Source organism: the organism of the source record quoted next, unplaced genomic scaffold (genome assembly GCF_019419815.1).
Source record: "Pyrus x bretschneideri cultivar Hongxiangsu unplaced genomic scaffold, Pyrus_bretschneideri_v1 Contig33, whole genome shotgun sequence".
Classification (NCBI taxonomy): domain Eukaryota; kingdom Viridiplantae; phylum Streptophyta; class Magnoliopsida; order Rosales; family Rosaceae; genus Pyrus; species Pyrus x bretschneideri.
In genome coordinates this window covers 805,413-932,215 of record NW_025999646.1, presented here as the reverse complement: position 1 = coordinate 932,215, position 126,803 = coordinate 805,413, and the positions used below count along the sequence as shown (strand labels likewise).

Sequence of the window (126,803 nt, the reverse complement as noted above, 5' to 3'; positions counted from 1 at the left end):
TTTTTTCAAGTGTCCTCCACTTACTAATGCATATAGTGTTCTAAACACATTAAAAAATGATCATCCGTTAGATTAGAAGTAGATTCTATTGTCTCTTTGGTCCTCCTCCATACCATGTGCTTTTTGGCCACCAAAGAATCAACTTACATGTACCTACACTTGTAGAGCGTACACCATTCATCAAGGGTAGGACAAATGTGAAAAGAAAAAAAAAATTATGAGAATATATACGACCAACATTTCAAGTTCAAAAGTCAATGTTGTTCTTGTCATTCGAATGAGATGTTCAGTTGTGTCCAGATACAACCATTTAGAACTTACGACTTAGGGTTTGATTTTTGAATTTTGAAATCCTGACTACTATAGGTCATAATCGAAAAAGAAATCTTAGAAAAACACGTAAAGACAAAGTACCACTTGAATAAAGAGAGATCTGAACGCAAAAAGAATTTGCTTCCGTTTGATCCTCTTACGTATGTGAAATTTAACAACAAATGCTTTTTTTTGTGTTTATCAATTCTTACTTCATTTGATAAGACAATTACCATATTCTAGACTGTATACGTGCAAATCTACGCAGATAACAATCATAACAACGTCCACATAAAATTGATATAAAGTGGTGGGTGATAACGCTATGTGATAGGGAAATTTAGGGTGATCGCAAAAACTGTGGGCTTCAACTGGCAGTTTGAAGGAAAGGAATCCCAAAAATGGCAGCCAAATTCAATGAGAAATTGTGTTCTTCACATAAATAATGGGACACTGCACAATGACTCATCTACACCTCAGGATAAGATCTAAATCAATAATACGACACATTAATCTTAAATTTTCTATCTAACATTGATTAGTTTTGAAAAACTCCGAGGAACCATTTTGGTGTTTTCCATTTGAAAAAAATGACTTTCGTGATACGATGTATTATTACCGTGACTTCTTGTGTCACTAATGCAATACTTAGTTTCTTTTCATACGATATTAATACCATTAAGTCATTGGCAATCATGTTTTCTTGAATCCTATGGTCTTAGAAACTTGTGGACTAACTCCCTTTCGATCTTAATACAACGCGGAAAGAAAATAATTGTTTAATTCAACCTTATTGTTTTACTTTTTCTCCGTTATTAGATTGATCAAACAATAAAGAATTATAATTTTACTAAACGGTAAAATTCTAAAAGAATGAGAATAATATTATTGACACGAATCACAACCTGAAGAATATACATGTAACGTAGAGGTTATGGTGGATGACTTCATAAGAATCCAAAGTTCAAAGAAGTAAGTAAACTGGAAGAAAACGCGTGTCCTTTTTGGTCACGGAAACCAGCGGCAATACCAACAACAACAAAACAAGAAAATTTTAACGAAAAACTTTTGTTGTTGTTTAATTTAACGAAAATTTATATTTTTATACTAAAAAATCAATCCTAATATTATTTATTTTACTTTTATTTTATCTTTATCGTTAAATTCAAAATTTTAAATCATTTTCATTAATTTTTCTAAAAACAAAAAGGAAATGTGGACATTGGCATCCATATTATTGCTGCCTGCTGCTACAGCATCGAACGCTGCACTGGAATCTCTCCAAAATATTAACTCATATTTTCGATTCAACTCTCTCTCTCTCTCTCTCTCCCCTCTCTTTCTCTCTCCTCTCAGTCAAAGGCCCTCCTTTCCTAGAAATTGGTGGAACAAAATATAAAGAGAGGAGAAGACAAACGCTAAAGTCCTCCTCCTACTTTTCGGAAATCCACCGAGTCATCCGAGTCGCCCGGGTCGGCTTTTGCAACGCGGAATCGTCCCCCACCATTTATACAATTTCCCAAACAATCCCATTTCATTTCCTTCGAAGATTCTACAAAACCGCCAATCAAAGCCAGAGGCTTTGGATTCGTTGAGGATATTTGACTCTGCCCAGTTGCTTGTTTCTTCAAAATCTTCATGGCTTCGGCGGCGATATTCTCATCAATGCGCCGGCGGAGGTCACCTTCCCTGGAGGCGTTTTTAGCTCCGGTTGACCTCTCTGACGTGGCCCTTGTACAGACCCTTGTCTCGGTCACCGCCGAGATAGTTTCCTCCTTCTCAGACAAGTCTTTCTCCTTCCAGCGGCGGAATTCGAGGTCGCTGGTGCGGAAAGTCGAAATCTTTCTCGTGCTCTTGGAGTATCTGAGGGACTCCGAGGCTGCTATGCCATGGACGGCGGTCATCTGCCTGAAAGAGCTCTACTTGCTGCTATACAGATCCAAAATACTCCTCGATTACTGCGCCCGGTCAAGTAAGTTGTGGCTTTTGCTTCAGAACCATCCAATTTCCGGCCATTTTCACGATTTGAATCAGGAAATTTCGACCCTTTTGGACGTGTTTCCGATGGAGGACGTCGAATTGGGGGAGGATGTGAGGGAACAGATTGGGCTCCTGCAGCGACAGGCCAGGAGGGCGATGCTGTTCATCGACAAAGGAGATGAAGAATTAAGGGTTCAGTTCTTTTCGTTCCTTGACGAATTCGAGAAGGGCCGGGTTCCTGACTCGGCCGATTTGTGGTTGTTTTTCGTTGAAAGATTGGGGATTCGAGACGCCAAGAGTTGCCGGCACGAAATCGAGTTCTTGGAGGAGCAGATTGTGAACCACGAAGGTGACGTTGAGCCCACCGTTTCGGTGCTTAATGGGTTTGTGGCATTCACTCGGTATTGCAGGTTTTTGCTTTTCGGTTTCGAAGAAGACGAGGTTGAATTGGGGATTGGGAACAATCAGAGGAAGCCCCGAAAAGGGTTGATTGCTCAGGAGATTGCGGAGACTTTTATAACGATTCCGAAGGACTTTTGCTGCCCCATATCATTGGATTTGATGAGAGAGCCAGTGATCATTTCGACAGGACAGACATATGATCGGAGTTCAATTTCGAGGTGGCTGGAAGAAGGGAATTGTAATTGTCCGAAAACAGGACAAATGCTGCCCAGCACTCGCCTGGTTCCGAACCGGGCTTTGAGGAATTTGATCATGCAGTGGTGCACTGCTTATGGAATTCCGTACGACCCTCCAGAGTCTGCATATGCATCAGCAGACAGCTTTGCAGCTGCTTCTCCCTCTAAGGCTGCTGTTGCAGCCAACAAAGCGACCGCGGGGCTTCTCATCCAACGGCTGGAGGATGGATCACCGTGCGCACAAACTATAGCTGCTCGTGAAATTCGATTGCTGGCAAAAACAGGAAGAGAAAACCGCGCTTTCATTGCGGAAGCTGGGGCAATTCCCCATCTTTGTAAGTTACTCTCGTCTCCAAACTCTGTTGCCCAAGAGAATTCTGTGACTGCAATGCTCAACTTATCGATATATGATAAAAACAAAAGCCGAATTATGGACGAAGAAGGGTGTTTGGGGTCCATTGTTTATGTTCTGAGGTTTGGGCACACGACTGAGGCGAGGGAGAATGCTGCAGCAACTTTGTTTAGTCTATCGGCGGTTCATGACTATAAGAAGAGAATAGCGGACGAGGAAGGGGGAATCGAAGCTTTGGCAGGATTGTTGAGAGAGGGTACCCCAAGAGGAAAGAAGGATGCTGTGACAGCTTTGTATAACCTGTCAACTCACACCGAAAATTGCACGAGAATGATAGAGGCTGGGGCTGTTACAGCGCTTGTAAGTGCATTGGGAAACGAAGGGGTTGCTGAGGAAGCAGCCGGTGCATTGGCATTGGTTGTCAGGCAGCATGTTGGGGCAAAAGCGGTGGCGAAAGAGGAAATGGCAGTGGCAGGTTTGATAGGGATGATGCGTGGTGGGACTCCAAGGGGTAAAGAAAATGCAGTTGCAGCTTTGCTCGAGCTGTGCCGAAGCGGTGGAGCTGCTGCAACTGAGATGGTAGTTAAGGCTCCAGCTTTGGCAGGGTTACTTCAGACGTTGCTTTTTACTGGTACAAAGCGGGCAAGAAGAAAGGCAGCTTCTCTTGCTAGAGTGTTCCAAAGGTGTGAGAATGCTGCAGCAATGCATTTTGGTGGTCTCGGCGTGGGATATGCACTTGCAGGTAACTCAGCTGCTAATAGGGATTCGAGTTTCGTAGGTGATGTCTCCGTGCCGCTGTCCATTTCCGTGCCTGTTTTGTAGTGGTAACATCAACCCTAGATTTATAGTCTTCCTTGCTTATATGTGTTCCCATTTTTGTTGGAAATATTTACACATTCTTTCATTGAAATTGGAGGTCATAAAGAAGTTACAGGAGTATCGTATTTACTGTGATTTTAGTGAATACTTTGTGTTGTCGAGCTTCTAGTGTAAGATCAGTATACATTGTAATGTTGAATGATTTGGCAAACGAAAACAGAAAGTGTTCAGAAAAATTGCAAGACCATTACAATTACGTTGATAAACTGCAGTTTGAGGTGTTGTTTCGACGGTCTGAACAAATACCTTATCTCACTAAGTAGGGTTGCCTATGAATTCTAGAACGCGGTTGCGCTCTATTTTGGGTTAAGTCTTCCATTAGCTCCAAGTATTGTTTTTGTCTTCTGAATAGGGACGTACATTGTAATGCCATCGGAATTCTTCTGAATTTGATGCTAGGAGTCACATTTGAAGTTTCTGCCTAATCCTTATGTACTCAAATTGCAGCCATGAAATGTCACATTTGAAGTTTGATCTAGACTGAGAATGCAGAGACTGATACTGTTACTATTACATATAATAAATAAATAATGATAAATTCACATTCAAATCCGGAGGGCCTGTTCAAGACCTTTAAGAATAGTTAAAAGCGCTTACCGACAATAAAAAATGCTTCTGATTACGTTTGGTGCAAAAACTTAAAAGCGCAAAGGGATAATACCTTTCAAGTCGCATGCATTTGAATATTCAGAAAGTGAAAGTCATTTGATGTTTCTGTTACTTTAAGATCCATATTTACCGAGTAGGATTTTCTCCCCATTCCAATTCCTTCCCCTGCCCTCTCCTCCTTTCTCACTCTCCTCTTATCTCTCTATAAAGTCAACACAAAATGTTGATATAGTATAATCGTAACCGTTCAAATAAGAGTAGATTGAAGAGGAGGAGAATTTGGACGAGAGAGAATTCTACTCTCATATTTACACGCGGTAGGCAGCTTAGTTGTTGAAAGGTCTGAAGAACTTTATGGAAGAGTGTAGGGGAAAGGGCTGAAGATATTTCCTCATTGGGGAACTTTCTGGAGACTAGAATTAGTGGTTATTCGTCAGTGATGTTATAGTGGACATAATTTCTTCATTCAATTGTTTGAATGACCAAATGCCAGGTTTGGTGAGGTTTCGTCTATGCCATGGATTCTTATCAGCCAAGCATTAGTCACACGGTCAAGCGTCACATCACTATTCCGATACACTCTTTATTCTTTCCGGATCAGGATCCTCCTGACCTTAAAAAACTCAGCTTGCTGAGCAGACAATCGTAGCCGTTGAAATTTGATCCAACAGCTGCAAACAGAGGATTTTCTAAAAGTTATAATAATTATAAATGTTAGATCAAATTTCAACGGTCACGATTGCCTGCTTAGCAGGCTCAGTTTTTTAGGGTCAAGAGAGGATCTTGATCAATTCTTTCCTAAACAAAACTTCGCTGCTGAAAGAGCTGATAACCAATCAGGCGAGGACACGTGTCCAACTTTTGATTTTTTTTTAATCAAAACTCGGACACTCTCATTATACAATTGGATTCGAGTGTCGGAAGCTAAACCAAAAATGCCAAAATCGCTATAATCCTATTGTTTTCGTTGAGTTGTTTCGAGCACCTTGGGTGAGATAAAGCTTGGAAGATGTAATTGGCTTCTTTTTTAACCTATCTTTTAAGAGAATATGCTTGGATGGGCGTTAGACAACCACTGAAGTCTGTTGGAAAATTCCACTTGGAAGCAGAATCTTGTCTGTAATCGAGAGCTTTTGTAATGGCAACTGTGTGTAGTGGAGGAGGAAGCATGCCTTTCACTAAGGCAATCCCACCTACTTATTACTATCGGATTGAAAGGAAGGGAACGTAATCAAAGCTGATGCACCAAAAGGCTCCATTTATTTTGTGGTTAGAGGAGACGGTACTTTAACAAGGTTGTCTAATTAGGTCAATTTTTATATTGAGTAAAATCAAATAAGATTCAAAATACAACAAATCTCATGTTTTTTGTGAAAAGCACTTACAGGTTACTTGATAAGACATCCTACCGAAGTTTTTCTGGTTGAGGCCAAATCAAAGCAGTTGCATTAGTAATGATGGTTTCTAATGATAAATAGCGTAACATCCATATTGCTTACAGCTTATACCCCATTTTCTTGGTCCCCTTTCATATTAAACAAATGAAAAAAAATCACCGCTTATAGACAAGATGATAATAAAACATAAAAATGATGGGCTAGGTTTTAAAGGAGTTGCTCAACTTAAACTTATTGGGTCCTAATTAAAAATCCAAATAGAAGTAGCAAATTAACTCATTGGATTGTTAATGGGTACTCGTTAAAATCAGTTTAATTTGATATCATCATAATATAAAGATGAGATTAGTAGCGGTGATGATGTAAGACAAAATCAAACTAAATAAGTTTTATTAACAATTCAATGAGTTGTTTTGCCACATCAAGATCCAAAGATCCCAACTCATTGGTTAAAACCCAATTACAGTATGATACATATAAAAAAAAAAATGGTTAAAACCCTAAAAGAAATTCATATACATTGTAGATGTGGGTTAGGTTAGTTGACCGGGGTAGTACTCGCTCCGTTATATTCAAGTTCGATTTCTCTTCTTGTAAATTTAGATTAAAGTAATGTTATGCATACGTTAAACTATGATTTGCTTACAACGGAAAATGCTTGTAGACTATTTTCTATTTGGTAATAGCATAGGAATATCACTTTGTGTGCTTCTTATCCATCCATTTGGCAATGCCCATGTGGATGACAATGTGCACAGTGGAGGAGTGGTTCTCTTCTTCACCTTCAAAACAAGGCAACCCTCACTTGTTTTGTTCCATTTGTTCATGATTTGGACTGCCTGGACGGCAAGAAAAGTATGGAATTCTTAGTACAATTAATTAATAAATTGCCTCCAAGGCAGGAAGTCTTGGGTTTTGGAGAAAGAATTGTAGTTTTCAGTCTCGGTGGAGTCACGAGTTTTTAACCCTGTATTTGGATTAGTGTATTTATATATATAATTAGGTTATTATAAGATGGTTGAATGTCAATTCCTCATAATTCATCAATTAAAAAAAAAATCCTCATAGAATAATGTCTTTCTTTGTAGCCGGCATATTTTATTACAATATAACATGGTTGAAACGTGAATGTTGATTTCTCAGTGTTGAATAAGACAGATAGAATACCATCACGTTTTGTTATTAATTCAACTGTTATAATATGGGTGATTGACAAGTTTATGTTTTAAGGAAAATAAAATTAATAAAATATATAAACAAATTGTAATATCACGTGACTGAGTAACGAAAGAAAAAAAGTAGTTATAATGCATTGAGAGTCTTTGACCATATCAATACTCAACAGGAGCATTGTTAGTTGCTTTGAATGTGCTAAGAAATGCAACCAAAAGGGTCGAAATTAAAATTTAAATTGCAGGCATGACTTAGTGACTTTGAATCGGCTGAGAAATTTTCCTGACCGGGCGTTTTACGGCAGGGAAACAACAGTTCTAGACAAGAATAGTATTCTCGTTGAATTTAATGCGAGCAACTTAAAAAACAAGATTTTGTGTATCAGAAAATTCGTTGACACGGTCCAGGAGAAAGATTTACATGCAATTAAGTGATGGGAGATCTGTAATGAGAGTTGTAGGAACAGATGTCCCATCACAAGTTAGTTATGTGAGAGTGTGAGGACAAAAGTTCCACATTTGAGAAGATCAAACCATGCAAGGGTTTATAAGAGGCTGAACTACTCTTAATATTGACAATTGGTTTTATGGTGGAACCCTAACTTTCTTCGTGGTAACATAGCAGATTGGTTCATATGTAACGTCCAACGGTTGCGCATGCTCCACGTGACCGAATTTATGTTATGCACGTGTTTTAAACTTGATGGTCACAAGATTATTCATATGCATTCTAAATTGAACAAGACTAAGTTTAGGAGCCCAATCTAGATGTGGGTTAGCAATTCTCATGTTTGGTTCCCTCCCAAATTTCAGATCAGTCCAGCCCAATTCGACCAATCGAGCCCTTTTTGCATTCAACTAGTCTGACCAGTGGCCCACTGTACTAATCTTTTTGACCAAACTGAATAGAAAGACACAAAACTCAGGACCAAAGACAAAGCAACAAAGCAAAAAGTAGGAATAAAAGGACAAACGGATATGCGTGCCCCAAACAAAACCCAAAACACACAGAAATAAATAAATAGGACAACGTGTAATTATAGGTGACGAGTTTGATAATTAATTATGTCACATGTGTCCGTTTAGTAGAATATTTTAATTTCCCATCCCCTCATAATGTTGTATTAAAAAACTCTAGTAAATGTCTACGACAATGGAAAAACCTGATTAAGCATGCAATCTCACAATTCATATTTAATCCTATATGTGTTTTTAGTCACGTGATGATAAAAATGAATGCATAGTTATTTAGAATCAGAAACACTCAAGAATTTTTCCAAACAGTTACACTTAGTCATCAAAGTGAGCTCTATATCATTGTATACACTAAATAGTCTTTGATCACGAGAGAAAAAAAATTCATGTTTGTTTGACTATAAAAATTCGACAGTACATGTGATCTGATTGTCTACACAAGTTTTCTCCTTTCTAACCACATAATTGCTCATCAACTTGCTTTCAGTTGAGTTAGTTTCTAACTTTGTAATAAGTTGTAATAAATGAATTGTTCTATAGCAAATCAAATTCAAGAATATGTAGTTTTCATGCATTAATGAATGTGAAGCCGCTCCAATTTGTGGAGAAAATTTTCAGTGTACAAGAAACACCGTCCAGTACATCAAATATTATAGTACAAGTGATTGATTTTTTATTTTCAAGTATTTACGACACTTAGATCATGTTTTCGGTACAGGAAAAAATCTCTCCAATTTGTGGTGAGGTTAATGCTAATATGCTATGATGGGCAGAGACAACACATAATTGCTTCTCCTTTTTATCCCAAAAAAGAAGGCACAAAAGTAGGGAAAAAGTGGGTGAGTGGTCACAAGATTTAGGGCGGGCCTTTCTTTTGAAAAACAAATCCAGAAAAACACTACCCGTTGCCCACACCCACCCACGTTCCTATTAACCGTCCCTCCCTCCTTCCTCTAAGCTCCTACAACCCTACAACTTGATCAATCTTCCTTCTCTGCAAATCCAAACAGTCCAAATTCCCTTTTGGAATTCAGATTTTCGGTGGAATTTAATCATGAAGTGGGGTACCAAAAAGCAAAAGCATCCCCCTACTTCTTCTTCTTCTTCTTCTTCAAAGCCTTCTCTGATCTCTCATGTCTTTCCAAGTTCATGGCTTTCCAAGTTCAAGCACAAGAGTGGGAATTCGGAACCGAAACCCGGGAAGGGAAACCGGAAAGAGAAGCAGAATTCTCCGCCTTTGGATTTGCCGAGGTGTGGTAGTCATGGTGGTGGGAGGTTTCATGGCGTGGATGATGACGAGGATGATGCGTTTTGGAGGCTGTCTTTTGGGGAAGATAGTGCTGAAGGGAATAACGACAGGGGGGTTTTGAGGTCGGTGCGGTACGATTCGGATGATGAGTTTGACGTCGGAAATCCATTTGTGGAGGGTTTCAAAAGAGTGGTACAAAAGTGGAGGGAAGAGAAGGGTCTCAGAAGTTGATGGGCATGCATAAACCTGGGACTGCTAAAGACTCGAAATGGATGACGAACAAAAGAGTTTTCGGAAAGGAGGAATTCGAACGAGAAGCGATTAAGAAAGAAGACAGATCAACAGCTTCTGTGAGAAATGATGTACTGGAAATGTTAGCAGCAGTAAAGAATCAAGATTTACCTTCACGGAATTCGAGAACTTCCGGTCTGGAAACAATTGAGGAAGAAGCTTTGAACCCGGAGACTGCAGAAGAAAAACAGAGTTCAGATTGGCAGAGATTGAAAGAAAGGAAGATGGAACACGTGAAGTCGAAGAGCGAGAAGCACCGGAAATCTCTCTACATAAGCAGGGAATTGCAGAGGAGAAGGACAAGGAGGAGTTGCAAAGTCAGAGTTTGTTCTCCGCGGACAGCTTCAAGGGTCGAAATCTGCAAAGTAAAGGCTCTCGAAGACATGACGAAGGCCAAACTGAAGACTGAAAGTGAGGCTCAGGAGAGAGCGGTACAGCAGGTAAGAACAGGGTTGAACAGCTTTGCAGTGGTGAAGTGCTCGTTCGACCCACAGAAGGACTTCAGAGACTCCATGGTTGAGATGATTGTGGAGAAAAAGATAACCCAGCCGGAGGATCTGGAAGAGCTCTTGGCTTGTTACCTAACCTTGAATTCCGACGAATACCATGATCTCATCATCAAGGTATTCCGGCAGGTATGGTTTGGCATGAACCGGACCTGTTTCGGTACTGAACTACAGCATGAACAATATGGCAGTGACTAATTTCTCTTTAGCTAATGATAGCAAAACTTGTAGCCAAATTGTAAAGTAGATAACACTACTACTTTTCTAATTCTAATTGCTCTTACTGCTTCAAAATTTGTGAAAGTTAACTAAGCAATGCAAATGTAGAATTACAATGTGTGTAAGATGCACAAATGCGGGGAAGATTAAGGTGGTAAAACCCAGTTTCAATCGTCAAACCCCGCAAAAATTCATACGGTTCTTCAAATCAAAAGTAAAAATGCTACTTATCGAGAGGAACCTACAACCACAGAGAACTTCGTCAAAACAGGAGATGCGTAATAAGGCTGTAAACAATCATTTCATATGAGTTCAGAATTATGTATTTCCCACAACTAGTCGTGTCACATGAAGATATCCTCAGCGAAGAATATAAATTCTATAGAAAAAGAAGCAATTACTCGAGCTGAAGACCCTTCGTTGAACTATCAAGTCAACCAAACACCAGATGCCCAGTTGGAATGAAACAGAATTAAGATCATTGAACTTCAAGGCAACTGGGTTAACAGACTCATGTGCACAGCCATATGAAGCGCAGCAAATTGTCTAATAACAAAAGTTAACGTGGATGAAAATCTGTGAATTGTTGATTAACGTACATGCCATCATAAGGAGAGCGAGATTAAAAGCACGTAAAATTCTTACATAAAAATAATTAAACGATGTTATATTAGTTTATAGGTATAAGAATAGTAATTAGAATATAAAGATAATCAAGAAGAAAATGAACTCAAACACAGAGTATCTATATATAGCCAGAACAAAGTATTCATACCTAAATTTATACCGGAATAAAAGAACTAGTAATATCAAGTTTTCTCTACTGGAGTAAGATGCCCCATCTGTTCTGTAAGGTTATTTACATTCCTCATATTCCACCACAACATACCATGATCACCAGGTCTGCTGTCGTTCTTTTTACCATCGGAATCCTTTCTTTCGATCAGAACTTCCTGTGCTTCCGACGTACCAGGATTCTCTGTTAAGAACTGTTCCCAAAATACGTCATTGACCCCAGTGGCTGCAGAAGCGGTGGTTCCATCTGTTTTTTCTTTAGATGTTTGTTGTATCAAGGCAGGTGGTGGGCGCAGAAGCAGCAATTCCAGCTGTTTGTTCTTTCGAGGATTGTGATGCAGCAGGCTTGGGAGCAACAGAAGCAGGGGGTTCAGCATTCATGTCAATTCCAGGGGATTTTGACCGAATGTCAGCATTCAGTTGTATGGAAGACAAAGCTGTGCTTTCGTTACCACTTGTAGATTCATCCGCCTCTCGGTTTGAACCAACCTGGATGTTATTGTGACTAACATCATGAATGGTATCTTCCCAAAATGTTAAGAAAGACTCCAACTGCTCCAACTTTTCCATACTCCCACTTTCTCTAATTACAGCTTGTGAACTAACCATCTGATTATATCCACTGTTAGCATCATCGAAGGACCAACTGATTCTTGGCAACCTTCTCTTTCGCTCACGGACTTCTAACTGCGGAACAGGATTGGAGGCAATCCCCGGTTTCTGCAAAACCCTAGCCACAAAAGCCGCCATGGTTTGCTGCTGCTTTTCCATGTCTTGCAAACGGTCCATCAAGAACTGCATCTGCAACTCCAATCCATGCCGCTCCTGCTCATGCCTCTGTACCTCCACACCAAGGCGTTCTTTCTCATGCTTAAGCCTCTCGATTTCAACCTTCATACTCTGCCGTTCAGCTTCGGACAAAGAAGTCCCTTGCCCTTGGACTTGAAGATTCTGCAAAGAGTGGCTGTGCACCGGCTTTCGCCTACGGATATTCTTCATAATGTGTGGCTGACCTCTAATAAAATCGTCATTGGCGAATTCCCATTGCTCCGGATCAATTTTTCTAAAACCCTATTGTAATAATTCAAATCACTTTAAGCAACTAAAACTACAAACATACAATAAATGCGTATACACCAATGTCAAACAACAGAAGCAAAAGAAAGCAAGCTGAAACTGAAACTGAAGCGGAATTGAGTTAAAAAACTCGATTGACTTACGTAGGTATTGAGTTGCCTGATGAAGCTAGAGAAGTTGTTGTGCTTGAAGAACTTTGGCAGCAAATCCCTAGCGAACTCCGGCGGATTCCAAACAATGAAGCTCTTATTACTGGCACTCCATGACACAATTGAATCTGTTGAAGCATCATCTACCATCTCATATGTCTTGGAAAGGAAAGGAGGCAGCGAACTCGTGCCACCTTGAACTTCCTCCATCCTAATCAATTGATTCAATTCCCCACAAACCAAATCAAAACCCAGAACTAAATCAACAACCCCATCTCGGAAACTCTAAAATCTCAGAAAGTTCAAATCCATCAAGCTCCCTTGTGTATGCAGGACCAAAACTCCAATCCGAAAACCTCGAGTATACATGCCTACAACCCGAAAAACGAAACTTTCCAATGAATTAAGGTTAGCTAAATGATCAACCACTCCTCATTGCTCAAAGCTCTAATATTCTTGAAAAATCAAATCCTTCAAGCTCACTTGTATACGCAGGACCCAAAAATTGATTCGAAATCCTCAAATTTACATTTTTCAACCCAAAAACGAATCTTTCCAATGAATCAAGAGCACCCGAAAACCCCCCACAAAACTCTAAAATCCCAGAAAAAAAATCAAACCCTTCAAACTCACAAAAACTCGATTCGAAAACCTCAAATTTTACATTATCTCAACCCAAAAACGAAACTTTCCAATATCAATGGGACCCAAAACCCAGCTGAAGACCCTTCAAAAGAGAACCTTCCAAGACCTTAACTTTCCATTGAATCAGAAGAACCCAAATGAAAATCGCATTGAATTTTCAAATGGGGACTCGAAATTCAACCCAATAAAAATACCCCAAATGGGGACGACTGAAAATTCTAGCTAATTACCAGAAGTCGCAGTTCAGTCAACCCCGAAGAAACGGAAACAAGAATCCAGCAATTGACCAAAATCAAATATCTCAGATGACTTTTCAACTCTGATTTATTTAGTTGGAGAATTCGAAACAAAATCGCATTTTTGACGAGTCGTTTTGCAGCTCGTTGGAACAGTTTCCGGAAACGAAACTACAGTTTCAATTCGCATTCTTTGAAAAGTCGGGAGGTTTGAAAAACTAAAAAAATTAATGGAACGGAAGGCTTGAAGCGAAAGCAACGAGAAGTTGATAAGAATAGAGGGGGTCAGTAGTAGGAAGTTGCAGAGAGGAGAGAGAGAGGGTGATCGGCTTTGGGCGAGCAAATTCGACTGCGAAGCCCCCAAAAACGATTCGAATGGGCCGAATATTTGGGGATCCTTGTTTTCGAAACGCGTACAGAATTTTATTTTTCCCGAGGATTTAATTATTTTATTCACTAGAAAAATAATTTAAGACATAGAGACAAAACATTTTAGATCAATGCTAAAGGACCACTTTAAAAATAGGATTTTAAATAAATAAACTCTTTGACGTCTTATGTTTTTTACATAATATTTTATAATACTAGCACGAAAATTAAGTTAAATTATGAGATGGCAAAGGGTCTCTGTAGAGAGTCCCCTTAACATTTTTCTACATTTTAAGTGCATTCATATTATCGTAAAAGTAATGAATGTATAAGATTTGGTTTTTTAATCTCAGTAGTATATTTTGCTTTGTATTAAATGTAAGTTTTTGAATCTTACTCGTACTTTCGCGTTGTATTAAATGTAGACTTTTTCGAATTGTTACAAAGCTTCATCGTTGAAAAGTGAGAAAAGTTGATTGGATTTTGAAGTCACCACACATATTCAATTTTTTCACATTACTTTTTTTTTTTAGTACAATGATATATTTTATAATACGGGGACAGAGATTTCGGTTAAATCATACAAGGTACAACCTAATTTAGTATCGAATTCGTCATCTACAAAATTTAAACTTAAGATCTCTTACTTACAAATAAAGATGAATATCATCAGATCGTAGTACTGAGTGATTTCACATTACTTATTTGAGTATTCGGATTAAGTTAGCTTTCGGACAAATGCTTGGAGACGACCTTGCTACTGTGTCATTTTGTCTCAACGAAGGGTGCTGACCCACGTGCTTTAGCGGCGTATTTGCCACCAATTGGAGCCACGTAAGGCCGTGTTTGTTTAATAAAATAAAGGAAGTATTTTTGCTCACCACCTTTAATATGATGTATACTCATCACTTTATTTATCACCGTTAGATGAGTTTGAATTTCGAGAATCGTGTAGTGAACATGCATAAATCTCAAAATTTAAACTCATCTAACAGTGATAAATAGAGTGATAAACATTACCATCACTTGGCGGTTTTTCAAAGAAAAGGCGATTATCTTCTAACCTCTACTGTACATGTGGTTTGACAATACGCCACTACCACAAGTTGGTTAGATAAGTACAAATACGTGTATTTATTTAATCTCACTGTTTGACATCGAGTTATGTGTTAACATTATAAAATATTGTATAAAAAAAATGAGGTGGCAGAAAGTCTATGGAGAATTTCATTTTTGAGAGAGTTTCCTTAAAGTTTCTCTTGTCATTAATTAGCAAACTCAATCGTCTTGCTAGCTTCTCGAAAAATATATTTAAAATTATGACGAATTTTCTTAAAAGTTGTATGATTTTATTAAAGAGAAATGCTAAAAGACTCCTTCAAAGTGAGACTCCCTTTTACCTCATGTTTTGTGGCACATATATTTTATAATATTGGCATGAGAATTTATAAAAAATATGAGGTAGCGGAGAGTCTATAAAGAGTCTCACTTTTATGATGTTGGTATATCCTTTTATGCCAGTCATTCTTTGAAAAAAATGAAAGAGAAATGCTAAGAAGACTATCTCAAAAGTGGGACTCTCCATAGACTTTCTGTCACCTCATATTTTTGGCACAATCTTTTATAATGTTAAGACAAGAATTGTGAACAAAAAAATGAAGTAGTGGAGAGTCCTTGAAAAGTCCAACTTTGAATAGTCTTCTTATCATTTATCTTTCTTGAATGAGAAAATAGATTGGCCCATGAGGCATCGGCTTGGACATAACGTAGAAGTTTGTAAAGTGAGAGACTATTATTGTCCAAATAGCAAGCTGACAATTGACAAATTGCAGGTTTCTCGTTTATATATCTTTACAAACTTCTACGTTATAGTTTTAAGCTATACCCCAATTTAGGATTACATCATATAAATCACATCAGAACTTTATAAACTCAACAAAACAATACTATCGAAATCATATCATCGTTAATTAACCATTTTTTAGAGATTGCAAGTGCTGTTGGAGAGTTGAATAATAAATTAAAATTATGAATAAGTTGAATGTTCAATTTGTTTCAGTGCAACAAAAATCATATCAAGATTAACAAATTATGAATACCATACATGTGGATACGATTCTATCTAATCAAACAATTATGAATAACTACGTGATTATACATATACATACTAAAGTAGAGGCAACTTTATCTACAAAAACAATGTTCTGCACGAAAGATGATTTTCTTACCAACGTGTAAATGCAGATCAATACTTGAGTTAATTATTATCTAACATTATAGCTTTGTATTCACAACGTAACAATATCAACACAAAAAAGTGATTTTCACAATGTCTCTTGACTCTACTTACACATAGTGCAAGACGCTAATAGGAGATTGCAGAAATCGCCCCTCTCTCTATGAATACCCTAAACACCACCTAGTTTACAAAGTGGCAGAAACCACCTGATGCGATACCAAAAAAACCAGTGTTGAGAAAGCGAGCACGAGGCAGAGGGCCAGAGGGATGGCGAGCCCGGCCCGCCCCCATCAGTGAGAAGCCGAAAGACCAGCTAATTTGGAAGGTGGCGCACAGCAGATATTTAGGGGCCCCACAAAATGCTCACCACCTCCTCCGCCTCGATGTGAATCATGTCAGTCAGCTGTCAGTCATACATATTGGATCAATACCCGGTCCACCACCAGCATTTGTCACGTGAACCTCCCTAACAGAACACAGGACACTAGTCCAGTCAGTGCATGGCGGATCACGCTTCACACAGTGCACCCCAATCCAAAGTACCAACCAACACCCAAACAAACTCAACTGACACCGTCACACATCACACACACACACACACACACACACACACACACAGAGTACTGACAAAAGACAAAAGTACTGGCTGCAAACTCAAAGAGAGAGAGAGCGAGAGAGAGAGACTTCCCATAGCCACCGCACGCCGGCATGCAACCCCGGCCCCGCCGCTTTAAACTGCCCCCCACATCCCTAAACAAATCATTTACCATCTCAACTTTGACTTTTTATTATACGTACGCTACGCTTCCAACCTACAGGTAACCTAGGCTAGGGTTTAGTAGCTAATTACACACCAGAATTTGTAAGGAGACTCTCTTAAAAGTGATTCTGAATCTTTACCACTCATATTGTTGACACAATGTTTTATAATGTTGGTACGAGAATTGACCTTGTGAAATGATTGGTGATAGAGAGTTTATAAAGAGTTCACGTTGAGAAAGTCCTTTTAACACTTCTCATTACACTATTACTTCTACTCCTAGTCTAATTAAAGCGTTGTTCGTAACCATTTACTTGTCACTAATTTATAATCATGAATGTATTGTAAAAGTTGTATAAGTTAACATTAGCATGTGCGGATATACAAACAGTTGACAACAAAACATCTTTAACTCACGATGCAAACTGTAGTGAGCTGATCCTTGAAACTAAAGAAGAAAAGATACTGTGAAATGAGCGACACGAGACAAATTGAGGAGAGTGAGAAAATTAATATGGTTAATATCGAGTGGACTGTTGCCCACTTGAGCTACCAATTAGAGACAATCGCTCCTTGTTGTTAACATTTTAGATAGTCACTATTCTAGACAGTGTTAACAATTCGTTTGTAGTCTGACCACTGCGTGTTCTTAATATCACACCATGTACTTGTATTATGCAAAGATTGTCGTATAATATATATTGAGAATTGTTATTGGTACTTCAAAATTCTCATTTTATATTTCAAACTTTCTATATTTAGAAAGAAAAATACACTTATGAGAAGTGTATAATAAAATTTTTAAAATATCAATAACACTTCTCTATATATTATAACACATCGATTACGTACTCAAACTTTTCCCACCCGTAGGTTTGTGCATGCTCAAATATATTTGAAGGTGTTCAAACCCTTAACTCACTCATAGTTTGGTCTTTAATATGTCGGTATTGGTTGAAATTGAAGCCTAGTCTAATACTCCAACTAGAGCGACCTAGAAAAGATTAGGGCCAGTCAATTGTCAGGTTGGTCAAAGTACGCAATTTGGTCAAGTGAATGTGACCGTTTGATGTTTTGTTTTGGGGAATTTGCACAAACACCACCTAATTATTAGAAGTGTGTGCATTCGCCACCTAAACTAAATCCTTTGTCCAACACCACCTAGGCTTGAATTTTGGTGCCAATGTACCACCTTTGATGATTTCTGTTAATTTTTTCGTTAAAGTAAGCCCCTTCTTCATGTAGGCCAGATCTAATTTAATCTTTTAATTTATTGAAAACTCAAACTAAATAAAAAAAATTCTAAAATAACGAAATACAATATTGAAAAGAGAAGAAGAAAGACAATGAGACTTAATACCTTCCTCCACCCCCCCCCACGCCTCCACTTGCTGGATATTAACCATCCCTCCTCTTGGCAGCACAATCACCACTACCACTATTCAAATTCCACGAGGCTCATCTTAGATACCAACCTGGTCTCACAACTCGGAGCCGTTAGGCCCCTACCCGATGTCAAACCTTGCGACTTATAATCTCATTTCTATGACCCCCCACACAACACAACCCAAGTTAGTCTTTTCTCCTCTGTTGTGTTTCCTGTATTTTCCTCCGCAACTCCACTTGTCTATATCCCTCCTCCACTTCATCTTTCTCTTCTTCCCTAACTCATTCTCTCCATCTTGACCTTTTGCAATGTATTTCCTAATTTTCCTTCTCTTCGCCTTTTTAATTGTTTATATAAATTTAAAGATTTTGATCAAAGTATTTTAGATAGAAATCGACAAAATTACCTTAAACTTAACAACATAGTTAGCATAACATAACAGAGGTGGCAATTTAGCCGCACACAATTGAACAAAAAATTTAGTTTGGGTGGTAAATAAACACATCCCAAAAAAATTCAGGGGACATTTGTGCAAATTCCTTTTTTGTTTATATGGACCACAAATACAATTATCATGACAAGCCTAATCATAACCTTATCCCCAATCCACCCCCACCCTCTCTCAAATTTCCCATTTTGCCCATCCCTGTCATTATCACGTAATCACTCCTGCCTGGCTTTGTTGGAACATCAAAATATAAATCAAGAAGCAAAGTGATCATGTAAAAAGAGTAGGATCCTTTTTCCTTCTATTCTCATCTCCTTTTTTTCTTTCTTTTTAAATATTTTTCTTTTATCTTATTATTTTTATAAAAAAATCAATATAAGATATTGACGTGATTAAACCGTAATCGTTCAAATAGGAGAGGAGGGAAGAAGAGAGAATCCTCCTCTCATGTAAAATGCTGCTTATTATTCAAAACGACCCCGTATTCACTCCTAGCTGCCGCGAAAGTCCGAGGCCGTCACCCGCGACCTTAAAAAACCTAAACACGTGCCAAGCCCCGTGATTCCGGAGTCAGAACGAAAAGAAAAATCAATAGAAAAGGAGTGGTACTCTTCGTAATTATTGTCCTCATCCAGGGGCTATTACATTCACCCGTTCTATTTAGCTCGCTCTCCTCCAAAGCCCCCTGCTCTTCTCTTCTATCCCTGTGTAATAAAACCGCTCAGTCTCCACCAAAAAGGGCCAATCCCGTTTCGCCGGCCAGTTCGCGCCACCGGTCCTCCCCACTTGCGGGTCGATCCGTTTGGTACCCCACGAAAATTAATAAGAAACGCTGGGCGACCGAATGATGACGTCGGGAACGAGAATGCCGACGTGGAAGGAGAGAGAGAACAACAAGAAGCGAGAGCGGCGGCGCCGGGCAATCGCCGCGAAGATCTACTCCGGGCTGCGGATGTACGGAAACTACAAGCTCCCGAAGCACTGCGACAACAACGAGGTCCTCAAAGCTCTCTGCAACGAAGCCGGCTGGACCGTCGAAGAAGACGGTACCACTTACCGAAAGGTGCACACACAATTCATCCCTCTCTCTCTCTCTCTCTCTCTCAATTTTCAAAGCATTTTCAGCTCGAATGCGCACGCTAGCAAATCTGCTCCGGCGCAGTTAAATTGCGCCGGCGGCGTTAGTAAATTGTTACCGATCCGGTTTTTCTTTTGTGCTATTGAAAACTCTCGATTAAGGTAGCTTAAGCGGCGGAGCTCGTGGTTAGTCTGGTGCCGATCGTCGTGATCGACGGTTGAGATTGATTCGGTTGCTTGATTTCTTAGTCAGTTATCTTAGCCACCGGCGCACGTTAGCTCGTGAACGCCGAGAGGGGTTGTGCGCACGGAGCACGAGGTTCTTCGAGATTCGCTTCTGCAGCTGCTTTCGATTTCTTTTCCAGAACACGACGAACTCAAGACTCTGAGACCTGCAAACCTTTTTGTGTTCCCAAATTACCCTGCGAGACCGGGGAAATGACCTTCCCCGCATATTCGATCCATGCTGGCCGTTTGGGTTTCTCCAAGGGTAGTTTCATCATTTGGCTTTTTGACCCACCGTCAACTTTCACATGGCTTTAATGCGACTGAATGTTCTTTCGACCCTTTTTTTTTTTTTTATAAACTTCTTCTGAGAATCTGCAGTGAAAATACCTTTTACTGCGGTAAACTTACCGTTTCATCATGCACGAAAGTACTACTTCACGCGCCTACACTCTCCGATAGACTGTGAGGGCAGTTCGGTCTTTATACACCGAAATGGGTGCGACGACCAATGACTTTTATTTTATTTTATATTTTTGGAGTTATACGGCCTGTTTTCCGAGATTTGCGGGTAATCGCCAGCAGTACTTTTCCGTTAGATTGAGAACATGGCATATCATGGTTTGTGGGCCCGTGCTCTATCCCTTTTTTTAATCTTGGTGTTTATTCTAATAATTAGATTTTTATTTAGAAAGTGGAAATTTCTCTTAGCGATTAAAATATGCGACGTATTACGTATAATTTAGTGTTATTTGTTTTTATTTAGATAGAAATTGACTCATGTAATTGTCGGAGTTGATATTTGTGCTGATGGGTTCGATACCTAATTGTAGTTAGTAATGTTGTGATAGATTTACCTTCATTGTGGCACTGCAAGTGCACTGTGTACGACTTTTTAAATATATTTATTTGACACCAAAAAAAAAAAAAAAAAAGGGTTTTAGCCCGAAAGAGATTTAGGTGAGAAAAGGGGTGATTTTTCTCGTTGGATTCTCATTTTTTGCTAAAAATGTGAATGCGACCGAGGCAGGAAAGCGTGTGCGGTGGGTTTTTTTGAGATAGTGATGGAGAGGGAACATGTTGGGAGATGGCGTGTCGTGGAGGGGTCGTGTAACCAATATGCATCCACTGTTTGACATTATTGCTCCCTCTTTTAATTGTGTCTTACTTCTGAATCTTGGTGCAATTGGTCAAATTACAAGCATGGCCTAAGTTTCCTATACTTGTTGGACTAGGTCACCTCGCGCGATGATTGCTATAGGAACATAGGATGTGAAACTCGAGTGTATGCGAGTTTTTTTCTCCTGCTACTAGCCGGATTGTAGTTTCATAAGACTTCATCATTAGTTCAATGCTTTTTCGAACTGGCAATGACTGTGGAAGTGATGATTGTAGAACTATGCTCGTTTGTGTTATCCTTTGGTACAGAAAACATAGCTGTAAAGCATAATCGATAAAGGACAAATCTTTCTGCTTCGATCAACTATTTTGTCTGTTCATTTTTAGGAAAACAATGAATGAAACACAGTTTTATGTCTGCTAGAAAATTGTGTTTCTTCATTTGTTAGACATCAAGGGTTAATGTAGCATCTTTTCAGCACCATATTATGTTCTTTGTCTCACCGTACTTTATGTGTTCTTTGTTGTAGGGATGCAAACCCGTGGATCGCATGGACATAATGGGGGGTTCTACCTCAGCAAGTCCATGTTCATCGTACCAGCCAAGTCCCTGTGCATCCTACAATCCGAGTCCTGGCGCATCCTACAATCCAAGTCCTGCCTCATCTTCCTTCCCAAGTCCCGCCCGCTACCATGCAAATGAAAACGGTAATGCTGATGCGAATTCTCTGATCCCATGGCTTAAAACGCTCTCATCAGGCTCATCGTCTGCCATGTCCAAGCTCCCCCAATTCTTTGTTCAAGGGGGTTCCATAAGTGCTCCAGTCACCCCACCGCTGAGCTCCCCAACTTGTCGAACTCCTCGAACCAAGAGCGATTGGGATGAAGCAGTCGCTGGCTCAAGCTGGGCAGGGCAGCATTACCCTTTCCTGCCTTCGTCCACCCCACCAAGCCCCGGTCGCCAGGTTCTGCCTGACTCAGGATGGCTTGCTGGACTGCAAATTCCTCAGAGTGGCCCATCATCCCCAACATTCAGCCTTGTCTCGAAAAACCCTTTTAACTTGAAGGAGGCTTTGTCAGGTGCAGGGTCTCGGATGTGGACTCCTGGGCAAAGTGGAACATGTTCCCCGGTAGTTGCTGCAAGTATTGATCACACTGGTGACATCCCAATGTCGGATGGGATGGCAGCGGAGTTTGCATTTGGCAGTAACACAACAGGATTAGTGAAGCCATGGGAAGGTGAGAGGATTGAGGAATGCGTATCAGATGATCTCGAACTTACGCTCGGGAGCACTCGGACTAGGTAAGTTGGAGGAACCGATTAGCGGCGAAATGGATCCAGCATTTGGAGAATTCCTCGACTTTACCGGCTTTGTTTGTTAAGTACTTACGTTGGCGTTGAAGATAGAGCGGTTTGAGCGAATAGGGTTAGAAGATAATTGTGTGCGAGTCTCTTGATTGGGGTTCTTGCGAAGTTTCGACTTCATGTCTACTGGGTGTTTCAGTTGATGAGTTAGTAGTACAGAGAGTAGGATCCTTCTGTTAACAAAAGAGGACTAAAAGTTTAATTATAAATAGTTCATGGTGGTGTTTTTTTGCCCCTTCTTTTAAATTCATGCTTTGTCAAATTTTTCTTACCATTTGGAAGGATTGATACATTTCCTTGTTTGTTTGTTTGGTTTCGGATTTTCGATTTATCATTGAGTCGGATTTCAGATGTGAATGTTCATTATGTATTGATACCGGTTGCGTTCGTCGAAAATGATGGAGATTCTACAATGGAAGTGGGTATATTAACTCATTTAGATTTAATCGAAATTAAAGAAAAATATCTCAAAAATAAACTCGAAAATTTAAATTCTGCAATGAATTCTGACAAATTTCTGTTTTGAAACGGTAAATATCATCATTAATTGGTTTTCCTATATCTCGACGATATAAAGTGAAGTTTGCATTTCAACCCTTTCCATATTGATCCTTGATTTTTTGCATATCTCGACAAAAAATATCGACAATTTCATAGATATTTTAAACACTGATCTCTGATCTAAACAAGTGACAAAACAAGTTTCCCAACGAAATACTACATTTCTGATTTCTTTTGCAAAGAAATACTGTTTCTGTAAGTTTTGGCTTTCTCCAGAATATATGTCAGATTTACAGAGAGAAATTGAGAGCATAATTTATATACAGTGGCTCCAAATAAGGAACATATTTCGCCCCTCCCTTGCAATGGCCTCCGCGTGCACGGTAAGTCCCAGAAAAAGTTTTTCGTGGGCAAAGAATGGCAGCAACGAACCTTCATCATTGGAAAGCTTCAGAGCATATATGCACATAATGTACAAACTTCAACGATTTGTTTCCCCATGATCACCCGGCAATCTTCAGCGAATGATTTGGGGTCACTGCTCGATCTTCTGATATAGGTCTGCAAGAGCACGATAGAGAGTAGAAGCGGCAGGGGGTTGGGGCAACGAGCCAAGAAGAACATTTGCTGCAGTTATTGACTGGCTGCCATAAAATCGAGAATTCACTTTCGTGCGGGTGGTTACAATACTACCTTCCAGTGAGCATCCAACAAATGCACCTGCAAATCGAAATGATTGGTACGATCATAAGGAAACCGCTCAAAATGGAAGATGAAGAAAAAGAAAAATGAAAGAAACTACAGATAAAACATCGTGATGCTGATGTATGCTACGTAGATAATTAAAATGGTGTAAGAAGAGACATAAAAAATGCATATGAAAAGCACCTTTACTACAGCTGTATGTATAACAAGCAGCGCGACCACCATCTCCGGCTCGAACATCAGCTGCAGCTGCCCTTCCAACAACACCGACTGCAGCACTCAAACCGGCTCCTACTGATACATGCACATTACCACTGAATGTCCTTTACAGCTTCACTTGTTCTCAAAATAATGATAAAGTCTGTCAACTCCCCTCCAGCCTGCAACCAAAAAGGAGGCATGAGGATGGAGTTTTTAAATCCTTAGAAAAATGCAAAACACACGCTGATTTAATATCACATTTCAAACCTTTTGCACTTACATTTAAATTGGAATTTGGGAATAAGGATCCAATTTAAAATAGCCATAGACAACACAAAAAAAATTCTAAAATGGTAAGTAATTATTTTCTGAAAAACTGCTTAATCTTAATGATGTTCCTCCATTTTACTAAACCTGAAGTGTATACTAAATGCAGGTATGAACTGGCTATCTTTGTCATAGTGATTGCTAATTGTAAGACTGGAGACACAGTGAAATAATCGTACCTGCGCACCCCAACCTATACCAAATGTAGAAACAGCAGATGGTGGAGACCAAGAGCCATCTTCTCTACGAGCAATCACAACTCCTGTACCGATATTGTAAGTAACCATAGCTCCAACTTTCACAGTAGTGATTATTGCAAGGCCTTTTGCTTGTCTCAGAATGGAATCTGGAATCGACTTCTCAGGCTTTAGTGAACATACCTGAGGCAATTAATTCCATGAGCAGCATTTATAGAAAACTCAAGAACGTTAGGAAGACAATGTCATTCAAAATTTATGAATACATGTTAATATCCTACAAATAACGATATTCATGAATTCTCCAACCGTCGTTTATCATCCATGCAGGGAAAAATTAGAGCCCAAATTTATTTAAGTCAGACAACAAAAATATAAAGCCTAAGCAACAATAGTCACTAAGATATTGGGCTTTCTTACCTTCTTATAAACACGAATTGCATTTGCCGCCTTATATATCTCATACTCCATGGACTGTCCCCAAGGAATATTAATCCATGACCTCAAAGTACTAAGGTCTGTAAGATCTTGGGTTGGCACCTGGGCAGCATGGCTTACTTGGTCCATTAAGTATGGTTGGACAGACTCTAGTCGTACACAGCATACATCACAGACTCGTTGGGGATCCGCAACACGGAACTTTGCCGGCATCAAACTCCTTCCCTTAGAACAGTCACCACAAAATATTCCTCCACAAAACCGACAGTGATGCCTAGAACACATGATTGGATGAAAGTGCACACCACAAAGCATACAAGAAGATGCAGAACTATCGGCCAACCATTTTGGGGGTTCAGCTTCAATGAGTTCTCTTACATTAGCAAAATTTGCATCTGTGAGTGTTTGGGCCATTTCTTTCCACGCTTGATCAAGGAGATTACCTGACATCCACGAAAGTTTACATCCGTACGTATCAGCTGAAGCTAATGAACCTACTTTCCCACGGGCTGCAAGCAACATTTCTACCATCACATCCCACATAGTCAGCTCCTTCTCGTCCCCAATGTACTGGCCCCAGCCCATGTCACTCTCGGGAAGGTATCCCCCATTAGAGTAGAAACCTTTGCCCCACTCATCATGCTCAGCTTCCCACATAGGCGGAACGGAAACAGGTATCCAAACCCCCGTTTCTTCAGAAAGTGGAGCTTCATAATAGAAGTATTTTCTTTGCTCCCCATTCTCCTTACCATGAACCTCAGAGTCACATTCTCCAGATTCTGTCACTATTCGATCATCATTATGCTTCTGCTCTCCATGATTATCAACTCCATCATTCTGTGATCCACAAAACAGCACCAGTTAGCGTTTGGTGTATCCAATTTCGAATAGATTCAAACTTTCAATTCAATAAGTAGCACGCCGCAAGCACTTAGCAATATTAACAGGCAGCAAAATCAAAACCTAAAATTAATCAGAAACACCTATACACTATTATTTTCAGAGAAACCCTAAAATTAAAACAACGAAAAACCACCAAAATACTGTAACTTTCCATCTCTCCGAATTGAATTTTACTTCCGAACCTCAAAAAGGAACCCTAAATCCTAATTGTTCTCGTAGCTGAGGCAATACCAACTAAATTTTGGGACTTCATATCAACGAATAATAATCGAATACGTCAAGATACACACAGAGCGTAGGATCAAATCCCAAAATTGAATAGAAAACTTAAACACACACTATCAAATAACATTAAAAAAACCCAATTCAATTTAAAGCAATAGAGAATTGAAATTACCGGCGGAGAATGGAAATTCGAGCGGAGGGTGCCTCCCTGAAGTGAAAAATCCGAAACCCCAGAAGCCAAATCGTCGGCTCAACCTCAGAATTCAGTTTTCGGGGGCCGTCCATTAGTTTAATCAAATCAAGCTTCGATCTTTAATCTCTATGTTCTTCGTGGGCATATACTGATCATCAAGGAAAATCGCAACGGATTCTGCTGCGACGTATGAAGAAATTAGGAGGGAGAGAAATCGAAAATTAATAAATTAAATTTGATTGGGAAAGCATAGAAAAACAATAAGATTGAAAAATGGTTAAGGAGTAGAGGAAGAGGAAGAAGCTGTATTGTCGTCTAGGTCAGTCTTCTCTCTTAAACGTTTCCTCCTCTCTATTAATTCCGAGTTTTTTTTCTTTTAATATACTTCTATTTAATTAATAATTATTTTTATGGAAAATAAATAATTATTATTTACAAGGTAGTGTTCTTGCTTCTTACATTCCCGCGAGCGAACCGGCAGCAGAGAGTCCGAGGCAGCGACTCACCACCTATGGCAACCGAGTCCCGAGGTCCGAGTTCTAAAGCCGCGACCTTTATCCTGGTCCTGGTCCTCTTAGCTACTCTGTGCAGCTCGTGCCACGGAACCGAGCCTCGGATGCGTCCGGGTCGTGACCTGTCGGGCAGCCAAAGGAGGAACAACGGAGGCAATCAGAGTCAGATCCAGAACTGCAACGACATGTCGTCGGAATCGCAGTGCTCCCGCAACCCCAAGTGCCGGTGGTGCCGCAGCGACGTCCTCAACGACATGTGCTTCCCCAAGCTCGAGGCTTTGCGGTTGCCACTTCAGGTCTTTACTTGCAAAATTGACTACTCCCGGCTCAGCAGAAATCATCAGTAAGCTTTGAGTTGATTGATTGAAGTCAGCGGCTTTTCAAATCTTTTCGGCTTTGATCTAATTGTTTAATTTATTGAGTTGAGTACTGAATTCTGCAACTGCATACTGCATCTTGTGATTTGTAAATGATGTTTTGCGAAATGAAATTGCTTCTGTTCTTCGATTGAAGATCTGAGTCTTGATGGGATGTGATTGAAATTGTGATTGTTGTGGATTAGAAGATTGTGGTTTTGCTCATTGAAGAATTGGGATTGGTGGCAATTTTCGTACTCTCATTTTCTCGATTTGCACTCTCGTCCAGCGTGTTTTTGCGCTTTGGTAAATGAGCAAACGGAAGGAGAATCAAGGCGTAAAGACAAGGGGAGGAGTGCAAACGGAGAAAATGAGAGTGTGAAAGTAGCTACTCTTTGGATAATAAGGAAGCTTGAGTTGTAAGATAATGTGATACTTGGAAAGAGATTGAGGCACATTTTGTAGAGTTTTGTGAATGTTTTCATATGGAGGATTCTATAAGTGAACTAGGAAGGTAAATTACGTAAGGACTTTGCTATGAAAAGGATCCCTTCAAGTGTAGGGCAATCAGGTTTTGGAATCTTTGGTTGTCACAGCTCCCCGCCCGGACATGTTTGAGGGTTATTTATTTAGTTGACAAAATTTTCTGTGAAGCCAACCAAAATTTGAACCCTGCAACCTCAGCCTGCAGTAGCACCACTCTGAATAGGAGTTGGTGTATGCTTGTCCTACTAAGTAAGGCATGCCATAGGTTGTCCTACAAGTCATGTGTAGGCAATACGATTGTTTTGTAGTTCTGTATGTACTCGGTAACTTAAGGGGCAAGAAGCTGAAAAACAGTTTCAATAGATCCCGGTGTATTTGTATTTTAAGGTGAATTATAAATGAGGTCGGAAATGAGGAATGGTGGTATATATCTTCACTGAGAAATCTTGGATATGGTGGTTGTATTGGCGTGATTCGTATCATCTTATTATTGGTTTGTTGTACCACTTCAAAAACTCATTCAGTTTGTTGTAGAGCTGGATCATAAGAACAAGGAAAACAAAAACGAGTAGAGATTCGTTTGCTCGAACGAAGCTTAGATCCTCTGCTTTGGCCCTTACCCTCAAAGACGTAGTGACGATAGACCTAAACAACAGCACAGGAAATGTGGGGTTTGGCATTAAATCCGGGATTCCATAGAGCTAAATTGCAGGGCAAGAGTGGATTTTGTAACAAAAACCTTTGCTTCCTAACATATAAATTGCATGATTGCAGTCCCACTTAGTACTCAGTAGCAAGATTTATTACATTCATCTCTATTTCGTGTTCTTATTTTATTTGAGTGATATTTAAGGTCGAATTTTGGTGTAGATAGTGGTAACACGATGCCCTAGCCATACCACTGCAACAAGAAATGAGTGAAGGATTTTGATACCAAAACACCGCAAGAAAATGATTGGAAGTGTGTACCATGTCACAGTTAGCCCAAAACACACAAAGGGGGATCACCTTGCACCTGGAGTCACCAAAACAGGCTATGTGAGACCCAAATGTTGAAGATTTCGATTGTGTGTCTTGAGCGGACGAGTGACATACATATCCACTAAGGAGAAATTTTTTAGTGTGATCGGTACACGAGATGGTACACCACGTATTATTATATAAATGACGTGTGTTAAAAAAGTTAGTAACTTAAAAAGTAAAATTTTTCACCACTTACATTAAAAACGTGATGTACCATCCGTATTCCCGTCACAATTAAACATTTCTCCCACCGAAGAATCTCTCAAACATTGCAGCAAGAAATGATGATCAAGATTCGATCTTTAAGCAATGCACAATTATAAATGACCGAGCAGCTGAGCTGAGAGCTGAGTTTACAATTCAAGCCAAATCTGGTGAAAAAAGAAGAATCCCGTTGAACAATGCTTGTTCAACTTCAACAAAACACACTCAACGGAAAATGAATCCCATTGAGCCAAACGACGTTCACACTGCTTCTCCGTCTTTCGATCCACCGCCGTCTCTGCCGCCAGTGCTGCCAAGAATTTTTTTCACAGCGTCCCTCATATCTTCACAATCCAACCCTTCAAAGAACTCCACCAACCTCCCCAGCTCCCGGTCCTCCATGTCGTCCACAAACGGCCGGACCGGAACGGCATTCTCCGGTTGAAAGACGTACGAATTGGGATTGTCGTCCACAATCACCACCCGGCTCAAGTCCCTTCCCAACCCGGACAAGTCCTTCACGAACTTCCCGTCCACTTCTTTACAGGCGTCTCGATAGAGCCGGTGCGAAATCACCCGTTTCTGGTCCAACCGGTCCAGCACCAGCGATGCGTACTCTCTCAACCCCGCCGTGAATACCACCACCTCGTACTTCGCCCCTAACTTCTCCAACAACTCGTCCACTCCGGGACGCTTACGAACATAAAAGTTCATCTCGATTCCGTCGATCCTCGGACGCACTATGAAATCGAACTTCTCCGGCGGCGGGTCGGCCTGTGCGTGCACCAAGGTCTCATCCAGGTCGAGAAACACGGTCATCTTCTCCGGAGAGACCAGCGGCGTAAGCGGTGGCTCGAACAAGAGCTTGCGGCAGAGCGGGTTTCCCGATCCGGGTTCAGATTCCGTCTCCGCCTCGTGGACTTGGGCTTTCTTGAGGATCTTGAAGCCCCTGTGGCGGTTCGGCGTGCCGATTCTCGCAAGTTTCGCGAAGAGCTTGAAGAGGCGGCGCGGGCAATCGAAGAGGGAGGCTAGCACGGCGGAGGAGGCCGCGACTGCCTCCTTCCTGGCCGAGGACTTTCCGCGATTGCGTCGCCTGTTGGCATTCTTCTTCACAATCTTGGACACCATTTCCTCAAAATTCAATTTCTTGCTTTCCCAATTACTTCTGCGAAATCTTGATGAGAGAAATCAACAGACTTTATTAGAGAAATCGAGAGAGAGAGAGAAATATATGTAGAGAGAGAGGTGGAGTTTTGAAATGAAATGGTGCGTGGGGAGTTTGGGGGAGTTTTTAAACTTTAGGTTCGGTGTAACGGTCGTCAGTGTAGGTTCGGATCCGAAGCTGAGGCTAAGGGGGTTTATTTTGAGTGGGGAGCGGTGGTTGTTGGTTTGGTTCGGGGGCTTGGCTGGCTGCCATATCTGTTTTTCTTCTTTTCATTTTGAGAGAACCTTCTATATTTGTTCTTTTCTTGGATGAGGAAGCTTCTGTATTTGTTTTTTTTTTTCTTCTTATAAACCATTAATAAGTTAAATTACTAATTGTCAGAGGAAAGGTAAAATTGGTGAGATCGAACCACTACTAGAGTGCATAAGCATGATTTTTTTTCCGCTAATACAGTAAAAAACCATGCACAGAAGCAATTGTACGAGGTATGAAATCAGTACATGGGAATAAGATATGGAAAATTATTTTCCAATATATACCTTGAGGAAACGGAAAAAAAAAAAAAAGAAAAAAAAATACTAGCTGTGGTGCCAACTTCATATTGAATTGTATCCTTTCATGGTATGATTTTTTAAATTTTGCTTCATATATAGATTATAAAGTTTCTGTGTATATATTATACTCTTAAACTATTAGTCATATAAAAAATAATTGAGGCACAAAATATTTTAGGTAACATTGAAATGTCAACATAACCAAATTGGTAAATGATTTCATATTGATTTTTTTTTTGTAACCATAAATTATGAATGTAGCTTCATATTGAATAAAGTTTCTGTGTGTGTATATATATATATATATATATATTTTTTTTTTTTTTGAGATCATTCATATTCAATGTGGAGCAAGCTCCGCAACTAATTTCAGTTTCTTTCAACAAAATATTTAGGGATCCCTTTTTTGTCGGTCTAACTTGAAGAATCGTATGGTTCGATAAAAATACCAAGAAAATAGGACTTTTTATTTTGTTGTTGATTTCTTGAAAAAGGGGATTGTTGAGTTTTCATAAGATGTTTTACAGGTTGGTTAAGGAAAATGTTGTAAATTTGTGTTATTATTTGTTGAGTCACATAAGTATTGTTTTTAAACGCATTTTAAGCTAGAAAAATAAATTTAAAAAAATACCATCTGGTCCCAAAACGTAGCGAGAACAGATTTCTCAAAATTCTTTGAACGTCCTACCCAAAATTTTAGGTCGTTTATAGTATGGAGAAATTACCAACATAATAGGTTTTATGAGAGTGTTTTTTTAATAGAAATGCTAGAAAGACTAAATTTAGAGACTAAAATTGTAAATTAAATGATGTGTCACCAATAGAATGAACACATCTATCAACGCTTAAATAATAAATCAATTATTAACTTACATGTCCTTTAGTTTCTAAAATTTTAGTCTTCAAATTGAATCTCCCTAACATTACTTTTTTTTTTTTTTTTAACTTCGCAACATCGATTAAAAATCGTGAGTTATAAGAAACAAAACTAAAAAAGCTCTCGTTAACTAAATTTCAATATTATTAGAAAAAAGCGTGGACGGATCCTCTGCGAAAGCACATTACATGAAGAAGTAGCAGAAACAAACAGAACATCACCACCATCCTCGTCCGAAACTCCAAAATGGAAATTCCAAAAGGCTGAAATTTACGTCGACTAGTGATTTCCCGCGCTTTTGATGAAACGATCTGCACCGGAAGCTTACACGTGGCGTCCATCAACTCCAACCCATCACCATCGTCGTCACAGTCGTCACCGTCTTCGTCATCAGATGATGAAGTTATCGACTCGTCATATCCAACAAACCGCCTCACGGCGTCCCTAATGTCGTCACAACTGCGAGTCTCCTCGTCCTCGAAGAACTCCAGCACCCTCCTCAACTCCCGGTCCGCCACGTCGTCCACAAACGGCCGGATTGGGACCGCGTTCTCCGGCTGGAAGCAGTACGCGTTGGGATTGTCATCGACGATCACCAGTCGGCTCAGGTCCCTCCCCAATCCGGATAAGTCCTTCACGAACCTACCATTTACCTCCGTACACGTGTCCCTGTAGAGACGGTGTGATATCACCCGCTTCCGGTCCAGCCGGTCTAGCACCAGCGTTGCGTACTCGCGCAACCCCGCCGTGAACACAACGACCTCGTACTTGTTCCCTAATTTCTCCAAAAACTCGTCTACGCCGGGACGCTTCACGACGTAGAAAGTCATGATTTTGCCGCGAATCTTCGGCCGTACGACGAAGTCAAATTTCTTGGGCGGCGGGCCCGTCACGGAATGGACCAGTGTCTCGTCGAGATCAAGGAACACGATCCGCTTCTCCGGCGAAGTCAGCGGTGGGAGCAGACGGCGTTCTTTGGTTAATTCGGATTCGGGTTGGCCCTCTCGGGTTTGTCTTTTTTGAATGAACTTAAATCCTTTATTGAAGCCAATGCGGGTCAGCACGATAGAGGAGGCAGCAGCTGCAGCCTTTATAACTGAGCAGTTGTGGCGGTGGCGCCGCCTTATGCCGCGACAGCGGTTGATGGACATGGGATTTATGTCGATTGCGGTTTTCTTCAAGATCTTGCACACCATTTTCTTTTGGTTTCTAGACCTCGGGGGCAAGGGATAAACGCTACTTTTTTACCGGAATTGATCGCTCGAGTCTTCTGAATTCAAGGTGAGAATTTGAAATGAAAAGTTGGAGAAGTTGGATTTGGTAAGAAATGGAGTGGAGAGATTTTTAAAATGTTTGGTTCGGTGTAACAATCGATAGTGTATGTTAGAACCGAAGCCTAAGTGAGGTTCGAGTTTGTTTTAGCTGCGGTTATTTTGTTCGGAGATAATTGGTTTGTTTTAAGTTACGAGAATTTGCATGCATGTTTTGGTTATTACAGTTAACCGTCTAGGGTTTTAGTTTCGTAGTGAAGCTATATATCACTACCAAGTCTAGCAAATTGAGTACCTAGTAATCATCCCAATTCGCCATCCATACTTGTTGGTTTCTTTTTATTCTTTCTTTGAATTCCTTTGGAGCAAGTCCACCGGGAGTGGATAGCCCGGCACCCAGCCAATTTCTTCCAGCCCAGTCTAATCAGCCAGTTGACAGCCCAAGCCATCCCATAGGCTTGCCCAGAATGTGCTGAATCTCAGCCCTTAATTTGTAAATAATTTCGATCCACATCAGTTTTACAATAATTAAATTAGTTTAGGCCTTAATTCCAATTAATGGCGGAGCCAGCATGAAGTTATTGGTTATCCTTGATTTCAATAACTTTAAAAACATCTTGTATATTTGTTAGTGTATTGTATTTGACCCCTATAAACAACTAATCAAGGCAAATTAAATTACAACCTCATTCTCCTAGTTCTTCTACCATATTGGTCTTCTTTTTCTCTCTTTTCGTGTGTGACTCTATTGTATGCATCACGTGCTGGATGAAATACCTTAGTTGACAAGCATTGATAGTCTTCAACTCACTTTACCAGATCTTGAATCCATCATTGACAAGCCTCTACAAATAATAGTAGTTGTTGACATATATTGGCATAAGCTTTCATCATATGTTGACAGAAATTGACAGATGCTTACTAAATCCTTAACGAAATTGCCAATAAAACTTTTTTTATTGATATTATGACCTCATTATTTGAAAATTTTAACCCTACCATTGATTCCAACGATATCAACACAAGTACAACTAACACTCACCTTCGGATCTACCCCTACCCAAATTAACATTAAGATATCAATAAATGAGGAAAGCAAAGCGTAAGAATGACATCACTGGGAAAGCCTGCAAAGTTGACTTGACCACACTTTTGCACATTTTTTATTATTATTTTTTTTTGGGTAATTTCACCGAGATTTCTAATTTAAATCATTTTTATATATCATATAACGTGATTATTAATAATTGAATTATTAATTAAATATAAATTAACGTATTTATTTTTATTAGTGACACATCAAATAATTTACAAATATAATATAAAAAATATTTTATGTAACATTACCCATTTTTCTGAAAGTACATTGCTAACCCAAAAAATCAGCAGCATAATCCGACAACCATAATAAGTAAGCAGAAAAAAGACTTGACCAAGCTTCACTAAAAGAGTGTGTATAGTATCTTGCTCGTTGAAAAAAATGGAGATAAACAAACAACCAACCAAAAAGTATAGGCAAATTTCTTCACAAATTAACGTTTGAACGCAGGAAAGTGTTACTTAGGAGAGTCTTTGCCTCCCACTGAAACCAACAAAAGGCTTTCTAGTAACTTCATGTCTCCATCAATTATCACTAAGCATTTTAATTAAAGTGGTCTTTGAGATTGACATAACTTCTCACTTTAATTTCTGCAATTTGAAATCGAAGTAGTCCTTGAGTTTGGCCACTATCAATCATTTTGGTCATTCCATAAAAATACATTTATTAAATAAGGACTAAATAGACAAGAATACCCTTAATTTAATAAACAATGGGCAAAATGATTTGACAAAATTTGAATGTGTTTTTGATTGATTGTGGAAAAACTCAAGAATGACTTATATCAATTTTAAATCTCAGAGACCGAAGTGAGGAATTATATCAATCTTAGAAAGCATTTTGGTTCAAAAGCCTTTATTATTATTCTCTCTTTCATTTGTCAAATGAATTTAATTTCCATTCCAAAACGAAAGAAAAAAGTGTGAATATAATCTTGTGTGAAAGCACCAAATTACCAGAATCTTAGTCCAGCACCTAAAAAATTGGTATAACAAATGGGGTGGTAAGGAACCACAAGGATGTTGAAATGGTGAATAGTGGGAGGTTAGATTGTGCATGCGCATTGAACAATGTATTGGGTTGTATCAAATTTCTCTTGTTCATCATTTGGTTGTTCTTTTGAATCGAGTGGAAGATTGAAGACAAGTTGATGTTTGCATGCACTAAGAATTGTATATTGATAACTAGATTTCATCATCATGGGTATCTTCGATGGAAGATGCAAAAGGTCTTGAAATGAGTATTATGCATTTTTTCTTTGTCGGAAATTCTTCAATGGCGGAATGCAAAGTATCCATATTCAACAAAAGATGTAAGGAAAAATCTAAATTTATATTCTTTTTTACATGTTTTCATGATAAGTCCTTAATTAAAGAGAGAAAATTAAATGATATCTCAATTTTACATCCCTCCTCCCATTAAAGCAGAATTTTTATTTACATTTGTTGGAAATGTAAAATGAGATGAAATATGGTTTTAGCATTGGGATCATTTTTGCTCACCATCATAACTATGGTGTATGCTTACTATACACCTAATTATTGCATACACTTAATTATTTGTCATGTGTCATTTCACTTAACTCTAGTTAACTTTCACATTAAATGTTACTTTTTCAATTTTGAAAAAAGTTAACTAAAATTAAGTAAAAAAACACGTGACAGATAAATAGGTGTATGATGAGGAGATATCGAAGTTTAAAGTAGTGAGCAAAAAATGCACCCTTTAGCATCTCAACTTGCATTCGTCAAGATGTCCTAACTAATGAGGTCAATGTAACCATAATTAACTTTCTATTACTTCATAATTGGGTAATTAAAAGGTACTTCATGCAAGGTAGTTGTTGACTAGTACTGAATCACCACCGTGTCACAATTTTATCTTCTTTCTACAATAAGTATATTTGCATGTATATTATTCATTAAGCTCATGTAAATTATATATACATTTTTATATAGAAAATTGTTTTAATTATAAGCGATGTTACCACTTTAAGTTAGACTACTAAGAGAAAGAGAGCGAGCAAGTTGAATTATAAACACAATGAGTTAAAGATGAAGATCTTATTACTCTAAGTTGGACAATTTAAAATTTATCACTTGTAAATTATACATTATTTTAAAGTATTAAATCCAGTTAAAAGTATTGAGTAATTTTGTCGAACCAAGGGCAAAGCAAATTTAGCTAGCAACAGGAAGAATGAGTAAACCATCGGATGGCCTCTAATTCCATGGCCATAGCTATTCGAGGATTTTGTTAAAGTAGTGGCCAAACTATTAAACGGAAGTGGTGGATGTTAAGTTAAAATGAAAAGAAACACGAGTACCTTAAGATCCAACACTTAAACTTATTGAGTTGGGTGGTTTATATTAGAAAGGGAAAATTGACATACAACTGCACTTGATAGAAACGCCCCTACAAATGGCAGAATTGATATACCTCAAACCTCTTTGGTAGATAGTTTAAAGTTAAATGGCTAAAACTTAAGAAACAAAATCTTATAGCGAAAAAAAAAAAGAAAAGGGAAATGTTATTGGCACTCCAAAATCTCATTCTACACTCCAAGCTTTCTATATTTGGAAAGAAAAATACACTTGTGAGGAGTATATAATGAAATTTTTGGAGTGCCAATAACACTTCCCTAAATAAAATTAAAGACAAATCTAATATCTAAACCGATGCCTTTTCGACGTGTTATAGGCATCACCCGCCAAAGTGTCGGTTTTTACGTGAGAAGGATATTGGTTTGTCATAAATGCTTATGGCCATTTTTTGGATGGTGAACCCATAGATTTTTTAAGGAAACAATAGAGATTTTGTTAAGAATGAGTATCATATTGATAAGAGAAAAGATTTTGAAGAACTTTATAAGTAAGTGAGGGTAATTTCTATATTGCTAGTTGGATTTGTAGTGGAACCTCAACTTTCTTTATGGTTGTTGGAACCAAAATCCCGCACATCCATGGGTGGAGGCGTGATTTAATCGAAATTGCTCAAATCTATGGCAAGGGGAGAATGGAGTTGATTGGGCAGTGTGATTAAATCCAGATCGGACGACCTATATCTCTTCAAAGAAGGAGAATCGAATTATTGGTGTAGTTTTAGAAAAAAAGACTATGTATGATGTGCAATATGTTGAATAGATCATTGACAAATAGCCTATGAAGACGTGTAAGAGATGCTTTTCCATGTCTACGCAGATGACGACGTGTAGAGAATGTCCATCCTCATAGAGAATATGAGATTGTCACATCCCGGCCTAGGGCGGATCACTTCCCGGGCCCACTCCACCACCATAGCACGATATTGTTCGCTTTGGGCCCCGACCACGCCCTCACGGTTTTGTTTCTGGGAATCACACGAGAACTTCCCGATGGGTCACCCATCCTGGGAATGCTCTCGCGCGCTACTCGCTTAACTTCGGAGTTCCTACGAAACCCGAAGCCAGTGAGCTTCCAAAAAGCCTCGTGCTAGGTAGAGATGAGAATATACATATAAAGATCATTCCCTTGAGCGATGTGGGATGTCATAATCCACCCCCCTTAGGGGCCCGACGTCCTCGTCGGCACACCACAACCAGGGTTAGGCTTTGATACCAAATTGTCACATCTCGGCCTAGGGCGGATCACTTCCCGGGCCCACTCCACCACCGTAGCACGATATTGTTCGCTTTGGGCCCCGACCACGCCCTCACAGTTTTGTTTCTGGGAACTCACACGAGAACTTCCCGATGGGTCACCCATCCTGGGAATGCTCTCGCGCGCTACTCGCTTAACTTCGGAGTTCCTACGAAACCCGAAGCTAGTGAGCTCCCAAAAGGCCTCGTGCTAGGTAGAGATGGGAATATACATATAAGGATCACTCCCCTGGGCGATGTGGGATGTCACAGAGATGATTGGATAGAGATCCCTAGTAAATACCAAGGCTATAGAATTTATAGAGATCTTAGGAGTCTTTGTAGAGAGTAATCCCAATTAATTAGGAAAACTATTGAGGAGGGATCTAGAATAAGATATCCAATCTTTCTAAGATTATGATTACTTGCCTAATCACCAAGATATCCTAATTTGACTTGAATTAAGATTTCCTTACTTGAGGGAAAATAAATATTTTCAATGGGTAGAGCTAATGGATTCGTGCTGGATTACATTGGATTATGGTAATTCGACCTGGAATACCTATGTAGCTACGATTACGAGGGTTTTTCGATCATTCCAACTTTCCCAAGTGCCATGTGTTATGGGCCTAGAAAATTATGGTCCCACAATAGTATTAGAACATGTTGTCTCACGTGTAAAGCGCAATGACCATACATCACTCCGTTTGTATTGTCCATGTATTAGGCATGAAAATTTGCCACAAGTGAGGACGCATGTTGAGAATGATCTCACAATGATGAGATGAGGGACCTTGTATGGGCTTATAATTAAGTTGGAATACTCCCCCATATTGCCGATTGGTTTTATGGTGGAACCTCAACTTTATTCAAGTTTTATTCAAGATATTAAGGGTGCATAAACCAAATAAAATCAAGTTTTGAATAAAAGACTAACTTGGCCATTCTATTCTTTAACCAAATAAAGTCAAGAGTGGGAAAATAGCCAACTTGATCATAATTAAAATTGTTCATTTGCTAATCGTCATTGGAAGATCATCTCAGCGAAAAACCAAATAAATTGGTGATAGTTTTGTCATTCATATTCATACAAATAAATATACGGTTTTGGTAACAATTAAGAATGTCATAGCAAACAATTCATTGTGTGTGTGTGTGTGTGTATAAATTACTAAACAATTTTAAATTTGATTAATTGTGTATAGAGATGATCTTGAAATAATGATTTAGGAGATGAACGATTTCGAGTATGTCATGTATAAGAAAATTCGTTAATGAACGATTTCGAGTATGTCATGTATAAGAAAATTCGTTAACTTACCTTATAATAGCATTAAACCATGCAAGGAAAGATGAATTCGTTTGAATTGACTATTAAAATAGTTGGCTTATTCTTAAAATATGCTTACAAAATTGGATTTACATCAACTTTCTAATTTTGAATTAAAAGGCGAATACTTAATATATATACCATATAAGTAGATAAATCATACATTTTTAATAAGTCATTTCTCTTCGTTCTTTATATGTGTTAATAATTAGCTTATTTTGAGAAATTATAGTTTATCTGATTCTTATCCGAAATTAATACAAACAAGACTTCTTTCAATTTTTGCATTTGTGCCTACCCAAAAAATGGCCACACATGTTCTTTTTTTTTTTTTTTTTGGGTCAAATAATATTTATGTTATATTAGATGTAACATTAGTGAAGGGACGGGGTTCGAATTCATACCATGGTGCAAATGCAACACTCATCTTCATCACCGTGGTAGAAGAGAATTTTTTCAATGTGACCGGATGTCGGGATGGTATACCGCGTATAAATGGTGGGATATGTGTGTTAAAAAGTTAATAACTTAAAATATACAATTTCCTATCACTTATATAAAAACATGTGGTGCACCATCCGTGTTGCGGTCACAATGAAAAATTTCTCGTGGTAGAGGGCCACTTGCAGAGAGATTTTTCAATGTGACTGGAACACTAGATGATATACCACGTATCACTATACAAATAGTGAGATATGTGTGTTAAAAAGTTAATTACTTATATATTAAAATTTTACACCACTTATATAAAAACACGTAATGTACCATCCGTGTTCCGGTCACAATAAAAAATTTCTCCCACTTGCGGCCAAACATAGTTTTCAGTTTTGGAAAGCCAGCTCCAAATTGCAAGGACTTGAGGATGTGAATTAATAAGGCTTACTCATGCCCACTCTACATTTCCGGTGGGTGGTTGAAGCGGTCTTGAATGCCCTTCCCCCTATTTCACAAGCTTGCCACATTTTTCAACGATATCTCCTATGGAAACTCCCATCTGAAAATACCTTTTATATAAACAAAAATAATAAACAAAATGCCCCATTTTTGTTCTTAGTCAACATCTCTATCTCTTTTTTTTTTTTTTTGTTAAATGACATCCCTATCTCTTTCTAGGACCTTTGTGTATCCCATAAATTGGGCTGTCCTGCAGCGTTTTCTGTTCACTCCAAGATTTGACAAGAAAGCAGAAGAAATCTCTCTCTCTCTCTCTCTCTCTCTCTCTTGCTTCAGCCATGGCTGAGACTACAGCGACTAATGGAATCCATGTCTTGAATGTTGAAGATGGTGATGCCAATCACAAAACCAACCAAGAATCCGGCAGCTTTTGCGTCTCTGTCCCTTTCATGCAAAAGGTGTGACTTAATTTACTTATATCTATCAAATTTTCAGTTTTGTTTTCACCGTTAAATTATTTTAATTTAGGAAAAGTTGGCAGGCCGTGAACAAACAGCCTACTACTGACCTAACTCATATCGGCAAAATCATTTTTGTTAAAAAGAAGTTTTTGTTTCAAGGAAGCAGAGCTTAAAAGTGAATGATGAGTGATGAAGTTGAAACCTTTATGTGGGACAGGTATTTGCTGAGGTGCTGGGAACCTACTTCGTGATATTTGCAGGTTGTGGGTCTGTGGTGGTGAATCTGGTCTCAGACAACACGGTGACGTTTCCTGGGATTTCAATTATTTGGGGGCTTGTTGTGATGGTCATGATTTACTCTGTTGGTCACATCTCCGGTGCCCATTTCAATCCTGCTGTCACCATTGCCTTTGCAGTGACCAAGAGGTTTCCATTGAAGCAGGTGACCTAATCAAACCAACCCTTAAATTTTTATTTCTTCCTTTGAAAGTTGTAAACCGCAGAGATCAAATTTCCCGATGTTATGTGTCTTTATAAATAAATAAAAATGTGCTTCTTGTTGAATAAGGTTAGTCTAAGAAACTCTAGTGCCCGAAGTGAAGACTGAATGTCACTAGACGAAATTGTTATTTGCAACTTAAAACCCATGTTGCTAGCAAAACAAACTTTGCTGCACAATTTGAAACCATAATGTTCTCTTGCCAATTCCTTTTTATGTTGCCACATTTTCCTCAATTGATTCTTATATTTTGTTTATAGGTACCTGCTTATGTAGGAGCTCAAATCCTTGGATCAACTCTTGCAGCTGGTACCCTTAGACTGATCTTCAATGGGCCCCAAAACCACTTTGCAGGAACAACGCCTTCTGGAACTCCCTTCCAGTCATTTGTGATTGAGTTTATCATCACATTTTACCTCATGTTTGTTGTTTCTGGAGTTGCCACTGACAACCGAGCGGTAACTTCTACTTTCTACCTCTTTAACCTCTAAAAAATTTACTTTTGTCTAGGATCCAACATTGATGGTTTCTCATGTCAATCACACACCCCTATGTGTTTGATTCCTGACGAAGAAATTTGTGATTAACTTAGGATTTTGTCACTGTAGGAATCCCAAGTGCAAAAAGGTTCTTTTTTTTCCTTTTTTTTTTCTTTCTAAAAGCAGTTGAGAGAAGTTATTCTAATATTAACCTCAACTTTGTCAACATATTGGTCCAAATTTCCTAATTTTTATAAGTAACCGTAACCAATATGGTTGATTACCTTACAAGGGTTGGTGTCAAACTTCTAAACCTGTTAGACTGACATGATTGGATTTGGGAATAGTTTTATATTATTATACTACTTAATTAGTCTAATATATTCCTAAATTTCTGCATCATATACTTTTCGACGTTAAACTACTACAGAGACAGTGACTTGGTCATTGAATCATGTCCACAAAGTGACTCCAGAAATCTTATGGCGATTTGATTTTTCTTCTTTTGTTTGCTTACGCAGATTGGAGAGCTTGCGGGGCTTGCGGTTGGCGCTACGGTTCTTCTTAACGTGATGTGTACAGGGTATTAACTTATTAATATCGTCCTAAACATCCTTCAAAGATATGTTTATTTAATAAGCTGTGACATATGTCTCTTAATTACAAATTAATATTTGTGTCCTATTGATTTGGGTTTCACGTTAATTATACCTGCAGACCGATTTCAGGAGCATCGATGAACCCGGCTAGAAGCATAGGACCTGCAATTGTATCAGGCCACTTTAAGGACCTGTGGGTATACATTTTTGGACCAACTCTTGGAGCTGTGAGTGGTGCCTTGGTCTACAATCTAATCAGGTTTACGGACAAGCCGCTGCGTGAGATCACGAAGAGTAGCTCTTTCTTACGAGGAGTGGGGCGCAAGTAACTTATCCGATTGATGAAGGGTATATTTAATAGCTAATTATGCAGAGATTAAACAGTTTGTGGTCAGAGAAAGAGAAGCAATTAAGACCTTTTCTTTTTTCTTTTCTTTTCTAGTTTATGCACTTTTTTTTTTTGTTTTCCCAGAAAGCAAGGGGGCAGATGTTTGTAATAGATTATATACTTGAAATTAAATTGGAAATGGGAATTTCCATGTTTGGATTGTACGGTATATGATATATGTTATCTTCTGATCCGTACTCATATTGGTAAATCAAATCGAAGTATAAGTTTTTGTTTCTGTTAAATTTTTTTTTCCCAACAAGAGATTGAAATGTTTATAAAGACACCTTAACAATAAGTCGTTGATCCACCCACAAGAGATCATAGTTTTGTGTTAAACTCATTAAAATGTATATCGTTTCTCATACGTTTAAGTCAAACTGGACCTCTTCTAATAAAATGAAAATCATGTGGCGTTAAACTAACGTGTGATGTGTTTTTTTGCTAATGTTAATTATTATCTGCGTCAAGAAATTACAATTTACTTACAACATGCATAAAGTTGACTTATCAATGGTTAGATCTTAATTATTGAATCTTTAACCAAGAATTTACCTGTAGAAAATTCCAATGTTGAAAAAAATAAAGAAGAGGTTGGAAACACGTGAAGGGGTGGAAAGGAAGAGGAAGAGAAAAGACTCAAGGAATAACGTTAGTTGTTAAAGATAAGGTTAAAGTTTTTGGGCATTTTATCACATGAATCCTGTTCATAAAATGGGCGATGGCATGCAATGCAAATGCAACACATCAAAAGTGCAAAAGTGAATAATAATGCACATTTTTTTATGCTGATTACTTGTTTGAATTGCATGCAAAATCTACCAATCTCACGGAATGCATGAGTCAATCTTGACAAATACTAGTTGTCCCCTCTCTCCTGACTCATGATGAATCGAAAAGTATATCTTCAAACTTTGCGTTTGCACTACAATTCAAATTTCTGCTACGTACCAAAGTTGAAAAACTTGAAAAAATTCAAGGCAACACGTTGCAAAATGTGGATTTGGCCCTTCGCACAACTCCTCAACGATTGATGGCACTTTTTGTGTGTATGTATGGTAGTCGGGCTCTTGCTACTTGGTATGCTACAATAAGAGCTTGAAGTTAGTTTTGAAAGGTGCCTTTGTAGGGCCTTAAGTGTAGGCCTTGAGGCTCACAATCAAAACTAACAAAGAGCTAGACGTGTCATTGCTATCTCAGTATAGCAGATGTAGAACAAGTATGTCACGCCCCGATCTCGACATACATCCACGATCGACACATGACATCACTAAATATCTGTATCTCTAACATACCTCGCCTTCGGGATATGTACAAAACATAATTCAATATTCGAATTGCGTTGTAATTTTCGTATACTTTATGGCTGCATCTAACCTTCTCGTTAGACTGCCTACGTACCCTCAGCAGGGATCAAGCCATGCGTAGTTCATCAATTCACTACACTCGAATATTCATCACATAAATCACTATATTTCAACAATATACTACAATGCATATCATGGAATATTTCAAAGAACAAACAACGAAGCATAATTATATTCTCTAACCATATTGATCAACAAGTCTAATTATAAAGCCAACAACCACAACCAACATCATCCCATAATCTGACCAAACAATAACACGTACAATACATTGAAATGCAGGGCTAGAGTGACACAGTTCAGCTGAAACCTACATCTCTGATGCTGAAATCGAATCCAAGGAACCAACAAGTCAAACGATAACTCAAAGAAATCCATCAACATCGGGTTCCGGACCACTCAACGAAACCAAGGCACCAAAGGGATTTCAGACCACTCAACGGAATCCAAACCAAGATACGATTCTGGACCACCACTTAAGGGAATCGCGTAGTAGAAGGGATTCCGGACCATCACTCAATGGAATCCGAGTGGATACGATCCCAAGCCATCACTCAACGAAATCGCAAAGTAAAATGCATATAGAACCACTTAATGAAATACAAGCTGGATATAATTCCGGACCATCACTCAACGAAATCCAGACGGAGCAGGATAACCAGACCTCTTAATGGAACCCCGACGAATTGAACTTAGAAAGACATCGTCGGTCCACTAGCCACACACCGCCGCAGGTGGTGGTTGGCAGTCACGACTCGCAGGAAAATTCAACTATTTTTAAAAATTACCAAATTTTACAGGCAAGCAAAGTTCAATGAGAGGAACAACTTTCATACCTGGGCCGAAGTCCAATTCGGTCGGAAAGTGCTAGGAATCACCTCGGACCCACCGTAACCCTAGAATTTGAGTGTTCCTCAATTCGTCGAAATCGTAGCTCCCCTCCTCTCCCCCCCCCCCCCCACCCCCAAACAAAAAAAAAAAAAACAAAACTTGTTTGGACTTTGTTCTAGGGCACAAGGGGGAGTTAAAGGTGGTGGTGATCGAGGGTAAATGTTTCAAAAATAGTGGATCAATGGCAAGGTATCACCGCACTCATCGGTGCGGGTTTCACCAAACCAAGGCTAATTTTCATCCATTTTGGGGTGAGAACTGAGGAGGGAGGCTTGGTGTGAAGTTTCCAGGTAATGTCTTATCTTAGTTTGCCAGAATTTGGCCAGGAAACCATCGATTTCCATGGTTCCCACTGGTCGGTTTGCACGGGTCCAGGGAGACCCGATTCTCACCCCCCAACCCTTTTTTATTTTTTATTTTTTTCTCCTTTCCTTCATTTCTTTATTTCCTCATTATGTAGTCCTCTTTCCTTTCCTTCCCATCCTGTATGTCCATTTCTTCCTTTCTCTTCTTTTCTTTTTATCTCAGCCACACACGTGGCATAATGTCAATGCTCCAGAAAATCTGAAGCCTACTTGATTGAGGTCAAATTATCGAAATATCATTAACTTTTAACGTTAATAACTCCTTCGTTATAACTCCGTTTCACGAACGGTTTGTGCCTACGCATTCGTGAGATCGAGCTCTAATCGAAAATATAAATTGTGACATCAAACGATCTACAGATTTTAAATAATTAGTTTCGAAACTTCACTCTAAAATCTAAATTCAAATAAATTAATATAAATTCCTAAAAAATAAAAATCTTAATAATACAATTATGTAGATTATAACGGTGAAATCTTGGAACGGGTTTCACAAAGTATGTTTTAAGTTGATTACTTGCGCCCTAAGTTACTCAAACTTCTTGTTATCAAATGATTGTTGCAGATGAGTTAAGTCTGCATTAAGTTCTTTTTCTTGCCTTGTAAGCAAGGACTTTTAGTTTATGATCTTGTATGTTCGAATGGAGGGAGTCCAGAGCCCTTTAATAGAACAATTCACATTCCTATATTATTAGGAAGGTTTAGGACCTCTTATAATCCTACTATAGTAAATTACTATCAGTTAATGTATTTCAAAATCTCGTCCAATGGTTTATGCAGTTCATGACTTTCAAAATCTCTTACCCTAACATCCATAGCCTCCGTCGTGAGCTCAAAGGAGAGCTGCATGTGTGTGTGTGTGTAAAGATACCCGACAACTATAAAGTTTTATAGAAAAACATGAATAAGCCTGGTCTAAATAATTATAGGAATGAGCTTACATAAATTTGCATACTTGTGATGCCACTTGTAATTCATTCTTGTCACTACAAACTACATAAACTATCCCAAATTCTGTCATCTTCTGCTTCATTGACTACCAGATCGAGAAACCCTTCACCTGCCTGAATTTTTCTCTTCCACATAGGTAAGGGAATTACTTCTATGTCTCCCTAAAACTATCTCCAATCCTTGGCATAACATTTTTAGCCCAAATAATTTAGGTTTTAACCCAGAAACAGTTTTTTTGCTCTAACCCTAGTCTAAAATTTTAGCCCCATATTATTAAAAAATGAATTTAGGCTAATTTTTTTAAATTAACTTTTAAAAAAATAAATTATGTAGACTATCCTAAAATAATTTTATGAATATTTTAACCCAAAATATTTAAATTCCGATATACATTGAAAAATCACTAAACCTACACATAAACTCATGAAACACTATAGAAGAATATGAAACACATAATAGAGATGTATAAACACAAGACACATGAGCAAACACATGGTTTTGGAAGATGGTAGAAAGAAAAATTGGAAGAATTGTAGGAGAAAAATGAGTTTTGTGTGGATGTTTCGACAAATATATAGGTATTTATAGAGTTTTTGGGTGAATTTTGAGTTAAATAAATTTTTTATAATCAATTTAACTGTTGAATTTAAATTTGGACCATTAGTTCTTTTTTTTTTTTTACCATTAGATTTGATCATATTCGATTTCAGTCATTGGATTCAATAAATTTATAAATATAAAACAAAAACTAAATGTGGACCGTTGAATAACCAACATCCCATTTGAGTGTGAGTCGTTGATCAACTAAAAGAGTTGTTGGGCTCAATTTTATTGGCAGACAAGTGGGAGACACACCTATGTGGATGGGGGCTCCACCACTAATCTTGGCCTAAATCAGGCTTTTTTTTTTAGGTTTTAGGTTTTAGGTCCAAATTAAAACTTGAGTTGGAATGGATTGGGGGGAGAATAGAAAGGAAATTATAGATTTTAGGCCATGAGTTGGAGTTGGCCTAAGAAGGTGAGGCAAGTATAACAGAATCGCCATCAAGAAGACAAAGGCTTCCCATACAAACAATTGCCCTTCCAAGTTGACCATCAGTTTCAACTTATTCGATACGCTTTTTCTTTAAATCAAGCCAAATCAAGGATACGTTATAAATAGGTAAAAATGAGAGAGAGAATTTTTGCTAGATATCAAAGTGAAACAAGAGCAATATATTACATTGTTTATTTTCGTAACTGTATTAGACAATGAATAGGGATGAAAAGAGGGGAAGGAGAATATTGATACTATCACTTTTTGCATTTAATCTTGTGTATAAAGGCTTTTATCCGACACCTCTTTAAATGTATGAAGAAAATTTACACCAACATTGTGAAAACCAAACTTCTACTATTAAGCCTACAATTTTGACTTTCATTTTTTCATCTTCCACTTACTTTATATGGACATTTACACTTATTTCATAACAGGATAACAGTTTATTTGTAAAAATAACCATTTCACCATTCTTTTTGAAAACGCGAAAGGTTTGCAATAACCAAGCAATGTAGGCACAGTTCCCACATCAATAGAATAAAACAGGAATCAAGATTTTGCCACTCCATATTTTTTCATAATTAAAAAATCCTTTCGGATATAACACTGACTAACACATATTTGAGGAACTTTAGAGAAAAATGAAAGTTCTATATATTTGAGGAAGATGGCAATCGATTACATTTGTAAGTTGAAGTCCATTATATACTAAACAATACAAGTTTACTTAACCACAAAGTAATTAATTAACCATCTAACAAACATTCTAACAATTTAGACTGTTGTGGCATTGGTTACAGAGTAACCAATGATTAAGAGACGTCCGTCTACAAACATTGATTTACTTTTGGTAGTGGATAGTAGCATAATAAGCTTTCGAAACACACGTGATGTATCAAATCATCGGGAGGGAGCCGTGAAAGGATGTCAACGATTAGCTGCCGCGGCAGATTTGACATGGTAGAAACCTGAAAGGTTGGCTTTGTGTTTGACATGGTTGATAAAATATGATAAGAAAACCCTAGCGAACTTAACAAGTTCTTGATGCCAAGTTTGATTGTTATCTTCTCCGGTACCATAATCCGAAGACCCGGAATTCCCTTGAACACAGCTCTCCACAAATCCAAACTCCATTCGTCATCTATTCAATACATGTCACGCTCCCTCGGCATTCGCCATATATAAAACGTCCACATTCGAATCAAATTACAACCATTTCGTAACATAAACCAACACAATTCATTTGTACAACAGCTTATAAGTAAAACGTCAACAGTTAAGTGAGTGAATATTGAATACAGTGTAAAATAAACTGCTCTTTCGACATTAATAGGGAAAGACTGATTCCAACAGGAAAAGGGACATTAATTACACTGCGGTTTAAAGAACTTAAAAAACGAGTGGAAAAACTGAAGTTAGATACTATAGAATTGAACATGTTAAAAGTGAGAAAATCTAACAAAGGTTCCCCTACTTCCATAATTACCGGCATGTTCCTAGTTAAATTTGTACCGGGACGCTGTTTTGAGTGGCAGTGCTGCTGACAGAACGATCGCTTGGTCTTGTTCTCGGAATAATTAATGGCCTACAACAGACTAGAGTAACGAGCATCTCCGTCATGAACACCATCATGCTTATCCATACTGATATAGTTTTCTTCCAATGCCATATAAATCTTCTCAATAGGGGAAGTTCTGACTCAAGGGTCACCGATGAATCATATATTTGGGGAATACCGGCACCAGGTTGGTATTCTGCACGTTGTTCAATTGTCACCTTTAAGATGGCAGTTGGAACATCACCTTCGATAAACCCTCTAAACTTGAGATTCAGAGTTTGGGATTCTGAAACATAGCCGCAGCAAGAGGAACAACCTTAAGGAAAGTCAATAACAGGTGGATAGGCTCACTTTTGAATTGCAACATGCATGGATGGCTCGAACTGGCAAGGGTTTTGCCATCAACAGACAGGAACTCGACCCTGACCTACAAAAACAAAAGATTCATAAGTATAAAATGGAAGCAGAGAATCGGAAATAATTCTTTTTAACTCAGAAACTCGGAAATAGATATACTAGCTCCTTCCGTCCCGTTGTATCAACCACTCAACTTCCTTACTTCCCCTGTTGCCAGTATAACAATTCATGATGACAGTGGCTATCTCCAAACAAAAAACAGCATCACCAGATTTCTGCGAAAGATCCATGCTTTCGATTAAAGGGAAAGGCTTACTAACCAATCTTCATCTGACACATTTTTTCAAGGTTCCTATGCCTTCTAAAATCAAGTGACAACTGCGATAATCTGGTGGATCTCCGTTCTAGGGACAAGCAAGGAGAAAACTACTACCGTAACACACCATCTGTACAAAATGCTACTTGGAAGCTAACGACTACAATCACCAAACCCAAACTTTATATACCGTTTACAGATAAAACGAAACTCCCATGAAACAGAAAACTCAAAACAACCAGTTTATTATGAATTAATGAAAAACAAAACACACGATAGAAGTCTGAAACAACAAATAGGAATTCACATCCAAGTGAATAAAGCAAGTTACCTGAAAGGCCCCGAGATTCCTGTTGTACTCCGATTCAGGCAATATGAACAAAACAGTGACCGCCAATTTATGAGCAGGAGGTATACCCCGATAGCCCCCGAAACTCTCCCCAGCCCGAACCTTCTCTTTACAATCCGTACCACAACTCACTCCAGCACACGACATCACTGGCACATAAGCCACCGGACTGTGCTTACTGTAATCAAAATTCAACATTCCTTCATCTGCATTGGCTCCGCCACAATGCACCTCACCAAAACTCCACTAAACAAAATCGACAAGACCAAGAGACCACACAAGACAATGCCAACATAGCAAGACCAAAACAAACCCCACCCGCACCGCAATGCCAACTTCCAAACCGTATTGTTATCCTTCAACCACTCGAAAACCAGAGGACTCACACGCCCACTAGCCAAATTCCACAAATTTAACAACTTTCCGATCAAATACCCTCTCCCTCGACGCACAACTTGAAAGGGGTCGACTACGAGCATGTAAGAATTGTAAAAAACCCATACGGGAAATGTTAAGATGCTAACTAATAGATTGATTTGGAGCCCAATTGCTTTGAATATCAATCCTGCTATGAATACAAGAAAGTTAAACGATGGGTCACCAATTTGCGCGGCCGAGTCGGCCGAGTCGGTGGATGGGCCGTCGTTGGCGGCGGTAGTTACAGTCGAACCCTCGTCTTTCTGATCACTCGGAGCTTGCGCCGAGCTGCCTCGCTGCCGCGTCGACTCGGACTCCCTCAAATTCCGGGGAAGCTTAAATCTTCTGGCTCGGAAACTGAGCCTGGCGTCGTTGGTGGGGTCAATTAGGGAGGAGCTAAGAGAGGATTCTTCTGAAGTTGAAGCCTTTGAGTCGTCGCCGGATATTGCTCCGAGAGATGGCCGGCGACGGAGGTGGATCGCCTGAGAAGGTTTGGAATCTGGAAGAGAGACAGTTGGGGGTGACGTGGATTGATCTGATTCGTCGGTGGAAGGGAAGCCGTCGAGAGCGTCGAAGAAGACGTCGTCGTTTTCGTCTTCGTTGTTTTGGGCGGGAGTTTCTGTAACTTCCATTGCTGCTGCCGCGTTGCGTGGGGTTGGAGTTTGCTATCTTATGAGTCTCAGCTAACCATTAGTTACGTACCCGAAAAACGCTGCGTTCTCTCCTTCTCATTGTTTTACTTCTTTTTAGATAAGCTTTGGATTGAGGAAATACTTGAGCCATAAAACCAAAACTCTCTCTGTGTTTGTTGCTTCTTATCCCTCTCACCTCTTTCAAACAAAACACCATAAACCTCTCCTCTTTCTATATATATACGAAGATATATTCATAAATATGGTGTAATTTGTCATGCTCTATGCCCGAGATACCTCCAAGATCAACACAGGTGATGTCAGAATGTACTCATACTATAACATGCCTCGCTCCCAAGGCAAGATTAAAAAACAATCCAATAGTTCAACAACGCTGTATCCTTTACTTTTATTTTGTGGCTGTATCTAATATTTGTGTTAGAGTGCCTCCGTACTCACATTTATTTAATGACTGCATCTAATATTTGTGTTAGAATGCCTCCGTACCCTAAGACTGAGTCAAGCTATTTGTAATTCACCATTTTGTTAAGATACACGATTTCTTATGCCATTGCCTTCACTCGCTTATTTCTCTCCCTGCTATAACTCCAATTTGCGAATGATTTTCGTCTACAAGCTCGTAAGATTGATCTCTATCCAAAAATACTAAGAGTGACCATGCATGGTCAACAAATTTTTAACAACTAACTATGAAAAATCAAACTTTAACTGAGAAATAAAAAAAATCCAAAATTAACGAAATTAAAATAAATTTACGAAATAGCGAGGTACGATAATTGTAGAATTCGGGGAAAGGATTTCACATTAGTAGTTTAATAAATTAACCAATAAAATTAAAAAATAAACTTAAAACTAACAAATTATTGAGGGGTTATGTTTAGCCCTTTTAGTTATATATGGTAAATGAATAACTTGTCACTATTCATTAAAAATTAATTTCCTCTATAAATCTGGATGTGGCTATATTTAGCCGCTTCAAATGAAGATGACCTTAGCAAAGAGTATCTAAAAATATTTTTGCCTTTTGGATAAACTAGTAAAAAACATTTCTTATTGTATAAGGAATAGAAACAGTGTAAAAATTATTTTTCACTGTAGACTATAGAATGACCATAAACTATTAATAACTTGTAGATATCATTGTCTGTAACAAATGAAGGGATTACCGATCTAATGTCACCATAATCATTAATTAAACATGTCCCATGTTTATTTATTGGGTAAAGTCTTTTGGTAGTAATTGGTTCATGCATGTAATTGCTTATTCCAACTTGCTAATTGTGCATATAATTTGTGATTGGATCAATCCAACTTTAATTTCGAAAAGGAGTTAAAAGAACTTTAATTTCGAAAAGGAATTAAAGGCGGGGCAGTGGTTCACCACCATCCTCCTTTCATACACTCTGGCGCGCGGCCACCAAATCTATAGTGCAGTGACATGTGCATAAATTTTGTCACAAAATAATGCGTAATTTGTTTGAAGGCCGCCACTACAGGCCTACAGTAACGTTCGCGAGGGTACTTCGTCATCCTTTTTGTTACCGACCGTCAAGCTTAATTTAATCCATGTTCAATCGCATCTGGGAACAGTAGAAGAGTGCTCATCGACCTTATAAATGACAAATCCATACACACTGAATTATTCTCACAACAAAATTTTATTAAAGATCAATTAGTACAATTTCATATATATATATATGCTGATTATGCAGCAGCAGCAGCTGGCTCGTAAGCTCTTTGTAAGCTTCCTTGTTGCACTGAGTTGCTTCCCGCTGCCGGGACTTGCTCAGCCTCCTGAGTTGCCCCAAGAGGAAGGTGAGTTCAGTTGCTCATATATATGTGTATATCTATGTATGCAAGCATATACATATATCCCTAGTTGGGACGTACAAGGACTCATCCATGCTTGAATGTATAGGCTCCTTTATTTCAGTCATTTAATGCGCTAAAGTTTGCAGACCTAGCAGTAGATCAGTGTGCTCACCCCCACACCCCCCTTCTTCCCTCTTCTCTCACACTCAGTTCGAATCCCGCTCCTTGTAGCTTAGATTAGATTCATTAGATTATCGGTTGAGAATCTAAGATCATTTGTTGCATCCAGTTCTTCTAGAGCACAGTGTAGAACTTCATATATAGCTCAAAGTTTCTGCTGATTTCATTACCAAATAAAACTTATATTACACACAGAAAAGTAAGGTCCGCCTTGCCCCTTCATTTTACATGGATTTGTCTTCTGTTGTTCTTTGAATATGGATGCCTTTCAGTTGATGCTCTCCGACAAATTGCTACCACGATGGGGGCCAAATATTGGAGTTTCGAAGCTGGTGCTGGCGCTGGTGCTTGCCGAATTGATACAGTGGGTGTAACTGAGAAGAAACCAAAGGGATCCCAGAAAAATATCGATTGCGTATGCAACTTTGAGAACAACACTGTTTGTCATGTCGTAAAACTGTATGATTCTGAACTTTAAGTTTCACCTCGATTTTTCCATGACTTAAGAAAAAAGCTATGCCTTCCTTGTCACAAAGCTCTGAATTTCGGTAGTTTCTGCTTAATACTTTAATTATTTGTTTAACACTTTATAGAATGATCAAGGGTTATAGTTTACCGGGTATGCTTCCACCTCAACTCGTGAAACTTCCTTACCTCCAAGAAATGTATGAGCTATCATATTCGAATTACTTGAGATTCAAGACTCGGACGATACATATCTTTATATCTTAATTAAAAGTACATTCCTTTCCTTGTAGCGATTTTTCTTACAACTATCTCAATGGTACAATACCAGGGGAATGGGCTTCGATGAGGTTAACTTACATGTAAGCCTTTTTGAATGTCTGTGATAAAAATTTAATTTTGTAGCTCTGTATATTTATTAGTGAGTTTTCGCAGTTCTGTTCTTGCCAATCGCTTATCAGGCGAAGTTCCAAAGGAGTTGGGAAACATTACCACTCTGACATTCCTGTACGTTTCAAATCTTGGTTTATCTCAATTTAACTTGAATACTGCCTTGATAATTGCTACTTGACCTATAGATGAACAAAAGTTCCATAGGACATCATATTTGTTATATCAACGTTCTTTTTCGCTTCTTTTATAAATCACTAGGAATCTTGAAGCAAACCAGTTTTCTGGTATTCTTCCTGCTGAGCTTGGGAATTTGGTCAATTTGCAGACTTTGTAAGTCATCACAATTTTTAAAACAGATTACAGTCTTTTATGCTGAGTTGATAGTTCCTTACTGCTTGTTGCAAGTGTAGGTCTATTTCATCCAATCAGCTAACTGGAAGCTTGCCACAGACGTTTTCCGGGCTAAGAAATATAAGACGTTTGTAAGGTTTAATTAGACTTGCTTCTCGTTTATAGCATTATCGTGATTCTCGTGTGTGACAAGCAAACTTCTACTGAAATGCAGCCGAATGAATGACAACAACTTTAACGGAATACTCCCGGATTGGGTGCAGAATTGGAAGCAACTCAAAAGATTGTAAAATCCTTATATTATTTTAGTAAAACAAGCTGTTCCCTTTCGAATTTTTAAAATTTTTGTAGCATGTATTGATCTTATTTTCTTTCCAAAAACTTGTCTTGTTGAAGAGATATGCATTCAAGTGGACTGGAGGGACCGATCCCATCAAATATTTCTCTTTTGTACAATTTGAAAGAGCTGTGAGTAATTTCGATCCTCATTCTGCTAAGTTGCTTTTTTGCGTGATATTTCCTGCAGATTTGATTAATTGTTCTATGCATTGTGGCGTGTCTTCCTACAGGAGGATTAGTGACACAAATGCGCCAAGTCAGGAATTTCCTATGCTGAGATATATGACAGGCCTAGTAACATTGTACGTTTGAGAGATCTTTGCCATTGAATACTTTGACACGTGTACGCCCAAGCGCACACCCACACACATATTTCTATCCAGTAGCTATAACTATGAGCTGTTTGATGCTGATTAGTTAACTAATTGAAGGATTTTGAGGAACTGTAACATTTCTGTAGAGATCCCTGCATATATCTGGTCCATGAAGAACCTGGAGATGTTGTAAGTAATTAAAGTTGTAAAAACTTTACTTTTGATGCTTGAAATTGAATCACCAAACACAGACACATACACGAGTACATGTCTATGAATGAATGTCTGCAATGGAGAGGTGTAATACAGAAGTCTCCCACTCTGCTGATGGAATGAGATATCTTGCCAATTAACTTTTGTACGAGTAAACAAAATTATCCAACTAGAATCAGCACCGTTGTCTGGGGGAGGAATGTATGTCGAGTGCAAACATATAGTTCATTTTTTCAAACAACGTTTCTTAGATGAAATCAACCCTTTACTTTATTCTGTCATATATCTCGTTAATGAATTTGTGTCAGGATTGAGATTAATTGATTGTGATTATGTGATTGCTAGGGATCTCAGTTTCAACAAGCTAGTGGGTAAACTCCCATCCACGATAGGAGTTGAGCGTCTGAAATTTGTGTAAGTGAGAAATGCAGTAACCAAATTGAGAACTCAGCATCGTTCTTGAAAGTACTGATGTACATTACTAATACTTTGTGTTCCCTTGATTAGCTTTTTGACTGGAAACCTGCTAAGTGGGGATGTGCCAAAATCAATCTTGCGAGAGGGAAGTAATGTGTACGTTTGTTTCCTGACATGCTTCCGATTAATACCTCATTTATTTTTATATTTGCAGTCTATTAAGTTCTAACTTCTGTGCATATGCTGTTTTTTCAGTGATTTGTCATACAATAACTTCACGTTGCAAGGCCCTAAGCAACCGGAATGTCAAGAACACTTGTCAGAACAAATAATTTTCTCTATGTATAACTTTCTACATTGAGGTGGTTTAGAAAAACTGAGTTTTTTTTTAAAAACTGTCATGTTTCAGGAATCTAAATCTGAACTTGTATCGGAGCTCTTCAAAGGAGGACAACTTGTATGATGCTTCTTTTTGTATCGAAGCTCCCTATTTTTTTCTTTTCAGTTTCTTAACTACAGGACAATGAGCCAAATTTTGCTCAAATCTTTCTGCTCATTCTGTGACAGAAAGGGAATTCTTCCGTGCTTGAAGAATTTTAAGTGCCCACGATGTAAGTATACGTACTAGAGTTCGAGCATATTTATCCTCACTTTTGTCCTTTGGAATTCAAAGTTGTAAGGATGATTAGCTATTGCATCGTGCTTAATGGCTAATTCATATTTATCGTCAGTTGTTACAAATGTTTTTGGCAGTTTCAAATTGTATGCATATTAATTGCGGTGGAAGTGACATAATTGTCAAGGACGAGAATCACAGAAACTTCACGTTTGAAGGAGATGGAGGAGTTGAAGGTGGCAGTGCTAAATATTTTAGGAATGAGAAAAGTATGTGGGGATTTAGTAGCACTGGTGACTTCATGGATGACTTAGAGCCGCAAAATACACGCTACTCTATATCTCTGGTGTCTTCCAATCTTTCTGAACTATATACAACAGCGCGCCTATCTCCGCTCTCACTTACTTATTTCCACTATTGCTTAGAAAATGGAATTTACACTATAACTCTCCTCTTTGCGGAAATCATGTTCACAAATGAAGAAAGATACAGTAGTCTTGGGAGGCGTATTTTCAATGTCTATGTTCAGGTAATTCACTACACTACTCAAACTGTCTGTCTCAATATGGCTGCAAGCCTGCAACTTGAGGTTTTTACAAGAGACCATTGTTTTTCAGGAAAGGTTGGTGTGGAAGGATTTCAATATCGAATATGAGGCAGGTATGGCTCGCAAGAGATTAATTAAGAAAGTATCTAATGTCAACGTGACAAGTAACGTCTTAGAGATCCGATTCTATTGGGCTGGAAAAGGGACAATGGTGATTCCAGAGAAAGGAAATTATGGTCCCCTTATATCAGCTATCTCTGTGGTTTCTGGTGAGTCAGAGATGTCCACATTTCCTACGGTGTCATTTTAGTACCATCATATAAACTGAAGGTTGACTGGTTGAATGAAGGTTGCCTATCATATCGTAGAATCTGAATTGTGCAAAGGTTTTTTTCGGTCTGAAAATTATGTGACAACTTTTGCAGATGCAAGGCAATTCTACATATTAGCAAATTTTAAATATTTGCTTGAAAGCACTTCTGACTTCTGAGCGACGTTAACTTGTTTAGTTTACCCATTGGCCAGATTTTAAACCTTGTAAAAATGGCGGAACTGTGCGAGCTAATTATATCATGGCCCGTGTTGGTGTTGGCACTGTTGGGGGATTATGCCTAACACTCTTCATGCTGGCAATCCTTTGGTGGAAAGGATGTTTGGGAGGAAAAAGGGGGAGACAACAAGGTGCATATTACATTAAACCAGCCATGTCATTGCCAATAAAATAAGTTTAATAACACTAAGAACTCATTGACATACTTTATTTCCTTCTTGGAACAGATATTGTAGGACGAGATATGCTGACGCGAACTTTTACTTTGGAGCAAATCAAAGCTGCCAGCAACAACTTTGATCCTGCAAACAAGATTGGAGAAGGCGGTTTTGGCCCTGTCTACAAGGTAGCATTTTTTTTTCTTCCCGTCATATGGAATTCTCACGCTTTGAAAAGTAGATTCTAAAATTTAGGGTTGGGATGCAGGGTCAGCTACCTGATGGTTCACTGATAGCAATTAAGCAGCTCTCATCCAATTCAAAGCAAGGAAATCGCGAATTTATAAATGAGATGGGCATGATATCTTGTTTACAGCACCCGAATATAGTGAAACTGCATGGATACTGCATTGAAGAGGATCACTTATTGCTGGTGTATGAATACATGGAAAACAATAGTCTTGCACATGCCTTATTCGGTAGGTTTTCTGTCATTTTCTCTCACCCTAAACTTTTATGACTTCAGTTTGATCAACTGAAGATCTGAGTACTTAACATTTGATCACTTTTATGATTATTCGAAAGATAATTCGAAGAAAAAAATATTTGTACTGGGTTGAGAAAGAAGCAATTTTTGTTGGATGATATGTAGATCAGGAGAACCATCAGATTAAATTGGACTGGCCTACAAGGTTTAAGATCTGCATTGGGATAGCAAGAGGTTTAGCTTTTCTCCATGGAGAATCAAGAATCAAGATTGTTCACAGAGACATAAAAGCAACCAATGTACTACTGAATGCGGATTTGAACCCGAAAATATCCGACTTTGGATTGGCTAAACTTTATGAAGAGGAGAAAACACACATTAGCACAAAAGTTGCAGGGAACCATGTCAGTTGCAATTAAACTTTCTTCGATGCACGTTTACATTTTATGCATTTTTTTTCTTTTTAATTGGAATAAAAAAAAATGTTTGGACGCAGAGGATATATGGCACCAGAATATGCGCTATGGGGTCACTTGACCAACAAGGCAGATGTTTACAGTTTCGGAGTTGTTGCCTTGGAAATTGCTAGTGGGAAGAAAAAGAACCATGTGCCAAATAACAGTTGCTTCTCTCTCCTAGACTGGGTACTATACGGCTTTCAATCTCTAGAGCCATTGCATAAAATTTTGGTTTTTCAACAACTCAGTAAGAAACCTTTGGATAAAGTGAATTTTCTCTTGTTGCGTGCAGGCCTATGAGTTGCAACAAACTGGAAACTTGAAGGAGCTGATTGATGAGAGCTTAGGGAATGAAGTCAATGACAAAGAAGCTGAAGTTATGGTTAATGTCATTCTGCTGTGCACAAATGTGTCTCCATCGCTTAGGCCTACCATGTCCGAGGTGGTGAGCATGCTCGAAGGACAAACACAAGTCCCGGACATTATCCCAGACGCGAGTACTTATGCCGAAGATTTGAGGTTCAAATCCATGAGAGACGTACATCATCAAAGCCAAACACACAGTTCGAGTGGAAGGCAATCTCAGAATTCGGCAACTGTTAGTACATTTTGCTCGTCCTCTTCATCACATCAAGCCATGACTTGAATTAAATCCGACTTCTTAAAATGGCTGTAGTTTCTAAGTTTAAAAGTGTATGTACCATACGAAAATCTGACCTCTATCATTGTTCTGTCTCTATTTTTCGAATGAACATTGCTCAATGAAAATTTTCTGACTTTCGACTTTTGACAGCTCGGCTGTAATCATCAACTCAATTTTACAAGAAATTTTAGCATACTCCGGTGATTTTTAACTATTAGATCATTGGTCAAAGATACAAGAAGCAAGATTTAAACCACAAAAAAAAAAAAAAAAAAAATAATAATAATAATACTATAGGCTGTTCGGTGGACTGGAGCTGGACTTTATTAAGCCATTCGGCAATCGAACTTAGAACAAAAGCCGTATCAACCTGAGGCGTTGGTTTGCTATCTACCCAGTTTCAGAAAATGGTCGGCAGTGACTTATCGAAATGATTCGACTATTCGGCGAACCAGGTCTGAATGGTGTTCGCGAACTGATCTGGAAATTTGGTTTAAGCTCGAAATTTTCGACTTTCTCTCAATTCCGAACGTTCCATAGTCCATCCAAGAAATAGACTCATACCCAACCCAATCTCGAAACCTATTAATAAATTTAAGTCCAAATTTTATGATCTACAATCTCAAACCTAAACCAACCAATTTATAGAGGAACTCAATGAAAAACAAAGAGGGGAGAGTCATGAATTGAGGGTGTTGAAAGTGAGCTTCAACCATAACATTAATGGGCAATACGTAGAGTAGTTCAATCTCTTATAAGCACATATAAGAGCTTTCATTTCCTATCTTTGGGATTCACTCTCAACACGTCATTCACGTGTAGCGAATTTTCAAGCCTAGTACGTGGACAATACAAAACGAGGTAACGTAGAGCACGTGTTACCGTTACGCTTCACAAATAGGACAACATGCTCTAATACCTTGAAGAAAGTTGAGTTTCACCGTATTGCCTATTTATTTTTGGATAAGTTTTAAAATCATATAACGAGGATATGTATTTTATAGTTCACCTGGTTTGCTTCCATCTCAACTCGTCAAGCTTCCTTACCTTCGAAAATGTAAGAGCTATCATATTGGACTTGCATGATATACATTTGAGATTCGGAATTGGATGCTGCATATCTTTATTTATTTTTTAATTATTTATTCAAAGTAACATTTCTCTCTTGTAGTGATTTTGCTTACAACTATCTCAATGGTACAATACCACAGGAATGGGCTTCAATGAAACTAACGTATATGTCAGCCATTTTAATTTACATGTTAAGGTTTTAATCTAGTAGCTATTTACGTACATCCAATAGTGAATTTCCTGCAGATCTGTTATTGTCAACCGGGTAAGGTTTATTTTTCCTTTTTTTTTTTTTGTATTTTTTTTTAAGAAGGATAAGGTTTATGTCTTTCTTCTTTTTCTGTATTTTGATTTTTTTTTTCTTTATAAGGGGTAAAGTTTATATCATTTTTAATTAAATGTAATTTATTTTTTTATATCAATAAAAAATTTCGTACCCGCAAGTTCTCAAAATTAAATAAATAATAAATAAAAGTTCTTGTCAATTGGTTATCGGGGCAAATCCCAAGGGAGTTGGGGAATGTTATCACTCTGACATACCTGTACGTATCGAAACTTGGTTTATTTTCAGGACCTCGACACTGCATTTTGATTCAAGTTCTGGTGATTGTTTTGAAAATATACACATAAGAAATGATACATCAACTTTCTTTTCGTTTTGTTTCGTAAATCATCAGGAACCTTGAAGGGAACCAATTTTCTTGTCTTCTTCCTATTGAGCTTGGGAATTTGGTCAATTTGCAGACTTTGTAAGTCGTCAAACCTCTCTTTTACATTCCTAAAAAGTCTTACAGATATTTGATAGTTCCTTGCTGCATGTTGCAAATGTAGAATGCTTTCCTCCAATCAGCTGACTGGATACTTGCCAGAGACATTTTCTGAGCTAAGGATTCTAAGAGATTTGTAAGATCCTTATACTTTCATAAAACAAGAAGTTCCCTTAAGAGATTTTTAAGAGATTTGCCATACATGCTTGAGCAGCCAGATATGAGAATAATACTATTGATTTATCTCATATTCGAACAAGGAAGTATATTTTCTTTTCATTAATGACTTCTCTTATTTCAAATAAGTAAGCATGTTCTAAATGGAATCGACTCGAATATAAAGAAAGGTTAATATGAGAGGTCTTGTATTTATACGTGTAATAGTGACTGCCCTAAAAATGACATGATGAAGCATCTCCTGTCCTCCTTCCTTTGGGCCTTGATCAATTATTTATACAGAGCGAGGTCACTGAAATCATCCTTTCAAGTTCCTCTCAACTAATTTATTAGGTTGGAGAGTGTGACAGAAATATAAATCATGATATTTATCTTATATGGAATTTTTGAGGAATTCTTTACTTATGTAGGACTTGTGATTAGGCAACTTGGATTGGATGGTCGAACTTGAATTGAATACTTTAACTACATTTGTGATTTGAGATGTTGCTGACATTTTCATACTGCATGCGATTGCTACACATAGAATAGACGTTAACGGTATTCATCTTCCCTTCAAAAAGTCAGCAAAACATGCAGGAAAACAAGAAATTAAGCAAAAGCAATAGATATACACAATTAAATTAAGTTAGATTATTTCCGAGTATAAACAACACAATAATTGAATAGAATCATCTTATTCATGATAATTATTTCGTTGTAGACTTGTAGTGCTATCAAATTATCAATTCATATATACCAATATTATAACATGTGTATATGCTTATCAACATTACACCGTAACAAGTCACAACTAAAAACATAAAATGCACAAAATCATGCTTAATAATCAAACACGTAACTATTAAAGCTAACTATTAAACAAGTAAAACATAAGGTCGATCCATACCTTTTGACATTGTGCGTATTTGAATCCGATTGAATAAATATTTGTTTTGTATAAAATAACATTTAGGTCTTAGTTTCATATACTTTTGACCAACGTTAGCCGTCATTGAATTTAGCTAGCTTTTATTAATCTAACTAATTAAAACGTTGTTTGAACGACGTTTAGTCGATAGTCGATCGACAATTCGACATGCACATGAAAAGTGAGAAAATATTGGTTAAAAAATGTTATTAAATCACTTAGAAAAACACGAACAATTAACTAAAGCATGAAAAATGCTTATGCTTATTGCTTAAATTGTTGACAAAGTGTGTCATGAGGACACGAGGCTTATTCAGTTGTGGTTTTCTACTTGTACAAGAAAGCTCATCAATTAATCAATAATTAGATAGTGATTTAATCCATGATTATATCACCAAGTTGCACTATCTTGCAGCATGCAGATACTATAATTTTCTTGACAACGATCGTAATTAAATTGAAATTAGCACATATATGATTAGATAAATTGAGCATAAATATACAAATGTAATATCTAACAAAAACATTTCCTAATTTCTGCCGTTGTTTTTTTTTTTTTTTTTTCGGTCAACAATGTTCTCTTTGAAGGTGATTTTAAATGACTGAAAACGTTTTTAAATAAAATGCTTTAAAGTTTCAAAAGCACTTAAAGTGAATTTTCAAGATTCATTTCATTTTTAGTTTTTTTTTATTTTTTATGAATGATTAGTTCCAAAAATATTTTCAACAAAAACGCTTTTATAGAGATGGGATCCACATGTGTGTTGGTGGACCCTACCTCCATTAGAAAGATCGTACAAATAATGGTAGAAATAGATGGTAAATGTAACATTACTCTTAAAAAATATAAATGAGTAATGCTAGTTAAACTAAATTTTTATATCATATGATATGTATAAGAAATAAACACGCTAACCAATATTTATTAATAATCAAATTATCACCAACTAATCATATGATTTATAAAATTTATCCCTCAATATTAACATAATATAAATATAATTTCGAAAAAAATCAATTTTGGAATGGTCAAACGGTGAAATTCCGTGCCATGACGCGCGTTGAACAAGTTGTACGGTGCCTTACATTTTCCGGTCTTAATATGAACTTGGATTCTCTCCTCTTTCTTTCTTTCTTTTTTTTTTTGGTAACCTCCCATCCCTTTCTTTTAATCTAGATTATTTTAAATAAATGTGACGGCTGTCATTTACGATTGTGATATGTGGTATTCTTTATCCTTTGTAACTGAAAAGTATTTAGTTCGATTTTCACTGAATTTATTGTTAAATTTAGCCTACTCTTCAATCCTCTAGTCTAGATAATATCATTTATTAAAAAAATAAAAATAAAAAAAATGTGACGGCTGAAATAAAGTCTTAAATAAAAAATATGGCTGGAATAAAGTCTTAATATGTTTCTTCCAAAACCGACAGCCTATATCCTTTTGGACCACATATTACTTATAATTTTGGATCATGTCATGAATTATAAAGTGGCTGAGATCTTGTCATGAGATTCATATTGATTTATGTTCAAATTAATTCAAGTGGTATTTCTTTGATTTTATTATTATTTTATATTTTACTTTAATTTGAACTCACAACGTAATGGGTAAAAAAAGAAGATTCTGCCATTTAGTACTGTAGTCTAATGTTATTCCTCTTCACTTGTAAGTGAGATGTCTTAGGTTCAATTATTGCCAAAAGCGAATCTGAACCACATTATTGCTAGCATGTTGTGAGGCTTTGCCCATCTCCCTTCCCCTTAGTGTAGATAATATAGTTTGTTCGAAAAAAATAAATCCTAATCACTAACACAATTCATCATTTACTGTGAGTTTCATTATTTTAGAAAGAAAGAAAAAAAAACATTTGTTATAGTATGAAATAAAACAAGAAGTGTTTAATAAATTATATTTGCATACAAAGAAAAACAATGTCAAAAGAGTTCAATAAATTTTCATGTGTATGACTATGTAATGCAATTTTGATACGAGAATTGATATTAAATTGTGAGTTGGGAGAGAGTTTATGGAGTCTAACTTTTGAGAGAGACCCCTTAGCATTTCTCTTACTAGAAATTGCAAGCATGACGAGATAAAATTACTACGGAGTGCTAACAACTTTGTCATTTACCTTCTCATTTTTTCACATGCCACATTTTATTTACTAGCACGCAAAACTATAAGTTTAATTACTTATTTATTGATAATCTAAAATACTCATTATACTAAAAATAGTGGAATTTTAATATAATAAAATTTTCAGCTTTTGAATTTTAGTTAAGTATGGCATGAGGAAAAGTGAGAAGGCTGAAATGAGAGACTAAGTTAAGGAAGGTTCCTAGCATGTTCTGAAATGAAAATGCAAAGAAGATCATATATTTCGACTACATATATAGCTCATAACATCTGTCACTACTATAAAATAAACTCATTAATCAAATACTTATAATTTAATTATTAACATTCATATTATATAATTTCAAAATTATTTTATTAAAAGATTAGGGCAATCAAAATTGACTTGTGGAGAGAAAACGACAAAAAGAAAGTTCAACCTTTAGCCTTTGGGAGGTCCACACACACACACACAACCGCACCCCTTTGGGTTTCCAAAGAAGCCCCTACATTTGCTTTTTCTTTGCAGGGTCATATTTTGTAGTTCGGAAATGTTAAGGAAATTCTTTTATACGTGAGACTTCTTATAAAAAAAAAAATTGTCATTTTATACTTTTCATAATAATTTATAATATTGATAAGAAAATTAACGTTAAATTATAAAAAGGATTTCATCTCATTTTCCAGAGGGTCTCCGTACATTGTATCAAGTATTCTATTCCATTCTATCAAAATTGTCTATCCGATCTACATCACGAAATTAATGTTTCCCTATCCGGATCTGGGATTTTTCTCAATTGTCAACTACATGAATTGGCTGACTGCCGCCTGAGGAAAAGCATAACATGAGGAAAAGTAAGAAGGCTAAAGATGGGAGACTAAGTTAGGAAGGTTCCTAACATTTTTCAGAAATGAAATGTTAAGAAGATCATCTATTTGGATTACATATATAGCTCATAACATCCGTCACTAATATAAAATAAACTTTTTATAAAGTACTTATAATTTAATCGTCAATATTTATATCATGTGATTTTAAAATTATTTTATTAAACCATTAGTGCAACCAAAATTGAATTATGGGGAGAAAATGACAAAAAGAAATTTCAACCTTTAGGAGGTCCACATACACACACAACCTCACCCCTTGGGGTTTCCAAAGAAGTCCCTACATTTACTCTTTCTTTGCAGGGTCATACGTTGTATTTGGGAAGATGTTACGGAGATTTTTTAATATGTGAGACTTTTTATGAATTTTTTTTATTTTTTATTTTTTATAATAATTTATTAGTATTTGTCCACATATTTTGTGTGTATAAATACATTTTTTTAGAAAATGAGAAGGAGAGAGAGAAAGTGGAGGGTGTGGGAGGTTTTTGTTTTTCGGTTTTTTTATTTTATTTTATTTTATTTTATTTATATAATATTAGAGGCATTTTCACATCACTTGTAGGTGAGGTTTCAATTAAAAACAGTAAAATTTTGACATGTGAACTTACATTATTGCCCATCATTTTTTTTTGTTTGATAGAATACTAAGTAGTTTTTTCACAATCTTTTGATTGACAAAGAGAGTTTCATTAATTAATAACTAACATTTGCCTACATATTTTGTGTGTGTGAACACAATTTTTTTTAGAAAATGAGAAGGAGAGAGAAGAAGAAAGGGAGACAGAGGGGAGTGAGATTTTTTGTTTTTGTTTTTTTTCTTTTATAAATATTAGAGGTATTTTAACATCACTTGTAGGTGAGATTTCAATAAAAAATAGTAAAATTTGAATTTGTGAAATTACATTATTGTCTTTTTTTTTTTGTGTGATAAAAGATTAATTTTTTTTTTTTACCCTCTTTTAATTGATAAAAAAAATTTCATTAATTAATAGAGATTTATAATATTAAGAAGAAAATTAACATTAAACTGAATCGGAGATTTCATCTCATTTTTCAGAGCGTCTCCGTACACTGTCTCAATTATTCTATTCCATTCTATCAAAGTTGTCAATCCGATCGACATCACGAAATTGATGTTTCCCTACCCGGATCTGGGATTTTTCTTCTATTGTCAACTACATGCATTGGCTGACTGACTTGTTTAAAGTTACCAGCTTTGCAATACCACTGGCCTCGTTGGTACAGTACTATACTGCCCAAATCTTTCAGAGGCCAGGACTCTTGTCCCCCACTTTCACCATCCCAGGACTATATTCCCACATCTTCAATCTTCTTCGCTATGTTGCCCAAGTGCAGCAGCTTCTCTGCTGTTCTGGTTATTGTTTTCAGCTGCAGCTTCAGCTTGCTTAGATTTTCCGAGTCTGTGGTGCCCCAGGATGAAGGTAAGAGCTAATTTCTTACTCTTTTGCGTAAAAATTCAATTGGGTAGGTGCCAAAATGTGTGGGGAGATGAAAAGTTTGAATCTTTGGATGTTGCGCTCTGAAATTTTGGAACTTGGGTTTTATTCTTTTTGCAACAAGAATCAGCCATTTTTTCTGATATTTTGTTCTTCGATTTTCTCAGTGACCAAATGGATACTTGTAACTTAAATTGTTGTGGGCATAGTTTGTTTTTCTTTTATGTGACGTTCAAAGGCTAAAGATTAAGCTAGTTCAACACTAAATTATTTGCCATCTGTGAATACCAGAAACTCATTATTTTCTTGAATATGTATATCTGTACGTGATGGTTCCTTTTAATTGTGGATAGTTGATGCTCTCCAAGAAATAACTGAAACGATGGGTGCAAATTATTGGAAGTTTAATGGCGATTCTTGCGAAATTGACTCGGTTGGGGTAACAGAAGAGACACCAAAAGGAGCTGAGAGTAGTATTCGTTGTGACTGCAACAACAGTGTCTGCCATGTCGCAGAAATGTACAGATCCCTCATCTTATTACTGAATAGTTTTTACATGATTATATTTCTTGATTTCATTTACATGATTATATATCTTTGCATGATATAGATTGGTATATTTTGTAAATACTTAGCCGGAAACAAGAAAAGAAAATAAATCAAGAAAGTTTTTATGCTTGTTTTCTCTATTTTTCGGGTAAACTATACTGACCTCTGATGGGGGTAGATCGAAACCGTGAACTACAAGAATCCTCCTTGCAGTGCTAGAACTTACTTTGGCCGTCCTTGTCTAATAGGTGCTAGAAGAAGTTCTGTTGCTAATGTTAAACTTGGCGACGGTAATAAGCTTGATGTTCTTGACCTTTTGGAGGTTAGTGTAGTTTGCCCATATTGGTATTCCGACTAAAGGAAGGGCTTTTTCACAGAAAGAGAATAATTCTGAATGATGACCACTAATCATTCATTTGAAAGCAACCCCCTTTATGATTGTTCTGCTTCCTTAGTTACATTGTACCCTGCTTAACACTCGAATTTATAATTTTGAATCTGACAGAGTACTCAAGGGTTATAGTCTACCCGGCATGCTTCCACCTCAACTTGTCAAACTTCCTTACCTTAAAAAAATGTAAGAGCATGTTGTAAAGTTCAAGAGTAATATGACTAACGTCTGATTACTTTGTTCTGTGACCTTATTTCTTGTGAAATCCACTTCACTTTCTTCTTCTTCCCCTTTGTGCAGTGATTTTGCTCTCAATTATCTTAATGGTACAATACCAAAAGAATGGGGTGTAACGCAGTTAACTTCGATGTGAGCTCTTGTCAACTTTATTTTATTTTATTTAATTTTGATTACGTACTTCTCGTTGTAAATTAAATAGAAATTCTATGCAGCTCTCTTCTTGTGAATCGCTTATCAGGGGAGATTCCGAAGGAGTTGGGAAATATTACTACTCTTACATACCTGTAAGTTATATATTTTCTGTTTTCTAGGTTAATAATTTTTTAGGCATGGACTTATGGTAAATAAGATTGGCAGGCTCTCCATCCCTTCTCTCTGGTTCACGTTCTGCAGAAGCTTTTATATTTGCATCCATTGGGAAATCGTTTTTGCGCAGTCAATGAGAGTCATTCTGGCTTGCTCCTTCTAATCTCAATATTCTTTCTTTTTTGACAATCAGGCATCTTGAAGCAAATCAATTCTCTGGAGTTGTTCCCCCTGAGCTTGGAAGTTTAATCAACTTGGGAACTATGTAATGCAATTTTCCTTGGAAAAAATTGGTTCTTGATATTTTTTTACTACACTGTTAACACTTCTTTGAAGGATGGATGATAGGTAAAAATTGATGGTTCATTGCTTTGGCATTGGAATTGCAGGATGTTGTCCTCCAATCGTTTGACTGGAAACTTACCGACTACATTTTCTGGGCTAAGAAATTTGACAGACTTGTAAGTTTTTTAGTGTATTTGTTTATAATGTCTAATAACCTGCTTACATGTCAACTGATACCATTTTATTGTCCGATGCAGTAGAATAAACGATAACAACTTCAATGGAACAATACCTGATTTTATACTGAATTGGAAACAACTCGAGAGATTGTAAGATCTTTCTCTTTTGAAAAAAATCAGACCTGCTGTTCAAGACATCATAGATGATCCAAATTACTTCAGACTTATTTGTTTCTATCGTTTCATGTATGTGTATGTCACATTTATGTTTGGATCATTGTAGAGAAATGCATGCAAGTGGGCTTCAAGGACCCATCCCTTCCAATATATCTCTTTTGAGTAACTTAATAGAGTTGTGAGTACATGCCTTTTCAAGTTTTCTTTGTAGCTCTAATTAGTTCTATTTCTTTTTATTTTTATTGAATTGCTTGTTTTTATTTCTTGTGGTGCCTACGTAGGAGGATTAGCGATATAAATGGGACAGAGCAGGGTTTTCCTACCTTCAAAAACACAACAGGCCTAGTAAGATTGTACGTTGAGTGTTTATATCATCAAATACCATGAAGGCGTTAGTTATATTTACCTTAGTTGGTGGTTTTTCTAATGCTATTTAGTTATGCATTGTAGGGTTCTCCGAAACTGTAACATTTCTGGAGAGATTCCTCCAAACGTCTGGACTATGCAAAACCTGGAAATGTTGTAAGTAAAGCATGTGGAGTGGGGGCCGATTATGTTGTTGTCTTATGACTGGGGGTGCATTTTAATTATATTTTGTGTATTCTGATTCTGACAGCGATGTTAGTTTTAACAAGTTAGCAGGGGAAATTCCAGCCTCATTGAACTTAGAGCGTTTGAGATTCCTGTAAGTATAACCTTTTCTGATAGATCTAGCTATAAACTATATTTTAAGAAATGCAACCAAATGAAACTTAGATTTTTAAGTTGGCGTGTGCTTACTTATTTTTTCTTTCATTATATAATCTAGTACTGAATATTTGATGCTTTCTGTAGATTTTTAACTGGCAACTCTATGAGTGGAAGTGTACCAGATTCAGTCTTCAAGGATGGAAGTAATATGTATGTCCGATACTTATTTTTGATGTTTCATCTTATTTCTTCTTCTCTTTTGACATATGACACTCTTTGATTTCAAATTGGAAAAAGTATTGTTGTAAAATCCATTACAATAAATTATATGGCATCTCTTGGAGCAACATCGTTTCTTGCCTTATGTACTTTTTCCTAGACAGAGAGTGACCTTTTACGATTTGTTTTTTGCGTGCAGTGATCTTTCGTACAATAACTTCACATGGCAAGGCCCCGAGGAACCTGCTTGTCAAGAGAACCTGTCAGAATACTTCTCTAGTAAATATTTATGTTTTATACTGGCTTTAAATGGATATAAACTGATTGTTGTTTCACCCATTTCCCTTTTGTTAGGAATCTAAACCTGAACTTGTTTCAGAGCTCTTCAAGAGAGAACAACTTGTAAGATTGTCTTTCTCTGTCTTGCTTTCTTTTGTTGCATTATTCGATCCAAAGATGTCCATATGTGCATGGCGTACATTCCATGTTAATGTATATTTTTCCACTCAATTATGGCAGAAGGAGAGGTCTTCCATGCTTGAAGAATCTCAATTGTCCACGATGTAAGGATATATTTAAGATTGTACAAGCAATAAAGTAAATTCTTCTCAACTGTCCGTAGTACATTATTATCCAGCATTCTTTCATATCCTCTCACTTATATTTTTATTTTAATGTGTGATGCCAGATTCAACTTGTTTGCATGTTAATTGTGGTGGAAATGACATTACTGTCAAAGGAGACAAAGGAGACATTGTGTATGAAGGAGACGGAGGGGTTGAAGGTGGCAGTGCAAAGTATTTCTTAAATGATAATTATTATTGGGGATTTAGCAGCACTGGAGACTTCATGGATGACAATGATTTCCAGAATACACGTTACTCTGTATCTCTGTCATCTTCGAATCTCTCTGGATTATACAAAACAGCACGCATATCTCCAATTTCAATCACTTATTTCCATTATTGCTTAGAAAATGGTAACTATACTGTCAGTCTTCACTTTGCGGAGATACAGTTCACAAATGACCAAACGTATACTAGTCTTGGCAGGCGCATTTTTGATATCTATGTTCAGGTAATTGGTCATATTGTTACGAAGGTATATTTTTTGAAGTCACAAAGAGGTTTAACGTTAGCACTTTGTCTCAGGATAAAGTATTGCAGAAGGATTTCAATATTGAAGATGAGGCGAAGATGGCTCAAAAGCCTGTAGTATTACAAGAGCACAATGTCAGTGTGACAAATAATATCTTAGAGATCCGATTCTATTTTGCTGGTAAAGGCACAACAAGGATTCCTGAAAGAGGAGTATATGGTCCCCTTATCTCTGCTATTTCCGTGGAATCTGGTGAGACATTTTGATGAGTTCTTCTTCTTTGCCGTATTGTAAAGCATTCGTGATAAAGTACGCTTGAGAAAAGGCTTGGATGACAACATATTCAACTTTGTTGACGGTTTCTTTTGTTCAATTTTGAAAGTTTTATGTTTGCCTACCTGGACATATCATGCCCTTTCTCCTTATATGTTATTCCAGTTAACTAAATGATTTTTTCCTTTAAGCAGATTCCAGAGATTGCTCAAGTGGTGGAAAAAGGGGAACTACTCACATTGTCACAGGAGTTGTAGTAGGAGCATTTCTCCTAGTATTCGTCATATTAGGAATCCTTTGGTGGAAAGGGTACTTGGCGTGCAAAAGGGGAAGAAGGAAAGGTGCTTGATCTTTCAAGTGTGCCATTCTCAGATTCAGTGATTTGTATTGATAATTTCCAGTAGAAAATGAAATGAAGTGAAAACTAACAATTAGACGTTTTGTTTGCTCAAGCAAGGAAATATATTGATGAATAACACTTTGCATGCTCTTATTCTTACCTTCCTTGGACAGATAGAGACGGACTTGATGGGCAGACAGGGGGTTTTACTTTAAAACAACTAAAGGCTGCCACTAATGACTTCGATTATGATAACAAAATTGGAGAAGGTGGCTTTGGTCCTGTCTACAAGGTACTTTAGGAACCTGTACATTGAATTATTTCCATTTACATGAGATTCATAATTCTGAACATGGGTTGGGTGCAGGGTCAATTGCCTGATGGTAGAGTGATAGCTGTTAAGCAGCTGTCGTCCAAGTCAAGGCAAGGAAATCGTGAGTTCTTAAATGAGATGGGCATGATTTCTTGTTTGCAACATCCGAATCTTGTGAAACTTCATGGATGTTGTATTGAAGGTGGTCAGTTATTGCTGGTATATGAGTACATGGAGAACAATAACCTTGCACGAGCTTTGTTTGGTGAGTATGATGTCAATTATTCAACTGTATAAGTATGGTTTTATCCTTTTAATTTCATTTTGCTTCACTAGACTGATTTCTAGACTTCTTCTTCTATACTCCCTGAGTACTTGAGTTTCATTCTTTTCGGAACTATCTGTTTACATAATTTATTTATAGATGAACAGAAAGTTAGAGTGAGCAATATTTTCTTTGATATAATTTTGTAGGCCGAGAAAATCATCTTAAATTAGACTGGCCAACAAGGCTTAAGATCTGCATTGGGATAGCAAGAGGACTAGCTTTTCTCCATGAAGAATCTGTACTTAAAATTGTTCACCGGGACATCAAAGCTACTAATGTGCTGCTTGATGAGGACTTGAACCCTAAAATATCTGACTTTGGATTGGCAAAGCTTGATGAAGAGGAGAAGACGCACATAAGCACCCGAGTAGCTGGGACCATGTCAGTTGCCACTTGCCATATCCTTGTTTACATTGACTTCTTGTTATACTTGCAGCGGAATTTAGTTAATTTGGTGAATATATTTTTTGAGTAACAACATATTGGGATCTTGATTTGCAGAGGATATATGGCACCGGAATACGCACTATGGGGTCACCTGACGTACAAAGCAGATGTTTACAGTTTTGGAGTAGTGGCCTTGGAAATCATCAGTGGGAAGAACAACAACAATTATATTCCGAATGATATTTGGGTTTGCCTTTTAGATTGGGTACTCTTACCACACCCTTTGCTGTTTGATCCATTTTCACATCCATTCATCTGGTTGTTATCCTTAATATTGATTCAGCGTGAAACTATGATGAACATTTGCAGGCTTGTCATTTACAACAAACAGGAAACTTGTTGGAGCTGATCGATGAGAGCTTAGGTTCTGAGGTTGACCAAAAAGAAGCAGAGATCATGGTTAAAGTAGCTCTCCTGTGCACAAATGTCTCTGCATCACTTAGGCCTAGCATGTCCGAGGTGGTGAGCATGCTTGAAGGACAAATCCCCGTCCCTGACGTGATACCAGAACCGAGCACCTATAAGGAGGATTTGAGATTTAAGGCTATGAGAGACCTGCACCGCCAGCGGGGTGATCATAGCTCGAGTATTGCCCAAACACAAAATTCAACTACCGTCCACACGTTCGAATCTACCTCTACAACTGGACTCGACTTCTCAGAAATCAACTCGGAATCAAGACCCTCTTGAGAACTAGTGGAAGTTCAACCATGTTGTATTGGTAGTCTTTGTAAACGCATATGCAGATTTGCTGTCCATATTTCTTTCTTGTACATATATATACGGAGTTTTGGAAGAATGTTGGCAATTTTTAGGTTCCATTGTTGTATCTGCAAAAATCCTTATATCAATTGAGATTCAAGTTTAGTTCATGAAATCTCAATAGACTTGTTTATATAATGGGTAGTGCTATCCACATATTTTTTTATCTTCCACACATCCTTGTTAGTTTTTGTCTACTAATCTTCTTCAATTCATCTCACGGGCGGAAATTGAGCAGTGCTATCACCACCCTATATAATTATGTTAATAAGTTTATTTACTATTTATTTGTATAGAAAATGTAATCCTATTTGTACATATCCAGCATTAGAGAATTTCTACAAGGTTATGAAGAATAATGACCAGTTTCTCTTTTGGTCATGTTTTTCCAACTTTCATCTGAAATTTCATCAAAATGTCACATTTCAAAAAAGAAAAAATAGCAAATAACCTTGTGAAAAGAAGAATCATAAATATTTAAAAAAAAAAAAAAAAAAAAACATTAACTGACCAGCATGTGACTTTTTTGGTAGAAATTTGGATGAAATGTGGATGAACATGAAGACTGGGCAAATTACCATTTATAATAATATTTCAAGGGGTAAACATGTATTTATATTCTCGTACATATGTTCTCCCTACAAATAGTTTAATTTCTTATAAAGTTTAGAGTCTACCATTATTCATGATGAGGGTTTTAGTTAAACCAGACAAATTAAATATTGGTTTCGCTATTTATGTGTCACAAAATCTTTCACGTAAAACGACTTGCATGTCAACAGTGCTAAACCGTAATGCTAGTAACTAATTATTTTATTACAACTTCTTGGTTTTCATATTATGTACCTGAATGCTCACACGGACTCAACAATTTACCAACTGGCATTTTGTCACAGTTGCAAGTTACAACGGACAAGTCATGATCGCTTACTGATTTTTAAGGAAAAAAATGAAAAAAAAAAAAAAAGAAGAAGAAGAAAGCCACGCACAACGTGAAAGTGGATGAAGCCTGAAGGGTTTCATTTGGGAAAATTCTTTGAGCTTAGGGTTTAGGTCTAAAGAGGGAAAATGAAACTTGAAGTGGATGGAGGGTTTCATTTTTCTCTTTAATTATTTTCTTACGAGCTAGACAACTGTTTCCGAAGTCTAAAATTTTGTCCCCAAACTCGTTTTTTGTGTAAACCAAACGCCTCCTAAGTGAAGATGTTGAGGCTTCACCATAAAATTAATTGGCAATATGGGAAGTAACTCAACCTCTTATAAGCTCATGCGAGGTTCCTCTTTTCATTAATGTGAGACTCATTCTCAAATGTCCCTCATGTGTAGTGGATTTCGAGCCTAATACGTGGACAATACAACGAGATGACGTGGAGCATATATGACCGTTTGACCTTCACACGTGAGACAACTTGCTCTAATACTATGAAGAAGTTAAGGTTCCATGATAAAACCAATTGACAATATGAAGAGTAAAGTTGAGGTTTCACCATAAAATCAATAGACAATATGAGAAATAGCCCAATCTCTTATAAATCTATGCAAAATTCATCTTTCTATCAACGTAAAACTCATTCTCAACACTAAGCTGCTATGCATGCATGCATGAATTGGACCAAAGCGACCATGCAAGTGTAATATGAATACTTGAATGTAGACGCAACATTGATTTGACATTCCTTTTGATGGCTTTTCAAAAGGTAAGGTTTCTGACGCGGAGTCTACTTATTTTCTTAGGAAACTAATGAATAAATTTTGAAAACTTTGAGATAACGATAAAGATAAAATAAAAGATAAAGTAAATAAATATAATTTTTTTGTAAGAAAAGTGTTAGTAGCATTCTAAAAATCTCATTCTACACTATTAATAAGTGTATTTTTCTTTCCAAATATAGAAAATTTAGAATGTAAAATAAGATTTTTAAAATACTAATAATAATTTCTTTTTGTTAATGTAAATAGTATTCTGAATTTTTCGTTAAAGTTTCTTATTTTCTTATCTCTATGGTTTTTGACTTTCCAGTCAAAGAAGTTAATCTACTTGCCGACACTTTTAATTCAGAGCACATGGTTTTGAACTTTCCAGTCAGAGAAGGTTAATCTAATCTAGTTGCCGTGCTTGATTGTGTGTAATGGGGGTCACCTGCCAGCTGCTCTGGGCCCGCGTGCTCCTCCTATGCTGCCCAGACACGGTCCTGTTACATCCTGATCCCACCAGTGCTTCTCCTCATGTTACAACACAGCCACTCAATGCTACTAAGTACCATGCTATGGTTACTCGTGTGGAATTCAGTGCCACAAACAACAGTCCGATGATACTGTTTCTGGTACTGTTAGCTACGCGCTTTTCTTGGCTCTCACTGCCATGGTTTCCTCATCTTCTACTGAACCTGCGTGGCTGCGTCTACGCTCAAGCTGTTCATTCTTCGAAACGGCGGGCCGCGATGACTGATGAATTAACTCTTATTTGGTCTTTGGTGCCTCTTCATCCCTCTCAAAATCCTGTTGGTTGGTTGTGAGTTCTCAAAATTAAGATGCATGTCGATGACACTATTGAGCGCTACAAGGCCCGCTTAGTAGCTAAGAGTTATCAACAACAATATGATTTTGATTATGCTGAGACCTTGTCCAATGGTTAAACCCACTGTTAGATTTTTGAATCACCGAGCCCATCCCACTCTAACAACATCGATATTGTTCCTAACTTTACTACCTACCTAATCGTTAGGTATGAAGTTTTATCACAAAAAACTTCGGTATTAGTTAAAGTAGGGTAATCCTGTTTAAACCCATTAGGTTTCTTTGAACCTACCGATGTGGGACTTCAACACTCCCGCTCACATGTAACCTCATTTAGTTCACACGTGGATCCCATTGGGTTTCTTTGAATCTACCGATGTGGGACTTTAACACTCTTCCTCACATATAACCTCATTTAGCGGTTCACACGTGGAGATTCACACATCGATAATTGAAACTCAGACGGCTCCAATGGAGTCCACACTTGTTTTCAATCTTTTTCAAGAAGTGCCTTTTTAGGAAGTCATGCCCTTACGTGTAACCTCATTTAGGGGTTCACACTGTGGAGATCCACACATTAATAATTGAAACTTAGAGGTCAGCTCCAATAAAGTCCACACTTGTTTTCAATCTTTTTCAGGAAGTACCTTTTTAGGAACTTAGAGGTCTATGTTAAGAGTCCAAGCTTGTTTCCAAGCCTTTCCTGGTGACAAGCCTTGTAGCTTGCATAGGCCCGAACCGTGGCTTTGATACAATGTTGGATTTTTGAATTACCGGGCTTGCCCTATTCTAACGACACCTATATTGTTCTCAATTTTACCACCTACCCAATCTGTTACGTATGAGGTTTTACCACAAAAGATCTCGGTATTAATCAAAGTAGGGTAATCCTATTTAAACCCATTGGATTTCTTTGAACCCACCGATGTGGGATTTTAACACCCACAATTATTCGGTTGGTTCGCAGCCTTGCTATTTTTCAAGGGTGGTTTCTTTGTCATCTGATCAAAAAATATCCTCTTACAAGAGTTCTTAAAAGAGGATGTCTACATGACTCAACCCCTACGTTTTGCTAATCCCCCCTTTCCCTCTCATGATGATCCCTCCTCCTTACACGGGTTCTTGAAAATGGATGTATACATGACTCAACCCAAGTTTTGTTGATCCCTCATTTCCCTCTCATGTTTGTAGACTTCATATGACTATCTATGGTTTCAAATAGGCACTTCGGGCTTGATTTCTGCAATTTAGCTTCTATATATTGCATCACGAATTTTGGCAAAATCAGGATGATCCTTCTTCATTAATATTATATCGGTGTCAGTATGTTATATTTATGTTACTATTTGTGGATACTATTGTTCTTACTAGTAATCTTCCTGTTGCCATTCAGAAATTTATCTTACTTTCGAATTTCGAGTTTGAGCTTAAGGATCTGGGTCCTCTTAAATATTTTCTTGCCATTTAGGTACATCATGCTCCCTCAAATGTTCAACTGACTCAAACCAAGTATGTTGTTGACCTTCTCTGTTTATGGCTAACATCATGATGACATCAGTCACAACTTAATTGATTAAATAATTAAAGATTATAAAAAACTAATTAAAAAATTATATATATATTTTAAATACCTAACCACGTGTTCTTCCACATTTCAATATTTTCAAATATTTTTTAATCAACTTTTTATTATTATCCGTAATTAAAATTATAATAATATCGTATTATTCAAAAAAATAATATTTTAATGTGAAGTAATAATTTTGTCCCACAATTTGGCAAAAGAATGCAAATGATCCCATGCAGTACGTTAGCATGTCCCCCTTTTTTTTTATTTTTTATTTTTTTTTAATCAAGTACGTTAGTCTGTCTCGTCTGCATGAACATTGAGCAATCCCTTTTTAAATTTGGTAGAGAAATTGTTCACTTGTTAAATATTAAAATAAATAATAAAACTCAAGGGTGGACATTTAAGCAAGGGAAAAAAAGAAAAGAAAAGAAATGATGTTTTAGAAAATGAGTTGGTTGAATTTGAAACGTTAATAATAAAATATTCAAAATTTATTAAAATAGAGTGCATTTTTGGAAAAAAAAAGTTCAACAGAGTAGCTAAAATAGTTTTGTGATATTGTTCACTTGCTAGTTTAACAAAAATTTAGAACTTCTCTTAAAAATGCTCTTATCAAACTAGTTTATTAATTATCATCAATGTCACATATTATGATGAAGGTTAAGCTAGGTTTGGACCTCTCATTCTCTCTTCTCGCTTCTCTATGAAAAAGCTCCAAATGAAAACCCCTCTCAGCCGCTGGCCCTAGCCTGTGGCTTTTGGGTGGGTGGCAGTCCTCATTCTCTCTTCCTTTATTCTGCTTTTCCTTCTTCGCTTCCTTTTCTTCTCTGTTTCCATGTTTTTTTATGAGCTCTGTCTTAGCCACCATCACACCTTTTTCTCCTACCTCCCCATCAATTTATTTATTTATTTTTATCTCTTTAATTTCTTTTAAACTTAATATTCTCTGATTGTTGATAATGGAGATTTATAATCAAATTTATGGTACATGTAGCATAATCTTATTAGGTGTTTGGTTCCACAAATGCTTTAGGAGACGACTTATAAGTTTTAGACAAAAAAGGGAGTCCACAAGTCAAAGTAAAACGAATTTTGAGTTTCAGAAAGTAAAGTGATGACTTTTAAGTTATAGAGGGTAAACTGAGATCAAAATAGAGTTCCAAAGATGCTAAAAATAAGCCTTTTGAAAAAGAACAAAGAAAACACCTTGGACAATAATGTGAAGAACTGGGTGACTAACCTAGAACGACTTGCAAGTCAATGACGTAAATTGCACTTGTACGTTCTACCTTCTAATCAAAGGGCCGGGAGGAGGGACCCTTTATTAGTTGGCAAGATTTAAATTGATCAGAGGAATAACTGGATGATATTTGCTATAAAGTCAGGTAGGTTGGGTTGGGGGCTCATATCAAATGTAATGCTAGCTAGAAGGAAATGGCAAGATTTCTCATCATGCTCACGTTGATCCTTTGCTTCTCCTCATCATCAACAGTCAAAATTGAAGCACGGTCTCAATCTGATCCTAAAGAAGGTAGCAAGTCACTCTTATTCTTCTTTTCTTTTTTACTTCTTAATTTATTCAAGGGCATTTTATGTACAAGTCATTCTATTGACCATGTGAAATCCACGTCGGGGAATTAGGAGGTTTTGCACGTGTTTACGAAGAGTTGAGTTACTTTCTCATATTGCCAGTTGATTTTCATGAAGGGGTTTAATCTTTAGTTGAGCTCTTGAATCATTTTATTTTATATTTTATATGTAGTGGTAAGTGTTTTTTTTTTTTCTAATTTACTATTTTGTTTATTGTATTAGAAAAACTGAAAATACTGTATCATTGATGAAGCTCAGTGCAATAGTTTTCCTCTTTGATTAGAGAATTTGTAGAAGATTTTAGTCTTTCTCAAACCTGTTCGGGTAGAGACTACACCAGTGTAAGAGCAATCCTAGGTCAATTCTCTTGTTTCTATAAGTTGTTAGATTAAATAAATAAAAAAAGAATTAAGGACAGACAATAAGAGCTCGAAAACCATTTCCCTTTTTGTTATTGTTCAAGTTGGTAATTTTATTAAGGGAAAACTAGGTTCACATTCTTCTTTTTGTTATTTCATTGATTAAAATCTTATTCATTTTGAATTTTTGATCAAGGTCCTTGGGTATTAATAACATCATTAATTATTTGAATAATAAAATATTTTTATTTTTAAATATGTTCCTTTAGTGTTAAAAATATTACAATTAGTATATTTATATTTATGGCTATATTTTTTATCATATATTTTTATTTTTAGTTTGTACCTATTTTGTAACATCCCACATCGTCCAGGGTCCTTATATGTATATTCCTATCTCTACCTAGCACGAGGCCTTTTGGGAGCTCACTGGCTTCGGGTTCCGTAGGAACTCTGAAGTTAAGCGAGAAGGGGGCTAGAGCAATTCCATGATGGGTGACCCATTGGGAAATTGCTTGTGAGTTCCCAAAAACAAAACCGTGAGGGAATGGTAAGCCCAAAGAGGACAATATCGTGCTACGGTGGTGGAGCGGGCCCGAGAAGTGATCCGTCCCTGGCCGAGATGTGACATATTTTTAATTTGCAAATATTTTTTAATTTGTACCAATTTTCTTTTCATTTTTTATTTGTACCCATATATTAGTTTCTTTTTGTGCCCATTTTTTTTTAAGTTTTATTTGTGTTGGTACCCATGTGTATATCATCACGTGACATTGTATATTTAATCAATGATAGAAAAATTACATATGGTATATTTATGTTTTATGCCTAAACTTTGTATCATATATTTATATTTTTAGTTTGTACCCACTTTTAATTTGCAACATTTTTTTTTAATTTGTAGTATTTTCTTTTTAGTTTTATTTTGTACCCATGTATTAATTTCTTTTAGCGCCTATATTTTTAAAAATTCATTTGTACACATAATTTTTAATCTTTTATCTGTACCCTAATTTATTTATAATGTACCCATTCTTCTTTATTAATGTACCACTTTGTTATATGTGAAATGTACCAATTTTTTTGTAAAATGTACCAATTTTTTTAACACTATGAATACATTCTTTTGCCATTTATTATTTCTTATTTTTACATAGTTTTTATCCATTTATTCAATCAAAATGTTTGAATTTTTTTATTGTAACCGTTTTTAATAGTATTATAATGAGGGATTTTAAATTTATAGGATTATAAATGTTACATCCCACATCGCCCAAGGGAGTGATCCTTATATGTATATTCTCATCCCTACCTAGCAAGAGGCCTTTTGGGAACTCACGAGCAACTTCCTAGTGGGTCACCCATCATGAGATTGCTCTAGCCCCCTTCTCGCTTAACTTCGGAGTTTCGACGGAACCCGAAACCAGTGAGCTCCCAAAAAGCCTCGTGCTAGATAGGGATGAGAATATACATATAAGGATCACTTCCTTGGGCGATGTGGGATGTCACAATAAATCTCATAAAATATCAAACAAGTAATGTCAAAACTATAAAAATATAATTATTAATAGTAATATAATGAGGTGTACAATGTCAAGGGACCTTGATCAAACTTTGAATACTATTAAGATTTTAATTAAAGAATGTTAAGAATTAGAGACCGCATCCAAAGTATCCCAGAATTAGGAACCGCATCCAAAGTATCCCTTTTATTAATTGTTCAAGTTGGCATTTTTTTAATATTCAAGTTGGTAATACCAAAAATCTATCATTTGGAGCCTCACTTTTTCTTGAATTATATTTTTTATTTTTTATATGGAAGTCTGGATATTTTACGTTGTTGAATAGAAGAGATCATAATGCTCAGTGCCAAAGTTGGTCTCATTGACTGAGAATTTTCCTATTGCTCAACTACATACCATTTAAAAAAAATATGTATATTTTCTTAAACGTGTACTTTTTCTATAAAAAAAATTTATATGATTTCCCCTTGTGTTCTTTTCTACAAAAAAAATTTATATGAATTCCCTTGGTTCTTGAATAAACTCTGTGTTTCATTTTAGTAAAATAGAATTTCTAATGGATTTTATTTGTGGGCGCAGTGGAAACACTAAAGGAAATAGCTAAACAAATTGGGAAAAAAGACTGGAACTTCAGCATAGACCCATGCATCAATGACACAAATTGGGCTACAAACAAATCTGATAACTTCCCTCGCTACAACAACACTGTCATCTGCAACTGCTCCACGCCTGATGGTTTTTGCCATGTTGTCAGCATGTATGCCAACTTTTCTTTTGAACAGAAGCCATAGTGCTAATTCATTGAAAAAAATATTACAACATAATTACAAGGGTGCCATAACCAGGTATAACTTTATCAGTTACCCAAATCTTTAATTTGGAGAGAATAAGCGCGCAAGCACGCTTAATTAATCCCCTATATGGCAACACGGTGAACAAATAAACACACAAAAACTATCGGTATAGATTTCCACGATAGATCGGTGGTGGCATATCCAAAAAGGAACACAAAAGCTATCGCTAAGAAGTGAGGCCACACAAACTGCTAGGCGGCACAAATATACACAAAACACAACTAAACCGAGAAGGAAATCACCGTTGGCTTATCTCCACAACCACAAAGAGGGGCGCGCTCGTCCCGTACATCTGCAATGTCACCGGATCTGAACCAGCTCACCACTATAATGCACGCATAAAATTTGATTTTGTTTTGTGATAACCTTATGTACGCCTGCAGGTATTTGTAATAACATTACGGATTCGAAGACTGAATCTTCGGTTGCTATATATAATTCCCCTCATTGTTCATGAGGATAGATATAAAATATTAGGATTCCTGTTGCTTCAGTGTTTAAAGGTTGTGACCTCTTGACATTTTTGTGATACAGTTTTCTCATGGGGCAAGATCTTGCTGGTGTAGTTCCACCATCAATTGCAAAGTTACCCTACCTAAAGAAAGTGTAAGGAAACATTTTCAGCCGTATATTTTCAAATGTATTGTCTGAAAAAGGTGTTTTTACATCATTTTCTCAAATGTTGGCGTAAGATTACTAATATCTTTACTCTTGTTTACAGTGATTTCTCCCAGAACTACCTCAGCGGTACCATACCGCGTGAATGGGCTTCTACGAAGTTGGAAGTTCTGTAAGTGACCTGTCAACTTCATATATGTTCAAGGTTAGCCGTTTCTAATTGAATTATGATTAACAAAATAAATACATTAATGCAGGTCCATTAATGTGAACAACTTATCGGGACCGATCCCTGGCTACTTGGGATACATTACCAGCCTAAAATATCTGTATGCTCTGGTTTGATCTCTCATTACGACCTCATATTAATTGTAACTCTGTTTAGTGTACTGTGATGACTGATGAAGGAGAATTATGCTTTCAGGAACTTACAGAATAACATGTTGTCTGGAACTGTTCCTTATGAGCTTGGGAGATTGGTTAACTTGAACAATCTGTAAGCTTTTATGCAATTTCTAGATAACTTGAATAAGAAATACCAGTACTGATAAATTGAAATTGGTGTCTATATGTAGCATTCTGAATGAAAACTATCTCACGGGAGAGCTGCCTTTGTCTCTCACTAAGCTGACTGAGTTAACAGAACTGTACGTATTTGTACCTTTTTCTTTCTTGTTGTAAATCTGTTAGAAATCTTCGGATTATTATATTCCCTAATTGCATTTATGCAGTAGAATTAGCAGTAACAGCTTCACTGGAAAAATACCTGATTTTTTTCAAAGCTGGAAGCATCTTCGGAAACTGTGAGCAAAAACAATATTTTCCTATTACATATTCGAAATTGTTAGGGTATATAATTTCTGGTGTAACATCTATCCGTTTCGACTTCTGTTGTTCACAATTGTTAAGTGATTTTCCTTTTCCATCTTCAAAATTTTTAAGACATATATCTTTTCTAGTGTACCATCTTATTCGTTTTGAATTCCGTTGTTGACAGAGAGATCCAAGCTAGTGGCTTCCAAGGTCCAATTCCATCGAGCATTTCCGTCTTAAGTAATTTAACAGAACTGTGAGTTCTGAATGTAATTCTGAGTTCCATCATCACTAAAGAACCTTGATCTGCCTTTAAAAAATTATCATAACTCTCTCACTGGTGACTTTTTTTTTCCTTTCCTTTTCTTAAAAATGATTCACGGTGTGATGTATGCAGAAGGATCAGTGACCTAAAAAGTGGTGGTTCAAAATTTCCACCCTTGACGTAGTATGATATATATGCAAAGTTTGTAAGTCGTGAAAGTACTGTATTTTCTTGTAATTTTAGACTAATCAATACTTAGTGCACTTTTGCTAATCTATGGTTATGTTGCAGAATGTTGAGGAGCTGTAACTTATATGGACCTATCCCTGCTTATATGGCAGCAATGACAGACTTGAAAATATTGTGATACTACTGTTCTTCATTTTTCATATTTTTTACTTGTTCAATTGATATCTTCTTGTTCACGAGTTGGCTAACGAGTTCATTCTCTTCAGTTAAGCATCCAATTAGTAATAAGCTTTGGGTTCATGTAACATAGTTTTAGTTATTTTCTTGCAGAGATCTCAGTTTCAATAGATTGGAAGGAAATATTCCTGATATGGCAGCTCTGTCAAACTTGCAGTGGATGTAAGAAACAACAAAATTTCTTAGTTATGTGTTTAGATAGTCAATATTTCGTCCGTGTAACCACCCGTCTAGAACAGTAACTATATAGTATAACTAAATGTGACCATGTAATTGTTTTTGGAATAGATATCTCACAAGCAACTTGCTCAATGGGTCTATTCCAGACTGGATCAAGATGAAAAATACTAGAACGTATGTTCCCTATCATATTATCGGATTGCTTGAGTTTGTTTTCCATTGAATCCGGCAGCTATATATTCTTCAAATTCATTATAATGTTCTACACATAAGGGGAACACACGCTTTGGGCGTACTGTTCGCGCCCATAAGGCCGATAAAATGGCTTACAAAGTTACTGTATGTGTGCAGCCAGACGGATCTTTCTTACAATAATTTTTCTCAGACCTCCGAGCCAACTACTTGTAGAGAACAGTTGTGAGAACAGTTTTCTTTTAGTTAACATGCTCAGCAGATTTCACTATTTTCACCCTGAGTCACCTCTAATTTTCTTTTGCACCTAACTGATGATTTCACATGTATATATCAGGAACTTGTTCAAAAGCTTTTCTGGACAGAACAACTCGTAAGACTTCCAACTTGATTAGTCTTCAACAGTGAAGAGATTTTCTTTTCCTTTTCATTATGTGGACTTCAGATTTACATAAGCTAATTTTTACTACACTAATGTAGATTATCTGGAGGGTGCCTCGAAACTTTTTCGTGTCCAAAAGGTAAACAACATATCTATTAGATTTAAAATATGATTGTAAGTTATACTTTCTAGTTACCCAACTGGGATAATTACAGTTTTCATCAAAGAAATGATGGGAAAGGGTATTTTTCTATAATCTGATTATAACTGATATATATTGATTATCTTTGAAGAGGACTACTCATTACATATTAACTGTGGAGGAAGTAAAACCACCGTTGGAGGAATTATATTCGAAGAGGATCAAGACCTGGGGGGTGATGCAAAATTTGTTCCGGTGATACCCAACTGGGGAATCAGTTCCACTGGATTTTTTTGGGATGTTAACAAAACGGCTTATGACTACATAGCAAATAATATGTCCGTACTTGAAATGAACAACTCGGAGTTGTACACGAGTGCACGCCTATCGCCTCTTTCTCTCACATATTATGCACGCTGCCTGGTAAATGGAAATTATACCGTGAAACTCCACTTTGCAGAGATAATAATCAGAGGCAATAAATCATATTACAGTTTTGGAAGACGGATATTTGATGTCTACATTCAGGTAGTTAATCACACCTTATTTTGTGAGCTCTATATGCCACTGAAGATGAATTCTCTGATTGATAAAGTTTGTTACAGGAGAAACTAGTGTGGAAGGATTTTGACATAGAAAAGGAAGCACATGGGGTTGACAGGGTAGTCATTAAGGAACTTAAAGCAGTTCAGGTTAAGGATAAAACTTTACTGATCCGGTTTCATTGGTCAGGGAAAGGGACAACAACTTCCCCAAAGAGAGGAACATATGGTCCTCTTATATCAGCTATCTCTATAAACTCTGGTATCTTCTAAAGTTGGAACTTTAAACACGCACACACTCTCTCTCTCTCTCTCTCTCTCTCTCTCAACCCAAAGCTTTGTTTAAATTAGAGTGGAAAAAGTAATCAAATGTAAAGTTTGTTTACTTTGGATTGATAAGCCCCATGTATATATGGCTGTAGATCATAGATAGAAGAAGCCTTTATATATCGCTCGTGACTTTGTTTTTCATTTCTTTTTTCCAATTATGTAGACTTCAAGCCTCCTCAAAGCGAGATGCCTATTGTGGTTGGAACTGCAGTTGGAGCTTCGGTTGTGTGCCTCATTTTCTTGACTTTAGGCATTCTTTGGTGGAGATGTTGTCCTGATAGCAAGACATCAAGGGAAAAAGGTACTACTAAGCTACTGTGAAAGCTTCGTGCAGTACCTTGGTCTCATTCTTTCAAATTCCATGTTGCTAGGGAATACACTCTCAGGCTCTAATTAAGTTCAAAAGAAGTATTGTAAGTGCATAAGATATTACCAATATTTTGACATTGTTCTTTGGACAGCTCTAAGAGGGCTGGATCTGCAAACTGGTTTTTTCACCTTCAGGCAAATTAAAGCTGCCACTAATAACTTCGATCCAGAAAACAAAATTGGAGAAGGCGGTTTTGGGTCTGTCTACAAGGTGCCGTACAATTCCAACCCGCGTATTTTCCTCTATTTTTGTATGTCGTCAATTAACTATTTGGCTTTTACGTAAAATGCAGGGTGTATTGGTGGATGGTACTATAATCGCGGTTAAACAACTATCATCAAAATCAAAGCAAGGAAACCGGGAGTTTGTGAATGAAATAGGCATGATATCTGCCTTGCGTCATCCAAATCTTGTTAGATTGTATGGATGTTGTATTGAATCAAACCAATTATTGTTGGTATATGAATATATGGAAAATAATAGCCTGGCACATACTTTGTTCGGTAAGTTTAATTACCAAGTTGAGTAACAAAACTTCACAGGAATGGTGAATTAAAATGACCTGGAAATTCATGTTTGCTTCAGGCCCAGAGGAAGGTCCATTAAGGCTGGATTGGCCTGCGAGGGAGAAAATATGCATAGATATAGCGAGAGGTCTGGCTTTTTTGCATGAGGAGTCGGCACTGAAGGTTGTACATAGAGACATTAAAACTACAAATATACTGCTAGACAAAGACCTCAACGCAAAGATCTCCGACTTCGGTTTGGCCAAACTTGACGAAGAAGAGAACACCCACATTAGCACCAGAGTTGCTGGAACCATGTAAGCGTGCTGCTACTATATTCTATATTCTTATTTATTGCAATGTCGCCGCAAACTTCTGTTGCGTCTAAGTCTTTAATTGAAACTGAATTTACTGTGCAGAGGATACATGGCTCCGGAATATGCACTATGGGGTTATTTGACATATAAAGCAGATGTTTACAGTTTTGGTGTGGTTGCATTGGAAATTGTTGCTGGAAAGAACAACATGAAATATCGACGAAATGAGAACTTCGTATGCCTTCTGGATTGGGTAAGATCTTCATTCTAAGACCGTGAGTACATGTCAGGGTTGAGGATCTAATCTCGCCTAGTCCTCTTTTATCTGCTTATTTCAGGCTCTTGTATTACAACAAAAGGGGAACTTAATAGAGCTAGTGGACCCAAGGTTGGGGTCCGATTTCGACGAGGAAGAGGCGATTACAATGGTTAAGGTAGCTCTCTTATGCATCAACCCAGCACCAGCACTCAGGCCTACAATGTCTGAAGTAGTGAGCATGCTCGAAGGACGAACCCCTGTTTGTGAATCGGTCATGAACCCAAGTATCTACGGCGATGAACTGAGGTTAGGATCCTTGAGAAAACCACTTGATCCGATTGCACAGCAGAGTACAAGTGAAACTCCGAGCCTTGTTGGTTCATCAGATGCAACATTGATTCATTCTTCTGCTACTACGTCCTCAGATCTCTATAAAATTGGTCCTACTAGTAGCACATTTTCTTAGAAATGTAAACCTGTTATGCTCTCAACTATGCAAATGCTATTGAGTAATGATAAGTAGTACTGTCACTTTGCAATATCAAAGCTTCAGCTACCTCCTAAGGGTTTGATACATTCGCGAAGTAGAAGCTTTATGTGAGATGAGCAAGTGGAGAAAGAAACAAGACAGTAATTTTTAAGTGATTCAAAGTCAGTCCTTCAATCCTTACGTGTATATGTCAAGATCAAGCTGTCAATGTTTCCACTTCACATGGTTTTAATTCCAAGGAATTACAGCAGGGAGGAAAGGTTGAATATCGAAAGTTGGTCATTCTGGCTCAATTATTTATCACGGTCGCTTGTGTAATGTCTTGAATTTGTAACAAGTCAACTAGCTCTTAATTTATAGATATTTCTCTTCTAATGCCAACGTGATTTCAAATTTAAATCCCGGTTGGTAATCGTATGCATAAAAACACACACAATATTCATATTAGATAAACATATAAAATAAGAGAGATATTAAAGAGAATCTCTCAGTACGACTCTTCATGAATTCTCTATCACCTCATGTTTTTTGCTCAATGTTTTATAATGTTGACATGAAAATTAACGTTAAATTATGAGGTGTTTGAAAGTTCATAAAAAGTTCTAATTTTAAGAGAATCCCTTTAACATTTCTCATAAAATAATAAAAACACATTACCATATAGTATATGATCACTGATAATCAATACCATATACTGATCATTACTGTAGAGTGTTTGGAAACTTTCAACAAAGACTTTGTGTTGGAGATATGTCAACAATTTATGATAAACTTATGTATGCTAATAATAAATGTGAATAAATATATTACAGAGAATAAACAAGATGAAATATTATTCAAGTAGAGAAAAAGAAGATCGAGACTTGCGTACCGTAATGTCCTTGAAACAGAAATTTCGTCCCTACTCAGTGCTTGTAGTTCTATGAACGTCTGCTTCACCAGGATTCAACGATCTAAGTTAGAATTCCAGCACTGGAAAACTAGACTTCTGACGAATTTGTTTGTGGTACTCTCAGTATGCTTGGTATATAAGGATTGATGATTTTCAGTGCATTGAATGATATGTAGATGTATGTATTTATAGTGAGCATATGTTTGTTTGGGAGGCGACTGTTCAACGCAAAGGGTGTGTTGCTCCATCTGTTTATCAGATATGTTCATACACCCTCAAACTTCATCTGAAAGGATGAGTCTTTTCATAAAAAATAATTTAATTAAATTAAAAATTAATTATAATTAATTATATATTATATATATATTAATTATTAATTAATTAGTACACCTCAAAACCCAACCTCAAGGGTAAACCCAATTTCATCCTCCATAGTCCATCACTCCAATCACTATCTATAAGGGACAAAGCCTTATAAAGTGAGGAAACCTTTTGAGAATGATCAATGTAGAACAATGAAATTTCTACTCAAAATTTCAACACTTCGTTCCACTTTACTTCATCCTTTATTCCTAAGAGAATACTCGCTAGCAAAGCACGTCTAGCAAGACTCCTAGCAAAGCAGGACGTGGCATTCTCATCCCACAACAACATGAGCATTTTCGCGCGCTACTATAATTATATTGTATGCTTACCATATATCAAATTATTTATCATATGTCATTTCACTTATTTTAAAATTAAAAAAGTAACCTTTAATATAAAAATTAAATTAAAAAAACACATAACAGATGATTAAATAAATAGTGAGCATATAATTATGACGGTGAACAAATATACTTCCAATCATTAATTCTAGTTGGGATCCACTCCTTAGAAAATATAAATATAGAAATTGCACATTAAACTAACACGGAGAACTCACAAACAGTAAAGGGTTTCTTCTCCATTATTCCATCAGACGTCTTTTTTTCACTTTACCCTTTTGAACTTTATTACCCACCAGTCGTGTTCCATTTATTTATTTATTTTTAAGTGGATCTCAATGAGAAATTGATGATGGAATGAGAATGCCAAGTGCCTACCGACTCTTGCTAGACTTGCTTTTAGCAATTTGCTATCTAACAGGGGAATATTAAAGAGATTTTTTTCAAAGTAGGATTTTAAACACTTTTTTGTCGTTTTATATTTTTAATATAATTTTTATGTTAATATTATAAAATTTTATGTTAAAAATATAAGGTGCTAGAGAGTCTATAGAAAGTCTAATATTGAGAGTCTCCTAAGCCTTTCTCTTCTTGATAGGGAATTGTTATTGGCACTCCAAAAATCTCATTCTATACTCCCTCACAAATGTATTTTTCTTTCTAATAATAGAAAGTTTGGAGTGACAAATGAGATTTTTGGAATGCTAATAACAATTCTCTCCTAATATTGAAAACTTTGAACTCTTTTCATAGGGGTGTGCCGAGAAGTGCTAATAACAATTCTTTCATAATATTGAAAACTTTGAACTCTTTTCATAGGGGTATGCTATTCACACACCCCATTTTACTTCTTGCACACCCCTTGTTAATTTTTGTCAGTTAATTTTTTTAATTCATCTGATTAGAAGGTCGAAAATTAGAAAAATATGTGAAAAGTAAGATAAGATGTGTGAATATCACATATCCTTTCATATTTATTGAAAACGTTGCGTGTTGGAATTTGGAAGTGCATATTTAATTGCACCAGTCACCATGTGCGCCCAATGAACACAGACATTATATTAAGGCTTGTTCTTGTGAATTAATTGACCAGGTCATTTTCTCTGTAATCTTTCATGAGATAAGGTATTTTTGAAGCACAATAGACCTCTCTAGCTAGTCCATGATTATTTTAAGTCAAAATATTAAACAGAAATAGTAACTTTATTAGTACGTACACATTTGATGGGAATCGATATTAATGTAAGAGCCGAAATATAATGAATATCTCTACATATATACATAAAAAGAACGAGAGAAACTTATACATGTATCTGAATCGTTAAAATGAAAGTATCTCAAACCTGTGTTAGGTGTTAAGCGGCATAGTGCTTAGCCCTCATAAGTTTCTTTTCTGTATTTGTTGTTTTTAGCCCATTTTTGATATATTTTGTCCTTCTAAACATTTCCATTTGAGATTAATACTCGTAATACTCTATTTTTTTTGTGGTCAAATACTCGTAGTACTCATTCAATTATATTATCCCAGATTGATACTCTTCTAGTTTCAACTTCCTATATATATATATTATTTATAGTTGTTTTATTTGGAAACACTAATTTAATTAGGTATTTTTCCCTTTTGAAATATCTAGATTGATGACATAATTAATTTACTCATATGACATTGAGTGATTAGTTTGAGATATCTTTAACGTCACAATCGTACGTAAGTTCTTTTTCATATAGCTGAAACCTCTTGAATACGTAAAACTTAAATTTGTTAGCAAATTGTTCGCCTCCCCATGTTGAAGTTGATGGCTTTAATTAGGTTTACTTTTCTTGGCAATGGATCTCACAAATTGTTTGCGTCCTCATGTGAAGCTGGTGGGTCTCACATCTTATCTTTCTCAGAGCACAGCCTAGCCTGAATAGAGCTGATGCAGTTCCCACAGAAATCCAACGACAGACCAACTGAAGTTGACATGTAAATTTGTCCCAAAAGGAAAATAAATTTAGCATAATAAATGATAGGATATCAACAACACCTACATTCTTCCTAAGAATCAAACGGGGAGAAGGATTTTTATTTCTTGACAGGAAATGCCATAATATCGATATAACCATGTTAAGTGAATTGCTCTCTCAAACCAGGCCTCAAGGTAATAACAATGTTGAAGGGTAGTAAAAACGGTAAAACACACATTAAATATGATAAGGATAATATAATAACTCACTGTAATAGTAACTCTTGACAGTTACCAATTTAGTTAGATAGTTACTGTAGGGAATATTCTTTTACTTTTTACCCTAAAGTGTAACCATATATACTTGTGTAAAATTATCTTTCAAATTAATGAAAAAAAAAAGAGAAATATTATTCTCAATATGGTATCATCCGCCAAAAGTCTACCGACTTCGATCCTTTAACTTTCTCCTTACGCTTTCTTCATTTTCTCAGCAACCAAACAGATCTCTTCCGCTATTTTCCTCTCTAATCTTGCGCATCAATGGCGGCTAACTCTTCCAATTCTTCATCTCCGGTGATCACACATCCTATTCTTCTCCTCAGGGTGTTTCACCACCTCTTTCTTCTACTCAGGCCTCGATTAACTCCATCACGATCCAAAATATTAGTAGCATGGTCCAGACAAAGCTGAAATGTCACAATTATCTCGTCTAGAAGTCTCTCTTTGATCCGATCTTTTGCTGCTACAAGCTCGCTGAAATTGTTAACGGATCTGAACCAGCACCGCCTCAATTTCTCACTGATTCTTCAGGAAATTTGACCTCTACTCCTAATCCTGCCTTTGAGTTATGGTATGAGAAAGATCAGAATATCATCATTTGGATCAACTCTACACTCTCTAAGGATTTGATTCCTTTCACCGTTGGTGTTCAATCTGCTCGGGAATTATGGTAGAATCTTGAACGGCGATTTAGCGGTGTCTCGTGATCTCACATTCATCAACTTAGGTCAAATCTTCAATCTATGACCAAAGGAAATTCCTCTATCTCTAAGTACCTCTAGCGTATCAAGGAAGTTACATATGCTCTCGTTACTGCTGGCGCACCAGTTAACGATTATGATCTTCTTCTAATAATTCTCAATGGACTTCCTGATGATTATGATTACTTTTTTGATTCTATGCAATTCCGTCTCGCTGATACAACTGTTGATGATCTTCATGGTTTCTTGCTCAGCAAAGAAATGACGCTTGTAAGAAAGCAACATACTCAAGGCTTATTTACTGAACATTTTCAGGCGTTCAATGTTCAAGCATCATCAACCAATGCTCATTTGCTCCCTACACCGCTTGTTCCACCTCAACATCAAGCTTACAGTGTTCACCCTCAACAGTTCCCCAATTCTAATTGAGGTAGTTATCAGCGACCTAACAACATTCAGCAAAATTACAACAACAACAATCAAAATCGATTTAATCGCTACAACAATTCTTAGAATCGTGGTGGAAATCGTGAAGGAAATCGCTATCACAACAATTCAAAGCATGTTCCCTGTCAAATCTGTGAAGATTCAAGCCATCAAGCCATTGATTGCAGCAATCGTATGAATCATAATTTTCAAGGTCGTGTTCCTCCAGCTAAGCTTGCCATGTATGCCAATCCTCCAGTCAATTCCTCTCATTCATGGCTCGTTGACTCTGGAGCAAGCTCATACATGACCAATAACATTCAGAATTTGCAGAATCCGCAACCATATCATGAACCCGACAAAGTTTACATTGGAGATGGCCAATGTTAGCCAATTTTCCACTCTGGCTCTTCTTCAATTGAAACATGATATGCTCTCTGCCAATATGTTTTCTCTGGACAATTGGTGTTCTTTGACTCTGAATCCTTTTGACTTCAATGTCAAGGATCTTACTACGGGGAGATGCTTTTTAGAGGTCCTATTCGCCAAGGTCTCTATCCCTTCTATACATCTCCTCATCATTCCAGAAGATATCTTGCAACTACTACAATAAGGACTTCACCTCATATTTGGCATCAACGCTTAGGACATCTAACGTTTAAGACTTTTAGATCTGTTATCTCTAAGTCTTCCCTGCCTATTACGACTTCTGTTAGTAAGCTGTTTTGTTCAAATTGTATCTTGGGCAAGTGTGCAAAATTGCCATTTCATGACTTTGTTAGTATTACATCTACACTACTAGAACTTGTTCATGTTGATGTTTGGGGACCAGCACCATTGTTATCTGTTAGTGGTTACAAGTTCTATGTTCTCTTTGTTGATGATTTCACCAAATATACTTAGTTGTATCCTCTCAAGCATAAATAAGATGTGTTTGTTACATTTGTCCAATTTCAAGCTTACATTGAAAATGTATCTGGTTTCAAGATCGGCACTTTAAGAACAGCCTCAGAGGGTGAATTTCTTAGCTCTAATTTTCAAAAAAATCTTGCTTTTTGTGGCATTCAACAAAATCTCAGTTGTCCTCACACATCCACAGCAAAACGGTTGTGTTGAAAGGAAGCACCGACATATTGCTGAAACTGCCAGGACATTATTGATAGCTTCTAAGGTGCCCCATCAGTTTTGGGTTGAAGCTTTTCTCACTGCAACTTACCTCATCAATAGGTTGCCACCCAGTTCCAAACCATCTCTATGGGAATAGTTTTTTCGAAAGCTTCCAGATTATAGTCAGCTCAGAGTTTTTGGTTGCAGTTGCTATCTTAGTTAAAACCTTATATCACATCCAAATTAGATGCCAAAAGTAAACCATGTGTATTCCTTGGTTACAATTTGATTCATAAAGGGTATAGATGCTTAGATTCGATCATAAATATGGTATACATCTCTAGACATGTGCATTTTGATGAGAATTCTTTTCCTTTTCACACACTTACCTCTTCCTCTACTTCCCCAACTACTTCTTATACTGCCTCATCTCCCTTCTCCTTTGTTTTTCCCCATCTATATCCTACCCTGTCCTCAACTTGTTATGCTATTCCACCTGAATCTTAGGTCCTTGCATCTACCATACCTACACCCACACATCCCTACCCTGCATCAAATGCACCACTTTCCACTTCTCAGCCTATACCTCCACTTACTTCTCCCCCTCTACCTATTCCTTCTATTCACCTTATGCAAACTAGGTCCAAGTCAGGCATCTTTAAACCTAAAGCTAATACAGCTACCAAACACCCTTTACCATCACATTTAGACAGTGAATATGTTTCTTCTACCTATCTCTAAGCATCTAAGTATTCCCATTGGAGGGCAGCTATCCAAGATGAATTCAATGCTTTGCAGAATACAGGAACATGGACTCTTGTTCCTCTTTCTCCTTCCCACAACTTAGTTAGGTAGTAAGTGAGTTTTCAGAATTAAACGCAAACAAGATGGCGCTGTGGATAGCTGTAAAACCCGTTTAGTGGCTAAGGGTTACAATCAATATGAAGGTATCGACTTCAGTGATACTTTCTGTCTAGTGGCAAAACTTGTGACCATTAGAGTCTCACTCACCTTAGTAGTTCAATCCAATTGGTTCTTACATCAGTTGGATGTTAGTAATGTTTTTCTTTATGGTTTCTTGAAAGAAAATGTGCATATGTCTCAGCCTTCTGGATTCATTGACCAAGATCATCCCAATTATGTTTGTCACTTAAAGAAATCTCTCTATGGTCTTAAACAAGCTCCTAGAGCTTGGTTTAAGAAGCTTCAATCTGCTCTAATCTCACTGGAATTTCAAGCATCGCAATCTGATCACAGTTTATTCATTCTTCATCAGCCTGTTCTAGTTTTGGTTCTGGTGTATGTCAATGATATAATTGTTACTGGCCCCTCTTCTTCTCACTGCAACTGTTATTTCCAAGCTCAGTGCTCAGTTTCCAGTCAAGGATTTAGGTGATCTTCATTACTTTCTTGGGCTCGAAGTTCAGCGATCTTCGTCAGGTATCTTGATTCATCAATCCAAGTACATTATGGACTTGCTTAAAAGATCAAATATGGATGGAGCTAAGCCCTACATCACACCACTTGGTTCTGCCAAGCTTGATCTTTCTGGGCCCTTACTATCTAATCCTGTAGAATACAGATCCATTGTTAGAGCTCTCTAATACTTAACTTGGACTGATTTATCCCTTGCTGTTAATTTGGTATGTGTTAGTTCATGCATTCACCACGAGAACAACACTTTCAGGCAGTGAAACGGATTTTACGATACTTAAAAGGCACACTTGGACTTAGTTTATGGTTCCCTAAATCCTCATCTTCCTTGACACTTAAGGCATTCTTTGACGTTGATTGGGCTGGTTGCTCTTGGGATAGAAGATCAACAGAGGGGTTTTGTATCTTTCTTGGTCCATCCATCATTAGTTGGAGAGCAAAGAAGCAACACACAATTGCTCGATCATCCACAGAGGCTAAGTATCGCTCTCTAGCTCATACTGCAACATAAATTACTTGGATTTGCCAATTATTTACTGATATTGGTTTCAAATTGCCTGCCATTCCTTATATTTGGTGTGATAATGTCTCTGCTATTGCCTTAGCATCCAATCCTGTTTTTCATGCTCGCACTAAGCATGTAGAAATCGATTATCACTAAATTCGTGGTTTTAGCATAATTACTCTGAGTTCAGTTTGTTTGCAACCAAGATCAACTTGCAAACATACACACTAAGTCCCTTCCTCGGCAATGATTTCTCCAACTTCGATCCAAGCTCTCTCTTCACCATTCTCCGTTCAGCTTGAGGGGGTGTGATAAGGATAGTGTAGTAACTCATTGTAATAGTAACTCTTGACAGTTACCAATTTAGTTAGATAGTTACTGTAGATAATATTCTTTTACTTTTTACCCCAATGTGTAACTATATATACTAGTGTAAAATTATCTTTCAGATTAATGAAAAGAGAAGAGAAATATTATTCTCAATAAAATACACATTTCAAATAAAGTGGCTACTAATCAAATTGTGGTCCATAGTCTTAAAATTTTATATACCAAGGTCGATCTAAGATTGAAAGCGAAAGACTGTGTGGTCAGCTGCTGATTTTTAAGATTTAGTCCAAGAAAAGCAAACACCTCGACAATAATTTAAAGGGGAACTATTAGTAGAGCTCCCTCCCCTTCACTAATTACAGAGGTTGTGATAGCTGGATGACGCAGATTTGAGATATAACTGCACAAATCATGCAATGCTGAAGGCGAAGAAAAAGATGGCTGGATTTGATATTGTGGTCATATTGGTCGTCTGCTTTTGCTGCATATTAACACTCAAAGTTGAAGCTCAATCGCAATCTGTACGTCTTGCTCCTACTGAAGGTAATTTGCCACTCTTCTTCTTTTTCTTGTTCTTTCTCTGAATCTTGTTCAAGTTAGTATATTTTTATAGGGGTATAATTTCCGCACTCCTTTTTCTGCTCATGCACTCCTGCAAGATTGGACAAATCAAAAGAAAATCATGGGATATGAAAAAAAAAAAAAAAAAAAGGAGTGCAGAAGGAGAAAACGGAAGTTTGGAAATCATTTTTCCTTTTTGTTCTTGTTCAAGTCGGTATTCTTTTTACTTGTTCAAGTTGGTTATACCAAAAACCTATCATTTGAAACCTCACTTTTTTCTTAAAAAAAAATATTTTTTTATGTTATGAAAGTCTGGATTTTTCACTTTGTTAAATAGTAGAGATTAGAGTGCTCAGTCCCAAAGTTGGTCTCTTTTATTGAGAATTTTAGAAGAAAATTTTAATCTTTCTTAAACATGTTTTCTGTAAAAACTTTATATGAATTCCCTTAGTTTCTTTTTCCTCTGAAAGTACTGGGATTCTTGAATAAAAAAACACAAACAAGAGACGAAGAATAGAATTATTAATTACCTTTGATTTGTGGGCACAGTGGAAGCACTAAAAGAAATAGCTACACAACTTGGAAAACAAGACTGGAACTTCAGCATAGACCCGTGCAGCAACGACACAAATTGGGCTACCCCAAAATCTAATAACTTGCCTCTCTACAATAACACTGTCATCTGCAACTGCTCCTACCCTGATGGTTATTGCCATGTTGTCAGCATGTATGTCAACTCAGAACCTTATTTGTATATATTCCTTGTTCGTTTTTAATCGATTTAATTATCTTCTGTAGCGTTTACTTTTTAGGATAGTCCAGTATAATAATAGCAGGCATTAAATTTGATTTTGTTTGTAACATTATGTACGCCGGCCTGTAGTTTTTTGATCTTTTTTTTTTCGTTGACGAATTCTAAGACTGCATTTTCAGTTGCTAAACATAATTTCCCCTTTTACATTTTCGTGATACAGTTTTCTTAAAGGACAAGATCTTGCTGGTGTAGTTCCACCATCTGTTGCAAAATTACCCTACCTAAAAAATGTGTAAGGAAACATTTTCAGCTGTATATTCGCTGAAATGGTGTTTTACATCGTTTCCTCAAATATTGGTATAGTTACTAATATCTTTTCTCTTGTGTACAGTGATTTCACCCGGAACTACCTCAGCGGTTCTATACCGCGTGAATGGGCTTCTACAAAGTTGGAAATTCTGTAAATGACTTCTCAACTTTATGTTCATGGTTAGTGGTTTATAGCTTATATTAATAGAGCTAACAAAATGAGTACAATGCAGGCTCCGTTACCGTGAACAACTTAACAGGACCAATCCCTGGCTACTTAGGAAACATTACCACCCTAATATATATGTATGCTCTGTCTTGATCTCTCGTTATGACCTTATGTTATTTGTAAACATCAATTTTAAGTTTGTGCTCAGTTTAGCGTATTGTAATGGCTGAAGAAGGAGAATATGTTTTCAGGAGCTTAGAGAATAACCAGTTTTCTGGAACTGTTCCTCCTGAGCTTGGGAAATTGGTTAACTTGAATAATCTGTAAGCACATTCTTCTTTCTTTCACCCTCCGTTTGCTCTTACTTAATTTTGAATTTTTATATAACTTGAATAAGGAAGTACCAGTCGATAAATTAGAATTGGTATCTGCAGCATTCTGAATGCAAACAATCTCACAGGAGAGCTGCCGGTGGCTCTAACTAATCTGACTAAGTTAACAGAACTGTAAGCGTTTGTACCCTTACCGTTTGTTTCTTATGATTACTTTATAACCTTTTTCTGTTAAGAAATATTCCGATTTATTCTTCAATGATTCTGTTTATGCAGTAGGATCAGCATGAATAACTTCACTGGAAGAATACCGAATTTTATTCAAAGCTGGAAGCAACTTCAGAAACTGTGAGCAATATTTTCCCATTCAATTTTCTAAATTGTTAGGATATATATTTTCTGGTGTAACATCCAACCCCTTCGACTTGTGTTATTGACAGAGAGATCCAAGCTAGTGGTCTCCAAGGGCCCATTCCTTCTAGCATTTCTGTCTTGAGTAATTTAGCAGAACTGTGAGTTCTTCATTCGATCCTAAGTTGCATAAATACTAAAAAAACTTAATTCTGGCTTTACAAGTTTATCAGAACTCCCTATCGAACATACCTATTTTTAATGCAGAAGGATCAGTGATATAGATGGAGGGGGCTCAGAATTTCCGCTCTTGAGTAGGATGACAAACATGACAAGTTTGTAAGTCAAGAAAGTGTTATAATTATAATTTTATGTTGTTAATACTTTTAGACTAATCCACACTTAGCTTGTGCTAATAAATAGTCGTGTTGCAGAATGTTGAGGAGCTGCAACTTATCCGGAAGTATCCCTGATTATATATCAGCCATGACAACACTGAAAATATTGTAATACTACCTTTCTTCATTTATAATTTCGATTTTTCTTGTTCAAGTGTACAACAAAATAAATTGATAATTTTCTTGCTCATTTATGATTCGTAAAACATAATTTTAGTTATTTTCTTGTAGAGATCTGAGCTTCAACAGGCTGGAAGGGAACATTCCTGATAATTTTGGAACTCTGACAAACTTGCAGTACTTGTAAGAAACGTAAACTTCATCCAGGTCGTGAGCATACATCATTATTCATAGGGGACTCCCTTGAATTTTTTATTTTTTTATTTTTATAATTACCTACATCAAATGACATCTCTAATGGAAGCAGAGATTTTGATGTAGAACGACACAAATTTCTTAGTTAGTTGTGTGTATGTAGTCAATGTTTTCGTCCATGCAACCGGCCTTTAGAAACAGTAATGATATACTTTGAGTATGACTATGTAATTTCTTTCTGAATAGGTATCTCACAAGTAACTTGCTCAACGGTTCTATTCCGGACTGGATCAAGAGCAGAGATAGTCATTAGTATGTTTTCGATCTTCTTGTTTAGGATTTTCTGTCATTAATTCATCCTGTAAGCGTTTTAACAATTTTATGATACGTTAAAACTTACATTTCTAGTATATTGTACTTTTGTGCAGCCAGATAGATGTTTCTTACAATAATTTTTCAGAGAATTCTGAGCCTGCTTCATGTAGAGAGACCCTGTAAGAGGAAATTTTCTTTTAAGTTGATATACTCAGTACAGGTCGTGCTCTTCACTCGCCTCTAATTTTCGTTTGAACCAAATTGATTTCGCATGTATCAGGAACTTGTTCAAAAGCTTTACAGCACGAGACAACTCGTAAGCTTATAACTTATTTAGTCTTCAACGATGAATAATTACCTTTCCCTTTTCGTTCTATGAAACCTAATTGCTTTACATAAATTGATTTTCACTACATTCCAGATTATTTGGAGAGTGTCTGAATAGCTATCCATGTCCTAAAGGTAACAATATATCTCTTAGATTCAAAATATGATTACAAGATATGAACTTTCGTTACTCGAATATTTTATTTTCATTTATCTATTCAAATATTTGCTTTAGTATCGAATTCATATGATTTTGATTCTCGGTTGTTAATGGATAGATCGATATTCATTACACATAAATTGTGGTGGAACGGCAACCACTGTTGGAGGAATTGACTTTGAAGCGGATACAGACTTGGGAGGTCCAGCAAAGTTCATTCCGGTGAGACCAATGTGGGGAATCAGTACCACCGGACATTTCTGGGATGCTAACCCCACCTCTAATGACTACATTGCAAATAACATATCGATACTTGGAATGGACAACTCTGAGTTGTACACAAATGCACGCCTATCGCCTCTTTCTCTCACTTATTATGCACGCTGCTTCGCAATTGGAAATTATACTGTGAGACTTAACTTTTCGGAGATAATAATCAGAGACAACAGATCTTTCTATAGTCTTGGAAGACGGATATTTGATGTGTATATTCAGGTAGTTAATCACGCCTTATTTTCTGCACTCTATATGCTCTGAATTTGAGTTTGCTGATCGATCAAGTTTATTACAGGAGAAACTAGTGTGGAAGGATTTTGACATCGAAGAGGAAGCACAAGGGGTTGATAGGGTAGCCATGAAGGAACTTAAGGCAGTTCAGGTTAAGGATAAAACTTTATTGATCCGGTTTAAGTGGTCTGGGAAAGGGACAACAGCTTCCCCAAAGAGAGGAACTTATGGTCCTCTTATATCAGCTATCTCCATAGACTCTGGTATCTTCTAAATTGCAAACTTTAGCTCTCTCTTATACGTGCACAGAAACATGCTAAAGTTTGTTTGCTGAATCGCATGCTGATACCAATTTATCCTTTCCTTATCAATTTTTCTAGGCTTCTAGCTAATTTTGGTCTTTTAATATAGATCCTAAAAGATATTGTTCCGGCTTTGATAATACTCTCTGTAATCTGTATATATAGCTGTATATCATAGACGAAAGCTTATATCGTTCATGACTTGTTTTTCATTTACTTTTAAATTTTGTAGAATTCAAGCCTCCTCAGAAAGCAAAAGCAAAGTAGCTATTATTGTTGGAGCATCAGTTGGAGGTTCAGTTTTGGGCCTCATTTTCTTGATTTTAGGCATTCTTTGGTGGAATGACTGTTTCGATAGCAGGACGTCAAGGGAAAAAGGTACTACTAAGCTACTGTAAAAGTTTCGAGTAGCACATTGGTCTCATTCTTTCAGAAGAACTACTGTAAATCCGCAAGATATTACCGATATCCTAACCTTTGTTCTTTGCACAGCTTTGAGAGGACTGGACCTGCAAACTGGTTTTTTCACCTTTAGACAAATCAAAGCTGCCACTAACAACTTCGATCCTAAAAACAAAATTGGGGAAGGTGGTTTTGGGTCTGTCTACAAGGTACTGTACAATTCCATCCCATATACAGTTCCACATTTTATAGAAGTCTTCAGTTAATTATTTTTGTTACTTGCCTGGATTATGTTAATTTTTAATGCAGGGTACATTGTTGGATGGAACTATAATCGCGGTTAAGCAACTATCTTCAAAATCAAAGCAAGGAAATCGTGAGTTTGTCAATGAAATAGGCATGATCTCTGGTTTACATCATCCAAATCTTGTCAGATTGTATGGATGTTGTATCGAATCAAATCAGTTACTGTTAGTGTATGAATATATGGAAAACAACAGCCTCGCACATACGTTGTTCGGTAAGCTTATTGAATCTATCAATAGAACAAACGAATGGTGTATCAAGAAGTACTAAAATGACCTGGGAATCCATGTTTGTTGCAGGTCCAGAGGATGGTCCATTAAATATGGATTGGCCTACAAGGCAGAAAATATGCATAGGCATAGCAAGAGGTTTGTCCTTTTTGCATGAGGAATCAACGCTAAAGATTGTGCATAGAGACATCAAAGCGACAAATATCTACTAGACCGAGATCTTAACCCTAAGATCTCCGACTTTGGTTTGGCCAAGCTCGATGAAGAGGAGAACACCCACATTAGCACTAGAGTGGCTGGAACTATGTAAGCTGTTGCGTCTATGGATTTTTTCCTTTCATAACTTAGCTTCATTTCAGATCTAATTTTATTTCTTCTCATTTTTCCTCCAAAGTTATTTAGCCCCCAAAATGTTGAACATCGTGATTCTGTTGAAAACTTGAACGTGAAGTAATGATTCATGAACAGATTTTATCTTTACGGTTTTCTATTGGGTATGTTTGAGATGAAATGCCTTGTACTAGAGGAACCATCAGTATGAGAAAAACAACATTTGTTTTGTAGAGGATACATGGCGCCGGAATATGCACTATGGGGTTACTTAACCGACAAAGCAGATGTCTACAGCTTCGGCGTTGTTGCGCTGGAGATTGTTGCTGGAAAGAACAACATGAAGTACAGACCAAATCAGAATTTTGTATGCCTTGTGGATTGGGTAAGATGGATCTTCATTTTTTTTTTTTTTTTTTTTTCATGAAAACTGAAACAAATCAAAGAGATGTTTAGTGAGCTACACCGTAAGATCGATCTTCATTTGAATTGCTTCTGTATATACAATTAGAACGTTTTTAGATAAGTGGACAGGCACATTACCTTGCTCAACTAGCTAAACCTGCATCTGTTTCTTTCAGGCCCTTGTCTTGCAACAAAAAGGAAATTTAATGGACCTGGTGGATCCTAGGTTGGGGTCCCAATTCAGCAAGGAAGAGGCGATTCGAATGGTGAAAGTGGCGCTTCTATGCACCAATCCGGCACCCGCGTTGAGGCCCTACAATGTCTGCAGTTGTGAGAATGCTTGAAGGGGAGACTGCTGTGCATGAATTGATCATGGATCCGAGTATATACGGCGACGAAATGAGACTAACGGCCGTGAGAAACCAGTTTGATCAGATTGCACAGGAGAGCTCAAGTGGAACTCGGAGCCACCTTCGTTCTTCTGATTCAACATGGATTGGTTCTTCTGCTGCCACTACGTCTTCTGATCTCTATAAAGTTAGTTCCGGTTCTTATTAAATGAGGCCAACTCTTGCTTTTGTATATATGGAAGATTCATACAAGAAGTATAGGAAGATATGAACATTTAAATTTGGTTACGGATTTTAATTAAACAGACAATTAAAGTGCGCTAAATTGTGGTTTAATATTTGTAAACGGTTCTTTTATGCGTATTTGTCAAAAGATCTCTTGCTAAATGCTCTAACTACACTCAACAGAAAATAAATATTTTCAAGCCGTCAAGCCGTTTTTACATAGAAACATATGTTAAATGACTTTACTAAATGCACTTTAAAGTAATTTTTCACGAAGTACATAAATTTTCAGTAAAAATATCAGTGTTCTAAAAGTTGGTCTAGACAGCCGCCTAGGTGGTGGGCGGCAAGTTGCCGATCCAATTAAGCCCAAATCATTGTATAAGTCAGCAAACCCATTCGTTAGCACCTAGGCGAGAATCTAGGTGGGCTAGGCGGAGTAGACGGGGCTGGGCGGCTGGGAGATCTGCCTTGGCGGTTGATTTTTTCTGGAAAAATAATAGTAGCCACAATGAAAAGCATGAAGTTCGGTGACCACCGAGAAGAACTGGAGAAGATAGAAGGTCAGAGCAGCATATTCCCCTTCTCCAAAGTTAAAAATAAACTAGGCTTACGACGTCGTTTCCTTAACGTTATATTATATTTAATTCAAGTGGATGCCAGCATATTCCCCTTCTCCAAAGTTAAATGGACTTGAAAATTAATGGACATTTTGACCCAATCAAAAACGTCCAGTACGAATCTAGTAATACAAATGATAATGGGCTTTTTCATTTCTAATTTTTTATTAGAGTAAGAAGACTTGCAATAAGTTTTTAATATATTTGCTATTTTTAATTATAAGAATGTAATTATTCATATTTTTTTTATGATAAATTTAATTAAAATAAAGAAACCACCCAACCCAACCCACTAATAGTTTTATTATGAACCATCCAACCCACTACGTGAGACTTTTACTTTTACTTTTTAAAAATTAGATATAATCAATTAAAATGTTTTAAGTAATATGGTATATATGCTTAATGTATTTTTAAAATTTGGACTTGTTAGATATCCTTTTTGTATTTTATCATTCTTTTATTATCTTATTCATGGATTTCATACAAGTTTAATTTTTTATATGTCAATATGCACTTATTTACAAGATATACAAGAAATTTATCTATATCCGCTTAGGTTGCCTAGTGCCCACCTAAATCCAGTCTAACCATTTAGACGCTAGACGTCAGTCCGCCGTCCGACTAACGCCCAACATTTTTTTAAATCTTGAAAAATTTTAGTGTATTTATAAGTTTATACACATAAGCGCTTGTTAACAAAAGCGCTTCTTACAAAAACATTTCCTACTACGATAACGGATCCAAGCAACACACTCCCCATGTTAAACCATGGGCACATAATGGTCATAAAACCAGTTCTTTGAGTACTTTAATATATTATCTAATAAAAAACCATCCAAGTTGTTTGACTACTTTAATATACTATCCAATGAAAAACCATGCATGTATGGACCCCTTCACGTGTGCCTGGACATGATTTTTCCCTTTTTAATTCTATTTTTACAAATATATATATATATATTTTTTAACATAATAGGTATATATTTTTTAACAAATGATATTATCTACATTAAAGAGAAAAGAAATGAACTGAACCTCATCATGTGTTAATAATAATATAATTTAAATTCGTCTTTAACAAGAATTAAATCTAAAACCTTTAATTTATCAATAAAGAAAAATACTATTAGATCCAATAGGCAATTCTATTTTTATATTCTAGTCTTTCTAGAGCCCCATTCAACACGTCTTTGTCTGACACCTATGAGTTGTCTGCGATCTGTCAACTGTTCACTTGTGTACGTCTCTCTCCAGAAAGTCCAAAAGTTAAAAGTCGTTCTAATCTTAAGTCCGTCAACACGTGTTAAAATCACAACTTTACATTTTAATACAAATTAAGGACAAATCAATATTGACAAAGAAAAAGACTAATAAATGAGTAAAGTAATCTAGAAAAAAAACTAGTCAATGAGTAAAGTAGTTCTAATTATTCATGAACCTACCCAAGTTAATGAGAAGAAAAGACATAAACTAATAATTTCGTAAAGGTTTTTTTTTCTTCTTCTTCAAAGTAGAATTCTTTATAGATATTTTATTATCTTATATTTTTCACATAATTTTGTAATGTTAGCATGAAATTTATATTAAATTGTGAAATAACAAAAAATACATAAAGATTCCAACTTTAAATAAATTCTCTTAGCATTTCTCTAAATTTAATTCAGACATTTTTTTTTTTTTGCGACTTTATTTGTACTTGAGCTTTTTCGCCTAATAATATTTTGTTTCTCTTAAAATATGAAAAGTGTTATTGGTACTTCAGAAATTTTATTCTACACTCCTCACAAGTGTATTTTTTTTCTAAATATAAAAAATTTGAAGTATTAAATGAGAATTTTGAAATGCTAATAACAATTCCTTAAACTAAAATGACCTTAATTTGAGTAAACAGTTCACATAGGGCTGGGAATAAACATGTGAATCTATTTTTTATTTTTTGAACCAATGATATTACAGGATGGGTCCATGTTACACATAAGTTTTTGAACCTACAAAAGTTAAGGTCGTCGGCCGAGTAATGCTATTCATATCATGTTTTGTATTATATTTTCATATTATCTTAGATGATATTTAATATGAACAGTCATATCATTGAATTAGAGTAATAATATTCATACTATATTTTTATACCATATTTTCATATCAAGCCAGCCGTATTATTATTTATTCCATTTTAGGATCAATAATTATGACTTATATATAAGAGCCTGCTGGCAGAGGCTGCAGAGCTCCATGGAATGTGAATAAAAATGGCAGCAAGTCAAAATCTTTCAAAGTTGTTCTTCTGCTGTGTTGTTCTACTCACAGTGCTTATCTGCATTGAGCCAATCAAATCCCAGGAACAGGTGGGCACTCTTGCAGATGATGAAGGTATAGGCTCTCACTTTTGAAATCTTTAGTTTTGATGTTTAATATGTGTGAAGTGATTGAAATTTTAGTTGCTGGAATTGGATTGTTCATCTGAAAAATGAAAATTGTATATTTATGGTGGAAGTAACATATATTTATTGGACTTACTAGAAAGGAAGAAACATTATCTTATCCATTACTTGCTTCTGTGAAAAGTGATTTTGAGATTGTGTTTCTGTGTATTTGGGTGTGGCAGTGGAAGCACTTCGTGAAATAGCTGTGCAATTGAATAAAAAGGATTGGAATTTTAGTGATCCTTGTAGCAATATTCCGACTATTTCAATCCCGCATGCGGATCAGTACAACAACACTCTCGTCTGCAACTGCTCTTTCTCTGGCAATGTATGCCATATCGAAAGCATGTATGCACTTTTTACAAGCCGTAGTTTATAATTTTTGCTCTAAATTGCTTGTGATGGTTGTTGGCCAATGCTACAACTGCAAGTGCATAAAGGTTTTTGTCTATCAAGTTGTAAGAGATTGTGATTTTTAGCACATACCTAGAAGTTGTGGATCCTTATCACGCAGGTTTCTGATGGGACAAGACCTTGATGGTGTGCTTCCGCCAGCACTGTCGAAGCTGCCTTACATTAAGCAAGTGTATGAAGATATTTCCACTGTTTTGTTTTAGTTTCTCCCATCACAAATCTATTAAGCTTCTGTCTAATAGCACTTTTTTTCTTGATCCTAGTAATTTGGGCCAGAATGACCTTAGCGGTTCAATACCACGCGAATGGAATTCTACGAAGTTGGAATTTCTGTAAGCGACTTCTAGACTTTTGTTTGAGGTTGATGATAAACTCGCGTGCCATTTATTGAACTAATGTCATGCCCAGTGCAGGGTTGTCAGTGTGAACAACTTATCAGGACCTATTCCTAGCTATTTGGGAAGCATGACTACTCTCCAAGCTCTGTATGCATTGAATGTTTCTTTCACTTCTGTCACCTCATTCAGAATAGTTAGTTTGGTGCACCAATTTGTTTGATTTGGATATGAACTTGACAAGGCTTTTTTTTTTCAGGGGCCTGGAGAGCAACTTATTTTCTGGAACTGTTCCCGCGGAGTTGGGCAATTTGGTTAACATGGAGATTCTGTCAGTTTGCTATTTTATCTTCCTTTGTAACTCTATATGTTTATATTTTAATTTTATTGGATTTTCATAAGCTAGTAAATATGTCAATTGACAACGGATTGGCTCTTGCTTTGCCATGGGTAACTACAGCTATCTTCGTGCTAACAATCTCACTGGTGAGCTGCCTTTGGCCCTCACAAATATGACCAAATTAAAAGTACTGTAAGTGATATGACTACCTTAAATAATTTAGGTTCGTTCCATGAAATACTTAAGATTTATGTCATTCAATCTTTCTGCTTTTTGTGGCATTATTTACAGTGAGATTGGCAGTAACAACTTCACTGGAAGAATACCCGACTACTTTCAAAGTTGGAAAGACCTACAGTCCTTGTAAGAGATCTTTTCTAGTGCACTTTAAATTCTCAACTGAAATATTTTCATGTGCAATCCTAAATCCATCAACTACGTTGTTTACAGAGAGATGGAAGCGAGTGGTTTTGAAGGGCCCCTTCCATCTAGTCTCTCTGCATTGAATAATCTGACAGACCTGTGAGTCCCCTTTTAAGCTCTCAGTTATCTTAATTTGCATGATCTCCTTGAGTCCCTTTTCTAATTTAAAGAGAAAAATGGATTTATGGAGATACTTGTATTCCAACAAGTTGTCATGCTTAACCTTTTGCAGAAGGATTAGCGACTTAAGCGGTGAGAGTTCAGCTTTTCCAAACTTATCAAACATGACGGGCATGAATAAATTGTGAGCCATATTTTACGTTTTATATATTTTTCTATTAGCATAACACATGCAGTTGAAAACTACTTTCCTAATACCGGTTGCTCAAATTGCAGGATGTTAAGGAGCTGCAATATAACAGGAGAAATCCCTGAATATATCTCTACCATGACAAGTCTGACTGTTTTGTAATTCTTCTATCTTGTATTCATTCTTCATTTTTTTCACGACATGCAGCTCTTAATAATTAGTTTTACACTATATCTCTGGATTATTACCAATGTTGTATAACAAACCGATAACTTTCTGAACATATTTCATACGAAAATTTGGTCATGTTTCAGATTTATGGACTCAAAACTTTTGCTTGGCCTTAAACGTAACAAGCTTTAAAACATGTACCTTTCAGTCAAGCTTCACATTCTAAATTTGTTCTTAACCCAACTTTGAATGTGGTGTACGGACAGTGATTTGTTTATTTTTCACACTGACAGTCTTCATGCTGGTTGATTAATTTATGTTTTTAAAATTTACTTAATTTCCATTTAAAAAACTTGCTTCCGTGTTCACAGTATCACCTCCATTCCATGCCTTCTTATTATTTGTTTACGTATTTATTTGCAGAGATCTTAGTTTCAACAGACTGGAAGGGAGCATTCCAAATTTTGCAAATATTATGCAATTGGCCACAATGTAAGGACTGCAATTCATAAGGGTAGCTAGCACACCTAATGATGCATGGAGGCCTTTCCCTTGGCTCCTACATATGTCATGATTTAACTTTTAAAGTTGTCGTTTTGATGTTATCATGGAGCTTAATTTCGGATAATGCACATCCTGATCAAATGAGAACGAGTGCAGTTCTGGTTCTCATTTACCAGAAAAAAGATAAGAAAGATGAGAACGAGTGCACTTTTAAAGTTATCTTTAACCATACTCTCGCTAGGAATCATAGTTGTACCAAGGGAAAGGCCTAATAAACACTTTTAAGTTTCCCGTCTTTCTTTGTATTTTGAAACAGTATTTTTACACATAAACGTTCATTGACATCTGTTCTATATTGCTCACTGATCAGATATCTGACAAGTAACTTGCTTACTGGTCTTCCAGATTGGATAAAAAACAGAGACAGTCGCTAGTATGTTTCTTCATACCAGAATCTTACATATTTTTTCTACTTCGTCATTCTGAATCTTATATGTTCTGCTTCTGCTTTATCATTTTCATTACTCCGATGATATGCAGACTATTGAATTATAACAAGTAATTATATTATTTACAAGTTATACCAAAATATTCTGATATTGATTTTACTGAAATTCCAAGTTAACATAGAACTTTGTGTTTTGTGCAGCAATATAGATCTTTCTTACAATAATTTTTCTCAGAATTCTGTCCCAAATTCTTGTCGAGAGACCTTGTGAGCATAACTGTTTTTCCCTTTCTTCTTATGTATGTCCTTGAGATAAGCTTGCATTACTTTTTTTGACTTTCTAAATAGATGAATCTAACATTTTATAATCCGTTTTGCATCAGCAATTTGTTCAGAAGTTTTTACAGTCGGAACAATGCGTATGCTTCTAACTTCTTGAGCTTCATGCGAAGACTTTTCATTTCTTCTAATTAAGTTAAGAAGCTAATGTTTATTTTTCATATTGTAGGATACTTAGCAATTGCCTCCTTCCATGTTCAAAAGGTAGTTAAGTTTGTTGTAGAATTAAATCCAGATTGAGGAGTAAATTTGTGTTCATATGAAGTGAAAATGTTACAAAGCATTGTTTTAAGTTCTTAAAGCTTATACTTTCTTTGTGATCTTCTCTGTACAGATCGGTACTCGTTGCATATAAATTGTGGTGGAAACCAAACCACCATTGGAAACATCAAGTATGAGGAAGACAATGCCTCAGGAGGTGCAGCAAAGTTTTTTCAGAACTCAGCAAATTGGGGATTTAGTAGTACTGGTGATTTTGCAGATGTTTGGAGCTCTGACAGTGACTACATAGCAAATAATGTTTCAATACTCAGAATGAACAACTCTGAATTGTACAAAACTGCACGACTGTCTCCTCTTTCTCTCACATATTATGCTCGTTGCTTAGCAAATGGAAATTACACTGTGAAACTACACTTTGCAGAAATAGTTCTCAGAGACAACAGGTCTTATTATGGTGTCGGAAGACGTGTTTTTAACGTTTATATCCAGGTAGTCATTCGCAGTGCTTTTTTGGCTCTGGAAAAATAGTTAAACATTTTTTTTATCATTTTGGTTTTAACCATTTGGATAGTTTTGACTCTTCCTTGTCTTTTCAGTTTTCACACACAAAGATGAACCAGCGATCCACAACTCGTCATACCTTTTTTACAATTTTTCTTAACCGCTCCCCCTCTTTATTATTTTTCTACTTGACTGAGTAAATTATTTAATGCAGGAACAACTGGTTTTGGAGGATTTTGATATTGAAAAGGAAGCACAAGGGGTTGATAAGGAAGTGATTAAGGTATTTAAAGCAGTTGTTAGTGTTAAGACTTTAGAAATCCGATTACAGTGGGCGGGGAAAGGGACAACAAATGTTCCAAAAAGAGGAATCTATGGTTCTCTGATATCAGCTATCTCAGTGCAGTCTGGTAAGTAGTAACGTATAAGTTTCTCTTTATAGAATCCTGTAGAAATTTACTGTTCTCTTATTGTCACTGTCCTTGTCACTTATTCCAGATTTCAACCCCCCTGATGATAGCAAAAGGAAGAAATTCATTGTGATTGGAGTTGTTTCACCATTATTCCTCATTTTCTTGATTTTGGGCATTCTTTGGTGGAAAGGCTGTTTCAGAAGCAGGACAACCAGGGAACAAGGTACAGACAATACCGTATAGGTCCTTTTTTGATTTAGAAAAGTCGAAAGTTATTCATATTTCTACTTGCTACAGTAAGAATTTTCAAAAGGGATTGTACACTGGTCACACCTATCAGTATGCTGAATCATTAAAGATTTAACTTATCAACGAAAGTCAGCTGCATGGTTGAACACTGCAGAGGATCGGAAATCTTATTCTTAGAATTACTAAATTTACATTTAATTAAATCATTAGCCTCTAATGTTTCCAATTACAATTCTAACTTAAATTTAATCCCAGTTCTAAAATAATTTCATCATCAAATCATGCATGCACGAATCTGATGGAATTTGACAGTTCACCAATATGCTAAAACTCAGAGGGGTTTAATGCCGGCCCTTGTTGTAAACCTGTTATAAGTGCAAATTCAACTTTTGTCCTACCTCTAGTTGTTCACTTGCCCTCTCAATTCTCAGTGCGTAGATATTTCAATATGTTAACCTTTCAACATGAACAGATCTCATGGGATTAGATCTGCAAACTGGTTTCTTTAAATTCAAGCAACTTAAAGCTGCAACTAACAACTTCGATACTGCCAACAAGCTTGGGGAAGGTGGCTTTGGAGCTGTTTACAAGGTATTCCGTGACTCCTTTTTGTTTCCCTATATTTGTCAGAACTTTTCTTTTGTTTTGAATGCCATGGTGTATCACACTTAAGAGACTATTATGGTTGACCTATATTCCTCAAATGTGTTATATTTCAAACTGCAGGGCGAATTACTAGATGGCACTTTTATTGCAGTTAAGCAACTTTCTTCAAAATCAAAGCAAGGAAATCGTGAGTTTGTGAATGAAATAGGCATGATTTCTGCCTTACAACACCCAAATCTTGTGAAATTGTATGGATGCTGCATTGAAGGAAATCAGTTATTTTTGGTATACGAATATATGGAGAACAATAGCCTTGCCCATATTTTGTTTGGTAAGTTGGACAATCTGGAAGTGCAATACTTCCGTATCTTATAATTAGTTTCATAAATATTCTTAAGTTCTCTGTTAATTTCAGGCCCGGACGAAGGCCTAAAGAAATTGGACTGGAATAAAAGGCAGAAAATATGTCTTGGCATTGCAAGAGGTCTGGCTTTCCTGCATGAGGAGTCGACTCTAAAAATTGTTCATAGAGATATCAAAACAAACAATATACTACTTGACCGGGACCTTAACCCTAAGATATCCGACTTTGGTTTAGCTAAGCTGGACGAAGAGGAGAAGACCCATATTAGCACCAGAGTTGCTGGAACTATGTGAGTAACCTTCGCTTTGCTCTATCAATCATTGTGGTTTCTATTTTGCTTTTTTTACTTTCTTAGTTTAGACAGCTTTTTTTTTATTATTCAATCTTCTTTTTAAAGAAAAGCTTTTATTTGTAATAGATGTATTAATTGCAAAAGTGTATTTCAAAACATCACTGAACTTAATATAATGAATGTACATAAAATTCGTTGAATGGCATCTTCATGGATGCTAACAGAAGTTGTTAATGTGCAGAGGATACATGGCTCCAGAGTACGCGTTATGGGGCTATTTGAGTGACAAAGCAGATGTTTACAGTTTTGGGGTCGTTGCATTGGAACTCGTATCTGGAAAAAACAACATCAAATATCGTCCAAATGAGAATTTTGTCTGCCTTCTTGATTGGGTAAGATCTTTGTCGCATTCGTTTAGTCCATGAAGTATATAGGAAACCAGGGTGCTTTCCGTAGAACTGATTTTCCAACATAAGCAAATTGTTTGGCTCCACCTGATTTGTAAAATAGAATGAAGAATTAAGAAACGTGGCTTTTCATTTTGTTCTTGAAATGTTTACAATTTTTCATCATTCCTTCTGCATTTTTTCTCAATGCCGCAGGCCCTTGTCTTGCAACAAAATGGACATCTGATGAAGCTGGTGGATCGAAAGTTGGGGTCTGAGTTCAATAAGGAAGAGGCAATGCGAATGATAAAGGTAGCTCTACTATGCGCCAATCCATCACCAGCACTAAGACCTTCTATGTCCGCAGTAGTGAGCATGCTTGAAGGCCAAACTCTTGTTCAGGAGGTGAAGATAAACCCCAGTATTTATGGTGATGAGTTGAGATTGGCCTTCTCGGAGGACTCTGATACTTATACTGAACAGAGCACGCGAACCTTACCTTATTCATCCGATGCAAAATGGACCGCCTCTACCTCATCGTCTGTCTAGGATATCTACGCAGTTGATACTGATTCTCTACGGTAAAATTAAGAACAGTATGGCCGGGTACTCTGCCACTGAAGGCAGGTACTCGTACCAAAATAAAAGCGCAACTTCACTAGAGACTGCTGCTATACAAGCTTGTACAGTATGAAGAGGGTAACATCAACTACTTTATGGTTTTTATTGATCATAGCATCTGCATATAACGTGTATAACATAATGGTGGTAGTAGATCGCATGATGGTGCCCGAACATCATTTTTTTTTTATTTATGGAAAACGATAGAAATTCATGCTAAATTAAGGTAGAATACAACCAGCAGGCGAAGCATGATAATCTGAGGCTCGTGTACACTTCTTGAAATTCAATTTTTTTTTAACTAAAATTGATCATGATAAATTTCTCTGACAAAAATTCAATGACTAGGCTCCAACTAAGCAATATCCATAATTAAGTATGACTTGGCAAAATTTGTATTTTTGGATGTCTAAATTACTCCTAATAACACTTACTTTGGGTCTCTCGCTTATTATCTACATTTATTTTACATTATTTCATTCAATTAAATATCTTCAAATACCTTATGGGGATCTGGAAAAAAAAAAATTTTAATGTCATGATTCCCATGAATTTAATAAAAAAAATTTACATGATACCAATGTTCCTTATTTAGTTGTTTTCACATGATGCTAACAAGTAAATTAGTATATCCTACAAATATAAAAAAAAAATTATTTTTATTCAAAATTATCAATATTTTAAATATAACATAGGTAAATTACCTACATGCAAAATAATTTACCTACAAAATAAAAGAATGTCGATTGATTGCACACTCTATATAATAATAACAAAATGTGGCTAGTATATATGTAATATCACATGAAAAGTAATTTACCTACAAAATAAATAAATGTTTTTAGCCAATTGATTCAAAATTAATTAATCACATATTATTTTACATAAAAATATAGATAAATTATTTGTATGCATATATATAATTTTAACAAAATGTGCCTAATAGATACATGCAAAATAATTTCATCACTTTTTTTTTTCTTTCTCTCTCTCGAACAAGTTTGTTTGAAATAACCCTTTTTAATAAAAGAATAAGAAAATAAATAAAAATAAACATTGGTGTTTTTATCTCTACCCCCTATAACTTCAAAACTTGCACACCAATGTACTCATCCATTATTTCCGGCAAAACTCTCCCAAATAATAGCAAAATATTTTCTCGAGTTAATCAACGAGTCAACTTGCTAGAAACTCTTATCAACCCTCATTTAAAATTTCAGCGTAGGTTTTCGGCTAATATGTTTGCTTGTTTGAACCATTATTTGGGAGTTGGCTACTTGCATAAATTATTAAAACTAACAAGTCAGCTTGCTAGAAAACCTTTTTGCTATCTCTTCTAAATGGACACTGACATGGAAGCTTTTTTCTCATATTGCAGGCATTTGTTTCATGTCCAACAAATTGATAAGAAGTCTTCTCCACTAAAATTATAAATGAGGGCCGCTAAGGCTTTCATGCAACAAGGGTTTCTAGCAAGCTTACTTGTTAATAAACTCAGGAGAATATTTTGTTGTCATTTGCGTCACTCTAGAACTAAACATTAAAACACTTAACAGAGAATTTGAAATACAAATTCACTAACCATTAGCAGCTTGCTATTGTACATCACATTTATGTACTCTTGAAGATCCCTCCACTGCCGAATTGTCTTTGAGGGGTCGGCCTTGGTAACAACAGACTCTTGGAAAGAATTATTTGCCTGCACCACCTTACTTAATTAAACGGTTTGAGGATGCTCCATCACCTAAAATGTGAAAACATGACCAAACAGGTAGAATTCAGAGGAGGTGGTGGGACATAAATCGTTGTATTGCAGACTTGCTGTACGTTTTTCTCTGTTCTTTTTGGATAACAACACTATTTTCTCTAAACGATTTCCACAACTGTAATACTTTCAACTTAGAAAGAAAAGAAAAGGCTTTGCTAAGAAAAGGTTCCATAAAATGCACAATGACAATATAGATACGTGGGACAATTATGAGTTTGGCGCTTTAACCATTTAGTCATGGATACTTAGCGGCGATCCTCTTACATGGTGAATAACTAAATTCCAAATGAAATGAAATCTTTAGCATAAATCAATTCAATGTAGGAGGATTCAATTAAAGGACATGAATTCAAATCCTGAATTTTCGAATTGAGAGAGATATTGAGAAACATTGAGAATACACAATTTGTAAGGTCAGTGGCTTCGTAATCGTAAAATACTTTCACAAATAGTGATATTAAACGAGAGGTGTCTTACACTTTGATAGGAGGAATTGTAGTTTGATCAGGGCGTTCAAATCAAAGTCTCGCCTCTTAAAATATTGACATGTGATTGTGAACCCTCTCTCCGTATTGGCAGGCATTTACACCCTCTCCATATAGGTACGTGGGAAGAAGGCTTGCTGCGGAGACATGGATTGCTACAAAAGAGATGACAGATCATTCTCCGTACTTCTTCTAACCCTCATACCTATGGGGAAAATATCCAAATCCAAATTACAAAGCATGTATAATAATCAATACATACCTCATTACAAGAAAGTGTTCGACTTACAAACCGTTGTTTGATAGCACATAAAAGTTATGATGTAGCATACAAATAAATAACACAAACCATTATTTCATAGCATATATAGGGTTTAGGGAAATTCTAACTCCTCAATACTCTTTTAGTTCCCTAGTCTATTTTATGGATCTTGAATGAACTCTTGGATAAACATTATTCGTAAACAATGGTTGGTTGTTTTTTTTTTTCCTGTCTTTGAGATAGGAGAGAAATGGTTGGTTTAGTGATTTCAAATTGGAAGCATTGGCCAAGGGGTTGGTTCTGTGAAAGAAAAAAAAAAAACAACCAACCATAATAATGTCTATTCAAGAGTTCATTCAAGATCCACGAAATAGACTAGGGAACTCACAGAGTAGCGAAGAGTTAGAATTTCCAATCATAAATTTGTCATGCATGATGAAGAGAGATTCCAACTAAACCTATTATTGGCTGTCATTACCTTAAATCTATCATTCAAAGAGTATTGAGGAGTTAGAAAATTTCTTCTGCACGGGTCATATAACTTATTACTGGCTGTCATTACCTTAAACCTTAATAATTCTCTCATGGATGATGAATAGAGATTCCAACTAAACCAAAATGCAACCTCTTCACTAACATTTTTATATAAAACCCCCCATCCCTCCACTTTTTATTAAAGAAATAAATGTTGCATGAGCTTATATCTAAAGAACCCTTAAATATATAAAGCAAACATAGCCCGGCGACGAGCCACCGCATTGGCAGTACACGTCAAACATTCGATATAACTTGACTTTACTTGGTACGAGATAATTATAATAGGCAGTTTTAGAGAAAATTGTCCTCATTCCCTGTATATATCAATTCTAATTGGACATACATAGAAGACGTCTAATTTTGAAGTTTGAATGACGCGTGCGTGAATAATAATAATGGTCTTATTCAAACTTGACTAATCCAGTTCTGCTTGTCAATTAGTTCACAAGAATCAAAACCAACAGCTGATAATAATGTAAGATAGTAACGTAGAAATTCCTATATCTTCATCTGCTTGCCAATTAGTATACAGCAAACAACTTGTATTTTTCTAATAAGCACGTACGATTAACTAAAGATTACTTAATTAATAAAAGAAAAGTTAAGGTCAAGGTTGATATTATAAGGGCTCTGCCGACATATATAGCCAGCAGAGCTCATCGAATGTAAACTGTAAAGTGCGTGGTGAGGAAACATGACGGAAAGTCGTAATATTATTTCAAAGCTGCCAATCATCCTCTTCAGCTATGTTGTTGTACTCACAGTGCTTATGTGCACTGAACCAATCAAATCCCAAGCACAGGTGGGGACTCTTGCAGATGATGAAGGTAAGCAATTTTTCTTAAGTAGCTAATTTTACGAGATGTTTGATAATCATTTAGTCTTCATTTTTAGTTTTTTTTTTAATTGTCAAAGTCTTTATTTTTCTTGTTTTTATTTTCATCTTTTTTTGCAAAGTGAATATTTTTTTGGAGTAACTAGAATCCCCTATATTTTCTAACTTATTTAGACTAAATATCTGTTTCTTTACAAAATTTAATTAAGATCTCTGATCAATTGCCAACTCAACATTTTTTATTTATTTAATATATATCCACCAGCTAACAACTAATTTTTTTACAATTTAGTGAATTTTAAAATTGTGACTTTATTAAAAATATTAATTTAACTAATTTCTCATTATCATTAAAAAAAGAGTAAATTTTTATTTCTGTTATTATATTTAATTAGTCTCTTCGTTCATTAAAAAAACGTCATTAATACTTTCATAGGAAACTTCATTAATTTGTTAAAATTTTAAAACTTGTGGTACATTTGAAAATAAACGTCAACTTTTTGTACATTTAGATTCTAAATAATACCAAGAACAAAATGTACCAGAAATTCAAATTACCGTAAAATCAAGTGTACCAATATTATAGATAGTCAATCGTACCTTTAATAAAATTGTGGAAAAAATATTTAATCAAATTCTTAAAATGAACAAATATTTAATCAACGAAATTAAAAAACAAAATCATCTATATGAAAACATCCCCATGTTTTATTTTTTAGAACTTGTTTAGTAATTAATTTCAATTTTTACATTTTTCAAAATATGTAATTGATTTCAAAATCTCTAAAATCATTTATGTTGAAATAAATTTGGAACAAAAGTTAGATCAACATGCACCAAATCCTTGTTTGGATTCCCAAACAAAAAGTTCTAGAAATTTTGCATGAAAAAAATAATTTTGAGGTCATAAAATTCAAGAGTGAAAATTTCAAAGAAGAAACAAACAATTAATCAAGTACCAGTACTACCTCACGAGTTTAAACCCCCTCGCCACCGCTACCAACGTTGCAGCCACTGTCCCACCACCAACGCCGCCTCAATTGGACCCCATCCCACGACGACTCATTTATATTGGTGTCGCTTAAAAGATGGAATTAAATTTCGTTTTTTTTTTTTTTTGTTGGAGAACCTCGGCCGTATGAAGAAATTGTATTCATATGAAGAAAAAAAATTATATCTAGTCAGAGGAATATAAACCTTATTCTTATAAAGCAAGCAAAATAAAATAAAAAAACAAAGGTAGAGTATAAACCTTATCCTTCTTGAAAAAAAAAAGATACAAAAAAAAAAAAAAAAAAAAAAGAGAAAAACACATAAATCTTATCTCTCTCAAATAAGAAAATACAAGAAAGGGGGCCCGAGGGGAGGGGGATTATGTGCTGCAACCAGGAAACAAAATTTTTCCAATGAGTTCGAAGAGACCAAGGAGGAGACAAGGATCAGAAGGAAAGCAAGATATCATACTAGAAGAGTCACTTTCATAGCCATAAATTTTGCCAATTCCAGTGCATGAGCTAACTCCATAGCTAGGATGACAACATGAAGTTCTACGTAGAAAGAAGTATGATGCCCCAAGCTTAAGAAGAAACCACCAAGAAAATAACTAGTAGAATCTCGAAAAATCCCATCACAACATTGCAGGACTTGAGTTATTAAATTTCTCCTTAAATTCTATTACACTTTAGCCAAATAATAAACTTCACAATTTCTATACCATTAGGGGAAATATATATATTTGCTCACCAATTTCAAGTGATGTTCACCACTCTATTTATCACCTTCGCATGAGTTTAAATTTCAAAATTTGCGTAGTGAATAGATACAAACCTCAAAATTTAAACTCATTTAATGATAATAAGTAGGATGGTGAGCATAACCACCAGCTAAGGGTGGTGAGCAACCTGGTTCAATACAACTCTCAAAAATCTTCTAGTAAAAGCAAAACCACTTATGAAGAAAACAATTTTCTTCAGCAGCCATACAATTAATGATAGGAAAAATGAATGTCCAAGATTGAAAATAAAAGATCTATAGTTATGAAAATCAAATCTAACAACTCATCCATGTAATACGTAGTATTGAGCCACGCTCAAATAGTCGCAAACATTTAAAAAAAAAGTGCTTTCTAAGTATTAAATCACAAACAGATCCTACCGCATCGTCATTTTAAATTCTATCATTTCAGAATTTATTAGGATTTTAAAATTTCTCATGGGTAAAATTTCCGTTTTCTACTACTTTAAAACTTGTTAGGATTGCTTTTGTATATAACACTTTTACTCATAAGTGTTTTTGAGATTGTATCTATTTTTCTTATTAGAAACACGTCAAAATTTTTGTTAGTGCTTCTGCAAGTCAAAAGCATTTTTGATTGTCAAAAAACTTTTAACCTGTTCATAAGTTTTTATTTTTGTTTTGGTGTATGGAAATTTGGTGTTTGTAATGGCAGTGGAAGCACTCCGAGAAATAGCTGCGCAACTGAATAAAGAGGACTGGAATTTCAGCGACCCATGCAGCAATATAAAACAACAATCAAGACATTTCTTGTGGAAGTTTTTTTCATTTTTTTGTTCATCTCCAGGGTCTTTTGTATATTGCAGGCTTTTGTTTTACAACAGACTGGAAATCTGATGGAGCTGGTCGATCCAAAGTTGGGCTCTGACTTTAACAAGGAACAGGCAATGAGACTGATTAAGGTCGCTATACTATGCACTAACCCAGCACTGGCATTAAGACCTACAATGTCTGCAGTAGTGAGCATGCTTGAAGGTCGAGCTATAGTTCATGAACTGAACATAAATCCATGTATTTACGGTGATGAAATGAGGTTTGCGTCCTTTAGAGACGAGTCTAACAGTCGGAGTGCGTGCGAGACAGAAAGCTTAATTTATTTATCTGATCCAACGGCAATTCCCTCTTCCCACTCGTCTGTCCAAGATTTGTATCCGGTAAATTTTGATTCTTGATGGTCAAATCATCATATTCATACTCATAAGTGCGTCAGACAGATGGTCATTTTTTAACGAGTGTTAAGTTCTTCTAATCCATTATGTTTATGTGCAGCTATGAAAATTATAACAAATCCCAAACATTGGCGAGTTACAGTTCATGGCGTTTACATTCTAATATTTGTAACTTTAATTATATTAAAATTTGTTATTGGATCTGATTGACAATTTCATTCATCCACGTCGAAAAGAATTAAATGAAAGAAATAAGGCAAACTAAAAATAAATGCAAAGTTTGCCAAGAATGTTTTTTATTGAAACAAGCAAGCATATGCAGAAGATTTACATACACTTTGATGTCATGAAGTACAGGCTATAATTAACTAAAAGTGGTAAGTGTATTTCTCTGAGACTGTAAAATTTATAAAAATAAGAGTCGCAATGTAGAGTGCTTAGTATCCTGGGAACATTGGTGGAGGTGGAGAGGAGTATTGGAAGCCGAAGGTAGGTGGCAGGACAAAGCTGAGCTCTGGAGGAGGCGGTGAGAAAACGGAGGGAGGAGGTGAAGGAGAAGGACAAGGAGAAGGCGGTGGTGGTGAGTTAACAGGTGGTGGAGGTGAGTGAACTGGTAGTGGGGGTGAGTGCACAGGTGGGGGTGGAGAGTGCACTGGCGATGGCAGAGAGTGCACAGGTGGTGGTGGAGAGTGGAATGGTGGTGGCGGAGAGTGCACAGGTGGTGGAGAGTGGATTGGTGACGGTGGTGAGTGGACTGGTGGTGGGGGTGAGTGCATAGGTGGTGGAAGAGAGTGGACTGGTGGTGAAGATGACTGTACAGGGGGAGGTGGAGAGTGGATTGGTGGGGGTGGAGAATGGATTGGCGACGGCAGTGAGTGGACTGGTGGTGGGGGTGAGTGCACAAGTGGTGGAAGAGAGTGGACTGGTGGTGAAGGTGACTGTACAGGGGGAGGTGGAGAGTGGACTGGTGGTGGAGGAGAGTAAACTTGGGGTGGAGGAGAATGGATTGGTGGTGGAGGTAACTGGACTAGTGGTGGGGATGAGTGAACTGGTGGTTGCGGAGAATGGACTAGTGGTGGGGGTGAGTGGACCGGTGGTGGGGGTGAATGCACTGGTGGTGGGGGAGAGTGAATTGGTGGTGGGGGTGAGTTGACTAATGGTGGTGGAGGAGTTTTCCTTAGTGGTAGGGGTGATTTAGGTTGAATTGGAACAACGGGACTTTGCCCTATAGATGCGGGTGATGGTGGTGTTGCTACAGGTGGTGGAGGAGAATGGACTGGTGGTGGTGGTGGCGGCGAATGAACCAGTGGTGACTTAGGGTGAATTGGAACAACTGGACTTTGACCTGAAGGTGCAGGGAATGGCGGCATTTGTACATGTGGTGGTGGAGAGTGAATAGGTGGTTGCAGTTTTGGCGTAGGAAGGGAAGGTTTTGAAGGTCCTGGTCCACCTCCACACTTTGCCTTACTACAATCCACTGGCTTGCTCACTACAGCTTGACACTGTTTTGCTGACTTCTGTTTAGGCCTATCCGGCAAGCAATTGCTTGTGTCTTCAAACACAACGTCCTTCTGAGAAACCGGCACACATTCTTTGGCCTCACCATTGAAGTAGTTGTAGGAAAATGTGAAATTTCCCAAGCTAGGCAAGTTGCATAAACACTCAGGAACAAACCCGGTTAGCATGTTATGTGCAATGTTCAACTCCTCCACCTTTTGAAGGCCTTCGAATTTTTTTGACATGATCCCGCTGAATGTGTTTGAGCTAACATCAAACACCGTCACATTTGAGAGGTATCCGATTTCATTAGGCAAACACCCACCAAACTTGTTGTTAGAGAAGATGACCTCATTCAAGGTGTTCACCATCTTTCCTATGGTGTGAGGAATGCAACCTTCTAGACGATTGTTGGAGACCACAAGAACCGAGACGGGGGAGTTTCCAAGTGTGTCAGGAATGGTGGATGTGAACCTGTTGTTGTTTAAGAACAAAGCATCCAATTCCTTGTTGAAAAGCTCAGGAGGCAATTTTCCCTCAAAGTCATTAAACCTGAGGTCGAGGTACTTGAGGTTGGGAATTTTGAGAACAACTTCAGGGAACGATCCCACGAATTGGTTGTTGCTAACATCAAGCTCGTGGAGAAGAGTTAACCTAGCAAAGCTCTCGGGAATGACACCACAAAACCTGTTAGTGTTGATGTGGAACAATGCAATGTCACTCAGCAGGCCTAATTCAACCGGAAGGTATCCTACAATGTCTGCATGGTTGATATCAATGCCGGCCACAACCTCTATTTTGGGGTCATCAAGTGCCGGGGCACAAAACACTCCGCTATAAGCACAAACATCACCACCAACCCAATTCTCAGTTGTTTTAAGAGGGTCTGAGTAAATTGCCTTTTTCCAAGCTTGGAGTGCAATGTATGCACATCTAAGCCTGGTGTGAGGGAAAGTTACGTTCAACTCAACCTCATATTCTTTTTCATCGCGTAGGTCATCGCTTTCGTGAAAATGTAAGAGCTGGCGGCGAGTAATGGAGGACACTTCGGCATCAGTTAGAGCGGAAGAGAATGATGAGAAAGAAGAGAAGAGAAGAAAGGAAAGCAGAAAGTAGACAGCCTTCATATTTTGGCTGATGAAGAGAAAAGGGTGAATGAGGGAGATTATATTGAGTGGGAGGGTCAGTTCGGTTTGGTTTGCTTGAGAGGCTGTGCAATAATTACACTGTTGGATTCGCAAACTTGAGTAATTGCCTTTCTGGCTTTTTAAAATTAGGCATTGTATATATAGTTTTTTTTGTTGGACTGAATTAACTAATCCATCGCACCACAACTAGACCTAAACTAATCCTCACCTGTGATGTTCTTCTTCCCCATCCTCCAATTCCTTTTTCTTTCTGGTAAAGCCCGCACCCCATCCCTCAACTCTTTTCATATTTCCCACATCTCTTTTTCCCATCTTCTTCTGATTCTTCACTTTTGATTCTTCTTCTTCTTCCCTTCTGATTGTCTTCCCCATCCCCCAATTCTTTTTTCTTTCTCATGAAGTCCGCGCTGCACCCATCCCCCAACTCTTTTCAGCATTCCCATCTCTTTTCTCCATCTTCTTCTTTCATATTGGTCGTTGCCCATTGAGACAGAGAGAAACAACCCTAAACCCCAAGTGTTATTAAACACTTGAATAACTTGGAATGAGTGCAATTCTCATTTCTCTCATTCCACTTTTCTTATGTAAACACGCTCTAATACCACAATTGGAAAACAATAACAAAAATAACAAACATGAAGGCAGGGATTCGAAAATAATGGAAGCCTGACAACTCTACTGTATTTAGTATTCCCGCGTCTTATGAACATGTACTACTGTCGCAAAAGGTTATTAAAATTCAAGGTCCTAAAAAAGTCGGGGTCCTATACAGTCGCACGTATTGCACACTTTTAAAGTCGACTCTGTTTCGATTATAAAGGTGAATACTTTTAGTAGCTGGAGTTACAAGCCCCGGACAAACATTTTTTTTAAAAACAAAATATTTTCATCCAAATTATCACTGAACTTTTGGCCATGCTTTTTATGTAAATCAACAGAATGTCATGAACTGGTTATTTAACTTATTACTATGCAGAGAGCATAAGCAAAAAATGCATTGCAATTCGTACCTGTCGAGAACAACAAATACCAAAAACAGCTTTGACAGCATTCATATTCTTGGTTCTCTTTTTCTTTACAAAATGATTCAGTGCATATTTTTGCTATACACTTTGAGCTAAATGTCATTATATGTGTTAATCAATAAATGATGGAGTACTTACACGTCAATATAAAGTTACTTTGTTTATTTTTTAAACATCATTATTTATTCCACATTTATATTGGAGAACCGTTTCCAAGTGGCCTATAATTTTATTTTTTTTAACATTTTTGGCAAACGATCTTATGAAAACTCAATAAAGCATCGCTCACAAAGATTGTAGGCTATCATCTTACTCGGTTTTCTTAAATTCTAGAAAATTCTATTTTTGTGTCATTTTCGCCGCACAAAAACTTCGTAACCTATGCAGAACATTACACATTGGCCGTTGAAAATTTTTAATTGATGTTGGATACTTATGTGCTCTAAGTCTCACTATTTTATTATAGATTTTTCCATTTCTCCATCATAAAATGCTATAAAAATCACTTACAAGAGTCACCAAATGGTAGGCCGTTACCTAACATTTTTTGTGATGTGCGTGCAAAAACGATGCTAAAACTCAAGTACTCAACAATTGTATTTTTAACAAATATTGTGAGCTATAATCTTAAGTTTTAAAGAAAAACTAACGAAAAGTTCAAAAAAAACTTTAATTTTAATGAAAAATGACAAATAAATGTGTAGTGAATAATACTAGAAAAAGATAAAAATGTGGTTTTTCGTTAAAAGTGAACAGTATCGGAAATGTTTCATTAAAATTCCCAAGTTTTAATGGTTCTGCAAAGTTCTACAGTATAATCAATTTCCGTGCCATTTTTGTTGCACTGTAAGCTCCGTTATAATTCTTACTGGGCATTCCAAGGATGTTTTGGCAACCAAAAAACCGTTTTGGCTTCCGAAATGTATTTTAGGCCTTGCTAGTTTATTTAATTTTTGTGTTTTCCAACTTAAATTACAACAAAAAATAACTTATGACATTCAATAAATTGTAAGACCGTTTCCAAATAATTTATATTAATTTTCTTAGTGGGAAGATCTTGCAAAAATAGAATTATCACATATTTTACGAAAATGGGTTTTTAGATGGTCCAAAATCATAGGCTAAATTTTAAGAGTTCAATTATATTTTCTTGTCCAATTTCAAATTTTTGTGCCTATTTCACTCTTTGAGGTAACAAAGAATATATTTAATGCATCAGTAACATAAGTTTACATTTTTAAATATTTATACATATTCAAACTTACAATTATCTACGAAAGTACTGTTTGTTTTTAAATAAAATAGTTTTAAAAAAAAAATTCATATGTTGTGTATACCTATAAAACCATAATAATATCACAGAGGTTGAAAAAACGATGGAAGCCCTTCATTTTAGTGTTAAAATACGGCATGTATGACATACTTACGTTATAGGGCAAACACAAAAACCTAGCAAAAAGACCCCGTGATAGAGGTAGATGGTCTCGTTTGGAAGCTTGAACTATACTGATTATTTCAGTCGAATAAGATAAATAGTCGTCGGATAGTACTGACTAAATTAGTCAGACGTTTGGTGTTCTATCGGATTAATTAGTGCATCGAATAACATGTCGGACTATAATAATTTTTTGGAAAATTTAAACCCATGTAACCTCTTTCTATACCCAACTTAAATTTTAAATGTTAATTGTCTATTTTACCATATATTGCATAATTACTATTAAGTACCCAATAAAATTAAAAATAAAACTCAAATTTATCAATAAACCCACATACTATAATTAAACCCCAACATCACTATTTGTTTATCGTACATTCATTCCGGCTAAAACCCTAATAGCTCTTATAGAGAAAAACAAGTTTTATTTTTTATTTTTTTAGGCATATTATATTAACACCCCACAAAATTGTTGAATAAATCTCACATATTTAATACACCACACATTTGCTTTTTCAATTAAAAATTATCTTAATACATGTGACATCCCACATTGCCCAGGTGAATGATCCTTAAATGTATATTCTCATCCCTACCTAGTACGAGGCTTTTGGAGCTCATTGGCTTCGGGTTCCGTAGGAACTCCGAAGTTAAGCGAGAAGGGGCTAGAGCAATCCCATGATGGGTGACCCACTGGGAAGTTGCTCGTGAGTTCCCAAAAACAAAACCGTGAAAGAATGGTAAGCCCAAAGCGGACAATATCGTGTTACGGTAGTGGAGTGGGCACGGGAAGTGATCCGCCCCGGGCCGGGATGTGACAATTTGGTATTAGAGCCTAACCCTGGTCGCGTGTGTGCCGACGAGGACGTCGGGCCCCTAAGGGGGGTGGATTGTGACATCCCACATCGCCCAGGTGAGTGATCCTTAAATGTATATTCCCATCCCTACCTAGCACGAGGCCTTTTGGGAGCTCATTGGCTTCGGGTTCCGTAGGAACTCCAAAGTTAAGCGAGAAGGGGCTAGAGCAATCCCATGATGGGTGACCCACTAGGAAGTTGCTCGTGAGTTCCCAAAAACAAAACCGTGAGGGAATGGTAAGCCCAAAGCGGACAATATCGTGCTACGGTAGTGGAGCGGGCCCGGGAAGTAACCCGCCCTGGGGCGGGATGTGACAATACACCCCACTTACTTCCCTATAATACCCTCACACCCCACATTCTTAATATATACCTTACATTTTTCTATATGCACCCCATATTTTCCATACACCCCACATTTCTCAAATCTTATAAAGTTTTTAATTCGGACAAATAATGCCAACTAAAATTTTGACAAAAGATACCACATGATATTTAAAGCATGTGTGGGTTGTTTTCAATTTCATCATTAAAACCCATGTCATTTGTTTTTAATATTTGGTGGTAATTTTAGGTGTTTAATTCTTTATGTAATCCATGTGATCCCTAAAAAGGGAATACGAACATAGAAGTTTGAATAACACATCAAAAGCAAGATTAAATAATTATCGACGTCGTCAAAATCACTAAAACAATAAATAATACGAAGTCTTACCTCATGTGAAGTTTCTGAAACATCGATTTCATGTTTTATTCGTCAAAAATAATTTTTCCCAATCAACATGTTTGTAGTTTCATTGGTTAAGGTTTTGTTCAACAATGGAGGGTCAGAAGGGTTTTGATAGTTGAAGATAAATAATACGTAAAAAGTGATTTGGGGTGTATATATTTTATTTTTTATTTTTTTAAGCTAATAAGGTCAAAATTGTCATTGCATAATAGGATAAATAAGTTATTTAATATTAAATTTTAATGTCGGGTGCATTCAACATTTTGTGGGGTGCTAATATAAAAAGTCTTTTTTTATTGATAGATGGTGATTTTGAAGTTTTAAATAATCAAATTAAGGTATGACTCGATTTATGAATATTTTATTCATTTAATTTAACTTTTTTTGGAGTTTAGAAGATTAGTATTTGGGTATCATTTTTTTTTCATCAATCCCGTATAGTACCCTTTGTTAAACTTTCTGCAACAACAAATTGGACACTCTCTCGGTGTATGTGTACACCCCAAAAACCCTCCAATACGATTTCTGCTGCTGTTGCTGGTACATGTATGGCTGCTGTTGTCCTGTGTCCACATGCCTTCCAATACGTTTTACATTTTTCTTGTAACTAATCAATGCTTGAAGACACTAATTTAGGAAATGAGTCGTCATCACTTCGGATAAAAGAATTAAATAGCTAACAAATCCACCTATTGAACCTGAGGAATTGGATCTTATCAGGATCTAATTGTGTATCGTGCGGTAAAAAATCATTTGACTTGTTTATTTAAACTTAAACACAAATAATACCTAACGAAAACTGACCGCACGATAAACGATGAACCGCTATGATGTGGGATCCTTAGGATCCTCACAAAGTGGATCCGGAGAGGATCCTCTTCCCTTGCCTGATACCTTTTCAAAAGCTAAAATCGTTGGATGGATGCACAATGTCATTAATAGAGTTAAGAGTCAAATGGGTGTAAAGGTAAATTTGCATATTGGATTAGGTTTGTAAGGGTATTTTAGGTAGTAAATTTGGGTTTAAAGAGATTGATAGTTTAGTTAAAAATCATATGGGTGAAAAAAATAAGTTAGGTGTAGAAAGAGGTTACATGGGTTTACATAAAATTTCACTAATTTTTAAAAATAATTTCACAAAATAATTGTTGTTAAAATGTAGAAAAGGAAGAAAAACAGAAAATAAACAAATAAATAAAACATCATAACACAGACAAAAGTTAAAAAAATAAAAATAAAATTAATAAGGAATAACAAAAAGCTAGGTCTCTTTCTAGTCTTCTCCATCTTCCCCAACTTGTCAAATCCCACCCTCCATGTGAACCCACTCATCAATTCACCAACCAAAATAAAAATCCCAGAAATTAAATATTTTCAACGATAATGAACCAACATTTTATCATCGGAGCCTAGCTCCTCATTGGAGCCCAGATCGGAATTGCTATCTGTGACATCCCACATCGCTCATGGGAGTGATCCTTA

General features: G+C 36.7%; 13 protein-coding genes, 1 long non-coding RNA gene, 1 other non-coding gene and 1 pseudogene across 20 annotated transcripts; 9 read left to right on the top strand and 7 right to left on the bottom strand.

Annotated features, from left to right (window-relative positions):
- Window positions 1-1,640: 1,640 nt before the first annotated feature.
- Window positions 1,641-4,372, top strand: LOC103944053 (U-box domain-containing protein 17-like). The gene has a single exon (XM_009354446.3). The coding sequence runs from the start codon at window positions 1,951-1,953 to the stop codon at window positions 4,102-4,104; it is 2,154 nt and encodes a 717-aa protein (XP_009352721.1). The 5' UTR covers window positions 1,641-1,950; the 3' UTR covers window positions 4,105-4,372.
- A 4,504-nt stretch (window positions 4,373-8,876) lies between these two features.
- Window positions 8,877-11,149, top strand: LOC103944051 (transcription repressor OFP5-like). Its single transcript, XM_009354445.3, is given in 2 exon segments — window positions 8,877-9,717; window positions 9,720-11,149. Coding segments are annotated over 2 exon segments (1,188 nt in total). The 5' UTR covers window positions 8,877-9,368; the 3' UTR covers window positions 10,559-11,149.
- A 155-nt stretch (window positions 11,150-11,304) lies between these two features.
- Window positions 11,305-13,896, bottom strand: LOC103944050 (heat stress transcription factor A-4c). The gene is given in 3 exon segments (XM_009354444.3): window positions 11,305-11,655; window positions 11,657-12,445; window positions 12,595-13,896. Coding segments are annotated over 3 exon segments (1,272 nt in total). The 5' UTR covers window positions 12,811-13,896; the 3' UTR covers window positions 11,305-11,388.
- Window positions 13,897-19,511: 5,615 nt separating this feature from the next.
- LOC103944049 (BES1/BZR1 homolog protein 4-like) lies at window positions 19,512-22,717 on the top strand. Its single transcript, XM_009354443.3, has 2 exons — window positions 19,512-19,747; window positions 21,636-22,717. Exons 1-2 carry the CDS (start codon window positions 19,529-19,531, stop codon window positions 22,410-22,412), a joined length of 996 nt encoding a protein of 331 aa, XP_009352718.2. The 5' UTR covers window positions 19,512-19,528; the 3' UTR covers window positions 22,413-22,717.
- A 394-nt stretch (window positions 22,718-23,111) lies between these two features.
- Window positions 23,112-27,014, bottom strand: LOC103944048. The gene is made up of 6 exons (XR_007260824.1): window positions 26,796-27,014; window positions 26,141-26,176; window positions 24,823-25,677; window positions 24,385-24,585; window positions 23,861-24,057; window positions 23,112-23,692 (listed from the first exon to the last, which is right to left on the bottom strand). It is a non-coding gene; the product is annotated as an uncharacterized LOC103944048 (transcript).
- Window positions 27,015-28,654: 1,640 nt separating this feature from the next.
- On the bottom strand, window positions 28,655-29,969 carry LOC103944047 (carboxy-terminal domain RNA polymerase II polypeptide A small phosphatase 1-like). The gene has a single exon (XM_018646690.2). It carries the CDS (start codon window positions 29,868-29,870, stop codon window positions 29,004-29,006), a length of 867 nt encoding a protein of 288 aa, XP_018502206.2. The 5' UTR covers window positions 29,871-29,969; the 3' UTR covers window positions 28,655-29,003.
- Window positions 29,970-31,484: 1,515 nt separating this feature from the next.
- On the bottom strand, window positions 31,485-32,633 carry LOC103944230 (CTD nuclear envelope phosphatase 1 homolog). Its single transcript, XM_018646685.2, has one exon. It carries the CDS (start codon window positions 32,532-32,534, stop codon window positions 31,485-31,487), a length of 1,050 nt encoding a protein of 349 aa, XP_018502201.2. The 5' UTR covers window positions 32,535-32,633.
- A 7,179-nt stretch (window positions 32,634-39,812) lies between these two features.
- LOC103944046 (aquaporin NIP1-1) lies at window positions 39,813-42,143 on the top strand. The gene is made up of 5 exons (XM_009354439.3): window positions 39,813-40,006; window positions 40,227-40,451; window positions 40,769-40,966; window positions 41,509-41,570; window positions 41,705-42,143. The coding sequence occupies exons 1-5, from the start codon at window positions 39,887-39,889 to the stop codon at window positions 41,913-41,915; spliced, it is 816 nt and encodes a 271-aa protein (XP_009352714.2). The 5' UTR covers window positions 39,813-39,886; the 3' UTR covers window positions 41,916-42,143.
- A 5,747-nt stretch (window positions 42,144-47,890) lies between these two features.
- On the bottom strand, window positions 47,891-50,216 carry LOC103944045 (seipin-2-like). The gene is given in 4 exon segments (XM_009354437.3): window positions 47,891-48,449; window positions 48,452-48,572; window positions 49,150-49,367; window positions 49,370-50,216. Coding segments are annotated over 4 exon segments (1,548 nt in total). The 3' UTR covers window positions 47,891-48,087.
- A 1,634-nt stretch (window positions 50,217-51,850) lies between these two features.
- Window positions 51,851-58,324, top strand: LOC103944229 (probable LRR receptor-like serine/threonine-protein kinase RFK1). Of its 2 annotated transcripts, none has more exons than XR_007260779.1 (24): window positions 51,851-52,052; window positions 52,502-52,688; window positions 52,823-52,894; window positions 52,988-53,056; window positions 53,130-53,201; window positions 53,346-53,417; window positions 53,498-53,569; window positions 53,653-53,724; window positions 53,835-53,906; window positions 54,008-54,079; window positions 54,209-54,280; window positions 54,650-54,718; window positions 54,812-54,877; window positions 54,977-55,039; window positions 55,131-55,178; window positions 55,289-55,332; window positions 55,475-55,866; window positions 55,955-56,153; window positions 56,410-56,565; window positions 56,662-56,780; window positions 56,861-57,071; window positions 57,245-57,483; window positions 57,576-57,723; window positions 57,830-57,965. XR_007260779.1 is itself a non-coding variant. In XM_048591082.1 (24 exons), the coding sequence occupies exons 1-24, from the start codon at window positions 51,935-51,937 to the stop codon at window positions 58,181-58,183; spliced, it is 3,060 nt and encodes a 1,019-aa protein (XP_048447039.1). In that variant the 5' UTR covers window positions 51,851-51,934; the 3' UTR covers window positions 58,184-58,324. The 2 variants fall into 2 exon arrangements, 1 of the variants encoding a protein (XP_048447039.1); XM_048591082.1 differs by having other exon boundaries at window positions 57,245-57,487; window positions 57,578-57,723; window positions 57,830-58,324.
- A 6,853-nt stretch (window positions 58,325-65,177) lies between these two features.
- Window positions 65,178-72,284, top strand: LOC103944043 (probable LRR receptor-like serine/threonine-protein kinase RFK1). Of its 5 annotated transcripts, none has more exons than XM_048590973.1 (24): window positions 65,178-65,557; window positions 65,926-66,091; window positions 66,627-66,698; window positions 66,813-66,881; window positions 66,965-67,036; window positions 67,252-67,323; window positions 67,448-67,519; window positions 67,601-67,672; window positions 67,806-67,877; window positions 67,981-68,052; window positions 68,150-68,221; window positions 68,316-68,384; window positions 68,534-68,599; window positions 68,808-68,870; window positions 68,963-69,010; window positions 69,128-69,171; window positions 69,297-69,685; window positions 69,760-69,958; window positions 70,174-70,320; window positions 70,493-70,611; window positions 70,687-70,897; window positions 71,107-71,341; window positions 71,462-71,612; window positions 71,691-71,785. In XM_048590973.1, exons 1-24 carry the CDS (start codon window positions 65,455-65,457, stop codon window positions 71,754-71,756), a joined length of 2,721 nt encoding a protein of 906 aa, XP_048446930.1. In that variant the 5' UTR covers window positions 65,178-65,454; the 3' UTR covers window positions 71,757-71,785. The 5 variants fall into 5 exon arrangements, with proteins under 5 accessions (XP_048446930.1, XP_009352708.2, XP_009352707.2 ...); XM_009354433.3 differs by having other exon boundaries at window positions 65,184-65,557; window positions 67,604-67,672; window positions 71,717-72,284; XM_009354432.3 differs by having other exon boundaries at window positions 65,185-65,557; window positions 71,717-72,284.
- Window positions 72,285-77,419: 5,135 nt separating this feature from the next.
- LOC103944042 (probable leucine-rich repeat receptor-like serine/threonine-protein kinase At3g14840) lies at window positions 77,420-86,707 on the top strand. The gene is given in 25 exon segments (XM_048590976.1): window positions 77,420-77,787; window positions 80,308-80,485; window positions 81,117-81,188; window positions 81,304-81,372; window positions 81,458-81,529; window positions 81,625-81,696; window positions 81,776-81,847; window positions 81,932-82,003; window positions 82,198-82,269; window positions 82,411-82,456; window positions 82,458-82,483; window positions 82,570-82,641; window positions 82,798-82,866; window positions 82,993-83,058; window positions 83,236-83,301; window positions 83,414-83,449; window positions 83,557-83,597; window positions 83,752-84,128; window positions 84,206-84,404; window positions 84,636-84,773; window positions 84,934-85,052; window positions 85,135-85,345; window positions 85,428-85,665; window positions 85,768-85,918; window positions 86,004-86,707. Coding segments are annotated over 25 exon segments (3,018 nt in total). The 5' UTR covers window positions 77,420-77,690; the 3' UTR covers window positions 86,391-86,707.
- An 8,222-nt stretch (window positions 86,708-94,929) lies between these two features.
- Window positions 94,930-101,930, top strand: LOC125480313 (annotated as a pseudogene).
- A 2,693-nt stretch (window positions 101,931-104,623) lies between these two features.
- Window positions 104,624-111,997, top strand: LOC125480314 (probable LRR receptor-like serine/threonine-protein kinase At1g07650). The gene is made up of 24 exons (XM_048590977.1): window positions 104,624-104,785; window positions 105,021-105,186; window positions 105,353-105,424; window positions 105,516-105,584; window positions 105,666-105,737; window positions 105,847-105,918; window positions 106,048-106,119; window positions 106,219-106,290; window positions 106,378-106,449; window positions 106,583-106,654; window positions 106,747-106,818; window positions 107,255-107,323; window positions 107,706-107,768; window positions 107,985-108,050; window positions 108,167-108,202; window positions 108,292-108,326; window positions 108,457-108,833; window positions 109,060-109,255; window positions 109,344-109,481; window positions 109,980-110,098; window positions 110,234-110,444; window positions 110,529-110,766; window positions 111,011-111,161; window positions 111,372-111,997. Exons 1-24 carry the CDS (start codon window positions 104,665-104,667, stop codon window positions 111,702-111,704), a joined length of 2,964 nt encoding a protein of 987 aa, XP_048446934.1. The 5' UTR covers window positions 104,624-104,664; the 3' UTR covers window positions 111,705-111,997.
- A 1,317-nt stretch (window positions 111,998-113,314) lies between these two features.
- Window positions 113,315-114,206, bottom strand: LOC125480315. The gene is made up of 2 exons (XR_007260668.1): window positions 114,022-114,206; window positions 113,315-113,520 (listed from the first exon to the last, which is right to left on the bottom strand). It is a non-coding gene; the product is annotated as an uncharacterized LOC125480315 (long non-coding RNA).
- Window positions 114,207-118,923: 4,717 nt separating this feature from the next.
- On the bottom strand, window positions 118,924-121,613 carry LOC125480491 (pollen-specific leucine-rich repeat extensin-like protein 3). Its single transcript, XM_048591423.1, has one exon. It carries the CDS (start codon window positions 121,248-121,250, stop codon window positions 119,064-119,066), a length of 2,187 nt encoding a protein of 728 aa, XP_048447380.1. The 5' UTR covers window positions 121,251-121,613; the 3' UTR covers window positions 118,924-119,063.
- Between the last annotated feature and the right edge of the window lie 5,190 nt (window positions 121,614-126,803).

Bases quoted from the DNA above. Each gene is read 5' to 3' on its own strand.
- LOC103944053 (XM_009354446.3), top strand. From the start codon at position 1,951: ATGGCTTCGGCGGCGATATTCTCATCAATGCGCCGGCGGAGGTCACCT.
- LOC103944049 (XM_009354443.3), top strand. From the start codon at position 19,529: ATGATGACGTCGGGAACGAGAATGCCGACGTGGAAGGAGAGAGAGAAC. The intron at 19,748-21,635 runs GTGCACACACAA...TCTTTGTTGTAG, and splicing joins ACGGTACCACTTACCGAAAG to GGATGCAAACCCGTGGATCG.
- LOC103944047 (XM_018646690.2), bottom strand. From the start codon at position 29,870: ATGGTGTCCAAGATTGTGAAGAAGAATGCCAACAGGCGACGCAATCGC.
- LOC103944230 (XM_018646685.2), bottom strand. From the start codon at position 32,534: ATGGTGTGCAAGATCTTGAAGAAAACCGCAATCGACATAAATCCCATG.
- LOC103944046 (XM_009354439.3), top strand. From the start codon at position 39,887: ATGGCTGAGACTACAGCGACTAATGGAATCCATGTCTTGAATGTTGAA. The intron at 40,452-40,768 runs GTGACCTAATCA...TTTTGTTTATAG, and splicing joins AGAGGTTTCCATTGAAGCAG to GTACCTGCTTATGTAGGAGC. The intron at 40,967-41,508 runs GTAACTTCTACT...TTGCTTACGCAG, and splicing joins TTGCCACTGACAACCGAGCG to ATTGGAGAGCTTGCGGGGCT.
- LOC103944229 (XM_048591082.1), top strand. From the start codon at position 51,935: ATGCTGATTATGCAGCAGCAGCAGCTGGCTCGTAAGCTCTTTGTAAGC. The intron at 56,154-56,409 runs GTGAGTCAGAGA...CCCATTGGCCAG, and splicing joins AGCTATCTCTGTGGTTTCTG to ATTTTAAACCTTGTAAAAAT. The intron at 56,566-56,661 runs GTGCATATTACA...TTCTTGGAACAG, and splicing joins AAAAAGGGGGAGACAACAAG to ATATTGTAGGACGAGATATG.
- LOC103944043 (XM_009354432.3), top strand. From the start codon at position 65,455: ATGTTGCCCAAGTGCAGCAGCTTCTCTGCTGTTCTGGTTATTGTTTTC. The intron at 70,321-70,492 runs GTGCTTGATCTT...TTCCTTGGACAG, and splicing joins CAAAAGGGGAAGAAGGAAAG to ATAGAGACGGACTTGATGGG. The intron at 70,612-70,686 runs GTACTTTAGGAA...GGTTGGGTGCAG, and splicing joins GCTTTGGTCCTGTCTACAAG to GGTCAATTGCCTGATGGTAG.
- LOC125480314 (XM_048590977.1), top strand. From the start codon at position 104,665: ATGGCAGCAAGTCAAAATCTTTCAAAGTTGTTCTTCTGCTGTGTTGTT. The intron at 107,769-107,984 runs GTATGTTTCTTC...TGTTTTGTGCAG, and splicing joins AAAAACAGAGACAGTCGCTA to CAATATAGATCTTTCTTACA. The intron at 108,327-108,456 runs GTAGTTAAGTTT...TTCTCTGTACAG, and splicing joins CCTCCTTCCATGTTCAAAAG to ATCGGTACTCGTTGCATATA.
- LOC125480491 (XM_048591423.1), bottom strand. From the start codon at position 121,250: ATGAAGGCTGTCTACTTTCTGCTTTCCTTTCTTCTCTTCTCTTCTTTC.